Source organism: Gymnogyps californianus, chromosome 9 (genome assembly GCF_018139145.2).
Source record: "Gymnogyps californianus isolate 813 chromosome 9, ASM1813914v2, whole genome shotgun sequence".
NCBI classification, from domain to species: Eukaryota; Metazoa; Chordata; class Aves; order Accipitriformes; family Cathartidae; genus Gymnogyps; species Gymnogyps californianus.
Window position 1 is genome coordinate 21060931 of NC_059479.1, and position 121896 is coordinate 21182826.

Sequence of the window (121896 nt, forward strand, 5' to 3'; positions counted from 1 at the left end):
TTTGAATCTCAGATCTGGCATTTTGGGATCTCATTTAGATGAAATAAAAAATGTAAGTCCAGTAATAAAAAAAAAGTTATTGTTTTATGTGTGGTAATTTGAAAATGGTAACAAAGGCTAAAATGCCCATGTCATGAAAAACAGTCTAGAGTGAACATCTCTAAATGTTTCAGTTGGTCGTTTAGTTTTTACGTGGAAGGTACTGTCAGTTGATGCAATGTGGATTTGATTATCCCGTATTAATTTATCAGCTGGAAATCCTGGCAAAATTCCAGCTATATCAAAATAAATGCGATTGTTGAAAACATTAGCCTCGGTTCTTAAAAAAAACCCAACCAAACAACCCCAAAAACCCTCAGCCATGGCAGCTTTACCTGACCAAAGTGAGAGCAGCAATGCTGTTACCAGTTGAGCTTCAGGACCCCTTTGTGTAAGTGACAGTCACCACATTTGGCTGATACTTCTGAAAAAAACCTACAACTTCCACAGCTGAAAAACATAAGTTGCTCCATTTTAAATTTAACAGAGTAGCTGATGGCTGCAATAACTTGTGTTATCTGTGAATCACCACAAAGAGAGATCCATAACACATGCACAGTGGTCTGCATGTGCCTTCCATAAAAGGAGCCACAGTGATTTTAGGGGGTTGGAAGGCAAGGTGCCTGTAGAATTGTAACCTTTAAAAATATGCAGTATAGCCCACATCACATCTGATCTGTCTGAAATCATACTCTATTTTCCGGTCTTAAACCAGTTCATTTTACCAAGCGTTGCTTGTTTGTTAAACCAGCTGCTTAATCCAGAGTTGAACTTTAATATTTAAGACACACTAGAAAGATTAGGAATTTGGAAAGTCTTACCTGCCCTGTGTTTTCCCAAGTTATGAAAGTTTTGTTAAGAATATAAAATTTGTTAAGAATTTCTGGGTATTGTTTTCCTTAGATCAGTACCCCTGTTCTTAGCGGTCAACAAAAGACTGTACGTGTCCACTCCTTGCTGATGTACCATACTTGGGACTTGATGGTGCTGTTATTCAAAGCTGTGCCACAAACAACCCGATGGTAACAAACCTGTGAGGCAGCAGGACAGAAAGAGGAAGACTTGAATTGTTTTCAGGATATGATCATTTTCCTGCTTAGGTTTTCATTGATTTTGAAGCAAACTTATGCTCATTTTTATGCACAAGAAAGTTTTTAATTGGTACTTCTGAATGAATTTCCTTTGGGAAGATCATTCCTTTGGAAGCCCCACACTCTCAGGACTAAACCCTCTCCAAACACAGCAGGGAGGGAACAGAGATCTTAATGCTTGCTATCCATATCCCCCCAACATGCACCTTGTTTCTTACATCATAAAAATAGTTCACTACAATACCAGGTAGTTTCAGTAAATCATTTAAATTTTGCTTTGGAAGTCTGGTTTTAGAGGAAAATTTGGATTGTAAACAACTACAAGAAAAAAGTTGTAAATAAAAATTTAAAAAGCCTTTAACAGGGATTAAAAAAAAGCTTTATTTTAATGGTAATACAGTGATTTTTAGGAATTGGCCACTGCATTTATCTATAGCAACCAGCAGTAACCTTATTCAGAGCAAACTTCTAATAGAGAGGCTTCCTTATTCCACCAGAAGGCTTTTCTTGCCCTCTTTCCTCCCCAGGACACCAGCCTTGGCATCCTTACTTGACAGGCATGCTTTGTGTTCTGCTTTTGCAGGAGGCTGTGAGGGCTGCTGAAGATGTCCGATAGTCTGGATATTGAAGAGAAACCTCCAGCCCCACCGTTGAGAATGAACAGCAACAATCGCGATTCTTCAGCACTAAACCACAGTTCAAAACCGCTCCCCATGGCCCCTGAGGAGAAGAACAAGAAAGCCAGGCTTCGCTCCATCTTCCCAGGAGGAGGGGATAAAAGTAAAGTATCAGCAGTGCGAATGGGTGGCTACATCTCTGTTTGCTTTCTGTTGGTTGTTGGTTGCCATGTTTACTTTCTGCCAGTGTTTTCTTTCTGTTTCAGTTGCAGAACATGGTAAAGTCCTTCCCAAGCCTTCTGTTCCAATTACTCTAGTAACATGTTTCAAAAGAGGAGGAGGTGTTCAGTCAGTTACTTTCTTGTCTTTGAAAAGCCAGTAAAACGTGCACACGTTGTGCGACTTGCCTTTAAAAATAACTTTATAGTTAAGCTGGGGAATCCTTTCCTTTGGATTTTGCTTTGCATTTGCAGTAAAACAGAGATGAGGTGGTGTACTTTTGAAAATACATTTGCAGAAGTGAGAAGGCGATATGCCTGACACTTGTGGGGTTTTTTTAAATGCACTTACATTCCAGGAACAATAGCAAGGCTCTTCTTGCTTGTTGCTTTTGCAGTGAGAGTGGACACAGAATGGCTTGGTTTAAAACCTGCTAGGTGTGGTTACAGCAAGAGTCTTTTAAACATGCAGGAAACAGCATTTCAGTTGCATTCTTTGAAATGCATTTGCAGAAAGGAGTGTGTTTTGAGTTAGTGTATTTACAGAATTAAGGGAAGGTATCTTCTTTTTTTGTAATGCCATGGGAACTGATGGCCTGCACCTACAAGTGCTGAGGGAACTGGCTGATGTCACTGCAAGGCCACTCTTGATTATCTTTGAAAGGTTATGGTGGCTGGGGGATGTTCTTGGTGACTGTAAAAAAGCAAATGTCACTTCTGTCTTTAAGAAGGAGGATCTGGGGAACTACAGGCCAGTCAGCCTCACCTTGGTCCCTGGGAAGCTAGTGGACCAAATCCTCCTGGAAACCATTTCCACACAAATGAAGGATAAGAACGTGATCAGGAATAGTCGGCACGGATTTATGAAGGGGAATTCATACTGAACCATACTGACAGTGTTGTACCATGAGATGGCAGGCTTGGTGGTGAAGGGAGAGCAGTGGGTGTTATTTCTACTTTAGTAAGGTGTTCAACACAGCCTCCCATAGTATCCTCACAGACAAACTGAAGAAGTACAGCCTAGGTAAGTGGACAGTGAGGTGGACTGAAAACTGGCTAAAATGCTGGGCTCAAAGGGTTGGGATCAGCAGCAAGAAATCCATCTGGATTTTGAGAGGGATTCTGCCTTCGATGTGCATTGCTGTTCCTCCAAGGAGAGCTCAGAACTATGGAACTGCGGTCATTCCCTCGGAGCTCCAGCTCACCTGCTCTGCTCGGCTGCCCTGTTCACAAGTCTCTTCTGCAGGTCATGTGGAGCAGTTGGAGTTAGTCTGGCATTCAAAACTCCTCACAGGCGGTAGAAGGCACAATTTCAGCCCCATTCCTCCCCTCAGCCAGGGGCAGTCCTGATGGCTCCTCTCATGTGAAGGCTGTGACTGGATGGGCCCATTCCTCAGGCAGACCTGGCCGGTTCACTCTGCAGAGTGCTTCGCAAAATGTCCCCTTCTGGGAACAAAATTAATTTTCAATTGATTCTTTTTAAAGGCCAAAATTAAAATCTCTCCCAGCTTGTTTGATTCCTGGAAGGACTTGGGTCACTTCTTCCCCTGACTGCCAGCAGGATGGTGTTATCCCTTTCCGAGGGAACGTTTCTTAAGTAGGAGGTGCTGTGTGAAATGCATGCAGAAACAGGGAGATCCAGAAACAACCCCTCCTGGAAATGATCAGTGACATTAAAAATAGATGTAATTAACTACTAGTCAGAGCAGTCTTAGGAAACATACAAGTATCATGATTTTAAATGTGACTGTGAGGGAAAGTAAGCTAAGGTTTATAGCTTAATTTTATTGGGTGAAATAATAAATGCAGGAAGTTTAGCTTGACTGGCCAAGCCCCTTGAGGTGGTTTCATCTCAGGGTTGATTTGTGGGTCAGGGTATCAGCTGGCCTGTGCGTGCTTCACAGACTCAGTGACGCATTTTTGAGAGTCCTGCTTATAAAACAGAAGGTGATTGATACGGCTGCTCTCATCTAGTGCAGTGCTTTGCAGCATCACAACTTCATAGTAATAGTCCACCACTGGTACTAGTAAACAGAACGTGAAGAAAACACCATAGCAGGGTGTTTCTGCCTGAACCTGCAGGAACTTTGTTGTCTTTCATTTGCTCACCAGACAGCAGGAGTGCAAGGATGGACATGCTACGGTGCAGTCTCTCCAAGGCAATGGTGTATGCCGGGACTGCTGTGCTCGGGGACCAGGAATCTTTTGCAGTCACTCCCCTGTTGGAGTTGAGCACTTCTGTGGGGCCCCTCTGTGCTTCTAGTTGAAACAAGCCACTTAGGCATTAGTGTCCTGCTCCTTCCCATAGCACCTGACCTCCTTATGTTCCTTGGTATAGCTCCTCTCACCCCCGTCTCTGGGGTAAGGTACCCCATTTCCTGGGGGCAGGAAGCCAAGGCAGGCAACTGAAATACGTTTCCAGCGTCACATGGGCAATCTGTGTGGAACAAGGAGCTGAACCTGTTCCCCCACAGCCCGTGCTGAAGCTGTGAAATTGGCCTTCCTTCCTCAGAGGTAGTGATGGTGATGGGAGCCACGGTGGAGTTCATAGCATTAGTGTTTCCTTTCAGTAGAGTGCTGTTACCTCAGGAGAATTGAGAGCAGAAAGAAATGGCTTGCGTTCTTCCAGTTGTTTGATACAGCCTTGTTCTCTTTCATTAAATGACCTGTAATTGCTGTGCTATGAAATAAATTAATACTGTGTATGAACTAGTGGCTCCATGAAGGCGCTGTAGAGCATTCAACCTAAAGAAATGAGAAGGGAGCAGGCCCACCACAGCTCAGATGCCCCTTTCAGCTGAAGAGGTACATCCGTGTTAAGATTACTGGGTGAATAATATCACTTCCATCAAAGCTGCTTTACACTTAGCTGCGGATGGGAGCAGAGTCTGACCTTTAGTCATCTGGTTGCCTCCTGTACAGAAAAACAAGAAAAGAGAGAAGGAGAAACAGCCAGCGGGGTTAAGATTAATGAAGGAGAAAGAAAAGGACAAGGCTGCTGGTGGAGGACAGGAGGAGCAGAGCAGGAAGGAGGATGGGAGGACAGCGTGAGTGACAGTAGAAGGGAGAGGGGATGGAGGAAAGAACAGAATGAGATGAAGAGGAGGCGAGCAAACAGGAGGTCATTAAGCATGAGGTCAAACCCTCCCTCTCTGGAGAAAAGCTGCCACTTAGCTGAGTCACATTTTTCTCCCAAACAACTGTTCTTTTAACATGATGATGATGATGATGATGCAGACTGTGGAAGACAGAACACTCTTTCCTTGTTCTCTTTTAATCTGTGATAGTTGCTGAGGTGGTGTGAGTGGCCCTCATGGCTCACTACTGTGCAGCAGGAGTGTATTGTGAAGGGCTTTTATAAGAAAATCGAATAGGAAAGTCCAATATAAAACCCTTGAATCCAGTCAGTCATTGCTTCAAATAAATCATGCCTTTTTGTATCATTTTGCCAGCTTATGTAAAATACAAGTGATTTGAGTTGCAGGGCACAGACAGAAGTATCAAAGTTTTTAGACTGGGGAGGGGTGAGGGTGTTGCAAGGAGATGTTTAATTCTGTATTTAATTTATAGTTTATCAGCATTTGGACCATAGGTGTTACATCCACAGTCTGGTAGGCAGAGGTCCATGAAGCAGATGAGCCAGATCTTGGGGAATGAGCTGGAACGCTTGTCCCCCGGCAGGAGAGGCCTAGAATGGACAAGTGCTGCTTTTGATGGAACGTTTTCTGTAATGCCGTATTTCGCTTCTAGATTTGACTGTTGCTTTGAACTGAATTTGATGATCCTTTAAATCTAATTTTCACTGCATTTGCTTGCAAATGATGAGGTAGGAGAAGCCAGTTTTGTTATCTACAATAGAAAGTTATGTATGCTGAACGGAGATGACATCTTGTAACTGGCAACATCTATCCTGAAAATTAAACAACATCATCTTAGAGATAAAAGAAGGGGAAAAGCCTTTGCATTTGTATTTGATATATTGCTGCCATCTTTACTGAGTGCTAAATGAAAATAATTAATCAATTAACATTGTGTAGGGGTGTGCAGTACAGACAAAAGTTGACAGTTAATTATTTAATGAGGAAAAATGCAACAATGCAGAGAAAGGATTAGAAACATCCAAAATACTCTAGACTATAATTACAAAGAGCAGAGCATCTTCCAACTCAAGGAGGCTGTAAGGTAGACTAAGAAAGATATGCAAAGAGAGGCCTCATGGAGCTACTGTCTGTGAGCAAAGACATACCCAGGCTGGGAGGGGTGCTGATACATAGTGAATTCAGCATTTGGATGAGACCTGTAGGTAAACTTACGAAGCTGGCAAACATAATACTAAAACACCAAAGGAAATGTTAATTGAAAGTCCATGAGCATAGTAGTGCTTTATGTTAGAAGGCTATTGTGCCAGAAAATAGATTTAGCAAAGCTCCATCCTGGTTGATATTGGTAGAAGGGGACACTTGCTTTTGAAATAAAACACACACAAAATTGTCTTCATCCAGCTGTTTTTGATGTGCATAGCATGGCTGTCACTGGCGCTGCACTGAGGGAATATGGAAGGCAAAGACAGGACCTGAACAACTGCTCCTTTCTCTCCTGCTGATGTGTAACTACGGCATGTGTATTCATTTTCATATTATCATTAATAAATGGTGATACGCTGGCCTTTAGAGATCCTGATATAGAGTCCCATTGTGATAGGCACAGTATAAACCTCTCATATATCTCTGGGTTTCTCACAACTGTTAGCGTGAAGTCATGTCACATCAGATCTATAGAGCAAGCCTGCTCAGGACCACGATGAGGATATGTAAACCAGACACGCATTGAACTGTTAAGAAGGGCAGCAGAGGAGAGGTGGGATCCTGGGGTGCTGAGTGCTTTCTTTAAAGATGTGAGATGATGTGACTTTTTTGTATTCTACATGAGCGCTTTATGCGTGTCTTATTTCCTGAGTTTGTGTTAATAACTCTTGTGTACTGCAAGTGGGCACTGTAATATTTGTTCTGTTCCAATCATTAGCATGTAATTTTTCCACTGAAATGACAAATGTATTTGGTAGAATGGCAGTTCCCCTCTTGGCTGTTAGAGATATACCGCTGGCACTAGAGAAGATCCTACAGATAGCTCTGTACTGTATTATTCAACCATGTGGTAGTTAGTCTTGGAGCATGCTGGTTCTCCAGGGAAGCCAAATATTTCAGGTGCCTGCCAGCAGGATAGATGTTTGAACGTGGGTTTATGCTATGCTTATCTGGCTGTTTGGGAGTTGTCCGGAACTGGCATTATTGTCACCATTTTTCAGAGAAGTCTCTGTTGAACATGGATTCTTGATGCATCAGAGTGAAGGCAGCTTCTCTCCGCCTTTATTCCACTCATTCTTTATAAGGGTCAATAACACTGGGCTGAAGTGAGATTTGTAAATAGTAAAAAGCACAGGAGATGGATGACCATAAGGAATGTTACTTTCAAAAGGCGTTAAAATAGGAGGGAGATGAGAAACATATGCAAATTGACTGACTTCCAAGTCTGTCTCCTTCAATAAGATGCTCCACACTGTGAATACTGGTGGAGTGATTTAAAAACAAGGAATTCCTGGAGACTAATAAAGCCTGGGGTTTATGGTTATATGTCTTAGTTAATTGGGAGCTCAAATGAAGCTTTTCCAATGGCATTTATGGGATCTTGTTGCTGTACAGGTTCTGTGGTTTCTAATACAGAGAAACCTACTCAGAGAGGAGGCAGGAATAGGATCTTTGTCTTCTCCTGAGCTGCCTGTTTTCACAGAACTTGGAGGAACCTGGTTATCTTAAAAAACCTCTCCTCTCTGATTTGGCTGAGTTTGACAACAGTTTCAAAGCACGTTGGAGAGAAGACACACGTGCAAACAGGCGTGCACATGTCTGTCCCGGGTGCTTTACTTCTGCAGGAACCCACAGAGCAAAGTCAAGCAGGAGTTAGTTGCTAGATGTGAAAACTTGATGGAAGAAAGAACTGGTGATAGAAATCATACTGGTTAGAGATAGCCTAAGAAGGCTACTTCGTGAACAGCTTGCTTTGGCAGCTATGACACTGATTAGAAGAAAAACAAAATGAAGTAACACCTTCTAGACCTTCCCAAACAGGGGTTGACAGTTAGGCTGGTGGTGTATTAGCTTGGGTCTGTTTGTCAAGTAAGATGGACGTTAATTGATTTGTTTTCCACTTTTAAAATACTGTTTTGAGCACACCTGATTGTGAAAATTTTTGAATGAAAAGCTGTGCAGAAAGTAAGTGCGTGTTAACATTTTGCCTCTAGCCAACAAGAAGAAAGAGAAAGAACGTCCTGAGATCTCTCTTCCTTCAGACTTTGAACATACCATTCATGTGGGATTTGATGCCGTCACTGGAGAATTCACAGTAAGTAACCGCTGTATTGTGTGCTTACCAGAGCTTCTAGTTTCTTGATGGTAAAATAACCTCCTGTTGCCAGAAACGTCAGATGACAGCAGCCAGGCTGTGAAGAAAGAGACTTATTTGTTGGGCTTAGGATTTGGAGTGTTTTACTTCTGATTCAGGCTGCTTTTTTTTCTCCAAGGATTGTCAGCAGAGTGTCTGTGGAAAATGAAAACTAGGAAGAACGTAGGTGTATGCTTTTATCAGTCCGACAAGCTGCTACAGGGGCTGGTTATTCAGTGTCTTTGGAAAAGCGTAAAAAACCCACACACATGTGCATAGTGTATGTCTTGCTGTAGACAATCAGCCCCAAAGTGCAAAGTCCAGCTGCTCTGCAGACAGCCCTTGGAGACGCCCAGAAAGCGGCAGCATTGTGGAAGTCCATTCATTTTAATTTAATATCCTTCAAAATACGTCCATAGACTAGATGATCAGACACGTTTCTAGCCTTTATGTATGAATAAAATAGCAGTCAGCTTTTTCTACTTATATCATGACAAAGCGTATGAAGTGTTGGGAAAAATGCGTCTGATAGAAGCTCCTTGAAGTGTGCAGGGGGGGCTTCAAAGCATTTTCTCTCAGACTACTAGTTAGGTGCTGAAACCATTAATCCTTAAAGCTAAGATGGCAGTAAGCTTACATTTGGTTGAGCTGTGGAGGTGAGAGGAAACATTAGCAACTCTCCGTACCATCAGTAGTATCCTGTGAGCTAAGTGGTCAGACTGTGTTATCACCGTGCGTCAAATTGTAAAGTGTGCTAGTGCTGACTGGCTGCATACACCAAACAGGATGGGACAAATCATTTGCCTGACAAAGGATGCTTAATTTTCAGAATTTGAGTCCTAAATGTGACTTCTTCATAATTTTTTACTTTGATTGCTACTTTTGTTTCTCAAAAACATTTCAGAAAGCGTGGAACTTTCTGTATGCTACAGTAGCAGTAGCAATAGTAATAATAACAATAACAATGGAAGAAAAAAAGACACATTTAATGACACCATGTCTTCAAACGAGTAGTGAAATTGAATTATCCTTAGTAATTAGGAAATACAGCTACATTTAAAATATGTGGACTATTAGCCTTTTTAAAATAGCTGTCACTTATAAAATCTTACTTCAAAATTTATTCTGTGCCAAACCCTAGGGCTTGATTAAATGGTCATTTAAAAAGCCCAGATGTGGTCATTTTTGATCAGAAACTTAGCATAAAGCTTTTAAAATTGTGTTTTCCCTGCTATCTATCCTGATTTTCCTCTTTTTTTCCTCTCTGTCTCTCCCTGTAGCCACTTTATTGTTCAGGTTAATCTTCAATGCCATTCTCTTTATCTTGGTATCATATTATATATTCTGTTACTTTCTGCTTTTGTTTTCTCCCTTTTGTGTTTGTGTGCCTTCTTCCTGTCTATTTTCTTTCCTTCCTTCCTTCCTCATTTCACTGCTCTCCCCGCTGAATGTTCAGCTGTTCTTATTCTATATTTGTTCTTCCTTTCAGTCTTCTGCCTTTATTTCTACTCTGTGCTTCAGACTTTTTCCTTCTGGCTGTATGCAAACACGATGGGTCACAATTGTGTTCTCTCGTAGACTGGCTGGTGGGTGAGGGTCCCAGTTAGTTTCATGTCCCTGCCAGCTGGAACAAAAAGGAGGGACGTCAAGGTTCACACACTTCAGTTCTAAGCACAAGCACTCTCTATCAGTACTTCAGAGATCACGGTTTGGATCAGTTTGAATGTTGTTGTTATTACCATCCAGTGTGTCAGAACAGTCTCCAGCATCAGAGATTTTTTTTTTTTTTTTTTTTTTTTTGGTGTCAGATGCCACCAGCACAGGTCCTGGCCTTTTATAGAACAAAGCGATTGTACATGGCTAAATATGTCCAGCTTTATTGCTGTAGCACAATTTCTTTTTAATATCTTTTTCCCTTTCAAAACAGTGGACATTAGATGGCTGCTGTTTTACAATTACACAATATTTCTACAATTATACTTGTTCCTAAAGCGTGGAAGTGCAGTGCTGCAGTTTGAGAAGGCTCTAACCAATTAAAAAAAACCCGAAGGGACAGGCGACTTCCCCCGTGCAGCTTGCCAGCACAGGACTTAACGCTGCAGTCCTTAGTGGAGTAAAATGTCAGTCAAAGCAAGGGGATTTTTGCACCATTAAGAACTAGCTATCAGCTCCCAACTAACCCCAGATACAAGCATGATGTTACACGTCACATTAGGCATGTTTGATTTGTCCCAACCTGGATACAACCCGTGTATCAGCTGGGTAGTCATGTGGTAAGTATGTCCTACTGAAGGGACTGCCACTAGCCATATCATGTAAAAATACTCCCACTGTCTAGTGATCACACTGTCTGTCTCTTTCAAAAGTTTGGAAGTGCCATGGGAATGTCCAATAAATGTGCAAATATATGGGGTTTTTTGTTTCGAATTATTACAGTTGTCATGCCGACAATGTCTGCTCTACTGGTTATGTGCAATGCATTGGGCCATTTTCTGACACCTAACAGTCACCCCCCAGCTGCATTACCTGATTGCTGTTAGTTGCATCTCAAATCAAAGTTGCATGGGCTCCTGAGTTTTGGCTTTCAGGCTTGAGCACCAAGCTGTGTTGTTGCTCATGAACGTATATCTCCATTTCACTGTGCTTGGAGCAACCACATTTGCTAAGAAGTAGGGCTTTTAAAGCTCAAAATAAAATTGGTTGGAAACTGTTGGGCGGGAGCATGCTGCTAGAGCTTTATGTTGATTTATTTTGAAGAATCAGTTGCATTTTCTGAATGGAGGAAGACGTGTGGTTTGCAGGGCTTTGGGGAGTGCGTTTTGTAAGGCATGCATTTTTGAAACAGTTTCCTGATCCCCAATCTAGAATAAAATGTGGTCACCCACCAAACTTTTAAAGTTTCAAGATTATGACATTAGCAAGTGGGAGAAAGTTGTGGCTATAGATCCGAAGAAGTTGCACATTATTAATCTAATGAAGCATTTCTTTAGAGTTGTCCTGATTTTCAGTCTGACACACATAGATTATTTGCGTTGTGACAATACACAACCTCCCAGTGTGAAATCTGAGTTTGACCAGCTGCTTTCTCCACTGCACTTTGTTGACTCACGCACTGGCCAATTGTGAGCTTGGGGCTGGAGAACCATTGGAAAAAACTTGCGTAGAGCCATTCAAAAATGTTAACCTGGCTTTCAAAACTAGACAAACAGCAAAAGCCCAGATCTTTCTTTATTATTTTTATTTTTTAACTAAAAAAAGAAATCACAGGTAATTTTTCCAGTCACTTGCCATTAATCCTCAGTAATGTATTTTTATGAGGGAGAGAAAAACTGGGTTAAAAAAGAGAGGAGGGGGAATGATGCTTCCAAACTTTGGAACAGTTGTGATTTTTCTGTTTTCCTAAGCCTGCCTTCCTGTAGCCTGTCCACCACCTAATCTATTTGGTATCTACCTCGTAACTCCCATTTTAGATGGGACTTCCCCATTTTGGCCCATTGGTTTCCTCCTACCACCTTCTAAGTTGTCCCACATTCTGTTTTAACTTTCTTTTCTTTCTTTATTTACGTCCATTACAGCCAGATCTCTATGGCTCACAGATGTGCACAGGGAAGCTCCCAGAGGTGCGTCACAGGCCCAAAAGAATCTTGCATCAAAATGCTTCTTTGAGATGTCATAGCACTGCAGCAGCAGGTTGATGTGTGTGCAGTAGATTTGTTGCTTGGCTTATCCCACTTTTTTTCATTAATCCTAAACTTTGGAGGCCCATGTCACACATTGTTTTGTGGAGAACTTCTTAGGAAGAAGCTATATTAAAGTGTTTACCTAGATTGGGGTGGCACCAAGGCTAAGTTTAAATGTACTTCAGGTGTAGTTTTTCATTCAGTAAGCGTTACAATTCGCTGGTAGATGTTGGCTGTACAGTAAATGGGGAACATTACAGGCTTTCAAATTTAGGAAATTATACTGGATATTTAAAGCAATTTTTCATCAATGTAATTTCAATGCAGAGCTGCGGCTTTCAGCGATTGGATCAATTTTCCAATGCCACCCTCACTCGTAAGATGTCCGAGAATTCATGCAAGGCTTTGGCACTCTCAGCCTGTTTTCTGAGTCCCTGGTTTCTGTATATTTACAGTAGAGAACCTACAGAGCTACAGGAGCTCGAAAAAGAGACTTCCTTAGCAGCAGTGGTACAACTCAGTGTTATGATTTTGAGAATTTAAATGCAGATTCTTAACCCCCCAGTGTTCCCTGGTATGCTGAAAATTAATCGTATCAGGGTGGGGTTTACCTTTTAATCAGACAGCAGTGATCATTTCAGCAAAATGTATTTGCGTTATTAAGCATTAAAAATCCAGTGTAAAGCTCCTAAAATACACTGTGTTGTCCACAAATATAGAATAGTCTTGTTATGTCTGCACTGAATCACCAGGAAAACAAGCTAAGCCTTAAATCATTATTCCATGGAAGAGCAGAGTTGATTTAAAGATGAGTTTCATGCACTTTTTTTCCTATCACAGTCATAACTTTCTTTTCTTTTTAAAGTTGGATCCTGGTTTTAGCTCTATATTTTGATAGAGAAGAGAATGATTGCATCTAATGTATGAGCTACTAATTTTAATTGTAAGGTGTCAATCAAAATTTCTGAAAGTAATCTTACAGGTAGCATGGGATCTTGGTAAAGATCTGTGAGGCTGCGGCTGGTAAATATTCTAAATCCGCGTTCTTTCCACTTGACATCTACAGGGCATTCCGGAGCAGTGGGCCAGGCTACTACAGACGTCCAACATAACAAAACTGGAGCAGAAGAAGAACCCACAAGCTGTTCTAGATGTTCTCAAATTTTATGATTCCAAAGAAACAGTTAACAACCAGAAATATATGAGCTTTACATCAGGAGGTAAGTTGACATCTCACTGCGAAAAAGGGAGTGTCAGGCCCCAAAATGAGTCAGACTGACGATCAACATTCAAGTGGTCAAGAAGCAAGCTTAAAAAATTCAACTTTGTGGAATACTCCTGAAATGAATTATAATTCTCCTTTTGTCCCCTAAATGTCATTGAAACTGTGACTTTTCTTTGTTGCTTGTTTTTAGAACTAAATAAGATACTAGATGGAACAATCATTACCATTTTTAGTCAGAAGCATTAGTGGCCAAAGGTCATCTTTACTTTTGTTTCTTCGCATCCTTGTTCCTTCACAGTGTTCACGTCGGGGCATGGGGTATACTTGTTTCATGCATTTTATGAGTTACTCTTGGGTCCTTTGAGCAATAGGTTACGGACTATGAGGATTTTTTGTGATACTTTGTGATAGAGGAGGATTTTCAAGGAATTTTTGCATTAGCTGTAGAGAAGATCAGGTTGCTATGCATAAATTCACAAACAAACCTAGAACGGCTGCTATTGTGATGTAAAAGGAATGTTGCCACAGAGGATGAGAAGGAAGGCGTCAGTGTCCAGAGCATGTCTGTAGCATGCTCATTCCAGGAAGATCCTCATAATTTAGGCATTACCATCCAAAAGCCTGCAAATGTCATGGGGGTGTCATTTTTTCCCTTGGTTGTGTACAGTCTGCAAAATTGTAGTGTAGCGTTGCAAAAATGAGAGAGCAAGTCTGTGCTGCAGTTTGCATTTTTTTTTCTTTGGCCCATTCTTTCTTTTTTTTTTGCTAGACACTGGCTGGTGACACATCTAGCAAGTCAGGAGAGGTTTTTACTAGGTGCAGCATATCTGGCTTTTGTATTGATGTGTTCTTTTGGTATTCCTTAATAACTGAGGTGATTTTTAAACAAAAATACCATTAAGATACCATTAGTTTGGTAAAGCTCATGTCAACAGCTTCAGCTAATAAGGGGGTGTCTCTATCCAGCAGGGTGTGGACAGCATTTGTAATTTAACCTGCAGTGGTTCAGTTCCCTACACATGATAGGCTGTCGCAGTGGAGTCTGTAATTTCCTCAATTTGCTGGTTCAACCAATACAACTTCCAAAATGCAGACTGGGAGAGCTTCTCAGAAGTCCTTCTAAAAACTGTGCAGTTATCTCCAGAGTTTACTAACATTTCTGTTCTTTCAAGGGAAAGCATCTTTTTTTCTAAATTCCATAATTAAAAGATTTGACTGTCTAACTTGACACTTAATGTTTGCTAAAATAGCAGTTACTTTTGTGATGAAATGCAAAATTCAAAACAGTTAGTGTATGCTCCTGAACTCAGGAGCTGTTACTGTGCTATGTCAGAATAGAACTGCCATGGCTAAGGGGGATTTTGGGGAAGCTTTTACGGGGAAACATTTTCAGCAAGCTAAAGAGAATCAATGCATGCAATTTATTTAAAAAAGAAAAAAAGCTGCTTTAGCTCTTGGGCAGAACAGAAGCATTGACTGCTAAAGAACAATTTGCATTTTCTTCACCAAGTTTCTATTTATTTTATTTACTGGCAAAACAGGGCAAAAAATAGACACAAGAAACAGTAGAAAAAGAATAACCTAGTATATTGTCCTATTATCTTGCTTGCTATGTAAAATAACTCACTACTGGAGGGATATTGTGAAAGAAAAATGCTATCTATTTGGATTTACTTGTTCTGTGGGATTCCCCACAACAGGCAGTTTTAAAACAGCATCTGGTTAATTTTCCCTTGCACATTGCAGATAAAAGCGCCCATGGATACATAGAAGCCCATCCTTCGGTGAGTGTGAAAGTAACCTTTTACTTTCATAGCGTTTAAGAATTGTGGAGCAAGCTGTGAGCTTTGCCTTTTGTGATAGAGTGCCAGCCTTGTAGGCTGAAAGAAAGTACATTTTAGTGTCTTTGCAGTAGCAGAAAAGGGATCACTGGCTGTTTCCTAATTTTCTGTTTAAGAACTTTTAAACAGATGAAAGTCTGGTTTTGCAGACAGAAGATTGCTTGCTGTTCTTAGCCATGGTGGAATATATAATTCGCAACAATATGCAGTACTGTCTAATTAGCCCATTTTAATTTAGTTTTAACAACTTAGAATCCATTTCTGTTAGATTTTATGATTTATCCTTAGTACAGCTGGATATGTAGCTGAATATAAATAAGGTTATAATTGATATGTAACTCACTGGAACCATTGAAAGAAAGTTTTAAATAATCATCCGCTCTAATTAATACTGGATTGCCATAGCAATCCCAGAGATGTAGTCATGACATCCACATTAATATTGACCAGATTTATTAGTGTTAATGTTAGTGCATTAAATAGCAAATGACTGAATGGAGATTTGGCCTTTATTTTCAAAGTGTTAAGCAACTTAATTTTAGATTTGTGATTACACAGCAGAGAGTGTGTATAATGAAATAAAAATCATCTTTGAATATTCACACTTCAGATTTTCAATTGATGCCACTTTCAGTATCTTTAATAAAACACACTTTTAAAAGGAAGTTTGGGGTTCACCAGAGCATAGTAAGCCTTCCCAATAGCTTTTCCAGTGGGTATGGACACATTGGCAGATGCTGTGGTATTTTGTTCTAGCAGACATAGACAATGGTGAGACGGTCAAGATGTCAGCTTTCAAAAGTTACCAACTCAGAGGATGCTGGTTGAATGGTATGGTACAGGGAAAACAACTCTCTGACAGGATCGAGCAGTCATTGGAATTACTTTAATTTCATTTCACTCCTTAATGGGAGTCTGGCATTAAATAATATGACATTGTATATGTTCTAGCTGCACAATTTAGTGCTGTCAGACCAAGCATGGAGCCCAGTGGAAAAAATAGTTATAAGAATTTGATGTAACAGAAATGTGATTATTCCCTTCTTTATTTTTCCCTTAATCATCTTCTATCCTCATGTAAGCAAAGTGCTAATGATGCATAGAAAGCTATACACTGATCTAATGTATGATAAAGTGACATTCACCTTCCCATTGGGGCACCCCTTGCTTGACAGAGTTGGCCCTTAAACTGGTGTTTAGAATGTGTGATGTATCAGTCCCTACTTAGGCCGGATTAGTAGCCTGTTTCACCATTTACCTTTAAAAGTGGGGTAACGGAACTGAGTCTCACAGAAAATATAATACTCTGTGTGTGTGTGTGTGTGTGTATCTATATGACAGTGTGTTCAAGTACAGGTGACTTAAGGCAGCGATACAGTCATCTATCAGTAAAACACAGGCGTGAAGATTAGGTCTCCCTGTTTCCTGTGGGCTGTCCCTTACTGGTATTTATACTGGACCAAATGGATGCCATTTTAAAGATAATGCAAATGAGATGTGACTATGTAGAATAGTGCCTTTGATTTGCTTCAGTTCTCTAAGTGGCCTGTTGTAGCCAGCTTTAAAGCAGCTGGTAAACGCTTAACAAGGCACCTTTTCAGTTTTTTGTTTCACCAGCAAATTCATGACAACGCGATATAACCCCCTGCCTCTGAGTAGCAGCTGGGACCGGTGGGGGGGTTTCAACTCCCCTAACTTTAAATATCTGCACTGTAGGCCTCAGTTTACATGTAGACAACTGATCAGCCAGACTTCCCTTGCCTGCCTCATATTTGGAGTCTGCCTGAAGGTCAACTGCACCCTGGCAGTGGCTTTTATTCTCTGCTGCCTGTAACGGGAGCCTGGGTGAGCGGTCGGGATGCCTGCCTGGCAGCCTCGGGCAGGTTGGCAGGATGCACCTTGCTGCCGAGAGGGCTGCGTTCACTCTGGGTTACTGTTGCGGTAAGAAACAGGCAAACAGTGGAAAGATCAATGTGTTAATTTATGATTAGGTAAAGAGGAGGATGGTGCTGAAAAACGAGCTACTAAACAGGGAAATTCAGCAGTGTGGAAACAGGCAATATGATTACCCCATGGGTAAAACAGTAAAGAAACAAATAGCCTTTCTCTCCAAAACCAAATTCCCAGCAAGATGACGAAGGAGGCTTTGCACTTTGAAGTGTGTTAATTAACCTAGCCAGTAGACACCTGTTTGCTTAATTAACTGTTACCATTGCTGTAGAGACAATGCCAAAGCAATTAACCAGCAACTAGGTGTGATTTCTAGTGACATATTCAAGCATTACATTTTGTGAAATTAGACTTTGACTAAGCATGGGAATGATTTAGGTTTTTTTAGCAAAAATGAAAACCAACAAGATGAATTAACAAAACAGCACAGTAATTTGTAACCTTTAAATTGTATTGTGCTGTGTGTAACTTAGAACAGAGGCCTGTAGGACTATAGGCGTGTCTAGATTGGTTTCTGATGTCTAAGCAGACTAAAGTTGTGTGTAGTTATCAAACCTCCGAAGTGTCAGAATGGTGACTGTCACTCATGCTGCTGTCTGTCCACAGAGCACAAAAACAGCATCAGAACCCCCGCTAGCTCCCTCTGTTTCTGAAGAAGAGGATGAAGATGATGAAGAAGAGGAAGATGACAATGAACCTCCACCTGTTATCGCACCACGGCCTGAACATACAAAATCAGTAAGTCCCAGGTTTGGTTAGCACTGTATTTGGTGTAATTCAGAGCTGCATGTTTCTGATCAGATAGCACTTGCCGTTCGTGGATGAAGACTCTGAGGGTTGGAGTCCTACAATGACAAAGTGCTTCACCCAAGCCACTGACACCAGGAAAATCTGTTTTGAACTTTCACATTTAGTCATGAGTTTCCTGTGATGAATTTGTCTTAGTATCAGATAAGAGGTAGCATTGTGTCTTTTAATGCTACCAGTGTAAAAGCGAGCAACTTTGTCCAAAGTGTCTGTGTAGGCTCTCTGTCATCAGTGGAGAGAGCAGTCATGAGACGCAGTTCACACCCTTGCAGGATACATGGGAGAAACTGTCCCCTGGAGGTACCTGTCCCTCTCCACAGACTATATAAGTAGCTAAATGAACAGCTTAGACTACACCCTTAACTTTTACATGACTGAAGTTTGGTGAGAAGAATCCTACACGGTTTTGCATTGTAAAGAGAAGGTAGATCTCTGAAAGGCTGGAATGCAGTTCCTCATGACCACTCCCTCAAGCCTGAAATACTGATGAGGAGTCAGTTCAACAGTTATGATCAGAAAAGGGAAATGCTCCCTGCTTCTATTCAGACACTTACATGCCAACTAAAGAGTCATTTTGTTACCCATGAAAACACAGGAGCATTAAGGAACAAGGCTCTGGGGCCCTGGACAGATCTATTTCTGTATCCTTGCAACACAGTAAATTCATTGTTTCAGTCATCTTTCAGAAAATCAATGAAAATTGAAAATGAAACTGGCCATGACCTCGTGTAAAACTAGCTTTTCATTTTTGCCTGTTCAGTTTGAGAAGTGGACAGCAAAAACAAACATTTTAAGAGCCCTGGATGTGGCAGACAGCATCTTCCTAAGGGTTTGCATTTGAAATATGATCTCAGGGGCATCTCTGCAAGCCACCTTTCTGACACAAAATAATTTCTTGTCACAGATCTACACACGCTCTGTAATTGAACCTGCCGCTGCACCAGCACCAGCTAAAGAAGCCACCACTCCCCAACCTGAAAACTCAAACACAAACACTTTGTACAGAAACACAGACCGGCAGCGAAAAAAATCCAAGATGACAGATGAGGAGATCCTAGAGAAACTGAGTACGTATTCTGTATTTCTTGTCAGATAAAGCAGTGTACTGTATGCATGTCTTAGGACTATATGTACCAAATGTTCATCCTCACTTTAGTGTCACAGAGTCGCTTACGACTCCCTACACAAACTGTTATTGTGCTTAGAGGAAAAGAGAGAGCACTCTGGGTATTCCTTCTGCCTCTGAGGGCAGCTATGACAGGGTTGGATTTGCCTGAGCTTCCTTCTACGCTAAAGGCAAAAGCAGAGATTGTTTCTGGTTGAGCAGAAGGCTGTGACCTAGTGAATGACCTAGTGAACTCCTGTGTGCTAATGGCCAAATTGAACAGAATATTGGGGTTCCTAAATTCTCTTTAGACTTCTGGCTTCTCACCAGTCATCAGAGCCAAAATACTTGGCAGAAATCTGTTGGGTTTTAGGGGGTTTTTTTGTTTGTTTGTTTGTTTTTACCAGTAGACAACTACAGCACTAACCTGATTCCGTCAGCCTCAAGGAGCTCTCCTGCCCCAGATATTCTATTGGTGTCATTTTTATGATTGTTGTTACTATACTACTTCTACTAATATACCTGAATTTGTTTTTGTAAGAATTCTACGTTTTTGTCAGAGAGAACTCCTTTGAAAGAACATCAGTTGACACCATGGATAGAGAGGAAGAGGTGTTTTCAATGTGCCCCAAAAGAAAAAAAATACTTTTATAACAATCCTTATTTTATTTCTTAGCTTTATGCTTATAAAGATGCATCAAAGAGACACATCTACGTGGCATGATCAGGTAAAGCTGCACTGCAAGCATTTCTCAGGAGCCAGCCTCCAGCACATCCACTGTATATTCCTCAGATACATGGCACTTTGTCATAGCTAATTCCCAGCCAGTTAATACTATTAGAATCCTAACCATTGGCCCCAAACCCCTGCGCAGATCATACTCCAGGAAAACACATCAAGCCCTTCATGATTCTGCAGTACAACCAACTTAATCTGCTTCTTGCATGTGATAGCTGCCAGTGCTGTGTTTTCAGATAATAAATTGTTGGGTTCATAACACAGCCCAGTTTACTCTGTGTCTACCAGTAACTGTTAGGGCAAAAAGTGAATTGATCTACACCTCGTTGTGTTTGATCTCAAAGCCAATAACGTTCTGTCTTCAATGGGGGCAGCTGCTTGTAAAGGAGTGCAGTCTGGCTGTGGCTGCTTCACAGTGGTTGTCAATGCTCATTTTTGGGCTATACCAACCTTTTTGTTATACCTGCCCTGCCACTGATGGCTGGTGTGACTGCAGAGGCTGAAGCCTTCCTTAGCTGTGAGACTTCAGCTGCTTGTGTAGAGTTTTCTGCACCCTTAGCAGGTTGACAGGACTATAAAGGTCTGAATCTCAGTGCAATTAGGGAGTATCCAAGGGATAAGTTCAATAGCTTTAGCTGAGGGCACAATGAAGTAAATTCCAGAGCAGATAGTTACCTGCAGATATGTCAGCTTGTAAAGGGAGGAATTATAGCTTCTTCAACTGAGGCTAAATGTTTGAGGCAGGCTTCTACCATGAGATCTGCAGGTACCCTGCATACATGAACGTAAGTATGCGTATAGTTTATTCAAGCGTCTGCGTATGCCAGATTAGGACTGAGCCCTTGAGTTATTGTGGGTTTTATCTTTGAAATGTTACATGCTTTCATGCTTTTTCTTTCTTAAGAATTTGATACCAAGTGAGCAATGTCTGAAGGTCTGCCTTGGGCAAATTGTCATGTGGACAATGAAAATCTTTTTGTGCTTTCATGAAGCTATCTGAAAATGGGGATGATGCTTTTTTGTTATAGTCCTGGCCTAATTATATTTAAGCATGTGTGGTGGTTGTTTTTTTCTGTTTTGTTTTGTTTGAACTCGTATGACTTCTCCACCTTGCCTACTTCCCCCACAATTGCTTTTATGCTACCTTTAGGAAGATGTCCCGTGCCGTCTTTTATCTTAAATTGCTTTCATAATTCTTTTCTGCTTGAAATAACTTGGGTTTTTTTAGAGCCACTTTTATTACAAGTTTTACTAGGCAGTAAAGCCTGTAATATTGAGATAAGATCAAACAAATTCTGTCTGTAATGAAATCATGAATATGTTCCACTGTAATTATAAAACAGAAGTGGCCCAATTCTGCTTTCTTATCCACTTAATTTAGGACTTGATAAAGGAAAGTGCTTAAAGACATCAAAATAGCTGATATGTTTATCTTTTGTCCAGAGTAGGGAGTGCTTCTCTGAACTGGAGCTGCGTACCAGTCACTTTGTTGATTTTAGTGCTGTCATATTTGATGTGCATTGGCTTAAGCACAGGAAACCAGCCACAAACAACTAACTTGTGAAAGCAGCTACTCAAGGTTTGAGGAGGAACTCCAGAAATCTGAACTGCAAAATCAGTGGCAAATTTGGAAAATTCTTTTTCAAAATATTTGTTCTGCAGTCTTTTTCTTTATTCTTTTCTAATGTGAGCTTCCATGAACTTCTGATATCTGTTTTGATAGATACACGGTTCCATTAACTAGCTGAAAATAGCACCTAGCCAGACACCGACAACACAGGTTTTTCCTGTTGTCCAGCCCAGCGCAGGATTACGGCAGTGTTTGGTTTAGTACTGCAGAGTCTCATGGGGATCCCTGTCTGGGGCATGCTTAAGCTCAGCGGCGTGAGCGGGAGGGTATGCTTTCTCATCTCACATCCCTTCTTCCTGCCACTTAAAAGGGAGTCCCAGAGTCCTCTGGTCATATTCTTCTTGACTGAAGAGTTATTTTGTAGTGGAGACCCACTACAGAGAAGCAGACTGAAAGCTTCGTGTTACGTTATACGTTTCAGTGAGATGAAACTGTGGAAAGTTAACCAGGTCCTGAAAGCGTTACGTCCTTGGCTTGGACTCCAGACAATCCAGTTACTCTAACTCTTGAAGGCTGGCACAGCAGAGCAGGACCACTTCAGGCTACTTGAGACTGTGTCGGCATCCTCAGCCAGCAGGCAGGCGCTCACACTGCCATCAGCAGTGGGCACTGGCTGGCGTGCCTGGAATGCTGGGTGAGGGGGGCAAAGGAAGCCTATTCTCCTGCAGCTCCCATTAGCGATCTTGCCAAGGCCAGCAAAATTGTTTTAGCAGGGAGTGTACCAGATGGTGTTGATGCCCCATCTTTTTGCCATGCTGGCAGGCAGGATTCCTGGCTAGGCATCCAGTCAGATGCCCATTTGGATGCTGAAGCCCTCTGCTCCAGAGAAATGGCCTGGACAGGGGAGAGAGGCGTTTGTTACTACTTATAGTGAATGGCGCATCACCTAGTTTTGTTTTGGATGCACAGGTGAACAAATAAGTATGTGTTTGTATTTGTGATACAGGAATATTGCCAGATCAGTCAAACAAAATATGCTGCGAAACATTGGGAGTCTTTCCTCCTGAACTAATCTTCTTAAAAGTATTTCAGTGATGTACGTTCCAAGTTAAATCTTTAGAAGTCATTTGCATTGAGCTATCACCTTAGGCCTCATTGTATTTTATCTAGGGAACTACCAGACCAGAAAAAACAATGCTGTTTTTTTAATTATTCCTTCAGATTTCTTTGAGTTTATCAGATTTTGGCTCTTTCATTCGACACAAATACAGTATCCTAATTACTGCTTTCTTTCCTTCCCGTTCAGACTGCCTACACCTCCGAGTGGGCAAGAAGCCGTCAAGCAGTGCATGCTTTAATTTTAGCTTTCAGTGGCACAGGAGCTCCACAATGGCTGAGGGACCCGGACTGTCCCATGCCCTGTGCCGGACGGGCCTGCCCTGCCTTCCCGCTGCTGCAGCGCAGAGCTGCCGGGAGGCGGCAGCACCCCATCTGGCCTGGCTTCGGAATCGCATCACCTGTACTCAGGAAATTATCAACATCTCATTTGTGCAGCTGTCTGTGTAACACTAGCGCCTGAGGAATATTGCTGTTCTTGTTATCCATCACGGCTGTGCTTATTTGTGAAGATCAGCATGTGTGCAGTGTTGAGAGCGCAAGTCACATGCTAGTTACTGATCTGAATCAGGTTGAAGACAAGCAGTGTGGTTCTTAAAATGGCACAAGCAAGGTCTTCTTCAGAACTTAGCCTGGTAATACATTATGAGGGTCACAGTTCTTAAAGCCCCATAATTATTGATTATAACATGAGATGCTGTTCTTTAAAAACATAAAGGCATTCTTTTGGCAAACTGCTGAAAGGTTGAGAAGATCCCCTCCTGGAAACACTTTGCAGTATTCTTCCTGTTCTGAAAATGGCGCCTGTTCATAAAAATTGATTCCAGAACCCAAGGTGCATTTAATCTGCGGAAGTATTAAACCTTCTGTTGAATCACAAAGAGTATTTATTCCTAAGAAAATAAAGGCTCTGTTGTTCCAGCTCTCATTAATGTTTATAGGCAACAAACACTTGCATTGGTACTTGTTCTTTTCTGATCTCTCTCTCTCCTGTGAATGTTTCTCCATGTTCTTAGTTTTCTGTCACGGTAACTCTCCAAAGGACTGTAGAAAATCAGTCTTCGTGGAGGCCCTCTGTGCTGCGGAGCTGCCTGTATTGTTGTTGTTGTTACCCAACTGACTACAAACGGCTCACAACCCCAGACAGTGGGGCTGCATTTCTGATCTGCCGGAAGGTGGTATCTCCATTTTTAAGTGAGCATCTTTAATTTTGTTTCTTTCAGGGAGCATTGTGAGCGTGGGAGATCCTAAGAAGAAATACACTCGATTTGAAAAAATTGGCCAAGGGTAAGTCCAATCACACTTACTTATACAAAAACATGCGCCAGGTATTTTGCTGGTGTAATATCAAGCGTGAAGTCGGGCAAGCTCCAGACACGTTCAGACACTGGGTTTAGATTCTCCTGTCCCTCAGTAGTGATCAGAATTTATAACTGTGGTCAGAAGGCATCATCAAAGACAACTTGATGCTGGCAACGTCTTGTCTGCAGCAGGGAGGAGGACCTGGAAGATCTACTGTCCCTCAAGTGTGTGGCACCTGTTTGCTTTTTTTCTTAGGAGAAATCATTTTTGTATGTCTCAAAATAACATGGCCACGCTAAAGAAAGGAGAAAAAACTTTATTGCCTAAAAGAGCAACTTAGCACCTGATAGTTGTCAGATAAATGTGTTCTCAATAACATTTATTTCAAATATTTTGCTTAAAAAAATATTCAGTTATCAGGATTATAACCACATAGTTTAGAAACTGAAACCAGAGATTAAATAATAAGCTCTCTTTTCTAGCAGAGGTAGTAAAAACAAAAATTCAGTAATAAACACAGTGTCGATGCACAAAGTACTTGGTGAGAAAATGCATCATCTGCCTGATGGCAGACCACTCGTGGATCCTGCAGGTTTTAGGCGTTTACTGAAAATAATCAACTAAGCTATTCCCTTTTGAAACCCAACTTTGCTTACTATAAATAGGATTGATTTGAAATATTTCCTATGTGAGGAGGCAAGAACAAAAGAAATTACATCAAAATTAGGTATCTGACTTGCATTTTAAATATGGACAGACTCCCTGCTCAGTCAAATCTTCCTTGGCTGTATTGTAATTCCAGGAGGGCTAGTGCCATTTGTGTAACACCAGGATCACGCTGCTGTCAGTATATGACAGAAGCTGTTTACTGACATCAGGAGATATTTTTCTGCCTTAACTGCTTGTGAGGTTTGAACTCAGGGTGGCATGTTGCTGACCTAGAACTGATATATACTGCAGAAAGCCAGACACACTCATGCTCTTTCTCTGGCAGGCTTTATCGTAGATATATCTTGTTTGGTATGGCACTTGTGGGAAGGTGTTTCTGCTCCATTCATTGTATAAAACCCCTTTCTCAGATTCCAGCTTGCTTTCTACCCGAAGCTTTGGTTCTTATTGTCATTTGTAAAATGTCAGTGGACACTTAGAGCTGTGCCAGTCTTGCAAAAGATAAGTGTGAACTGAAGAAGTGAGAGTCAGAATAAACATGCGTGTGAAGCAGATTATTGCTGTCACCGTGAGAATATGACCATCACACTCGCAGTCTTTTATTTTGACAGTCCTAGGATTGAGCTTGTACAAAGGTGCCTCAGCAGCTGGTGGAAAGACAAGTGGCTAATATCTGGCCTAAAAGGGTATCTAAACTGATTTCCTCCAGCTTTTAGTACAGCCTGAAGATTGCATGCCCTTCTTACAGAGGAGTGAGTGTGCTGCCGTAACCAGCTCATGACTGTAATGCCGCAGGTCAATTTACAGTGATGGGGAAACATCCTAAAGAAAAAAATCATCACAAAGGTAATCAAACAGGATGATCAGGAGGAACCGGACTGCTGCATGGCTGGGGTTAGCGTGTCTGTCTGCAGCAGGCCTGGGCTGAGATGCACTGCTTCAGATGGTGCTGATGTGCTTAGTTGATGCAGGTGCCAGTTCCTGAGCTGCCCGCCTTTGCAATGAGTTGGGTACAGTTATGCCAAAGGCACTAGTAGTGTTGGAAGTGAGTAGTGTTTTAGTAGCTGCTAGTGAGAGCACTGCAAGGCAGCAAGTGACGTGGCTGCTCAGAGAACTGCAGGTAGAGAGCAACTTCTTACGTAAGGAAAGCAGCTTGACCAGCACATAGCGCTTCATGGCTTCATACAGCTGGTAAGTTGATAAACAGTGTGATGGTTTTACAGCCACTTTGCAGGGAATGGTAGTCAGCAGGCCTGTGCTGAAGAACAGGTCAGCTTCAGTGCTGAGTCTCTGGTTTGCCATCTGTCTCCAGTTGAGGACTGAAAATGCTGCTGACACCGGAGGAAACTTAGTTAACTAGTGCTTGATAAAGAGGCTGTGTTTGCTCAAGCAGTGTTAGCTCTTGCTAGAAAGACAAATTAGTATGGAGCCATGAGCAGCCTGGGTTCAAGTTGGTTTTTTTAACTTGTACTGCACTGCATCACAGTGACACAGATCTAATTGTGGGCCCTGGTACTTGCCTAACTGCATTAAAACCAAGATATTACAGAAGCATTTAAAAGTCAGATACAGATCAGAAATTATAGTTGCTTAGAAGTAAAAGTTCATAATGCAGAATCGCAGAGCCCTTGCAATTAATTCACAGCTTTACTTAAATTACTCACCTTTATCTAAACTCCTCACAGATGGCCTGGAGCATACCAAGAGCATCCTAATTTAAATAGCTGTTTTTAAATAAACCCTGACAGGACTCTGCTCAGGAGGTACAGCACAGTGTTAGCAAGTCTGAATAAATGGTGTTGGCTTTTTATGAAAACAAATTGGATTAATCTCGACAATTAGTCATAGGAAAATGCATTTGCATTTATATTAAAAGAATACATAGCGTGCCCAATGAGAACATTGTTCTCAACACAGACATACAGTCTCTGTTGAATTAAGTGCCTGTTGAATTAAAATGCTTCAGAAATATTTCAGCCTGCAGGTAAACAAACAAGCCGGGAGATCATGTAAAAATGAGCAAACTGATTTTGGCATTTTCAGGTAGTGGGACACTTGCTGGATGCGTGTTCCTGCTTCTCAGAATTCCCGCCCTGGCTCTCCTTTGCTTCACTGCCCATGCAGACGTGGGCTTCTTAAATGATGGCAGTGTAAACTTGTGGTTTAGCTCAGAAGGAAGCCCCATTAGGGTTTACAAGGCCGCAGTTGCTTTTAAACCCAAAGGGATTTCCTCTGATCGTGGCCTTTCCGGCCCTTCGCATCATTACAGGGGAAGAACCTCTTTTAACGAGAGGCAGACGGCAAACAAAACCCCACACTCTCTAGTCTGCAGGTGAGCATGCCATTTATTTCTGGTGGCTCTACAACACAACCTATGTCTGCCACAGAAGCAAAACATAGACACCGTGAAGAGTCCTTCATGTCTGGTGCACCTAACAGAAGCAGCTGCTGATGGCTCTTGACACACAAAGAAGCTGTCTAAGGTTCCTCTGTTTTGAGTAGTTCTCCATTTGTGTGTGAAACAATATATGCGTTAACCTGCTCTAGCTGTGACCTCGCAGGATGGCTGGAGAATAGTTTCCTTGCATGCTGGAGAAAGCTGCGTCTAGATCCTTTCCTCAAATGGCTGTGATGTATTCAGGGTTCTCAGAATGACTGCATGGTGCTGCCTGAATGTTGCAGCAGATTCAAGTAAGAGGTCTGAGAAGGCACAGCTAGACTGTATGTTACATTCCCTGGGAAAAAAACACACAAACACACACACAAAAAAAAAGAAAAAAAAAAACCCAACAAAGCAAAACTGGAGAAAATTGAAAAATAATTAAATATATTATTTTCCAGTTTTTACAGGCACCTCCCCGTAAGATTTGAACTAAAATAATTTAGTATGTACATTTGAGATTTGCACCAGCCCTTTTTCTTCATGTTGGACATAAGTTTTATCTTGGATACCCTGCATGGCAGAGGGCTGGTGGGCTGCCGCGCTGTGCGCTGCTGGCTGAAGGAGTGGATGAACAGAAGTGTTTTATAAACACTAGAGGCGGCAGAGGTCTCCTGTCTGGGCTTGCTTTCACTCCTAGGGACTAAACTGCTTCTCATCTCTTCGCTGCTGTTTTGTTTCTAGGGCATCGGGAACTGTTTATACAGCAATTGACATCGCCACAGGACAGGAGGTAAGTGTCCACAGTCCCAGCAGATTTTGCAGGTATTCGGTGCTTTCCCTTCTGGTGCGAACTGTGGATGGGGCTTTCGGGTTGCCAGTAGATCTTTGCTGCAAAGGCTGTTCCTCCTAAGCGCAGACTAGTGTCAGCCTGCAAAATACATCATCTGCTGTGTTCAGCTTTTCAGTGAAAGCTCTTTGAGGGCAATATGGTTATGTGCCTCAGTAACTGAACACTTACTGTGGCCATCCACTTGCCAGCAACCATTACACTGAGGTGTTGATTAATGCCTGAAAAGGTGCCTGCGAATTCCTTGGGGGAGGTCCTGGGCCCCCCTGGAATCAGTAAGAGCCTTGGTGCTCTCTGTGCTTGGGCTGATGCTTCACCCATGGCTTTTAAGGCCAATTGTAAGAGAATTGGTTTTTTACATATTCTGTCTTCAGAACAGGTCGGTGCTCTCCACAGTATTGTTGATCCCGGCCTGGTACCATGTTACATCATCCCCGAATGGGTATTTTAATTGAGAGAAATCTGTAAAGAAATCCCAGCAAGCTTTTGGGCCTGATAGAAACTATATAATTTTTATTGCCAGTGTAAATGTATTGGTTTAGAAATTGTTATATCTCTGTTCCCTTCATGTTCTCCTCATGTGTGCATGAAGTTGTGCTGTTACAGAGAATGTTAGTCTATATATACAATTTAACTCTGTACATTTACAGCATACAGTCTGCCTGTGGACCTGGCCATAGATCGGTTAGCAATACAAATTGTAAAATCTAAAGATCTGTCATAATGAGAGGCCTCAGGAGAACCCTCGGGGTGGTCACAGATTCCCTTATTGCTGTGAGGAATAAATAGCTTCATTATGTCGCTTAATTTTGGACAGACTTTGTCCTTATTAACTACCAGAAAGAATGCAAGGAGGGAAGCGGTATCTTTCAGAGAAGGACACACTAGCTCTGTCTTAATTGCTAAATACATTAATGCATCAACTAGCTGATGGAGGCTACCATCATTCAGTCCCAATTTATCTTAATCACGCCTTCAGGCAGTAATACTATTTAGCATTTTTTCCATCATGTGTTTCATCTTCAAAGTATAAGGCAAGACCTAATTAAGGAGAGATCATGTTTAGGACGCAATTTTGTGTTTTAGTCATACTGAAGCTGGTCAACACACACACTGACAAATGAGAAGACGTATATCGAGAGCAAAGATCTCTCCTAAACAATACAGTCGTGTTTAGGTCCGGTGTCAGTGACAGCCCATTACAGCCCGTGAACTGGTCACAGGGAAGCGGGCGCCAGGGGAGTGAGAAACAAATCTTGAAGGAAAGCAGTGTTAACTCTGACAGTCCCTGTAGTGGCTGACTTAAAGTGGCATGTTAACGTTCATTTCCTTTTCCAAGCCAGAGTTTTTGAATATATACAAACTCTGCCTGAAAATCTGGCTAGAAAACCAGGAATGAGAGGGGAGGGCTGGTCTCTTCTGTGCCATGTCAAGAGCAGGACTAGACAGAGGGGGAGGCTGGCCAAATTGCGTACGGAGGGAACAAGAGGCAGACTTTAAATAGCCACAGGGCCACATCTCCCCCCAGGGTGCGTGTCGGGTAGGAGGGCTCCTCTGGGACTGCTGGGGAAGATGTATTTGTAGGAGTCCTTGGCTGGAGCTGAGCTGGATGGCAGGGAGGGCAGTAGGGCTGAGCCCAGAGGGACGGGGCTGGCAGAAGTGGGCGCAGCAAGGAGGCCAGGATGAAGAGCTCAAGTGGAGACTGTGGCTGCCCTGGGGGAAGATGGGACTGGGTGGAGGAGCCAGGATGAGGCAGAGGCAGGATGGCTACAATAGTTCAGAGCAAAAGTGATCGTATTAGTAATAAACAGGCGAGGTGGTGTCTTAGAGAATCCTGTTGCTCTTTGGGGCTACAGCCTAAGATTTCTGATTTATCATTTCTGGCTGTCAGCAAATACATCTCAATTTTACTGGTAGTTTCTCATCCACCTGCAGTGCTGCACTTTATAACTGCTCTTAGACAGAGGTCTACAAGGGACCTAAAAGCCCTAAGCCCTGCTTATAACCCTGGGTGTATCCATAAAATACTGTAGAATGGATTATTTTTGCAAATAATTGCAAATCTAAACTGTGTTAAAGAATGTTATTTAGAGTTGCCAAATCAAAATTCAAGAAGTTAGGAGGTGCTAGGATTGGGGTTTTTTTGTGTAACCTTAATGATCTTTTTAGTACAGCATTTTATACGTAATGTATGTACGTATTTTCTTTCAGTTATGCAGTCAAGTCAAGAAGTCATTTCAGCAGTTGCTGAAATAATGATCAAAAATCATACAATTGCTAAAGTATTACCAGCTGTTTTTATATATTTTCACAGTAACAAAATCACTTCCTGCTTGCAAAACGTGCGTGAGTAATAATAGTGGTGATAAACTAAGGCCATTTGAGAGAAATGTAGCTCCAGAGGGTGTTGTTAGAGATTTGTGGTTGATAGTTTAAAGACCATTTTTACAGATTTTACAAGGCAAAATGTATATGGCCATGTGTCCTGTAACTAGCACCCAAGCTAGCAGAGAAATAGGGTAATGTAATGTAAGTTACCGAGCTCTTATGTCTAATAACAAGACAGTTTGGCACAGCTCTGCTATGTCATTCTAAAAATGCTCACTCCATGTTCATTCTGATCTCGTGCAACAGACCACTCAAGTTAATGGTTTTCAATGTCATTTTAGGTGGCCATAAAGCAAATGAATCTCCAACAACAGCCCAAAAAGGAACTAATTATTAATGAAATCCTGGTCATGAGGGAAAATAAAAACCCCAATATTGTTAACTATTTAGACAGGTAAGTAGTTCTGGTATTATCATGTGAATGTTCTTTTACATACTGCAAGCCAAAGATTAAAAAAACCCCTTTGGTCACTGGCAGAAAATCGACCTCTTTATTATTTATCTACTCATATACAATGTATGGGAGGAGATTGCATTTTGTCTGCGTTAATCTTTTCTGGCATATATAGTTTGAAGACTGTTTTCAAAAACCTGGATCAGCCATATCTTACTAAAACAACAGCCTGTAAGTTCACTACTTCCATGTTGGTTTATTGTTTGGTTGTTTTTTTTTAAGTTGATCATATTTTCTGTGTCTTACGATAAGTGCTGATAAATCATCATAGAAATTATTTCTCTTGGGCTGTTCCCACTATTTTCCATTGCTGTGGATGCCAGGAAGACTAGGTTCTTGTTTCCAGAAACACGTAATTTGCCAGTTTTTAAATTGTTTTTCCTGTTTCTGAATGTATTTTATGTAAGGTTTTCCAAACTGTTGACCAATTTCTGTCCTCAGTGGTACACACCCTTCTACCATGGACAACTATGAAAGTCGTGTTGCCTTGCTCCTGGAGTTAATCATGGAATTTATGTGTTAAGATGATGAACCAGATGATGTGATATGTCCTGGTTCAAGATTTATCTTTGCCATTACTAAACTGCATTTTTCACTTGCTTGCCATCTAAGATGTCTAATTTTTCACTTATGTGCCTTTCTCATTTAGACTGCACAGATTCTAAGTACTGTATAGCCTAGAATGAATGTCTGTTCATTTTATTCTGTCTTCATTTAAAAGTGACCTGGAAACGACAATCAACTGTAGTCTTTTTCATAAGGTAATTTAGCTATGCACATTCGTCTCAATGCCATTGTTTTCTTCTTTCAGCTACCTAGTTGGTGATGAACTCTGGGTGGTTATGGAATACTTGGCTGGAGGCTCTTTAACCGATGTTGTTACAGAGACGTGTATGGACGAAGGACAGATAGCAGCTGTCTGTAGGGAGGTAAGGGATCCCGTGTGTGCTTCCGATTACTTGGACAGGATGGTACTTCTAAACAGGTGGTAAGAACATGAGTGATTCACGTTCAGAGCTTTGTTTCTGTGTTGCTTTTATAATATGGAGAAGAAGGAGCATCTTAAGTGAACTGCCTGCCAGTATCACTGCACTTATTATACTCTGTTATTGTACTCTTACATACTGTTATTGTACTATCTCTTTTTTTTTTTTTTCAGTTTTACTATTCTCAACTTTGCCTCTTTAAACATTTGCCTGGAGCATATCTGTACTGCATTCCTTGCCTGTAAAAGCAAACATGCTGGTGGCAGAATTTTAAAATAACAGCAAAGAAAAATAGAGACTCATTTATCACAGTCCTCAGCTTAAAAGGATAGCATTCCACCCAAAATGGTGTTTACTTCTGAAAAATGACTAACGTGCTCTTTCCAAATCTGCTGTAGAGCCTAACAAAAAAATCTTTGTCATGCAACCTCCCACCCGAAAGTGATCCACTTCATACCGAAGGAAGGGACTTTTTCTTTTTTGGCAAACAATAGTTTGTCATATGGATGGAGATAGCACATTCATTGCAGCAGAAGTCATTCTGTCTGTGCTTTCAGGGGATAGTCTGTAACAATAACTGACATTTCTCTTTCAAAAGCTAATATGCCTTCATTTAGAAAGTTATTACTCTAATAGTGTTGAAGCAGAAAGGTATTCGTCTTGACAGCACAATATTCTGCCATTACTCACAATTCATCTAGAAATTAAATCTTTTAGAGCCATTTCCTTTCTTGTGTGATGAAATCAGCCCATTAATTTTTACCCTCATGTTTCTTTTTTATCTATCAGTGCCTGCAAGCACTGGATTTCCTTCATTCAAACCAAGTGATTCACAGAGACATCAAAAGTGACAATATTCTTCTTGGAATGGACGGATCTGTCAAATTGAGTAGGTATTCTTGGTCAGGCGCAGCGTTCCCAGGATGTTGTGTGGGGCTGCTTTTGACTGACTGGCAGTTACCCAAAAGTGATGCCTGTGGTAGTGCACTGACCACTGCTGCAAGCTAAGAGCACAATTCCAACGTGCAGAGAGGTATAGAAAGGAAAAAGGGGTAAGGAGTGGCTTTAGTTTGTGTATGTCCCTTCCAGAGGGAGGGAGTTACAATCTAAAGCTTCAAGTGAATAAAAACCACTGCATGAAACTTGAGGGGGTTTTTAAGTGGCCAATTCAATATTTCCTTGGCTACAGCACTGAGTAAACAGAGCATGGCCGCTTTTCCAGATACATTCAACAACGCATTCTCAGGCATATAGCGGGGATTTCTTTTGCTTGGTTTCATCATTCAAGCTGGCTTTAACAATACTTGTTTTTCTCCTCAGCTGATTTTGGCTTCTGTGCTCAGATCACCCCTGAGCAGAGTAAACGGAGCACAATGGTCGGGACTCCTTACTGGATGGCACCAGAAGTGGTGACAAGAAAAGCATACGGCCCCAAAGTGGACATCTGGTCACTTGGGATCATGGCAATAGAAATGGTGGAAGGAGAACCTCCTTACCTTAATGAAAATCCTCTCAGGGTAAGGTGCAAATAAAATCAGATACCACTGTCTTTCTAATGTGTCCCATGTTTTGTCTCCCATCAGACAAAATCCCAGTCACATCAGTTTGAACTAGTTCCACCAAGGCCTGCTTCTAAAAATGTCACTGGAGCGTATCAGCATATACTGTAGCTTTGGTTACGTCAATGGGAGAACCTCAAAAGAGAAGTGACATGTAGCCAGTTCAGAAATGTGCCATTTTTGCCTTCAACGATGCTTGAAATTTCTCACGCAGTTTTTGAACTCTCTTTGAGCTGTATCTCTGAATGACAAGAATTTTTCAGCAGCAAGTTTCTCCAATTGGGGAATTTTTATGAAAAGCATTTCAACTGTATCTGCAGGCAGGGAAGTCTTTTCAAACTCAGATCAGTGCCGATTGCTTACCTGAGCCTTTCAGGAAGTGTCGCTGGTTATAGGAATGCCATAATTATTTATTACCAAATACATTTCTAAAAGTATGTTTTAGCACAGATACTTGTAGTAAACTAATGTATTCTTAACATTTTGAAGTTTTCAGTTTTATCCTAATTCCTTAAAATGAAACGACCAGTTCTTATACCACATGAGTGTGTAACAGTGAAGGAATGTATACCAAGATAAAACCTCATGACTGATAGCTGAAACAAAGTTAACTGCTGCACAGTTAATTCCTGATAGGATGCAGGAATTTATGAGGAAATTAATTTTGACCTATGTGTATACATACATAATTTTTGTTAAGACTAGAATTAAAAGAGAGCATGACCTTTAGCTTTTCTCATACCAGTAAGGCTGCGATCTCTCCAGTCTGTGGCACCCAGACTGTGTACTGCAGACTGCAAGAAGAAACAACAGAATGGTCAGGAAATACCCCCAGCCATGCTACTTAAGAAAGGAATACAACAATTATACAAATTTCAGTCTTCCACTGCTTTTGAAAAAAGGTTCCTGAGTTTTCTTGGGAGACTTCTTTTGGTTTGGTAGGTGCCCTGGGGTTTTTGGTTCCGGTGCACACATGTGGAGCGGTGTGCACTGTGCCACCTCATGAGGGGGGATAAGAAAGAAACAGGTTTGTATTCAGACTGATGGTGAATAAGCAGAGTGCACCATAGCTGGCAGGGTGGCAGTAGGCCTGTGTCACTGCAGCCCAGTTTTACCAGCAGAGACTTTTGCACATCACCAGTTTTCCTTCAGTTTCCTGCAAAGAGAGGACCCCATATTCCACTCGCTTCCATGGAAGACCCTTGCAAAAAAATGCATTTGCCTTGTATGAGGCAGCAAAAACAGATGAAGAGAATTAGCATTACTGGTCTGGATGCTGAAAATTCCCTGCTTCCTTAACCTCAGATGTTGATTAGGGCTCCTCGAGAAGCCTCAGGTCATCTGTTAGAAAGATAATGGGATTTCTTACCTCTGACCAAATTCACATTCAGCTATCCCTGCCCTTACCCAGCTTATTTGAGATGCTCTTTTTCTCCATACGTGCCTCATCTCCTGCTGGAGTTAAGATCAACTTGAACACTTAAAGCTTCAAGGCATCTTCAGGTGTCTGAGTAAAATTGCAGTAGATTAAAATCAGGCATCTGAAGTTGGTACCATCTGTATTAGCTTCCTGGACTCTTTTGCAGAGGTTGTTGCCCCTGAGCTAGGAACAGTGAACAGCTTGTGATGGACTGCCTGAAGTTCCCCAGTTATCAGCTAGTTTTATTAAGGTAAATCAACCCCCACAGGGACAGGATCCGTCTGCTGTTGCATGTGGGATCAGAGACTTCAGTGAGAGGTCTCAGCTGCATCCAAACAGGAGAGCTTATAAGCAAGACCTGTTTTTACAGTTAAGGTTTTTTTGGCTGATGGCACGCAGTACTTGTTAGGTGTAATAGTCACATTTAGACCACATTCAGGGAATTCTGCAAAGCCTTGAAACAGTGCTCTTTCATTTTTATGAATGATTGTTTTAATAATAGAAGGCACGCAGGAGCTTCAGTTACTGATGCTAATTTAAATACATAAATAAATTATAAGGGTATTAAAGGATCATTAATCGTAAAGTTAACAGCAGTCTTAATGTAGATGCATTTGTTGTTTTCCATGTGTAGAGCAAACGCATGCCGTGTTGCTCAGGTTCTTTCCAGCCTATGCAGAACTCACAGGAATGAACCATTTTCCAGCCATGAGTGTCTTGGGTATTTCTGTGATGGTATTTGTTTTCTCTCACTGTGATTTCCTTCCATCAGGCATATGCCTAGGGCCTGAGGGACAAACACTGATGCGATAAATATCCTTTGAAATGCAGGTTGGACCTCCCCAGTTTCAATTTAAAAACAAAACCAAACCAAACCCTAAGCATTTCTGTTTGCTTTTTCCTTTATTAACCACAGCGCATCAGTTTTCCTCAAAACTGTAGCATATTTTCCAAATGCTGTGGATCTTCTACAGTTTCAGGCTTCTAAATCATCTGTATATTGTTCTGTCATGTATCTGGGTGGCCTGGATAACTTTAGGATATCGTTTTCACAGACTGCAGCTATATTTGTATGCTGAATCCTTTCTTGTTTCTTGGTACGTTAAACAAATTAATGAGCTTATTGCCCCTTTGCAGCTACTGCAAACACTCATTTCCTTTGTACTGTACTTGTTTTTCTTTGCCGGCTGTATCATAGGAAACCAAAAGATATATGATAAGAAGGTATTTCAGCTTCCCATAGACTTTTTTCTATTGTCGTAGAAATATTTAAAAGGTGCAGTACCTAGCTGAAGATGACTCTTCCTCATGATTCATGTTCTGTGAAGAAACAAGCAACTAAAAGAGTTCCATTTGTCCTGGCACTCCTGTTTCACAGTCAGGTGAACGTAGCTGGAACAAAATTTCCAAGGTTGACATCGGTGCTGTATTCCTTTACTGCAGGAGAAGTAACATCCCTCAGGTAGCACAACTGAAACATATACAGGCACTCCAGCTCACCACTGTGTCTGGTGGCTGAGGTCAGCTGCAGATGGACAGGATAAGACTGATTCTGTGACATTTATGTTGTGGGAAAAGTAAAGGAACTTCCTTTTATTGTTTTTACTCTAGGATAGTTCATTTGCCTTTTTAGGCTTGGAAATTTTCCTCTGTATTTAAGATGATAATAACAAAGTCAATTTGGTCACGGTCTATTTAAATGCCAGTAGCGCAGAGCTGTTATTATCATGGCAGACATTTTTATGGACGACTCCTAGGCCTGTTTCTATTATTATTACTGTATATTGTAGACATATTCTGCAAGTTTAAGTTTGAATAGTTAAAAATGTTTGTCTTATGTTTCTAAATAACATCTTGCAAAAGCAGAATGAACTCATCTCTCTAGCTCAGCATGTTAGACCTTGGTTACAAGTGAACCACAGTGGATAATGCTCACCCTATGTTTTGCAAAATTACATGATAATTACTTGGCCTAAGGAATATCAGGAAGACTTGCTAATCTGCATGAACACTGTCAGCTGCATGGAAGTGCGTGTCCTTGGCTTTGCTTAAGAAACTTAAGCTTAGCTTAGGCTAGATGCTATTGAAGAGGAGAAAGGCTGGAATTTTCAAGTGTTTGGATAGGCCTGTGTGCACAGAATGACTGTGCATTCAGATGAGCAGCTGGATGTTTATGCACATCACGGAAGGGAATTCACAGAGGAGTCAACCCTTAACACAGACGAATACTCCCAATTCTCAGGTAATGCTTTGCTTTGGGTTTTAAGTTGTTCCAGCTCTTCTGTCTGTGAAGATGACCCTGAAAACATGAAACAAGTGTAGTAGATTTAATGTTATCTTTCCTGAAAAAAAAAAGCCAAACTTTTCTAAAGCAGTGGTTGTGAGAGATGAACTACCCCCCAATTCTTCTCACTGGGAAGCTTGCCTGAAACATGAAGATTATCGTTTAAAGGCAACATAGTCTGTTCTGCTTCTTGTCCATTTTTGCTGAAATACTTAGTGAACGTATTTCTTCCATAGCCCAAGCCACTTTCTCCATGTCACCAAGCCTGAGCTTTCACTAACCCAACTGCCAAAACCTCCCATTTCTTCCCGGGCAATTTCTGGGATGGGGACATCATTAATGTATTTGCTTGAGTATCAAAATTAGCACAGGGTTGCCATAGGGATGGAATTACTCATTTTTCTGATTAGACCGTTAAAAGTTTTTCTTTTACCACATAAGGGAAGCTGATCTGGAATTTGGAGACTGCTGAAAGACATAGTTGCAGGTGGCTCCTGTCTGCCCAGTTATGCATTTTCGTCATAATATATTTGTGCATGCAACTTGTCTGTGTTGAAAATGAGGTTCCAAACGTTCCTGTTTCTTTCTCCAAGGAATAAGCTGACGGATTTACTTTTTTTCATCCAGTTACCGTTTTTATCAAGAACAGAGCAAAAAACTTGACTACCTTTGTTTCATGGAGGCTGTACTTTAGAGACCAGTGAGCACTGCAGAGATGCATTTTATGTAATAATCCTTTGAAATAATATAGTTAGACAAAATTCACTCTTTAAAATAGCCTGTAAAGCTAGTGTCAATACTTGGAGAAGCAAAATGTGCTTTTGCTGATGTAGTTCATACTAACTAGGTCAGCCAATGAAATCAGCTGTCAAGGCAAGATCGTTTTGATGTTGGAATAGCTGTGGCTGCATCAGGGGGTTTCTTTGTTGGTATAGAAAAATCATCTCTAACCCTCTGCCAGGGAAGAAACTGCCACTGGAGACTGGACCTTGAAAACGGGGTCTCTATGAGCAGTTACGGATATGAAAGAAACAGGTGGAATCTCGTGTTTCCTTTTTCTCTAGGCGCTGTATCTGATAGCTACGAACGGGACACCAGAGCTGCAGAACCCCGAGCGACTGTCCGCTGTGTTTCGTGACTTTCTGAACTGCTGCCTGGAGATGGACGTGGACAGGCGAGGGTCTGCCAAGGAACTTCTGCAGGTAAAATGCGAAGCGACTGCAAGTGAAACAGCTGTACCATGTCACAGTTGTCTCATCACCTAAACTTGAAGGCATCAGATGGAACCCCCTCATATTAGTCTCTAGTCTTGGTGCTTTTCAAATGAAAAATAAGTAGAATTACAGAATGGTTTGGGTTGGAAGGGACCTTTAAAGGTCATCTAGTCCAGCCCCCCTGCAGTGAGCAGGGACATCTTCAACCAGATCAGGTTGCTCAGAGCCCCGTCCAACCTGACCTTGAATGTCTCCAGGGATGTGGCATCTCCCACCTCTCTGGGCAACCTGTGCCAGTGTTTCACCACCCTCATCGTAAAAAATGTCTTCCTTAGATCTAGTCTGAATCTCCCCTCTTTTAGTTTAAAACCATTACCCCTTGTCCTATCGCAACAGGCCCTACTAAAAAGTTTGTCCCCATCTTTCTTATAGGCCCCCTTTAAGTATTGAAAGGCCGCAGTGAGGTCTCCCCAGAGCCTTCTCTCCTCCAGGCTGAACAACCCCAGCTCTCACAACCTTTCCTCATAGGAGAGGTGTTCCATCCCTCTGATCATTTTTGTGGCCCTGTTTTGTATTTTGGTAGTATATTCAGCTTTACATGGTGGCAAAATAACTGAAGTGGAATGATGCCAGGTGTGGAGGCCTGAAATGGTGTTGGTGACTACCGTATACAGAGATATGACCAGGGAGGAACTCAATGAAATCCGTCACAGCCAAGCAGTCAGAGATTTGGCTGTGGGAAGGATGGGGCTGTGGGGTGCTCGCTGTGAGCATCAGAGGGGCCCCGGCTTGTCCATCCTGCCCCACTCTTAGAGGTTTCTGCCACTGAGCCCCACTGTTAGAGGTTTCTGCCACCGAGACAGGGACAGCTGAGTGGGACTTGTCACAGCTCCATTTGCTGCCTGGCACAGTCGAGTAGATGAGAACTGATACAGGTTTACTGCCAGGTTTTGTGGCAGATCGGGAGTTGCAGCACGTGCCACTTGGCCGTCCCTGCTGTGAAGGTGCCAGCCAGCACAGGAGGGGCAGGGGATGGGATGGTAGACACTGCTCTCACTGCAACCCAGGGCTGAGTCCGTCAGTGCTCTGTCACTTGTCTCCCTGCTCTTGTCTTGGTGCTGAAAACCTGTACCTCAGTGGCCTTCAGAACAACACATGGGCCTAAATACTACTGGGATAAACATTTCCTAGAGGTATTGGAGTTCCCTGAGGAATGGCTTATGCCCCTCGTCTTTTTTGACAACTCAAATAGCCCATGTCTTTAGAAAACAGGAACCTAAGTAAACATTTTGAGTTTCCTGAAAGGAACAAGGCCCTGGGACAGCAAGCAGCATTCCCAGAGCGCTAGCAGGGCAAAAATCCCAGCAAGCTGAAGACACCTTGATAAATGGATTAATAGGATTATGGGCCATGTTTGCCTGTAATAGCAAGGTACTGGACATGAAGACACAGATGCAGGTGGTCCCCTCAGTCCTATTTCTGCGTATTCCTGGTAACCAGAGGAATACTGCTTGAGCCTGTATTGTAACTGAGTTTGGAAAGTAATGGTTCATTTCTTTTTTTCCTTTGGGCAGCATCCATTTTTAAAATTAGCCAAGCCTCTCTCCAGCCTGACTCCTCTGATCATTGCAGCAAAGGAAGCGATTAAGAACAGCAGCCGCTAGCACTTCAGGCCGGCTTTCTCCCATGCCAGCTCAGAGCAGAACTGAGAACAAAAACTCTATAAAACCTCAACTCTTGTGCTGCAGGACAGATGGATGGATGAACAAACCAACGGTCACAGTCATGGTGGTAGGAGGGAGAACAACCCAGTCCCTCAAGGAGTAAAAAATTATCATTTGTCTTCTTCCTGCTTTCTGGCTCCTTAATTTATTTTTAAGATGAAACAGGGCTTAAGACAGAGAGGTAATGACCGAAAATGCTTTGCTGCCTCAACCATTTCTAAGGTAAAGCAAATTCAGTTGGAAGATTCCCTTCCTTCTCACCCTGTGAATAAGCTGTACATTCACTTTTGAATTGTCAGTTGTTTCTTAAAGATGGAAAGTCCCTTTTATGGTTTTTTTTGGTATGGTTTGGAATTGGAGAAGGGTCTCCTTCATTCATAAACTCCAGACTGCACTGCCTTTTGAATACAGCCCACTCGCTGGTAGTTGCCCAGCCACGGTACTTCTAGATGAGGAAGAAAGTGAAATTGCATTTCCAACCAAAAACGAATCAAGAGTGGGGCAGACAAAACATCCTGTTGAGATACAGGCTTTCAACTGTGAATATATAGTGTTTCAGTTCTTGACAATTTGATTTGTATAACTAACTGTAATCTGTTTGCCTGGATGAGAGTCTTACTAAAATGAAAAAGCAGAAAGATCAGTCAGTGTGCTCAGAAAGGGCTCGTCTGATGCAAAGCTGTAAGAGAAATGTGAGGTGAGAGCGGGCCTAGCCTTGCCTGGTGCTGAGCCCCAGCAGACCCCTTGCAGAGCACAGAGCAGCCTCAGCATCCGCAGACCCGGGCTGGAAGAAGGCACTTGTAGCAGCAAGCGGCAGCAGACCGGCACTGGGTGCTTGCCTCTTCCTGGGACCGGACTAATCATCCTGTACCAGAGCCAAACTGGCAGTGAGCTGCTCCCGAGGTGAATCGTAGCCATGCTGTGAAATGCACAGACTGGTGGGACTAGCCATCTTGTGTCTGTGCGGGAGTAGAGAAGGGCAAAACAGAGCTGAGTGGTGTTGTCACTTCTGAGGATGCCTGCTCTCCTGGTCATCTTGTAGCTCCTGGGAAAGGTTAGTAGCGTCTGCGCCGCTCTCGGCAGAGGGGGAGGGAGCTGGGCTGCTCCGCAGGCTCGTGCGCAGGTGAGTGTCCTGTAGGCACGCGAGTTCTGCCGTGGAAACTGAGGCTGACGCGAGTGAGTGACAACTTTCACAGTTTAGAGATGCATGAGCCAGTGCAGCAGACAGCTCTGGAAGAAAGCACATTAAAACCTGGAGTTCTGCACTGAGCGAGAGCAAACGTGTGAAATGCAGAGTGGATTGCAGAAATACTTAGAGGCATCAAGCCAGCCTGCTTTCTGCTGTCCTGTGTACAGCAAGCACTGCTGAATGCAGCTGTGAGTTGCTGGGAGAGAGGGAATCCTGGATGTGACTGAGGATTGTGCTTGACTAGTCAACTGATTTGTAAGGGAGCAGAATAGTTTAAGTATGCAGTTTGTGTTTTATTTATTCATTTCTGAAAGAAAAACGCAATGTGGCTTCACTCAGAACAAGCATTTGCATGGAGTATTTGTTGCTGTATGTTAGTAGTACAACTAATCAAAGACCTTCAAAGCAGCAATTGAAGCAACACCCACCCAGTGAGCAAAAAAAAAAAGAGTAAAACAGCTTTCTGCTGTAGATCTTCATGTTTAGGCCTGGTCCTGGAAAAGGCTAAGTAGCCTTTAAGGTACTAACCACCTTCATGTTCTGCCAGTAGGAATGAAGGGTGCTTGGGCTATTCTTGAATTAGGCCATTAGCTTGTTTGGCTTTGGCTTCTTATTTAGTTACAGTCTTTGTGTTGCAACTGTCATTAATACTGCCAGCTAACGTACCCTCGCTCGCTTTGTCTGTCCCAGTGTCTTTGGCTGAGGCAACAGACGGAGGCAATGCTCATTGAGTTACCACAGCTAAGTATGAATTAACCTTTCCTGATTTCCTGGGGAGCACAACAGGTCTGATTTTCAGGTGCCCAAATAACGTGCCGAGGCACGCAGCTCCCGTTTCCTGAACCGGGGGAGCTGAGAGAGCTGCCAGGAGCCCGCCGCTCCCGCGACAGCGCCTGAGGAGACCTGGGCAGGGCCAGGAGCAACGGCGGGAGATTTAAACGCGGTGTAACCAACGCTAGCGCTCAGTCGCCGAGGCGAGCAGCTCCGGTGCCGGCACGATCCTCAGCGGAGCGCTCCAGCGCGGTGCACAGCGGGGGTTCCTGAACCGGGGAAACCTCAGGGGAGCAGAGAGAGCTGCTGGGAGCCCGCCACTCGCATGACATCGGCTGATGGGACCTGGGCGGGACCAGGAGCATCAGTGGCCAAGAAACCGCCCCCCCCCAAAAGAAGCCTTTAGGGAGTGCTAGGGACCAGGGTGGGCAAACGGGGTGGCACGGCAGTTGGCGCGGAAGGGCGTGCAGGAAGGATGCTGAAGCTCTGCCAGCTCGACCAGGGAGCAATGGTTTCCACCCAGCAGCAAGCCACGGCCTCTCTAAGCTCTGCACCCGCCACGACTGATGCAGCTGCCCAGAGCGAGCTGCGGTGGGAACATGCTGCCGCCCCAGGCGTCAGGCTGCAGGCTGTGCCCTGCTCTTCTGCCAGTACCGGACGGCAGCAGTGAGCACAGCTGTGGGAGGTGCGCCCAGGTAGAGGAACTCCTCCGCTTAGTGACAGGGCTCCGGGAGGAGGTTGAGGAATATCAGGGAGTCCGACAGAGACAGACACTACTGGAATCGCACCCTACCTTCCCTGAGACAGGCCCGACAGGCAGACAGGGCGCATGATATGGAAGATTCCCTGTCCTCTCCACCTGGCTGAACACGGTGACTCAAGGGATAGGAGGCAATGGTGACAAGTTCCTGCCCGACGCAGCAGGCGCATCTCCTCTGTGACCACCCCACCTTCCCAGGTGCCCTTGTGTAATAGGTATGAGGCTCTGCAGGTGGAACTGAACAAGGTGGGAACGTCTGCTGGAAATACAACGCAGCAGACAGGAAACAGTCCAGGAGGTTCTGGAGTGTGTGGAAGATAACTTCCTGACGCAGCTGGTGAGTGAGCCAACTAGGGAAGGCACCCCACTGGACCTGTTGTTTGTGAACAGAGAAGGACTTGTGGGTGTTGTGATGGTTGGAGGCCCTCTTGGGCGTAGCGATCACGAAATAATAGTTTTCGATTCTTGGAGAAGTTGGGGGGGGGGGGGGCCAACAGAACTGCCACCTTGGACTTGCGGAGGGCAGACTTTGGCCTGTTTAGGAGCCTGGTTGACAGAGTCCCTTGGGAGGCAGTCCTGAAGGGCAAAGGAGTCCAGGAAGACTGGATATTCTTCAAGAAGGAAATCTGAAAGGCGCAGGAGCAGGCCATCCCCATGTGATGAGCCGGTGGGGAAGAAGACCAGCCTGGCTGAACAGAGAGCTTTGGCTGGAACTCGGGAAACAAGAAGAGAGTTTATGACCTTTGGAGGAAGGGGCAGGCAACTCAGGAGGACTACAAGGATGTTGTGAGGTTATGCAGCAAGAAATTAGAAGGGCCGAAGCCCAACTAGAACTTAATTGGGCTACTGCCATAAAAGACAATAAAAAATGTTTCTATAAATACATTAGCAACAAAAGGAGGGCTAAGGAGAATCTCCATCCTTTACTGGATGTGGGGGGAAACAGTGACAAAGGCTGAGGAAAAGGCTGAGGTACTTAATGCCTTCTTTGCCTCAGTCTTTAATAGTAAGACCAGTTGTTCTCTGGGTACCCAGCCCCCTGAGCTGGAACACAGGGATGGGGAGCAGAGTGAAGTCCTCATAATCCAAGGGGAAATGCTTAGTGACCTGCTACACCGCTTAGACACACACAGGTCTATGGGGCTGGATGGGATCCACCCAAGGGTACTGAGGGAGCTGGCGGAAGCGCTCACCAAGCCACTTTCCATCATTTATCAGCAGTCCTGGCTAACCGGGGAGGTCCCAGTTGACTGGAAGTTAGCAAATGTGACGCCCATCTACAAGAAGGGCCAGAAGGAGGATCCAGGGAACTACAGGCCTGTCAGCCTGACCTCGGTGCTGGGGAAGGTCATGGAGCAGATCATCTTGAGTGCTATCGCACGGCACGTATGGGACAACCAGGCGATCAGGCCCAGTCAGCATGGGTTTGTGAAAGGCAGGTCCTGCTTGACTAACCTGATCTCCTTCTGTGACCAGGTGACCCGCTTAGTGGATGAGGGAAAGGCTGTGGATGTTGTCTACCTAGACTTTAGTAAAGCCTTTGACATTGTTTCCCACAGCATCCTCCTGGAGAAACTGGCTGCTCGTTGCTTGGATGGGTGTACGCTTCACTGGGTAGAAAACTGGCTGGCTGGCCGGGCCCAAAGCGTTGTGGTGAATGGAGTTAAATGCAGTTGGCGGCCGGTCACAAGTGGTGTTCCCCAGGGCTCAGTATTGGGGCCACTTCTGTCTAATATCTTTATCAACGATCTGGACGAGGGGATCGAGTGCACCCTCAGTAAGTTTGCAGAGGACACCAAGTTGGGTGGGAGTGTTGGTCTGCTTGAGGGTAGGAAGGGTCTGCTGAGGGATCTGGACAGGCTGGATCGATGGGCCGAGGCCAATTGTATGAGGTTCAACAAGGCTCAGTGCCGGGTCCTGCACTTGGGTCACAACAACCCCATGCAACGCTACAGGCTTGGGGAAGAGTGGCTGGAAAGCTGCCCGGCGGAAAAGGACCTGGGGGTGTTGGTCGACAGCCGGCTGAACATGAGCCGGCAGTGTGCCCAGGTGGCCAAGAAGGCCAATGGCATCCTGGCTTGTATCAGAAACAGTGTGGCCAGCAGGACTAGGGAAGTGATCGTCCCCCTGTGTTCGAATAGAATCCTGTGTTCAGTTTTGGGCCCCTCACTACAAGAAAGACACTGAGGTGCTGGAGCGCGTCCAGAGAAGGGCAACGAAGCTGGTGAAGGGCCTAGAGCACAAGTCCTGTGAGGAGCGGCTGAGGGAACTGGGGTTGTTTAGCCTGGAGAAAAGGAGGCTGAGGGGAGACCTTCTCGCTGTCTACAACTACGTGAAAGGAGGTTGTAGCGAGGTAGATGTCGGTCTCTTCTCCCAAGTAACAAGTGATAGGACGAGAGGAAACGGCCTCAAGTTGCACCAGGGGAGGTTTAGATTGGATATTAGGAAAAATTTCTTCACCGAAAAGGTTGTCAAGCATTGGAACAGGCTGCCCAGGGAAGTGGTGGAGTCACTACCCCTGGAGGTATTTAAAAGACATGTAGATGTGACATTTAGGGACACAGTTTAGTGGTGGACTTGGCAGCGTTAGGTTTACGGTTGGACTCGATGATCTTAAAGTCCTTTCCAACCTAAATGATTTTGTTCTGTTCTATTCTATTCAAAAGATTCTGTTTCTTTTGTGAGGTCCCATTTTTCTCTGTCAGCTCAAGCTATCTATCTGGGGGAGAGACTTTCTTGAGAAAGAGAGTAATTTGGGCTCGATACGGGCTGCCCTCAATTTGTAAAGCATTCACCTGAATGAAACATGTTTGTATTCCATGTAAGAAGCAAAGAAACAAGTGACAGTTTCTGCTTCCAGTATAGCTTTTATTTTTTCCTACCCCCAAAACGGACAGCCGTCCTTTAAAAGGAAAGCACTTTTTTATGGCACGTTTGCTGGACATATAATATAAATACTTATGTTGACAGACTACACTATTTGACTGGGTTTTTTCCTATTTATTTTCTTTACCTGTAAGTATTTCAGCATCCCTACTTTAAAAAAACCCACCACCACAACTTCCCGGAAGATAACAGATATGAAAAATAGGAAAATCAAATGGTATCATCATTTTTTTTTTTTTGTGATCAGTGCATGCCCCAGCATACAGAATATTGTTGGCACTGGCTTTTTAAAGACAACTGCTGTAATAAGAGGCCTTACTTTTTATTTTATTAAATACTGTATTTATTTTTCTTTGCATCAGCAAATCTAGAGATTTTTCTTCTAAAAAAAATTCCCGGGAGGCAGACAGGAGTCAACAGAAATAATCTCTGCTAGTGGCTGTTTTCAACATGGACTGTAATTGCCTAGCTGAGACTGTTTGACGTGCAGGGAAACGCACCTCTAGCACCCTGTGGCTCTGTGCTTGAGACAGTCTCTGGCACTGAATTCTCAGTCACTAGATACCGAAAGATGGCAGCTGTGTTTGTATCCTCCCGACTCTGATAGGAAATGTGGAAGAGGCATATTAATATATTTTAAAAAAACCAAAAACACCACCACCACGCCAGTCCTGAGAGGGGCAAGTCTTGTACATTATTTACGGGCTCACATAGTATTTTAGGATTGACAATAGTGTTGACCTTGCAGAAAGGAAAGAGACGAATACTATAAAATCTCTGGAACTATCTCGGGTTTTCTGACTGCTATCCTCAGATTAAGCAATTAGTTATATATATATTTGGAAGTATTAGAAATAGGCTGTTTCTGTTGCAAAATGCATAGGTAAATAGGTTTCAAACACTTTCATTCTAAGGTTTTAAAAGATTAGTTAATTGTCTTCATTTTTAAACTCGTTAAATGCTAAAAAACCCTATCCAGAGCTTGACTATGATTCCAATCCCTGCAATGAAGATGCGTGAAAATGACCCGATAGCTCGCTGTGGTTTTAATGTGTTTTGGGACAGAAACATGACAGCAGTAAAGTCAGGGAACTTTGAGAAGCACAGAAAAGTTTATTTATTTAAGAAAAAAGAGAAAAAGGAAAAAAAATAACCATACCTACGTAAAATTCTGTACAGCTCCTGCCTGCACTCCTGGGAGCCTGCACGGGGGTGGATCTTACAGTGCTCTCAGGGTTTGACCACAAACCCGGGCCAGGGCTGCATTCTCACTTCTTGTGTTCAGCGCTTTTGTAAATATGTGTGTGTTTATTCTCCATCTTTGGCTACTGGTTGGCCGACTCGCACTACACACAAATGAACCCAAGTATTTTTTTTTAGCTGTTTGTGCTGAGTTTCTTTGAGGCCAATGGCTGCACCTCGGCAGGTCTTTCGCTCAGTCTCCCCCCGTGTCCTGCCACCGAAAATGAAGCACATTCCAGTCACCACAAGAAGGGAAGTAAGTACCTGTCTCCTGTTCTCTAGTTGTAGGAAATGTCACCATACCCTATTGTCTGTACGGCAGTTATTTCCAGTATATAGTCATTGCTGTGGCTACTGAATATTCCTCACACCGAGCATGTAAATACATGTATTTCTTAGTCCAGTCCTGAGCAAATCCAGCGAGCAAAGAGCCAGAGAGAGCTCTGTAACACCTACCATTCAAGACAGGAGCCAGTGTTTCTTTGCTTGACGTCCAGGGCATGCACACTAATGCCAGCTTTGCCTTGCTGAACATTATCAAGTTAGTCCACCTTCCCGGTGGACTGTTGTTCAGTCGTGTGCAGACGTGCCACAACTTAATGATGGGTGATGGGGCAAGCTGATGAAGACCCATAAATATAAGTGTTCAACTTTTTTTTTTCTTCCCCCTCTCCCCTGACCAGGTAAATATCTTTAATTTTAGCCCCCAGTTTTCAGGAAGCAGGCAAAGGACAATCTTTGTGTTTCAACAGAAACCATCCAAGGTTTCTTTGAGTGTGATTTGCAATTCAGGGATCTTTAAAACTTCTCTTTGCTTGTGTCTTGTCCTTGAGCTGACAGGGTAATTTGTTTTTCTGGCTGAAGGTTGCAGAATCTTGCTTATACGTCCTCTCTTTGGATGCGGTTTAGAGCCAATTGCCGTAATCCTAGGGGTGCATCATGCGTATAAACCATCACTGGCCTGAGCCTACAAATGGTTGCGTGCACCTTTCATGACAAGAGCCGTCTCAAAAAAAAAAAAGTATTCTAGGAAAGAGAAAGAGGGATGCTGACATGCTCTTCATGGGTGCCCTTTGGACTGCCATGTGGCTATGAGCCTGCAAACTTTGTTCTCGCTGCTTAGCAGTTCTCCCAAGCAAGCCCTTGTGTTCTGCTAGAATCTGACCCTGACTGAGGAAACTGGGTGCAATATCATTAGGTAAAGTTGATAATATGGAAAATTGCTAATTGTTTTAATAACCTGTGAGCACAGTGGCTTTGCACCGGACAGTTTCCCAGCAGACCACGCATCAGCTTCAGCGTCTGTGTGTCAGGTGCCCCCTGCTCTAATTGAGTGGCACCATGTTCACAGCTGCTTGGGGATCACGCTTACGTACAAAGCCAAAAGGACTGCGGCTGGGCGCAATGGTCTGAGCTGGCAGTCGTGAATGCAAGTCAGAAGAGCTGTTGGACACGCGCGCACACACCTTTGCATCACAACTCTCTGATGTTATGGGTTTACGCACACCAGCCACTGTAACAGGGTCTGACCCTAGGATCCTGCTGATTAATCTAAGGTCCGAGTGAAGGTTTCCAATTCCTCTGGTTTTAGTTCTCAGGTGACAGCTCGAGCTGGGTGCCTCCACAGAGGGACCCCTACCCAAATTCACGCTTCTCAGTTACACCCGTACCACCCATCACCCGATCCCCAAGTTCAATCACTTAATTCTAGTCAGTGGTCTCTTGATTTCTTATTGATTTTCACTGTTGCTGGGCTGGCCGCCTTCTGAAGTTACTTCATTCTCTTGGAATTGTCTCCTTGGTCCTTATCTTCTTCATTCCACTCGTATCTGTCGGAAAAGGACCTGGGGGTGTTGGTTGACAGCCGGCTGAATATGAGCCGGCAGTGTGCCCAGGTGGCCAAGAAGGCCAATGGCATCCTGGCTTGTATCAGAAACAGTGTGGCCAGCAGGACTAGGGAAGTGATCGTCCCCCTGTGTTCGAATAGAATCCTGTGTTCAGTTTTGGGCCCCTCACTACAAGAAAGACACTGAGGTGCTGGAGCGTGTCCAGAGAAGGGCAACGAAGCTGGTGAAGGGCCTAGAGCACAAGTCCTGTGAGGAGCGGCTGAGGGAACTGGGGTTGTGTAGCCTGGAGAAAAGGAGGCTCAAGGGAGACCTTCTCGCTCTCTACAACTACCTGAAAGGAGGTTGTAGCAAGGTGGGTGTTGGTCTCTTCTCCCAAGTAACAAGTGATAGGACAAGAGGAAACGGCCTCAAGTTGCACCAGGGGAGGTTTAGATTGGCTATTAGGAAGAATTTCTTCACCAAAAGTGTTGTCAAGCACTGGAACAGGCTGCCCAGGGAAGTGGTGGAGTCACCATCCCTGGAGGTATTTAAAAGACGTGCAGATGTGGTGCTTAGGGACATGGATTAGTGGTGGACTTGGCAGTGTTAGGTTTATGGTTGGACTTGATGATCTTAAGGGTTTTTTCCAACCGAAATGATTCTATGATTCTATCTGCCAGATTCAGCTAGTTCCATGTTAGCAGCATTAGTTTTATCAAAAAGTTTACTCTCGGTCAACTCTTGTGGCCTAAGGCTTCAGCTACTTTAGCTACTAGTGCTAAGCTGCTAATGCTAAACGAGACTATTCGGAGAGAAGAATACAGTTTATCAAATTTCTTCTATAACACTGAGGGAGGAAGCATATGAACTGAGAAAAGGAGTATTGTTTGTGTGTCACCTCCTCTCTGTCCTTCACTCCTTTCAGGGGCTTGAAACAGAGAAGAGTTTTCCTAAAGAGAAATTAAGCAGCGTGCTACCTCTCACAGGTCTTGCTCTTTCCAGTCTCTGTGCTTGACTGATCTTGTCTCTCTTTCTGTGCCCTCTGTTCTTGCTGTGCTCGGTGGCTGCCAACCAAGACTCTCTAACTGGCTCAGATAAAGTGCTTGAGATCCTCATTTGTCTGCCCGTTGAACTGCGTGTTTACACCAGCCTTTTGAATCTGTAAGCTTGGTCTGCAGAGGGAGTTACCACCTCCATTTTGTGCATAGCCTCCAAGAGCCCAGGGCCTGTTGTCTGAAGTCCACGCTTGCATTGAGGGTTCCCAGATGCCTCAGGCTGGTGTGACACTGTTGCAAACGTGAGGGATAGTGGCAGGCTGTTGTTTTTAAAGTCAGGTCCTGCTGCTGCTGCATGTTGTGTGTGTCATTTGCCCACCCCAGGCGTAGACTTAGGGATCAGATACAGGCACTGCTGCTACTCCCATTGAAGTCAGTGAGAATTTGGTTGTTGGCTTCAATGACAGCAGACTGGTTGCTTAATAAGCGGGTGCTGATAATGCCCTGGGTACCGGGGGCCGGAGGCATCCCTTGGCTGCGTGGGTGGAAGGGAGCTGCCCATTTTTCTTATCCTCCATCATGCAAAGCTGTTCAGGTCAGAAGTGGGTCAACATCGCAAACATGAAGCATGCAAGTCTCTTACATCCATGTCTGCTGAGATTTTTGACCTTGGAGCTTAAGGTGCACAAAGGCAATCGCTTTTTGTCACACTGTTTATATTAGTGTTAAGCAATGCTGCTAAATCAGTCTGTAGCACAGCAACAGGGGAAAAAAAGCCTCTCAGCTCTTCAGGCGTGGCTCTCATAAGCTGCCGGTATCTGCCTTAGCAGGTAAGCAAGTAGAGGGGGAGCTGCTCTAGATGGGAACTGGTAGCAAAGGACTGCGCACACCATAGCCCCCAGTGAAGAGAACACCTCCTCCTTGGGCAGAGCCCAAATCCAGTGGGGGAGTAACTGGGAGTTACGCTGGTGCGCTGGTGCTGCGTCTGTGCTGCAGATGCTGTGCAGACAGACATACGGTTCGGGAAGATCTGCAAAAGAATTCTGCAACTCTTGACTGGATCAGGATGTAACCAATGCTAAACTCCAGTTTAGTCCGAAGCAACCAGTTTACACCTACACTGGTGTCTGCTAGATTTTTTTTTCTTCAGGGTATCCAGACAAAAGAAAACAGAGGAGGAGCCTACATTTTCATTGTTTATCAATCAGAAATGTATCTCATTTTGCTGTACATTCCTTTTTTAGGACGTGTTATCTGTTTAAAAAAAAGAAAAAGAAAAAAAGAAAAGAAAAAACAGAAAAAAAGAAAAAGATAAAAACAAAAAACAAATGTGTAGTGAAAAATCTTCTGTAACTTTGGATTAAGAGGTAACTGATCTTTTTAAAAAGAGAACTAAGTTATTTACTTTGTAAATGTGCTGATGGCATGGTTCCATCTTACTGACCTCAGCATCCTTTTTTTTAAGATTTTGGGTTTTGTTTCCAATATTAAGTTATTTTAAATTGTGGTTGAAGCAATAGAAAATTGAAATATGGATTGTGCATGACTGTGTCTTGAGTGTAAAAATATTGCAGTTTGAAACTTGGACCTAAAGTATTGCAAATAAAAGTTATAAATACCACTGGATTGTGTGAGTGCAACTTTTCCCGTAGGATTTGCTGGTGCTGTTTGACAAAATAGTGTCAGGGCTGGCTGAAGTAACACCAGCCTCGGTCATCTGCAGAGTCAGAAAGACTTCACCTGTATGGCTCTGTGTGGGTGTAGCTTTGTCCTATGCCACTAGCGTATGATGTCATGAAACAGGACTTAACATGCCACAGGCCCATTCTACCCTCTGCTACTGGAGCTCCTTGTATCTTGTGTCTGCAAAAGCAGACAGACTGCCTTTGTACTGCTCCCCAGTTTGCACAAATCCAGAGTGCTGTGATTTTTCCAATGTGTTGTGGCTGCGTTGTTCCATACTTAGAAAGAACCAACACCCCCTCCTGATGAGTGCAGTTAGTTAGTTACACAGATGGTGATTAGCCACATTTCCTGCCCAGAAATCTTTAAAACTGCTTACTAAGCACTAGTCACTTCAGCTCTTGTACTGCTGGCTCACACAAAGCTGTGAAAAAAATCACCTGGCCACCTGCTCCAAAGTTACGTGATGCCGGAGTTAGAGGTATGTAGGCAACCTGGGCTCTAGCGTGTGTACTGGGAGTCCATCGTTGCCTGCTGTGCTGTCTGCGTAGCCATGGGCTTATCTAATAGATGCTCCATCTCTGAGAGTTGGCTCCAGCACCCCTGGCTCCCACTCAGCCGTCCCTCCTGCGCTGCTGGGGTGAGGCGGGTAACCCGAGCAGAGGTGGGAGAGGTGGGACTGCTGCGCCCGCTAACCGCGGGGGGCTCGCCTGTCCCACCCGTGGGGAAGCCCTGCCAAGGGTGTATGGGCCACGCGCTAGCAAAGGGCTGTACCTTGGCCACAGAGAAGAGACAGATAAAATAGGTGTCTGCACACTCACGCGCACGTGGGAAAGCTCCTTATGCAACTGTATAACCCACGGTGTCCCTAGGTAGCTTTATGTATGCTATTCACCTATATATGTACGTGTCCTTCCCCCTCAGACAGTTATGTAACTAGCAATTTATATATGTGCATTTTTAAATATGTGTGTACACACACACGAGACCCTTATCTAACAGTAGCTCTCCATAGTGTGTGTATATACGTACACAGAGAGCAAAACAAATAACACACTCTCTAGTCATCTATATACGCTATAGTATACAATGTATGTATTTTATAACTGCATAAAAATATGTATACACACATGCACCCGTATATTAAAAAAATACATTTATTATAAATGGCAAGAGAGTGAGGTAATTATGTACTGGGATCTATCTTGTGCATGTGTATAAAATAGATGAACATTACTACACTACTAATAAAAGAAGACAGTGAGAGAAAGCATGTTATATGGTTATAAAAAGGTCCCACAGAGAGACCCTTATGTAACTAACAGGCTAGCCCTTTACATATACAATATATACATATATTAAATATATGTCTGTCTATATATTTACAGAGAGAGCATACCTTATGTGACTATATAACTCACTCCAGCCCTATATATCTATATATGATATACACATACAGTGAGACCTTTATATAACTGAACAAAAGCTTGTGCTCTAGCTATCTAGATATGGTATAGCATATATATAATTTTATAGACATATGTACGGACATATATATATATACACACATATATATGAGACCCTTATACTCTCTCCCTAGTGATCTATTTATATATATGCATTTTATATGTATACACACAAATACAGTGAGACCCTTAGAACTATACAAAACTTTCTAGCTATCTATATGTATGCTATAGTATATACCATAATATTGTAGGTATGTATAATATAGCTATGTATTTCTATATGCATATATACACATATGTATAGCTATACATATATCTATACATATAGAGCTATTAATATATGTGCCTACCTACATATTAATATACGGTATAGTATATAGACTTATGTGCTCGCTGTGTGTATATATAATATATAGTAATTTTTATATATAGAATATCTATATATAGACCCTTATATAACTATATAATTCTCACATTTTTATGTATTATATGTATATGTATATACACAGAGGCACTTATATAACTACATAACACACTACATATTATACATATATAAATACCGTTATAAACTATGTATATAATATATAGAGATTGCTAAAGCGAGTGAGGGAGTGTTATATGGGAGGGTGTACGCAAATGTATAAAATACACATACACACAATGTAGTATCTAATTATTATATTTATAGATAGCGAGTGTTTTATAGCAGTATAGCCATACATGTACCCTATACTGTATATAGCTGTCAAGCAAGAGAGAGACGGCGGGGCAGGGGGAGGGGAAGGTGTGCAAGCACACATGCCTGAGCACACACACCCTTAACACAAGCAGGCAGCCAGCGTGAAAGTGTTCTAGAGTTATAGAAAGGTCGCTATCTATATGTGTGTGTGTGTACATATTATATGGGGGAGGGGATGTATGAGAGAGGGAGACCCTGCTATAACCATGGAACCCTGTAGCTCTCACTAGCCATATACATTATAGTATGTATATGAATACACATGCCCACTAAAGACAGAGAGACATATAACTAGCTAACACACACTCTCTCCCTGGCTATATATATTAACAATCACATTGTTTATATATTTTACATGTGTGTGCGCATGCACATGCACTCACACGCACACAAGCGTGTGCACCCCCCCATATAACGCTCTCAAGCCATAGCCCCTTACATAATGCTCCCTTCTTAGCTATCTATATATAATATATTTTTATGTATACACAGAGGCCCTTCTATAAATGTTACACACTATATATATATTATATCGTGTATAGTACAATGTATGGTATCTTCTGTAAATTATATACTATATATATATATATTTTGTGTGTGTGTGTATGTGTGCACGCACACACACGTGCATGTGCACACAGAGCCCTTCATATAATTCTCTTTAGCCATATATATAATTGTAAATATTTTTTTAAATATTAAAAATAAAAATATTTCAATATATATAAAAATATTTTTATACACACACCCTATATATGGGGGAGGGGGGAGAAAGAGACACCCTTCTATAACTATGTAACTCTCCATTTTATACACAGATAGGTTTAGATATGTATATGAAAATATCTTAATATATGTATATATAGCTATACGCAGATAGACAGCCCCCCCAAATACATAACTCTCTATATTCTATGTATATATACAGAACCCTTATAAATCAATATCCATCCATGTATTTTTAATGTATCTATACATGTAGATATAGCTATGTGTGTGTAATTATATGTTATATATTTTTTATATATAGGAAAGAGCATCCGAGCAACTTACATAACTATATAACACTTTATCTCTCACTATCCATGCATTTTTTTTTTTATATATATGTGTATATATGTATGTACAAAGACATATACGAGAGAGAGCAAAAGACCCTTATAAAAAGAGACCCTTATATAACCGTGTAACACACACACGCACTCTAGCTATATTGTCGCCCTGACAATATCCACCCGAGGGTAAGAGAGCTGGCTGACGCCGTTGCGAGGCCGCTCCCCATAATCTTTGAGAAGTTGTGGAGATTGGGGACGTCCCAGAAGACTGGAAGAAGGCTCCTGTCACCCCATCTACAAAAAGGGCTTCAAGGAGGATCCAGGAAATTACAGGCCCAGCTGTCTTCAGTCCCTGGGAAAGTTACGGGACGAATCCTCCTGGGGGCTACCACAAGTGAAAGGAAGCACGTGCCTGGGAAAAGCCAGCACGGATTCACCAAGGGCAAACCACGCTTGACAAACCTGATCGCCTTCTACGACAAAGTAACCTGCTCAGTTGATGTGGGGCGAGCGGTGGACATTGTCCCCCTGGATTTCTCCAAGGCTTTCCATATGGTTTCCCACAGCTTCCTCCTAGAGAAACTGATGCTCTGCGGTCTAGACAAGTGGCCTGTGCAGTGGGTGGGGACCTGGCTGACAGGCCGCACCACGAGGGTGGTGGCAAATATAGCTCCTTTTCAAACTGGCAACCTGTCACAAGTGGGGTCCCCCAGCAAGCGATATTGGGCTCAACGCTGTTTAATGCCTTCATAAGTGATCTGGCTGATGGGATCAAGCGTATCCTGATGAAGTTTGCTGATGATACCAAGCTGAGTGGGGAAGTGGACACTTCAGAAGGGAGAGCCACCCCGCAGGAAGACCTGGATAGTGGTGCTAACAAGAGAGTGGGCTAACAAGAACCTTATGAAGTTCAACAAGGACAAGTTGCACCTGCGACAACATAAGCCAGGAGTGCAGCACAGGCTGGGATCTACCCAGCTGGAGAGCAGCTCTGTGGAAAGAGACCTGGGGGTCCTGGTGGACAAGCAGCTCAGCATGAGTGAACAGTGTGCTGCGGCAAAGCAAGCCAACAGGATGCTGAGTTGCATCAACAAGGGCATCACCAGCAGAGATAAAGAATTTGTCATCCCACTCAGTGCTTGTCAGGCCACACCTGGAATACTGTGTTCTGTTTTGGTCCCCGCTATGCAAAAAAGATGTGGACCGGCTGGAGAGGGTCCAGAGAAGGGCCACAAAGATGATCAAAGGCCTGGGAAGCCTGCTGTAGGAGGAAAGGCTGAGAAAACTGGGTTTGCTCAGCCTTGAGAAAAGAAGGCTTAGGGGAGACCTTATCACCATGTTCCAGTATTTAAAGGGTGCCTACAAAGAAGATGGGAGGCTCCCTTTTTACAAGGAGTCACAGGGAACAGAGGAGGGGTCATGGGTACAAGTTACTCCTGGGGAGATGGCGATTGGACACAAGAGGACAATTTTTCACCACGAGCACAATCAGCCATTGGAATAATCTCCCCAGGGAAGTGGTGGATTCCCCAACATCGGACACATTTTAAGATCCAGCTGGACAGGGTGCTGGGCCATCTTGTCTAAACTGGGCTGTTGCCAAGAAAGGTTGGACGAGATGATCCTTGAGGTCCCTTCCAACCTCGTATTCTATGATTCTATGTATTATAGAATATATACATACATGTATATGTGTATACATACACAGACCTTTAATGTTACCTCTCTCTAGCCACCTGTATTATATACTGCCTATTTTTATATATTTTATATACACAGAGACCCTTCTATAAATATAACACACTCTATCTGTACTATATATATTTATATATGTAGACATGTTGTCGCAGAAGAGTCAGAGGTCACTCAGATCTGTGTGTGTATATGTGTTTTACATACACACGTATATAAAATACATTGGGGGGGGGAGAAGCCACACTGTTACAGAGAGGCCGCCCCTCGCCCCCTCGCCCCGCCATAACGCCGCAGCCCTCTCCCGCCACGTACGTGCCACGCACCTCCTCACAGCCGCCCCGCTCAGCCGCCGCCCCTTCCCGCCGCGCCGCCCCGCCAGCCCACACGGGGAAAATGGCGGCCGCCCCCCCCCCCGCGGGCACCGACGGCGCCGGGAGCGGGGCGCGGGCGCCCCCAGCGGCGGCGGGCGCTCACGGCACCGGGCGGCGGCCTCGCGCAGCCCCCAGCCCCACCGCCCCGCGCCTCCCCGCAGCTCGGGGGCGGCAGCGCGAGCGGGTGGGAGGCCGCCAACGTCACGAGCCTGGAATCAGGCAACGCGTGCATTTACAGCACGGGAACGCGGCGGTGGAGGGAATTAAGGAGGCACACATGGCCGGAAGGGCCAGCCGCGCGACGCGGGAGTCGCTCCGCAGCCGCCTGTCCCGAGCGCGAGGCGTGGGTTTGGTATGTTCCCTGCGAGGCCTCGCACAGCCGGCGGCAAGCTCTGCACCGGTCGGGGCGAGGAGGCGTTGTTACCCGCCATGCGTGAGCACATGGGCACCGACCTCCGCGCAGCACCTAACGCCTCCCGTCGCAGGGTTCCCCCCCAAAGGAGAAGGGATCTGGCCCTGTTTGTTTGCAGAGGTCGCACTCCTGTGGGAGCAGCTCGCACCGGCTGAAGACCCCACTCAGCCGCTGGACCTCTTTCCCAGCACAGCATTTCCCATGTCCAAGCCATCACAAGCGTGGTGGCCCTGGGACGGGCAGGAGGAGAAATGCAAAGGTACACGCTGTGGCTCCTAGCACAGCACGTGCCAGGCCATGCCAGGCTTCATGCTGACTCCTTTGGAGTAGAAAAGAAAGACCTTCAGCCTTCATAACTCATAGCCGACACGAGCAGTACTGACCTAGCACTACCAAGAGTTCGTTGTTTTCCTCAGAAGTCGCAGGAGACGATAACACTCTCAAATGCTGGCTGGAAGGTACAGCTCTGGCTGCTCACCGTTGACATCTGGGACCATCCTCTGCACCCCAACCAGGAGGTGATGCTGCGGGAGTCAGGCTATCTTATCATCTGCCCTGCAGCCATCCTAGAGTGAGAATTCGAAACAGTGAGGATTTAGTTGAGACAAACAGCAAAAACGTGGGTGGAGTGGAGCTCTTCTAGCCCCAACCGCACTGCTGTGTGCTGTGCTCAGCAAAGTCAGTCCATTATTCCCCGCAGAGGTGACTGGTCTGGTGTGCCAGAGGAGACTAATAAGCGTCAGCCTAAGCCTAACGGGGAGGAGAGTCACGGGGACTCACAGAGCTCATCCTGGTGGAGGGAGGAGGGAAAGGGAATGGGAGCACAGCAGTGAGGACAAAAACTGGGCTTCACTAAAATAAATAGCATTTTAAGTAAACAATACAAATAAATAGCACTCTGCTTGGGGCTGAGGGCTGGAGAGTGGGTCTGAACTACACCGTAAAATCTAACAGGACTCCTGAGACACTGCTGTTGTGCAGCCAGGGACAGGATGAGACGCCAGACCTGGGGCTTGGTCTTCCTCAGGGTGAAGGACAGCAAGGAAGGCTGTAGGACGATGGAGACCACGTTGAGCTGGGAACGCATCGGGGGAAAGTAGGGAGCAGTTGTGAAGTAAAAGGCAGGCAGGGGGGAGAACTGTTCAGTGAACAGCTGAGATATAGATATGTTTTTCTTTTCCAGAAAGCTGAAAAATGTCATTTGGGGTCATCTCAGAATGATTTCTTTTACCTGAAACCAATTGTTTCATTTCACATATTACTGAACACGTTTATTTTTTTGTTAACCTTTTATTTAGGTCACTTTATATTGAAAAGTAAAGAAAGGTTGAAATTAAACATTGTCCAACTATTTCCCTCTGTTTTAATTTTTGGGGGCCAAAACTCTCTGCTGAAGGTGGCCCAAGTGCGTACATAAATGCAGTCCCCCACAAAAAAACCCTTTGTTTTCCCACAAGTTATCATTAATTGTTAAAAAATACTGCCCAGATCTGGTAACATTTGATCTTAAATTCCTGTGTCTGTCTGAAAAGGCAGTCCTCTTATCATGTCAAATATATCACATGTACCTCCCCTGTAAGCCAAAAACCCACGGAGCTGGCTTTGCTTTCAGTGCATGGCAAGATGTACAACAGGAGAAAGAGACCGCAGAGCAGTGGGCACTGTCCCCTGCCCAGCCTGGGCTCTCTTGCAGGGAGCAGGCAGCAGTGCAAGCCCCTTTCAGCCTGCTCTTGCCTTGGCTTCACCTGGGATTGCTCCCATCTCCCACATGCCTGGGCGGGAGGAGAAGCCAGAAGCCTCTGTAAAGCAGCACAGCCAGTCTTATTCCCAGGTTGGATCAGCTCCTGCTGATGGGCAAATCCTGCCGGCTCCAACTACTTCCAAAAATGAATAAATGCAGAGGAACAGATATTCTGCTTGATCTCAGCACGCCTGAGCCTTCCACAGCTACCAGCACTGGACTGCGATACCCTCAGGGCAACGCTGAGAGAGCAACAGAGCTCCATTTCCAGCCTGGCCAGCGCTGGTGTTCAAGGGCCCCCCCGTCCCCATACCATGGGGACAAACTGTGGGAATGTCTTGAGCTGACACAATTATCAAGACCTAAAAATCATCACCTTTACCCACTCCACCCCGACTTCCCTCCTTGTCAGGCTGTACACGACAAAGAATTGCTGGTCAAGCTCCCTCTGCCCCGCTGATGCTGGGGACGACCCTTACACAGATGCTGAAATGGGGTGGCAGTGCCGGGAGCTGGAGGCCAGGGCTGCGGGGCTCAAAGGAAACAGCCAAGGGACCCCCCCTCCAGCTAGGAGACAAGATGGCTTTGTGCCCTCGATGAGCTCAGGCAAGCTCTCGGATCAGGCAAATACTGGGGCAGGGAGGCAGAAGCCTCCGGTCTCCTGCCGGCTGCCTCAGTTTGCAGATGGGAAAGCAGCCTGGCCGTGCTGGGGGCCATCTCTGAGAGGAACCTTCTTCAGGCTAAACACTGACCCAAATCAATCAGCTGGCCAAGCCAACCCCTCCTTACTGCACCCATCTCATACGGAACAGCCCCTGGAGAAAAGTCTGTCTGAAAAGGGGGTTATATGACATGACCTATTCTGCTCTGCCTCAGTGTGCTCTCCTGCACGCCTTGCTGCCCTACGAATTGCAGTGCGGGGCTTTAACCATGCTGGAACGCCAGCATGGTGCTCTCCACCCGTATGGTGAAGATGTGCCAACGGGCTGCACCCACCCCTCGTGCCATGCTGCTGAGAAGCAGCTACCATGGCATAAAATAGTGTGTGAGGAAAAGCGAAGCAAACAGGTCTTAGTGCAGGGCTAGGACAGCCCAGACTGAGTTGTAGTTCCCTGTGTGGCTTGCCCAAGCTCTGGTCTGTATGAGAAAGTTCATGCTTTTTAAAAAAACCTGCCGTTTACAAACATATCTGAGAGTAAGCAACTCTGAAGCTATGAGTTTACAGAGAAGAATTACGCTTGCCTGTGGGGCTGTCAAACGCGTGTAGTTCACATTTGACAAATGCTCTGCGTGCAAAATGGCTGGAGCCCAAGCTATTTAAAAAGAGAGCTGGATTTAGGTACTTGGTACGTGCAACTAAGCTGATGGCAGTATAATATCATTCGTAGCCTTACATTCCATCCCCAACATGTCAGAGAAAGCATTTTCCTACCACAGCAATGATCCTTTTGGAGCCCTGAGGAGACTTCAAAACCTTTTGTGAAAACATTAACTCTACTGAGGGCCATTTTATAAATTATAAAAATTGCACAAAATGGCTGAAGTGGTTACGAGGTACACAGAAATCCAAATTTCCTGGCTGTACAAAAGGCAGAATAGTCATCCCTTAGCTTCACTTTCAAGACCAGAATTTGCAGCCATATAAAATCCATTTCCGAGAGGTCTAACACAGTGAGCCTCTTACACCGCGAGAATCACTGCACAGCTTGACAACACGGAAATGTCTGCTATGAGGAAACCCTGCCGTCGGGCTATATGCAAAAGTTAAAAGAAAGTTTGTACCGGAACCCTGCTTTGAAGGAAAAGTGAAACGATACCTGTCCTCCATTATACCCAAGTTAAACTTTGTCAAAGACGTCAGCTCTGTCAGCAATAAACCGATGCAAAATTTCAAGAGTGAAACCTGATACCTGCCAGGGCACAGCATCTTTGTTTTACAAACCCATCCTTGGCATGAGCTAATTTTGTCCTCTTTCAGTCTGGTGCTACCCATCACATCTAATGAAGCAAAAGAAGTGTTATTCCATTTTTAGCATCATGTGGATTAAACAAAGCCTCCTTACCAAAGAGGCTCCCACTACTGAATTTGTCCTCTGAGCAAAACCACAGCTGAATTGTGAGGTGCCCTTCTCTTGGCCAGAGATATCAACTTGTGAGTCAACAGCTTGAGGTGGAGAATAGAAGAATAAGAAAGTCAGTCTATCTGAGAGCCTTTATGCGGGCAAAGCTCTTATTTGCTGCGGTGTTCAAATAGGCACTGCAAGACCTGCCCTTCTATTTTAATGTTGCCCTGGCATGCCTGGTCTTAAGGCTGTGACCTATGACTGAACTCCTTGAGTAATGACATTTTAGCCAAGGAACAGAAACATCTGATCTGTAGCAATAACAATGAAATTCATCGAGAATTTTATATGTCTATATGGGGAAAAAAATTCCAATCAAAGCTTAAAAAAATCCCCCTCCCAAATACAGCCTGGCAGTGAACAAGGACTGAGCCATGCGAAGCCACCTTGTGCTTGCCACCCCACCAACCTGCTGGTACGTGACCATGGAGATGCAGCCGTTCCTGCCTGCATCCAGTCCCACTGCTGAGAGCAGATGACGATGTGCTGAGAACCTGTGAGAACAGTCACGTATGCTTCCAGCTTACGTGCCGAGAGCTGCTGAAAGATGCTGCTGGGGAAGACGGTCACATCTTAATGAGCTTATCTGCTAACGTTTAGTTTGGCCGCTCTTCTACTGTATTTGCTATGTCATGAATATATATATGTATAAATATGTATTTTTCCCTCTTTAAAAGCCTCTCTCCCCATTATCCGTGATAATGTGGAGAGTTAAAGGGCTTTTTCTTTTTAAAGCGATTATGATTATGTGCAACCTTTGCTCCCGAGTCATTCACACAGAAAGCACAGACAAGCCCCCCTGCTGCGAGGTGACAGCTCTGTCTGGCTCTGCAGGGCTTTGGTATTCATAGCTCCACGAGGTCATCGCTGGAAAAAACCTTGACGGTGATGTGACCTGGCACCTCGGCTGCTTCTCGGCTGCCTCTCCCTCGGAGCTGCAGAGTCTGCTCTTCTCTGGGGTCACTGGGTGAAGCTGCCAGCACCGCCTGTCCGAGGAACTGGTCACACAAGATGTTGCTGTTCCAGACCTAGAGACAAGGGAACAGAAATAAACCCAGCTGAAGCAGTGCTTCTCTCACACTCCACCTGAACGGGTTGTGCTGGAGGAGGGTCACCCCCATTCACCCCTTGAAAAAGCAGTGAGGAGGGGGTGTACATCTAAATTTAGCTAATTGTCTAGAGAGCATGCGGGAGTTTCTGGATTTGCGTGCTCATTTACATACACTATGCAAATAAGGAGCTAAATGCAGCTTTTTGCTTTCTAGGTCACAGCCTGCCTAGAAGAGGAATAAAAATTACCTGTTTGAGCTCATCAGCAGCAAAAACCTACATGCAATCAGCCTGTCTGTGCCACTCTGCCTGCTTGTGCTCACCTCTGCAGTGTCTTCAGTGCTTTTCCTCTGAGTGTGTTAGAGCCAGGTTCACAGTGCTAGAGCAAGGGACAGCAGTGGTTTTGGAGTCCTTGGACACGTCCTTTGTCACTATTCAGGATGGGGTTGGGCATATAGCAAGCAGCAACTGAAATGGTGTTAATAGTGGGTTTTGCTGCTAGTCTCACATGCCCGTCTTTGGTCTGTCAAGTTCATTAGTATCTAACTTTCAGTTATCCTGGAAAAGTCAAGGTGTTTGAGCTGCATACTGTAGAGAGATGGGGTGAGGTCCCATGTGTAAATCAAATCTTCACTAAGGATTAGGCAATCCTGCACACGCCAAGAACACAGACCATGTTCCATCAGCTATTGTATCAGTTCCCTCTAATCCGTAAGTACAGACTGTGGTTTGGGGGATAACACTGCTATCATCCTCCTTGTATTTATAATATTTGTAGAATATATCTACTAGTTCAGAGGAGTACTATGGCACAGGAACTACTATGCACCAGTACTGCATTAGGCAGTGAAAAGTCAGAAATGTATCTCTTTTTGCAACACAGTGCTATAGAGCTATTTCAATTTCTGGCACCTACGTGCCACAGTGAATTGATTCACAGATTCATTGTAAGATCTCCCTACACTGATGAAGACATAGTCCTTAGTATTTGTCTAATACTAAACAACTGTGCGTATCAAACTGAAATGCCGTTCCATTCTCCCAAAGTTTTCCTGGACTGCCTCATCTAAACACCAAGCTCAGTTTCTCCAGCTAGTGCTGAGGTAAACAGTGTGGTCTAGTTCCCACAGGACTAGAATTCAAGGTAAAAAATGTCTTAATAGTAGCCTTAGCTTTGGTTTTATTTCAAACACTGACTCTGGACAACAGTTGGCTTTTCTTTGCCTCTGTTTCGTCAGGTACCAAATGAGGCAAAAGGCAATTCTGTAAATTCCTTCAAAGCCTGGGAATGAAATATGCCTTCTGATCCCTAAGTGTCATCAGTTGTTGTTTCATGGAAGAGACCTAGACTAGAGAATCAGCAGAACAGCTGAATAGCTCCAGGCATAGCCCAGTAAGGGGAGCAGAGGTTCTCACACTTCTATCCTGGGTATCAGCCATATGACGGGTTAGCACACGTCAAGCCCAGTGATGCTGTTGTGCCCCCCTACCTGCCTTCAGCAGCCTGCCCTGCGTGGCTTATCTCACCTGGACAATGATAGGACTGTCGATGTTCTTTCTGTAGAAAATCACTTGTGTGTCGAAGATGGCACTGGTCGTATCGTGTTGCACAGGGGAGCGCAAGCTTTGGTTCTCACACTTGATAAGCACATAGGGATCTGCTCCTAAAACACAATCAGCAGCACAGCTCTTAGGACACAGAATGGCAGCTGAGACCTGCCCAGAAACCCAGCAGAAGCAATCCCCTCCTGTGCCTGGCAGCACCACTGCTGCTGAGCACAGGAACAGGCCACCAGAGCACGTCACATCCACTGCCAGCTGCCCATCGCCAGCAGAGGTGAAATACCTCATTCTTGTAACAACTGGATGCTCAGAGCTGGAAACCAAGCACCATTTGCTGTGAAACCAGCTCACTCCTAGACTGGGATTGTGATCTTTCCGCATTCCCTTGCTGTGTATCCTCCTGGCTCATCTAACAGAAAGTCTTCAAAGTGACACTCTAAGCTCCCTGACACTGCCCTAGATGTGAGAGCCAAAATGCATCTGTGCATATGCAATCTAAAATGTAGTTCTGGGCACCTGGGCCAAAACAGAAGGTAAAAACTGTTCATCATCCACAATTCCTATGGAGGGCAAGGACAGGAACTGCACAGAACTGCTTTTAGACCACTGAATGCACATCTCAGTGCCCACCTTTAGACTGCCTAGCTTGAAAGTGCTGTCTACTGTATTCTGATATGGGTATTAGTGTTAGGAGGTAGTTTTCAAGAAGCAGTTTCTCTTCCAGAAAGTAAAATATTGTCAAAATGCAAAAACATTTTGTAGGAGTGCACTGGTTTCAACAAAGTTTTCTGTGGGAAACTGTCAAAGCAAATCCTCTCCGGTTTCTCATTTCATTCCTGTGAACCTGAGACAATTTCTTCGGTTCTATCATTTGGATCGATGTAATTTTAAAGTTTATGTTATCACAACATGTTTGCATCTTTTATAGGTCCTAGTTAATGTTTTAAATTACATCTTACACATACATAATCCACTGAGATTATTCAACATTCTAGAAATGCTTTGTTGTTTTTACACTGAACGTTTTTACTTTGTCATAAACGTTGATATTTTCTTTCCATTCCAATAGGGAGCAAGAACCAATTTGGAAACACCTGTCTTTATCCTCAAATAGAATGGACCATTCCACTTTCTAATTAACTTTCAGTTAAACACAGGCACTACCATTTTTTGGTATTTCAACACAACTATTTCCGTCCATTCCTATTGGTAATGACAGCATATCTGTTTTTCCACACCTTGCTACTTTTTAGATATGGACTTTAAATAAACCCACTGAATGTGTGTCAGTGTAAGTCAGACTTGTGATCATTTCTTATACACATTTCGTCACCATCTACTTTAAAATGCCACCACTGGAATGACAGCCATAAGGCAGCATAATTTTAAGGCAGCTTTCATTTTTTAACAATTCATACCCGGGATGATTTTCCTCAAACACGTCACTCATTTGCAGGAATGGATAGCAACATCTCACGCAAACAAACCACGTAACAGCTACATCCAAAACAGAAGGAGCTACTTCCACTTACGAGAAAGAAAGAGATTTTTCCATATGCTGCACTATGATTACACCTGGCCAGACATGCGATAGGCCTGTTACCCTGACAACATCTCACACTTTCTATAGCAGGTAGCAATGTATTGGCTTTTGTGATAGGCAATTACTTTCTGTGTCACTGAATGCGTTGGATTTAGCTCTGAGGCATGGGGCGGCACCATGCTGTGTAATCAGTGATGGAAAAGCTCCCCCCTTTGCAAAGAGATTTGGAAAACGGATCTGAATAAAATGGGGTCTTGCATGAAATGGTGTTAACTACTTTGGCCGCAGGCAAAGAGCAAAGCCACATCTGATCGCTAACAGTAATTAAGAGATAAAGGGCATAAGAAGAGGTGGGGAAAGGACACAGAGCTTTACGAGGTAACAGGCATATCTGCTGGATGAGGGAGCTGTTAATGAAGGGCCTTGCTAAGTGAAAGGAAAAGGAAAGCTAACATTTGAAAGAAACATTCAGATTCTCAGAAAGAGCTAGGAAAAAAAAGAGGGAGGTAGAAGATGAACATGAAAAGTACCTGCACAGCACGACCTCATGATGGCATTGCTGAATGGTCAGTTATATTAGGAGGACTGGCTCCAATTCCAGAACAAAAGAAAGAAATGGGAGAGCTGCACATGTGGGATGAGACAAGGGATGTTCTCAGCTACAGCTGGCCCAGTTCTTTGCAGCTCTGGGCCTGGTTTATTTACAGTACAGAGACAATGCAGAAAGGGCTACTAACGTGGAAAAGCAACATCCTAGTATTCGCTATGAGCTGGGAAAGAAAACAACCGGAGCTGCTACACTGGCAACTGCTCTGGCAGTGGAAGGAGGACTGGGTTCAGTTCTCAGGCACACATATGACTCAAGCTATACCTTGAACATCATACTGTGTATAAACAGCTGTTTCATCTCAGTCCTATGGCCATGCTGTTGTATTGATGTCGTGGTTTAACCCCAGCCAGCAACTAAGCACCACACAGCCGCTCGCTCACTCCCCCCCCGGTGGGATGGGGGAGAGAATCAGAAGAGTGAAAGTGAGAAAACTCGTGGGTTGAGATAAAGACAGTTTAATCAGTAAAGCAAAAGCTGCGCACGCAAGCAAAACAAAACAAGGAATTAATTCACCCCTTCCCATCTGCAGGCAGGTATTCAGCCATCTCCAGGAAAGCAGGCCTACATCACACGTAATGGTTACTTGGGAAGACAAATGCCATCTGAACGTCCCCCCCTTCCTTCTTCTTCCCCCAGCTTTCTATGCTGACCATGACGTCATATGGTATGGAATATCCCTTTGGTCAGCTGGGGTCAGCTGTCCTGGCTGTGTCCCCTCCCAACTTCTCGTGCACCCCCAGCCTCCTCGCTGGTGGGGTGGGGTGAGGAGCAGAAAAGGCCTTGCCTCTGTGTAAGCGCTGCTCAGCAGTAACTAAAACATCCCTGTATTATCAACACTGTTTCCAGCACAAATCCAAAGCATAGCCCCATACCAGCTACTGTGAAGAAAATTAACTCTATCCCAGCCAAAACCAGCACAATTGGGAAGTTGTTTGAAAGAACAGTGCAAAGGAAAAAGTTGAAATCTGTAAAAGCCAGAAACACTTGAACAGTAATGACATTTCTAAGGCTTAAAGAAATCTATGCACAGTAGTCTAAGGCTAATTTTTTTTTTTTTTTTTTTTGATAATTGGACTGAGGGCAGCTGACCCAAATAACCATCCAGGAGGGGCGGATCGCATGGGCATGGTCCCATGAAGAGGGACCAACAGTAGATGGCCCAAGCCTCCCGGCCAACTCCCCCCTGTTTATATACTGGGCATGACGTTCCATGGTATGGAATACCCCTTTGGCTAGTTCAGGTCAGCTGCCCTGGCCATGCTCCCTCCCAGCTTCTTGCACACCTGCTTGCTGGCAGAGCACGGGAAACTGAAAAGTCCTTGGCTTAAGATAAGCGCTACTTAGGAACAACTAAAACATCAGCGTGTTATCAACATTATTCTCACACTAAATCCAAAACACAGCACTGTACCAGCTACTAAGAAGAAAATTAACTCTGTCCCAGCCGAAACCAGGACACTGGTATATGGAGAGCTATGACAAACTCAGTCACTGCAAAAAGGCATGGGCCAAACAGAGCAGACACAGTGCTGAGCAAGCACTGCCTTGGGAATTACAACAGGTTGCTTTGCCTTTTGCAGTTGACTCTTTGCTCATGCGATACCTCTTAGCTTCTCCTGCAATACAGATAATAAAAGGGAGTCTTTCCACTGGCATCAGTAAATCCTCCCCCATCTCTGCTCCATTTTCCCTCTGCTTCCCTTCTTGTGTTTTGACTGGATATTTACCAGCTGTTTTTTGCCTTCTCCTTCCTTCTATTTCTCCGACTGCTCCCAAGGCAACTGCCATTAAAGGTACCAGATACTCTGCTTACCAGGTATGTCACATACCGGGGATCACAATATCTAGTTTAGAAAAGAAGTGGTGAAAGGCAATTAAACATGCAAATTCAACATGGAATTTCAGTGGGAAGACTTAAAAATGCAAAAGGTGATTTTTTCTCAAAGATAAGCTCTTGCGAAAAGAGTGTGACAGACAGTAGTGAGAGCAATTTCTAAAACAGACTTGGGAATGAGAGACAGAAAATCTCCAAGGACACAGTGCTTCCTCATCTCCTTGCAAACCTGCCACTGCACTTGGCTCACAGATAGTTGGATCAACTTCAGAACAAGCTAACTCGGAGGGAGGTCCTTCCAAGAGAAGCAGCCTATACGCATTCAGAATTGAGTCTGGGCAGCTAGATCCATCCGCTATTCTTGACAACAGCAAACCATCCATTATTTTTTCCAGACAGGACAATGGATCAAAGACAGCAGCAAGGAGGAGCTTTCCAATAAACATTTAAAATAGAGATTAAACAATCTTCCTCTGGCGGGGAGCACGGTCCTGATGACAACCAGCTTGTGAACCAGGCCGGGTGTGCACTTGCTATGCAATCTTCATTCTCTTCCAGTTTTGTTTAAGTAGCTGATCAGAAATTTGTGCTAAGCACAACTCTCAGATGACAGTGATGGGCTTATGTGAAGAACAGTGCATTCAAGTCTAAAATCCCTCTGTCGTAGTTATATCAAAAAAAGGTATCTCTGTTCAGGCTGCTCTTACTTTCCGCAACTGCATACCCCAGTGTCAGAGTATAGAGACATCCTGATGTTTTCAGGACAGTTTGTCACAGAGATGTAATGCCGTGTCTCAATTCTCAGAAGCTTCAGAATGAATCATAACCTCCTCCTGTATCATAAGGTTTTGTCTTCTTTCTATGCTAAGGGATGATAGTGACAAACCAGGCAGGTGGCTGGACAAGGCGGAATACAGCTGACAGATGACAGAGACTGAGCATCAGAAAAGCAGCAGCTTGAGAGCTGAGATGCTGCAGATCAGAAGGTGAAGTCAGGAAACCCTTGTGAAATGCAGTGGGGCTAATCAGACACAGCAGCTCACATAGAAACAAGTTGCCAACAACCTTTGCACCAGAAAATGAGTAACCTTTGTGTGAGGTCCTCTTAGCAGCAGGCAAACACAACCACTTAATCTACCTATTTTCTACTTGAATAAACATATTGACTGTGCCTAACCTGAAAGGAAACCTCTACTTCCCCCTCCCAATGGCAACTGCTCTGTGGCGTCTTCCCTCATCTCACAGTATTGATTAGACAGGAGGCTGCTGTTGACTTTTAAATCTAGTTCACATCAGGAAATGCTCCAGGAGCAGCAGGTAAGCCTGCTATTTCGGTAACTGCCCATGTGTCTTTGAGGTCTAAACTCACTTCTGAGAAAGCTGGTCTTTTTCAAATGCCTGGCTGCTATTTCTCCTTGAGATAGGCATGGGAGAGGGTCCAGATGCAGATCCAGAGAAGTCAGAGAGGAGACGAGAGATGACAAGGAGTTGCATTCTTTTGTGGCAGTATTAGGAAGCAATCTTTGGATATGGGATATTTAATGTCCCTGGACACATTACTTTCTAGTGTAAATTTACAATCCAGCCAGACAGTGTGCTTCAAGGAATTTCTATATCCACTCTTTTAATCTACTAAAAAAAACCCCAAATGTGAGAAACATGTACCATACCCAGCTTTTTATGTTACCAAAAATGGACTCTAGTATCAATTGGGAGCTTTGCCGAATTTCCCAGCAAGGTGCCCCTAGAAGGCAGAGTGCCAGTCATGGGCGTCATCCTGGTCGTTGCACAGCTTGATTTTATTGTGTAGCACAAATGTCAGCAGTGCACATTTGGCTTCTTTTTTTTTTTTTTATTTACACACTCTCCCTACTTCATTTGTCTGAAGCTGCTGTAAGATACAGCATTCTGCAAGACAATCTGTGAATGTACTCGGTGAGCTGGAGATACTTATAGGAAAAAAAAGGCTAATAAAGAAAGATTCAAACAGGGATTTCACAGCAGAATTCAAGATAATGGGGAAGCTACTGAAGTGAAGTAACTCAGCTCTCCTTCAGTGCCCCCTGAATGGATGAGATTTGGAACTACAGGCTGAAAAGAGACAAAGGCTTTTACTGAAAGCTTTATGTTGATACAAAAGGAAAATATTTTAACTCTTTTGGTGAAGTTTTATTCAAAGTCAAACAGTAAGATCCATTTAGGTTTTGTGTTCAAATCCCCTTATGTTTTTGATGAATTTAAAAACGGCATGTTGTTTCACACAGGGAAATGGAAACACTTCAGAAAAAAATTGACAATGATAGACTGATTTTTTTTTTCAGCCACTTGATGAAGTCAGTACTAATTCTATCTATATGAAGTCAATACTAAAATAGTATCACTTGACCCAATTACGCATTTTTTCAGCAGATAAAATAATCAAGCAGAAGTTTTGCTGAGGTTTAAACAGAAAATCTGTGAGTCCATTTCCTACAGATAGTTCTTCTCACAATAGGTTACCTTTTCAATTCTGTCAGGGTAATCATCAGCCCAACACTGGATGCTGAAATCAAAGTGGAAGAAGATGCTTCAACTCAACCTGACCACGTGTGGTAGTACTGGGTCCTAAAGGTATTTGGGCTATGCTGTAGTTAGAATATTTATTACACAGTGGTTGTTAAGTCCTATTTGTATATTCCTGAGGGTCTGTGTCACAATGCACCAAATCCCACAACGCTCTCTGAGCTCAAGCCTGGTCGTTGGCAGCTGCAGGCAACTGCTTTTAATGATCTTGTCAAGACTGTAATTGTGCTAAGGATTGTGAAATGCTAAGGGTGGAGAATTGGCTTTTATTGCTTTACAGCAGGGAATGTTAGAGAAAAATGTTTAAGGAATTTTAAAAGCAAAAAAAAAAACCCACCACCCTTAAAAATGAAAATGTCCTTCACAGGGCAAGAACAAGAACATACTGCCTCTTTTCAATGCACTGCTCTGCTATTCTTGTCACGTATAGCCCCTTCAGTCTCACCCATCCATCCTGCCTCGCTGAGAATGTGGAGCCATACTGCTTGTTTGACTGAAGTGTTTGTGGCTCCTGTTTTTCAAGAAAAGTACCAAGAAAAATGAACTGAATCAATTTTCTGTATCTCTTCCCTCCAACATTCCTGTCCCCTGAAGAGACAACCAGACTTAACAGAAAGTGGCTTTCACAGTGAAAAGTACATTCAGCCACCACTCAGTGGGTGCCAGGAATAACTATGAAAAGGGGACCGGAATAAAACTGTAGCCAGCTGCTTTGTGAGACTGAAGATGAACTGTACTACAGGTCTAAGTCTAATGCCTTCTCCACCACAAGAAGTTAATGCAACTGAGCTCCACATCTTAAACTGAAGAGAGCTGAAGAGTTACCTGGAGCAAACATAGCAGATGTTTCAGGAACCTCTTTAGTTTCCTGTTCCGCATTCACCATAGTATCTCTGCTCCTTTGCTTTCTCCCTACCAACCACTCAGTGCTGGATGTGTCTACCTTTTTCTGTTGCACTGCTCATGGAAAATGAAGGTCGACAGACAGAGAGCAGGAGTAGAAAATGAGGATGCAAACGGCAACTGGACAAGTCTCCTAATTAACTGTCAACGTCAGGTGCCAGAAAGACATTTTAGTGTCCTCCAGGACACTTCCTTTGATGTGTAGATACGCAGTGCTGTACAAGTCATATAACCTCTCCCTGTCCTAGTTCACCCAGCTGAAAATGGTTGTTTGAAAACCATAATTTCCTCCCTGAAGTGCTATTAAGCTTGTGGTAATGAAGAACAAAGTGCTGTGAAGGCCGTGAATGATGTTGCTGAGGTAAGTGTAGTACACTACGTGAGTCTGTGCGATTCAGCTGTCTCCCTGGATATTTTCCATTTAGAAAACACATAACCCTGAAAGGTGAATTTCTTACTAATCCCCACAAAAAGCTTCTCACGAGGGTCTGGCTACTACTGCCGATCTGGACCAGCATAGATGACACATAACTCTTGCTGTTTTGCATCATCTTATTCATCTGATCTCTCCTTTTGAGGAGATTTTACAACGTGCTGAAAAAAAATCTCATAAATCTTCAGTTTGTTTGGATAATTTCTGACTGCTTACATATCAACTCAGATCATCTTTAGAGGACTGAAGAAGCCCCTTCCACTCTTCCAGGCTTACTTTACACTTACCGCCTGATCTGTCTTGCTTCTGTAAACCCTCTGCAGAGTAAATTTTTATTTGGGTGACTCTGCGTGGATAGCCGCAAAGAAGACTCCAACATGTCATTTTAGGCCTATCTGCCTTCAGCTCCCTGAAAAATCATGGGAAAAGCAATTGAAGCAAGGAATGTCAAGCAAACAATCAATGGTTGTGGAAATCAGGCATTTTCAGAACATGAGATTTTACTTTCCTCATCTACCATTTTAGAAGTTTGTGGTACAGAAATAACAGACTTAAATAAAAACAGAGCAAAGCAAAGTAAACCAAATGTGTGTCATCCTTCACATGGCAGCAAAAGTGACGGGAAAAAAACCCTTTAAATCATGGAAAATAGTATCAAAGCAAGAAAAAAAATTCAGCAGGCCTGATTTCATGAAACACTAGTCTTGCCCTCGCAGACAACCACTGGTTTGAAAGGACATGGTCAAAGAAATAAACAGTATCAACTGTAACTGCAAGCACCAGTGCTCAGTGTTCCGACCTAGAACTGGAGGCAACTACAAAAGCCAAACTAAAAGGTCAAAAGACCCAAACTGAATTGTCCACTAGGTTCCTAAGTAAAAATGCCCTGACCATGCACAAATCCCAGTGAGCCATCTGGAGATTCTTGGAGGTGACCCTGACCATCTCAAGGGCCTAGTTCTGGAGCGATATGAGCTAGTGAGTCAGGGATATTTGAAGGCAACCAGGCAACCATTTCCAAGGAGGTGCAGCCAATGTGGGCAAGGGAAGATCTCATGTCGCTGTGAGTGCAACCTACTTGAGTTTTGATGGTACATCTGTGAAGAGTCTCAGGATAAACTTCGTAACGATGCCAGGATGATACGTAGTTGGGATAAGAACGTAGCGGCCTTGCTTAAGGATCCTCTTCAAGAACACAGTGCGTGTGTTGATGTACAGAGATGTGGCCACTCTCTCCTGCACAGTGAGCTGGTGTAGTCGACAGCTTCTGTTATCCTCCACCTACAGCCACAGAGCAGTATAGGGATTAATGCAAGGAGGGATATCAGAGCTAACAGGCAGGATTTTCCCTGCACATCACATAGCCTTTCATGGGCAGAAAAGACAATGTGCAATAAAGGCAAAGGGTTTGGCAAATGGTTTTTCACCCGCTGAAGCTGTGGCAGAGATTGTTCTGACAGGCAACCCAGTGCTCCAAGTGCTAGCCCACACAGGGTTCCAAGCAGCGCTGTTCGGCACTTCACTGCATCGATACATACACGTATACCCCTAAGTGGAGGTGAAAGTTTGGGACTGGCAAAGACACGCATCCCCTAACAGAGACATAATGCTACCGCAGAGTTTTGAATACTTTCAGAGATGCATGCGCACTCCAAGGACTCCACCCGCTGAGCTGTGCTGCCATCTTAGATGAGGCTGAGATTCATCTGCCTCCTTTCTCTAGCATGTAGAGAGAGCATTCCAGTCTTACACAGCAGACTCTCAATTCAGATGCACACAGCTGTATTTTCATTGCTCTTTCCTGAATACAAAAGCCACAGAATAACCATTTATGTTTTGTTCTAAGCCTTGAAGCTGTGCTTAACTATTAACATCCTCTTCAGGGAACTGATATTTACCACAGCACAGTTAAAATATAAACCTATTTCTCAAGCAGCTCCTGGGGGCAAAGACAGCCCTACATTCTTTTCTGGTAGTTCTCTTTTGTCTTCAGACAATTTAGGCCATGGTCTTCCAAAGGCCTTTAGACATGATAATGAGCCTGGTGGGTTAGAACACTTCTGAAATAGAAAAACTATTGAACAGAAGTAAAGATAGAGCACTGATACTTTTCTGAAGGTGTGATTTTCTTTTCCAGGCCTTTCCAAATTAGCTATACAGGCATGAACAAGGCAAGGTAAATTATGCTACTTTCTGTAATGACACTTTTCAATGTATGTGGTTAATAGGTGATTGTCAAATGAATAGGTGTGATGCAGATGTCAGCAGCTCTAACTGACTGTTAAAAACTGTCTGTTTTTTAGGGTAGGTCCATAGACTCGGTGTAGTCCCACTAACTATAGCGATAGGTGATAAGATAATCCTGATCCTCAGTGAAAAAGCAGATGCATAGCTGTTTCTCTTGCTTTCCTCCTTCTTTCAGTTCATATGTTTTCATTTTACTCAATTTGCCCTGGGAGTGCAATTAAATTACTGTTCGAGATCACTTTGGTTCCTTTTCATGTATGCTCATTTCCTACTCTCTACTCCAGCTTTTGAAAACACTCTAGACTCTTTTTTTCTAAGTGGCAAAAGAAAAACTGCAGACTTTTCAAACTCATTCACTTGGCTGTATTTGCTGATGAAATGGAGGCAGGAGCCTCCAGTGAGAAGGAGAAAAAAAACCCTCCATGTTTCAAGCGTTAATATTTTTTTGTCTTTCTCTTCAAAGCTTGGGGTAGGAAAAGCACTTAAAATTCTCTTGCAATAGGGAAAAATGACTTACGTTCCTTTAGTTCAAATAGTCTGCCTAATGTCAGCTCTGGTGACTGAGTGCAGTACACACGCAAAGCTCATGTTGAGAGGAGAGCCAGACCCCACCATGATAATCATGCCTCTATCTGCCAGAGATCTCACTGCCAGGATGAGACTCCATTGCCAGGACTGCTGAACAAACTCTGAAGCCAGAGTGCAAATGGCTGCCTACCTTGAATATTTCAAAGCCAATTGGGATGCTGTCTCCTTTCCCTTCTTTCTTGTATTTGCGGCGATCCTCCTGTTGTAATGAGACCAACACTTTGTCCTCAGTCTTCTTAACATCAAAGATGTACTAGCAGAAGAGAGAAGACAGTAAGCTGTTAGAAATGCCTTAGGATACTGAGGATAAAGCCATCACCAAGGAAATACGTGCATACAAAGGAGGCAAATGGAAATACATTTAGGGGTGGGGGGAGAGTTCTCCATATAACAGACATTCCCAGCAATTCACAGCGGAAAATTAATGCTAATAATAAGGATCTTTAAACCAAAAGTATCAGAGACACTGAAACAGGTAATTCACATAAAGGACAGTGTGAGACAGTATTACGAAATAACTGTTGAGGCAGCAGAAGAGAACATCTCCTCTGAAAGCAAAAGACAAAAGATTAAGTTTTATTTAGATATATATAAATCAGGAGTGAGATAAAAAAATTAAACCAACAGACTCCACATGGGGTCTTTGATAATTTTTGATTCTTCTTTTAACTTGAATATCTAAACAGGGCCTGTAAGTTTCAAACATCTTTATATAGGACCTGCAAAAGAAGGAATCTTCCAAACCTTAGTTAAAAAAACCCGAAACCCACAACTTTGTTCCACACCTACAATTTCTATTTAATATAAGAATGACAGGAATGCTAATTCTGGACTTTCTCAGTTTTTTACTTTACAGACTTTTTATTTTACCCAGTAAAAAAAGCTAAGAAGGATTCCTGCATCTTTAACATGTAAATCTTTTATCCAAACTGTTTAAAGTAAACTTCATAAGACCAAGCAAAGGAAATAATTTCAAGTTTAGGCAGCAGTTCCCACCTCAGTAAATCAGACTTGAATTGCTTACGTTATTATTTATCACTACCAGACCAGTTCACGAGTAAGTAAGTACCCTTTCAGTAGACAAAAAGTCAGATAGGTGTTTCTTTATACAACAAAGTATTAAACACTCAAATTTGTTCACTATTAGAGACTCCTTGAAATTTTGTTTCTTTTTTGCATACAGAGGGCAAATCTGAGTTGTCAGAACCAGTGGAGGGGAAGAGGACACTATTTACGCCAAGTTTAGACAGATGTTGTATTCTTCCATCCTCAAAGACCTTTAAATGTGAAGCAAACAAATAAAAGCATAAAACTGCAGCTGTGCACAGCTGCGTTCTATGTGCACCACATGTTCTGATTTAAGCTGAAATTCTCTGACAGCATGGAGAGGGGTATCATCAGTGGTTCAATTCCCCTCTCACTTCTCCTCCAAGTGCTGCTAAAAAGCAAATCCTCATTGAGCTTTGCTCTGAGGTAGATACTGAGATTGCCTTGGTTACTGTCGTGGAACGATCCCCTGTAATGACTTCACATCCCTCTGTGGTTAGAGCTCTGCAGAATAAGGCGCCATCCCATTTCTCATCCCTGACCCTCACTGTCTCAGGCAGTGTCACACCCACATGGAGGAACCACCAATCTCTAGCAGAGTTGGCTGAAGCACAGCAGTATCGGAAAGAAAATCAATACCTTCCCAAGCCTCTGGGCTTCATTAGTTGTTCACGGTATTTACAGTCCAGATTGGCCTCCTACAGAACTACTGCTTGCTGTTCTGGGCTGGCTGTTTTTTGGTATAAATTCAATGCTTCTTTGTACTCTTATTTGTGTGCTGTATCAACATTGCGGCAGGGAAAGCACAGGACCCTGAAGAGAGTCCTAGGGGTTGTAAAGAGCCTCTGCAGAGAGAATCTAAAAAGCAAGATATAAATATGCAGCAGCACCTAGTAAGGCACATTTTAATTCCTGTCCCTGTTGAACCATATGCAATGTTACCTTGTCAGATAGCCTAAAGTGTTCTGGGGCAAATGGAGGTGTGAAAGGGGAACTGTGAGAGTGCAAGAGAGCTCTCTTGGTCTTATGAGAGGTATGCAACTGTGACGATCTTTCATCTGATGACATTTCAGCTGTCCTAATGGGTAACAATCTGGAAATCAGCAGGTGGCTGTAGGAATACATTTATACTTGGCTTAAATTCCCTGATTTTAAAGGGACTGGAAGTGTCATAATCCCTCTCTGTACAGATAAACTTCACAGGAGGCCTCAGTGTCAGGCATTTCACTCAGGGAGAACAGACAGAGATTATCTCTAGACTATGGTAGTATGTGCCACATTAATTTATAACGGCCCTAAGCTAACATAAATGTGTTCCAGCACTGCTATTAAGAGCCTTTTAATCAACTAGCTGAGAGATAAAACTGGAATAAAAAGAACTTCCATTGCATCAGGCATTGCACTCAAGTGTAATGTGTATATTTTGTTCTCTGTGGCAGCTAAACACTTACAAATGAGACCTAGACAAGCACTTGGAATGCATCCAGAATCATACAGGGGAATATCTGAATAAAAACACCCTCTGGAAATGAGGCACTGACAGAAGACAGAGCAGTGAAGAACTGCTTCTCCATCTACACCTATATGACAGAATGAGCTGGGAGTTTGAGATTCACTCCTAGTCTGAACAGCAAAGGCTGCACTTCTCCAATATCCTGCTATGAAAATTGAGGGGTGCAGACAGAAACCTCCCATTCAAGTGCAGAGACGCAGACACAAGAACATCTTTAATTAATCTAAAGTATGTGGCAAATTATAAAAGAACAGAAAGGTCAATTTTCAAAGTAATAACTGAAGCAGTAAGTGCCTAGATCTCATTGACAGTAATGGAAGTGTTATGCCTGAATTTGCATGCACTGGGATGAAAATGTACAACACTGAGAAGGGCAGGAAGGTGAGAAATGGAGTAAGAATGGATGAACAGATAAACTGAATAGCTTGAAAGTTACCAGGTAGGATGAGACAAGGAAAATTCTGTAATGCTGATGAGAGGGTGAGCTTGGGGAAGAGACTAGATACTTTCAGAATCTTAGATTCATGCAAAGGGATACTAACTAAATACAGTGGACCAAATTCTCAGGCTGTTTAAGAGCGTTAAGTGAATGGAATTCTGTCATTAGAAAACTCAGACTTGCTGCCTTTCTACAACTGGGAAACTGAAAGAAGTCCAGACAGGACTTCACTGATCCTGGTGTGTCTGACTCATCAGCCCCAAGCACGATCTGTCCTAAACAAATATCTAAACTCTTCTGAGAGATTTCACAGAAATCAGAAACATGCAGTGAACCAGCATACTCCCAGAGGACGGACACTGGCAATGAGATTTCTGTCGAGTAGTCACTGCCAACTCCTAAATAGGGTGGATACTTCAGAAGCCCTAGCTAAAGTGGATACACTTCAATACCTCACAAAATACAGGGATTCCCACCTGGGGATTCTGAAGGAAGGTCTCTTTGTTATCAAAGCATCCGCCAGAGCGATTTAGCAGGGGCTCTGAATTCTTTGCCCAAGCCCCAAGCATCATTTTCTTCTCCCAGGTCTTGTGGATACTGAAGTAGGAGGTATTCACAATCCGGCAGATGTCCACATCAGTGAAATTCTTACACCAGTCCTCAAACGTCATCCTGTTCCATGGGACACCAGGAAAGTAACGGTTTATTTAAAAATAAACTGTGATACTCACACAAAGAGCCAAAAGAACACATGAAATCTCCCAGTAATTTAAGAGGAGGCATTGCTCAGCTGTCCAGAGGACAAACTGATTCACTGGAAAGCTCTCCATGTCGAAATACTTGTGAAGCTACAATCACACTTAGAACTTATTTGGAGAAATATCACCTCAGTGTGTTTGGTCGGCTCTGGATTTGTTCCGTTGCAGCACCTAAGCCTAAAGGATAGGTTGTATCTACCAGGCTGAATTTGATAACATATATTTTGCAAAGGCAAAAGAGATTACCTGCAACCAAAGCACCATCCACTCCTCATTATTATGGTCCTTATTGTTACATCTGTCCCTGAGCATGACTCAAACCTCTGTACTCTGGACATAGCTTTTATTTAGCACCATCTCAATGCTATAACCTGTGCCTGCTAAAGCGACAGACTGGATTGCAGAGCAGTTAAAAAACATTCACCTCCTCTAACAGCTTGGTATCTCTGAACTACCATCATGTCCTGGCTTATTAATGGCCCGGAACCAAACCCTACAGCTGGCTTCCAGTTGCCAGTTCTGACAAAGCCAAGCAAACAGAAGACTTTTCATACTGAGCCCTACCAGTACACTTGGTGCAATATTGATGATCTATTGAAGAAGTTGCTGGACTGCCTTGGTGTATCTAAGCTTTAAGCACAGTCAAAATTATTAGAGTTCTAGAGATTCTGTAGAGAATGAACATTTCTCGTGCCCATGCTGGAAAACATCGACAAATATCAAAATTCATTGGCTGCAATTGTATTTACAGATACCTCAGCCATGGTTGACCTAGAAACCCTATAGATAGGCACAGTAGTCAGTAAACAGGATTGACAGTGTGTTCAATACTTGGCATTCTGTCATGTAAACCAGCACGTGTTGTCTTGGATTCTGAGTGAATGTCCTAAATATAGATAATAGATTTTGAGGGTGTTTGAAGCATATTTACTAAGAGCTACTAATTTTGTTCTACTAGTTTCGAACCCATTTTTTCTGTTCTTCTCTGTCATCCCTTGAGAGTTGAAAAGAAACAGACCTTGTGCCAGGACTGGATAATCTTATCCATTTGGGGAAGTTGTTTTCAAAGCTGTTAAATGGCAGAATTAATGCCAATTACTCAGTGTAGCCAATATCTCCAAACATGACTCCCACTCACCAGAACTCTCCATCATTCTCAAGAGTGAGTCCCAAGCTCTTACGTTCTGAATTGCTGACTTTCTTCCACTCCTCTGAACTAAAAGGAAAAAAAAAAACCAAACAAAAAAACCACAACAAAGATGATTAATAACTTAAATTAAATACTCTCGCGTGGAAAAAAAAATTGCAAGTAGAATTCTCTCATGGCCCCGTGTTATAAAGGTAACATCAGAGTACTGAAAGGACAGATGATATTCAGGAAGAAAGTGTGGGGCTTACAGGAGGAGTTTTAAAACAATTGATTTGCAAGCTACTAAAAAAGAAAGAGATGAATGGGAAATTGGCACAAGTAGAGCAGATCCTTATTGATTTCCTTTGTCACACCCTCCCTTAGGACACTTCAAACAGCTGGTTTGGAAGGTCATATGAGACTCCATTCTCTGAAGGCCTTTCAAAAGCAACCTGGTTTTCCTCCTCACGAGCTTATTGAACACTTCACTTTTAGACCAGAGTATTCTTTTTGTCTTTCAGCCTCCCTATATGAAACCGGCCTGAGGTCTGAGATTTCCCCAGAGAGTCTTTGAGAAGAAACTGTTGCAGCAGGAGCCTAGTGTCCAGTTTCCAGAGTAACACTACACTGCATAGACACTTCATTGTGTGCATTAACATAGAACTTACGTGCTCTGCATTGTCCCCTGGAGGCACCTGCCTCTTCCCACTGACTGCAGGGGAGCGCACGATCCTAAATGCAAGCAGTCTGATGCTTAAATCAGACAACATGATAGAAGACAGCATAAGCCCCTTCCCTAATGTGTTAGGTTAGACAAACAGAGCCACAATTTCTCACTCCCTTACCAAAAGCACTTGGAGGATAAAGTTGAAGGTGGCTGGCAGGAGGGAAGGGAGGTTGCTTCCCATAACAGACATTTTCTTAGCCTATTTGGAAATCCTGAATTTAATTCTGTTAGGCCAAAATCTGTGGGCCAACCTCAGACTCCTCAGTCCTTCCACTGGAATGAGTAGCAGCTGCGCCAAGACAAGGGCTAGTGGGGAACCAAAATGCTTCGCATTTCACCTGAACCAAACTCTTTGAAAGTAATAGATTTTTGCTAGCTAAAGTATGGAAGATAAGAACTTAATATGCTGTTGTTAAGAACATTACATTATTAAATGCTAACAGTGGCTGGTAAGCACAGTGTTGAACTGTAACATCCTAGTTAAATGTTTTTCATGTGTAAATTGCCAGTGATGGAATACATCCCCTCCAGCAATCATTTCTGTCTCTGTAGGGGTGCCTGCTAAGCTCATGGCCCACATTAAAATTCATTAGAAAATAATTCAAGAAATCACAAATGTGGCAATTTTACAGCATTTTTTCACGAGTCAAATTATCTAAGAATAAAAGACTTATACCATCCCCAGCAGCTAGCAGTTACAAATGAGAAACTGAGTCACAGACAAACTCAGTGGTGAAGCTAGGAACAAACCTCATGTGCTTGACTCGTCACCTTAATTGTAGGCTATTTTTCTAGTCATGCTCCAGTGTGCCAGAACAATGATGTATACAGTAAACTAAGGTCCAGAAGCCATAACCTCCTGGCTCCTCCAGGATGTGTTCATTTGCTCAGAAAATGCTATACTTGGGAAGAGATGGCACAACGGTTCAGACATCACTGAGTACTGCAGACTGACATTGTGTCTCAACAGTGTTTAACCATGCATCTAACGTCCAGTGGCCCTAATCACAGTTTCATTCCTTTGACATTGGATTTGCAGCACTTACTTGTCGCTCCAGGCGCCGTTCCACTCTCTTTTTCCCCAGGGATTCCTCAGCCTGATCATGAACAGCTTTTCTGCCTTAAAAGAGAATATAAGCCTTTCTCCAAGGCGCAGCTTCCGAATTGCAGTCACTGAGTAGGCATGGCCGATGACAAGACCCATCTCTGTCTCCACTTCATTAGCACTGCCAGAGGAAGCCTTTAGCACCAAGAATGACAATTAAAAAAAAGAACTCACATCATTGAGGGACCTGACAGCTACGCGTTCAAGGGGCAGGATGGGGAAGCCTTGTTTTCTTTCAGAGAGCTATACGTTCCCTTCCCAAGTGATTTGACTATGCAGGAAAACAGCAGCACTGGGGCTCAAAACTAGTGGCTCACTAGTCTGGTCTTTTGCATGATACTGCCAGACAAGTCCTAGCAGACAGAAGCCCAGAGCACAGGAGAATACTGCCTGCTACAGCCATTCTGTCTCCTCCTGGCCTCAGAGAGTTAAATACTGGGCTGATGGACAACCTTTATCAGCCCTTCCAAAATCTTGTCGTCCTTACAAAATGGCTCTGCTGGACATTGATGACTGTGCTCAGACATAGCACTGTCTGGTGGTGTCCTCAACTGGACACTTTGTAGGGCCTAAGGATTTAGCCAATGAGTCCAATGCCTGTTTCGGTGTTGGGGTAAATTTGATACCCAGGAAGAACTACTGGCAGTGGGTAAAAATAGAGGGCACAGGCAAGAAAACTTTCTAGCCATTTGTCAAACCTGTCCTGTACCTCACTTGTGACCTGGCAGGCCTCTTTTATGTGGCAACTGGCAGATCTGCAGGCTTTCTTAGGAACTGGGTTTGCTCTTCATAGGCTTCACATAAGAAGCCTAGTTTCCAGCAGTGATCAGGCAGTAAACTGTCCTGCTGGATGACCTAGGCCTGATCAGATGCTGATCTAAGAATACAAAAAATTGTCAAGCTCTGAAAAAGACCACAATTTCATTTAACGCATCCAGATCAAAATCCTCTAAGTACATCTAAAACCAGAAAAGCAGTATCATATAAAGATGCTGGAGTTGCTTTGAATGACTGGCCCTTTACAAAGCCAGTACAGTGTTGCTTCTGAGCAACATATACCAGGCAGGACAGTGGAAAAAGTAAAGCTGTGCCAGTGCTACAACCCTCCTTCTGAGCCAGAAACAATCCAGATGGTTGTGCCTCTGGATTCATCACAACCTCGCTGGAGCCAGCATGGGCATCTTTGCACTGAGCCATATCCAGAGTCTCTCTCACCTATATTGGGCTATAACCCATTGAGCCTTAAGACACTCACTGCCTTGGACAGCAAGGAAGGAAGATTTAACTCAGTGCAGATCCTTGCCTGTAAACTTGTAATAACCTAATTAAGAGCTCAATGATCAAGCAAGCCTTTGCTCTGGTGGAGAGAGATGGACTTATTAGGGTTATGAAATGCACACAGTACTTTCTCAGATATTTTTACCCATTTCAAAATTTCCCTGGTCTAAACAGACAGGGTCCTTCTCCTAAGGCAAATGTTGCACTGATACAACAGTGTTCAGTCCCTAAAGATAAAAAATTGCGGGGGGTGGGGGGGGTGGAGGAAAAGAGAAATTTATATTGAATTGGAACTGACAGATGGTCTGGCAACTGTGAGACTCTCGCCAAGACCTTTTTGCCTTTCACCGACAACAGCTCCTAAAGAATCAGCTCATGTGTTACACCAAGACTGGCTGACATTTCCAACTGGTTTGGGCTTTCTCCAATGTAACACTTTCACTTGCATTTTTCACAACTAAAAGCAAACAAGAGTCCTTGACAGCATGGGAGTCTGTAACCTCTCCTGCTGCCTTTATTATCCCCCAGGCTTTTCTTACTGCTGGGCTGCCTTTCCCACCTCATTCTGAAGGCATTTATTTATTTATTTAAATGAGATACTTAAACATCTACTGTCTGTTCGAATTTGTAAATGGTGAAGCTCCGGGCTATTTTGTAATCCAAGGAAAATGATGACATGTTTGTAAGTCAGCAATGAAGCCACTTGAGTATTAAATATTCTATACCTAACAAGCTTCACTGTGTGTATAATACATCTATCAAAAAGTGATAAATGCAGACAAGTCAAGCTAAACCAATAGGAACAGCCCCTGTGTAATCAATGTTTAGCAGCATCTGCATTTGACAGACAGAAATATAATGCCAGGAAGAAGTGAAGGCATTACAACTCTCTAATTAATTGCTTTTTTAAATACAACTCCCTGTACTTAGCCTATCTCCTTACCAGATCCACATTAAGAAACCGAACTGCCTTAGCATTTGGGAGCAACCTATCATCCCAGAAACAATGTTTACAACAACAATTCACACCAGGAAGTCTGGTCTGCCAGCCTGGTCTGAGCAAATCAGATGGAATTCTTTCTAAATAAAAATTCAGATATTGTGAAAAAGGTAAACACCAAAGACCTAGAAGAATTTGTTTCTGAGCTGTTGCCTGATGTTGCTGGGAGGGACAGTTCAGGACTCCTGTTCTATCCCAGCTGAGTTCAAATTCATCTACCAGAGGGTACCACGTGTTCCTCTTTGGTACCATGGCATTGGTGCAGGGTAGTGCATGGCCAGGGCCATCTAAACAGATAATGTTCTCAGGCATCTCCAAACATCGCTGATTTTCTGTTGTTCTAGACAACTGTACAACTACCATGATACTCGCAAGAATTTCTGAAAGAACCAACACTTGGGGGTCCACCAGTTTACACTACAGGTATGAAATAGTTAAGTGCTACAGTAATATGATCTTCATTTCACAGACGGGTAAATTAAAGCAAAGCTTTTAAGTGATTTAACTAAGTCCACATAAGATTAGCCTTAGTTAAGGTCTTAAGTTGGAAACAGAGGGCATAGGAGTAAGATGCTGAAGTGCGCCTAGGTGCCATCCCTACAACTTCTAGAGAATGATCCCTTTCCTGCAAGCTGCAGTTTAAAAATCATTTAAAAGCAATCTTTTAGGAAATATTCAGGTGCCATGGCAGTTTGTTAGCCCTCCCATGTGTGGTAACAGCCTCAGACAAGGTGAGAATTTCAGTGCTACCCAGTCATGGCCTGACATTGCAGACTTGGATAGAAGGCGAGTTAAGCCTGGTTGTCACTGGTTTCCCTCTTATGGCAAGGGGCTGTGCAAGGCCCTTGTCTGTCTGTGGTTTGTGAAGTATATAGCACCCTTTGGGAGCTGCTACTCATCTGCCTTCTAGCACCTCAAGTGAATGGAGAGAGGTAAAGCTCCCACAGAAGGCAACCCTGTATCACCCTTGGGGAAGCCATCCCCTCTCTACTGACTAAGGGAACTTCAGGGTCATGGCCTCCTAATGTAGGCACCCGAGTTAGCTGCTTCACATTAGCCAGCGTGGGCAAGTTTCCCTGGTTAATTCTAATGGGGAGTCTTATTAACAAACAGTACTACCTGAATAACCAAGTGAGCTCAGCCTTTCAGCTCAGCTCCAGCGTTACACTGACGACTGCATCATCACAACCAAAGTCAAGAAGTCTCAGCAGCTCAGTGCCAGCACAACCGTCTTCTGTAAACAGATTTCCCTAAGAAATAAAGAAATTGAACGCTGCCATCTGGCCTGTAAATTAGGGCATTCTAGGTGGATTAACCTCGGGTCAATACACAACTGTGACCATTCAGAAAGAATGGCATTTCAGATCGACAGTAAAGTGGCAGCACAAATGGCTTTGCGGTTTTGTGATTGTATTTAGTGGCTCATGGAGTTGTACTTGGCTGACAGCACTGCCAACTTGCTAGCTTTTTCCATACGAAGCTTTTCCAAAGCATACGAATGAAGGACATACTCAATATACTCATAATGGTATTTTTTTCAGATTTTTTTCATTGAAATTAACTCTTAAAATCCAGCTCTCTATACATACCGTAATGGAACAGCTGATCAACCCGCCTCTTTTATGCACTTTCAGCAAGTCTTCAAACAGCTTCATCTGCTCAGAAATAATCTCACCATATTTGCCCTGTACCAAATCAATAGATTCTGCCACTGCTCCAGTGAAATCCACAATTGCATCTGCAGCGCTACCTCCATCTAGGGCTTCATAAGATCCAGCCAGCCTGGAGGTAACACAGAACATTCTCAGTTACCAAGTGGCTGTTAGAAGTGCTCTAATTTGGCTTGAATGTAGGTAATACATTTGTGTCTCACCAAGGAAAAAACAAAACAGAACAAAAAAACCAGCAAATTGCAGATAAATATTTGCTGGGTTTGTAGGAAAGGATTGTAATGATCCTCAAGGCTTTGGGCTGCTGAAGTAGAGTGCATTGCACTCTTTTATGATTCACTTCCTCCACGCAGGTTAAAGGAGGAGTTTTCAATCTCTTTTAGGTTCTCTACTAGCAGCAAACCTAAAACCTATGGAAAGTACGATAGAGTTGAAAGACAAAACAAACAGACGGATAGAAGGGACAACACTGAGGACTAAAAGGACAATGAACTAGCTCATACTTTGCATAAGCTTTCTCCAATAATGCGCTCCAGAATTCGTTTTCCACATTGGAATGGCAGTAGATCAACTTCCCATCCATTGTTGGCAGCAGATCATCAACAACCACCTCTGTCCATTCTCCAAAGCACCAGAAACGGAAACGGAAAATCCCAGCATATTTCTCTGGGGTTTTAGGGTCCCATTCTTGTTCGTTAAAGTCTGGAATAACCTGAGAAACCATGGAAGGGAAAGTTCATCAAATGCACTATGTTACAATTTATTCAGAGGGCAGACTGCCCTGGAGCATGCACTATGCTGGTATTCAGCTTCATGAGCAGTTGACCTTAAATAGATGAAGCAGTGAAAAAAGAGGGTGAATTTGGTACAAAGTCAAATATAGTCCCACTTCAAAGAATCTTTTAGGAAAGTAAAATTCAAATTGATCTGCAGAGAAAGACAAACAGAACCTATTACACTCTCTGGCTTTGTTATATCTCTTCTTTGGTGCTCAATGGGACTGTGGAGTGGGGAGGTCTCATAACATGAAAAATGAACTTCTAAAGAAAGAGAAGATTTCAATCCACCCAAAATTCACCACTCATCAGAGGCACATTAGTCCTAGAGGGAAAAACATTGGCTGATAGGCAGGGAAACAACCAAGGTTTATTAGCTTTATTTCATGCACCAAGCACATTGATCACCTACCTGCTGCCACAGGGTCTTCCTCAGAGCCAAGCAGGAGCATGCAGCTACAAACCAGCAGTTCCCCAGGGTGCCTTGGTGTAAGTCATGGGAGCTGATTCCATTCACAAACAGGCGGGGGTCTTCACAGAGGTCCTAACAAAGCAAACCAGAGATTACTGGAGGTTCCACTCCAGAAATGATCACAGCATCCTTCCAGCTATTCCTCTCCATGCTTGTTCTGCATCACATTCCCACTGAAGCATGGAGTTTCTGTACCAGGAAGTTCAAAAGCCCTCTGGCACCAAGTATATTTGAAAGTCAGGGTATACAGGATTATTTAAGTTCTTACAAGTAGATTGTATTGCCTTATCTAAACACCAGGATTTGCCCATTTTTTTGCCGGAGTTCCTAGTTCTGTCCTCAGCGGAAGGTGATCTTTGAGGACTGGAATGAATTCAACATTTGGAAGACTTATTTGGCATTGAGACAGTTAACGAACTGAAAGTAAGTGAAAGGAGAAGGAGGAAGCATTACACCGAAAGGCTTTGACCAAAAAAACCCTCATCAAGAAAAGCAGCAGGAAATGATGCTACTAACACCAGAACTCTAAGCTCCTCTTCCTTCATTGCCACTCCCTTGGCTGACATACTGGAAACCCTCCTCCACCAACAGCATGAGTAACTGCAATGACCGCTGCCACTCAGCACCAAAGACGACAGAGAATACACGTCTGTGAAATACGCCTCTCATTCACTGGGTCTCATCTTTCTCATTTATCTGGCTTTTACTAGAATCACTCGTTCCTTCTCTCCCATGGCTTTCCTGGCTCCATCTCTATTTACGTGTAGATTCTCACCAAAGCATAGTTGGCTCTTCCTGCGATGTCTCCCTGCTCCTCCCTAGCTTGCCCTTTGCTGTGTCTTTATAGCCTGCAGATCAAGGCACTAAAAGGAGCACCTCTAAGTATCATTGAACATGGGAAAGCTGCAGGGGTACATTTTGCAGCAGTATTGTGTTTGTTACCAAGAAATCCTTGGTAGACAGTGTTCTGCTGAACAGTGGCCTCACAGTCCCAGAGAGAACCTCCCAAGCAACACTTCATAAAACAGGTAATCTGACTGTCCCATAATTGATATGGAACCTACTGGTTTCAACCCAGTGATTGCTCATGACAGTCTTGTGTGAATCATTGCTTTTCCTGACTGGTTAAGAGGATGGAAGAGCAGACAGTGGTAAGAAATTCTGCTCTTTCACAGCATAAGAAAAACCCTAAATTTCAACACTGTGGGAAGGAAATGATCTTATATCCAGGCATCAGAAATGCAGAATAAATAACTCCCTCTCACCTCAAAATGGCAAGGGACTCCAAATTTATTGCAGTCTTTCCAGTTTGTTATCAGCAGCAGAATAAGGAGCTGTGCTCCTTACCTCATGGATTCTCACTACCCTTTGATAATTATAGATGATAATCCCAAAATACCAAGATTGCAATCCAAACCTGGCTACACACCACAGGCATGTCAAAACCTCTCAGTCTTCCCTTTGATGGGACTGTGGCAAATCAGTGCCAGCTGAACTTATTTTCAGAGAAAAGAACCACCTCAGTGCTGAGCTGAAAGTCCGTTTTCCCGGGCTGACTTAGCAGCCTGAAGTCAGCTCACGGTATGTAATGCATGGAGCTGCTGCTGTTTTCTTTAACAAAATGATATTTTTGGCATAAGACTTTTCTCATTAAATAACAATTGGTAGAAATTTTAAATGCCTCTTGGGAAACAAGTAACTGATCATTATATGACGCTGTTCTTCTGTCAGTATTTCTTACATGTGTCTTCACTTAGAGAAATTTCAAAGCTTATTAACAGACCTTAATAAAATTCTGAATAACAAAATGGTGCCTATGAGGAAAGCTGACCATGTGCAAGATACTCATCTGCATCATGGACAGATTCATTTAATCTGCCTGGATGCTCTGATATGGAATGGTAGCAGGAACTTTGGGCTAGCACTTCAGCTGAGGTAAATCAACCCAGTTGCCTGTTGCAGGGGTTGACATCAGTTGACTACTTGGCCTTCACAGCAGTAGCACACATTCCAAACCCAGCTTGGGTAGACTCAGGTTTCGTATCCCATTTCCAAGCATCTCTGGCAGTAATAATTTCTAGCTTATTTTTCCTTTCAAAACATAATAAGCATAATAAACAAGGGATAAATTGAGCCTTCAGGGTTAAAATTGTCCAAACTTTTCTGTCACTAAAGGAAGCCAAAACTTTCATTGGTTTTGAAAGAAATTAAGCACTACCGTGTATTACAAATATCTTCTCTTATTTGGTTTGCTTTGCTAAAAGTAACCACGTTAAACTGTCATTTTTTAATTGAAGTGTGTCTCGCATCTCACACAGTCCTCAGAGAAAAAACAGAGTGCAGCATGTGTCAACTGCCAAACATATGGATGAGATTAGCATTTGCTGACCACTGGGGTCCAAAGCAAACATGGAACAGCAGAACTTAGAAACAGCACCTCCCTCTTTCCACCATAGTCACTAAATTCTTCAGGATCCTGCTTGATAAACCCTTTCTTATTAAACTGCCTAGAAGACCTGGACTTCTGAGACTAAAGACCAGTGCAAGCAAATGACATTAGCTCTGTTTCTCTTGTCATTAATTACAGGCATTATAACAGCTTCTGTGATGACTGTCACTGTGTGGCTCAGATGAGAAGCACAATAATACTCTGGTGCAAGCTATAGCTAATTTCAGCTGTTTGTTCTTTTCTGGACTTTTTGCTTTTCACCACTTATACAGCATAGCAAATTCTAAGGAATATTTTTGAGATGGAATTAGCTATGTAAGCCACAATTCCCCCAACACAGTTAGAAATGTGCTCTTTAAATATATTATTCTGCAGTCCTTGTGAGGATCTTTAAGCATTTTTGCTTGCCCCAAACATGTAAAAAAATTAAAATTAAAAAAAAAAAAAACAAAACAACAAAACCCCCCCCACTTTTCCAATAATGCAGTGATAACTTAGGATAGTTGAGGACCAAGCCAACTATCATCACAGGAATTACAAGGAAGAGAGACTGACGTGAGATATGGCCCAGGCATTTCAGGAGACCTGATGCCTTCTCTCCCTTGCAACCTAAGCACCTAAGCACTCAGGTTCTGAGTTCTACTAGAAGTACCTCCTTTACAAACACAGTGGTTTAACCCTAATCCCTTTTCTCAGGGGTAGCCTGCATCATCTGTGCTGTAAAAAAGAGAAATATCTTCACACTTGCAAGAAAAAGTTTAAAGGAGGCTACTGGGTCTTATTATACATCATTAACGTATAGAAGCCACACTATTGCCGATACAACACCGCTAATAAAAGCAGTTGTTGTATTATTTATGCCCACAGGGAGCATTCCACCATCCAAGATGCAGAGCTCTCCCCAGTTCTCACCCTACGCATGTGCATAATAAAATAAACACCATCTGCAGAACTATAATTAGGCTGTACAGAGTCTGAAAGTGAGGTAAGATGTCACAGGGGCTCATGGTTCTGCCGAAAACCCTGATGCTCTTATTTTCATACCAGACTTTCATTTGCATGACAGAAGTCTATTTGTGTCACCTCCTATCCTTGCTGCACTGCGTAGGCTCGAAATATCTGACCTTTAGTGTTACTCAACCACTGATGCTGTGAGAAATAAAGTGGCTCACAAACCCCTTTTTCTGATTTTAATTGGTTCATCTCTTTGTAACAGAGCAAGTAAATGAACTGGTTAACGAGCAGACTGGGAGAACACTGAGCATTCTGCAGATGAGAAACTCAGTTAGCGTGGGATCACAGGAAATAACAGCGGGAGAGACTCTGACAGGTTAGTCAGTCCCAACACTGGCCTAGTGTCCAAATTGGCTATCCCTAACCTAGTTGTGACTGAAGCTTCTCTAACCTGCATTTAACACAGCCCATGAGGGAAAGTCCACATGCTTCTTCCACTGGTCAGCAAAGAATTGCATTGCTGAGCTGCTCTACAAGCCCAAGACTTCTGTGAATGGGGAGAACAGTCAGTTACCTTTCCTTTCTACAGCAACCCCTCATATAATCTACAAAGCTCTAACAAATCTCTCTTCTATAGTCTTAATAACTGGTTCTTCATGTTTTGTATCACTGGTGAAGTGTGGTGCCCAAACCCGGACGCTATGCTCCAAATGAGGCTTCAGCAGTGCTGAGCAGATGTCGATGCTCTTGCTTACTGAAGCTGGGGTGCCATTTTTCTGTCTTTTTCACTTGAACTTCACATATTTAACTTGTGTTCAGACTGTGATCCACCCTCTGATCCTATTCTATGGACTTGCTGCCTAGTCATTCTTTCTCCCTATCTGAGCCATTGTCGTGGTTTAACCCCAGCCGGCAGCTAAGCACCACGCAGCCGCTCGCTCACTGCTCCCCCACCCCTGGGATGGGGGAGAGAATCAGGAAAAAAACCTTGTGAGTTGAGATAAAGACAGTTTAATAGGACAGAAAGGAATGAAAAACAATGATAATGATAATAATAATATGACAATAGTAATACTAAAAGAATTAAACTATACAAAGCAAGTGGTGCACAATGCAATTGCTCACCACTCGTTGACCGATGCCCAGTTAGTTCCCGAGCCGCGATCCCCCCTCCCAGCCAGCTCCCCCAGCTTATATACTGGGCATGATGTCATATGGTATGGAATACCACTTACTCCAAAAGAGCTATTGCTCTTTGGCCAGTTTGGGTCAGCTGTCCTGGCTGTGTCCCCTCCCAGCTTCTTGTGCCCCTCCAGCCTTCTTGCTGGCTGGGCATGAGAAGCTGAAAAATCCTTGACTTAGTATAAACACTAGTTAGCAACAACTAAAAACATCAGTGTGTTATCAACATTATTTTCCTACTAAATCCAAAACACAGCACTATACCAGCTACTAGGAAGAAAATTAACCCTATCCCAGCCGAAACCAGGACAGCCATGAAGTCACTTAATACCAAAGCACTGTACTTGGTTGCATCGATGAAGCGATGCTGAATTCCACCCTATTTATTCCATACTATTTTCCCCGAGACATCAAGATAAGTTTGAATTCTCAACCCTGTCAACTGGCTTGCAATCCTATCCCAGTCTGTGTCCCACACCATTTCTGTACAAGCCTTTCTAGCCCCTCATCCAAGTAGTAATGAAAACACTGAAGAGTATCAGACAAGGGAGATTTCTGTAGGACTCCATCGATACAATGCCAGCTTGAGAGTGCTCCAAGTCATTTATTTCATCAGCTATGCATCCCCATTACAGAAGTTTGAATTAATCCAAATTTTTGTACTTTGGAGAGACATATCAGATATCGCCAAAGTCTTATGAAAGTCAAACTATATCAGATCTACTGCTTGTCTCTTAGTCACAAGATCTGTCCCACTGTATGCTGGCAGGAAATCAAGCTGGTACATATTAGTGTATCTGACACAATACATTTTTATAATACAATCTATACCACCAGACTAACAGTCAACTGCTTAGGTCTGGTAAATTGCAGTCAGGAATTTCACTGAGATACAAAAATGTTTGGACTGTAGTACAAATATGAAAGATGGCAACTTAATTTTTCTTTGCTACAATGTATCTTCCTTAGGAAATTTCTAAACAATGTGAACCATGGGAGACAACAGACACCCATTTCACTGGAGCTATGAAATGGTTTGTATGTAGAGAAAGGAAAAAAAAAAAAAAAGGTTGGGTTTTATTTTATTTGAGACCAGAAGCACCACAGAAAAGTACAGGAGATAACTGATTAACTATACGCATTAACTTCAGGTTGCTGTGGCTACTTTGAATCTTAATTTAGCTAAAGGAAAAAGTTCCTCTTAGCTCTGAAGATGTGTCTCTTGCATAAGTATTACCAATATCCACGAACTAAAAAATATGCAATATTGGTTATAAATAGGAAGAAAGACATTCAAAGGGTTAATTAATTTGCTATGTGTCTTCACAGACATTAACTGAAGCTGCGCTGTAAAACATTATGAGACATCTCTGATGTCTGAGGGAAAGACTATTTTTTAATGGATTAGGGTCTGTCAGCTGGCTCAGACAGAACAGAGATTCAGGGAAAAGGAAGAAGAAAAAAAGCAAAAATGATGTTTGCAACTAAGATTTTCAAAGGATTCGGTAGCATTTAGAGCTTACTTTCTCCAGCACCCTTTAAAGAACCTAGCCCTAACATAAAAAATAATCTACATTTGCTTGCACACAAGACGTACAGAGACAGGCACTTTCCTTAATTCTATCAGACTAATCTACTTAAGCCCAGTACACCATCCCCTTAAATTTTTCTAAAGCAGTTTGAATTATGTCAGAGCTGAGAATTCTTTCCATTTTCTTCTCTTCGCCCATCCTCATATCATACTGAGTCAACTCCTGTAGAGAATGAGGTCAGTGCAGGGAAGCAAGGGGAAAGGCAATTCTTTCTGAATATGGATGCAAAAATTCAGCTTTGGCTACAGCTAACTATGAACCAACCTCATCTAAAGGAAGGTAGCAAAGACAGCACTTATTTTGAGGTTGTGTAGCTTGAAGAGGTAGAAGAGATTGTCTATCCTATAATAAATCCTAGCTGTGCTGGCATGTTTATAGAAACCCTCTCCAGATCAGGCTGTTTGCCAAGGCAATAGCAGTTAGCCCTAAAAAGAAAAATAACTGAGTCCAACTGTGCTAGATACTTCAATGCATGCAAAAAGCCTTTTGCAACCTTGTTATGCCTGAAAAAACTCTGCCTATGGAGTGAAAAAAAGAGAAGTCTTAAGTTACAATCATGCCCTGTGGTATAGCTCTAACCCCTCAGAGGACAGTTCTCAGAGAAACCTCCATCAAAAGAAAACCGGGGTCAGATATGACCCTGACTGAAACAGCCCTTGCTGAGGTCAGGACGTGACTTTATCATCAGTGCTGTTACGCCACGTAAATCAACAACAGGAAGATTTAGCCCTCAGGTTTCTGTCTGTACACCCTGAGCTCAGGATGTGTAATTCCTCTGTAAACTTCATGCCCATTGTCCAGCAACATCAGTTTCTGAGAGCAAGGTAATGCCCAATACTGCTTAAAAAAGAAACCCGACTGTACATACGCAAAGGGAAGAGTATGCCAGTTTGCTCCAGCCTTGTGTAAAAGAAAACTCCGTTATTTGGGGATTGAGAAATGCTTCTTCCCCCTCCTCCCTCTCCAATAAATCCTGTTACAAAACCAAAAGCATCACAGACATTTTTATAGTGTTCTTTTTTTCCATTTTCAGTTTGGGGCTAGTGGTGACTAATACTCAGTGAAGGCCATGGGTTTCAGCCTAGCACTGCCTACGGGACACGCGTATTTGGGGAGGATCTCAATCAATGTTCTGGAAGAAAAAAACCCAAACATTGGGCAACATGGTGTGTATCTTGGCTGCCTCGAGATTTCACCTGACCCTTGGAGCACTAGAGCTGCTCTCATCCAGAATGCTGACAGTTGCTGGAAAGGGTACAAATGATGTGCCGTAGGGCTGACCTTTTCCTGAACCTCAGTAATAAAGTGTTTACTGAAGCTTTTAGAGTCCTCTGCCACTTCATCCCAGAAATCACTCAAGACTATGATGAAAGACTTTCTGTTCTCTCAGGACCCTCTTAGAAGTATATCATACCATCTCTTGCAGCACTATCTTAGTTTGTGATGCTTTAGATCAACGTTCTACAGAATTGCAGCAAATTCATACTACTTTGTTTTTAGAGAAAAGCTGCCTTGTTGGAGGATAACATTTTTTCTCACTGAACTTACCAGACAACAGCCTTTGTCTCCTGCCTTCTTCCCCTAGTACCTATTCCCTTCTTTAAATTCAGTACTACAATTTGTGTTACTTTTCCTCATGAGCAGCAATCAGAGATGCCATTCTTAGGACTGGATTCACCTCAGGAAACAGTCATGTTCTCTCAGCTAGGTGTCTAAACTCCCCTGTAACCAGAACACAAGTTCTTTCAAGGGGCAATTTACAGTCATTACCTTGCCACCTCTCTCATTGTGTGATAACACTGGAGAGAGGCCTCTCTCTGTTGATCATATAAATCAAGGTAATAGTTCAGAATGGGCCCATACCTTTCAAACAGTTGCTCCACAAAATGTTATCCTTTGTGTCTTTGATGAGGATCTCATCAAATAAACCCAGTAATACACATCATAAAAGCAGGCCCAGCTAGTTACAGGAAATGCATTCAAATTAGCACAGGTTAAAACTTAGAATATAACTATTTTAGAGGTTATTTTATCTAAAATAAATTTTAAAAAAAAAGTATTAACTGGTGGTCTGAAGTTAAAATCTCCCAAAGATTATTGTTGGTTTAGTAAACACAGATGCTGAGCAGCCTGAGACCACTTTTGGTTGGTTAATGCTACTACCTTTTCTGGAATACCTTGTTTCCTCCACATCTCACTCATTAGCAATTCCAACCTCTATGGAACTTCCTTCTCTGCTATTCCAAAGCTACTACAAGTTTTACATAATTTGGGGAGAATAATTTAATCAAAGCATCATTTTAATTGGCTAAAAATTTATATATTTCAATTTCTTTAAAAAAGTAATTGTTTTGCATCAGAAAAGACACAATTTTTAGGCCACTAACCCAAAGTTTTCTTGTAAAATGCTTTTATAGGAATTTACCATGATTTTGAGATGGTGATGCTCCATGAAAAACAGGTAGATATAGTACATATATTACTTGAGGCTGGACAATATTCAACACTTACTACTGTGAGTGTAGACATCAAAAGAGCTTTTGTTGGATGAGCTGCCCACCAGCAGGAATAAGGACATTACAAATCTGTTCCTTAGTATTTAATAAAAATAAATCATAAATGAGTTCAAAATCATTATTAGAGATTAGAATGTGTATGACAGCAAGGGGATACACAGCATATGCGGAAGGGCCCCAGACAAGTCAGACTCATCACACATGAGCTATGCAGTCAGTCTGAATGTGTGCGATGATAACTGTTTATTTGGGAGTGCTACTTAGCAAGTTGTAAGTGCTCCAAATGGGCTGCCAGCAGTCCAGGGATCTCAGACCAATTGATCTTTTTCTTCAGTGGAAAGGAAAGAAATTGAAGGCATTTTCAAGAAAAACTGAATGTACGGTTCTTTTGAGAAACGAGCGGTATAAGCCAGCCTAACTCTATTTCTGCAAAGAGCAACCTACCAAAGCAGTGGAAATGCCTCTGCATTAAATGCAGGTAACAGAGGGATGGCCAAGTTCGAAGACAGTCAGTTTAGAGTGACTCCCCAACATCACTTCCAGGCACACGCTAATGTGGCTGAGGTCAGTCACGGGCCATAAGTCCACTCACGGTTCATCAGACTAAAAGGCCACCCATCGCTGAGCTATGTTTTTTTACTGCTTCCTCAAAACATGTTTTTCAATCAAGTTCTTGAACTAGTTTCCTAAGATGGGAAATAAAAACAATAAGAAAAGGAGGTTGGAAAACATCACACACAATTTTTCACAACGCTGAAATATTCAGCACTGGACCAGTGCGGAATAAACAATTCCCAGGTCTGTATGCCTGACTGTTCATCTCTGGCTGGGGAGGCAGCTATTTTCTTTGCCTGATAATAAGCATCATTTTGGCTCAGTGGCCATGACCTTTCTAGGCTTGTCCAGTCTGACTTTATGCTGTGTCTCAAGGGGCTGGTAACTGATGCAGACTGAATTCTTTGTCGCTGCCTTTTATGAGCAAGGGAATATACTGTTTACAAAAGAGCATTAGGTAGATTTCAGCAGTCACCCCTTTTTTTTTTTTTTTTTGTTATTACATCAGGCATTGTGTGGCAAAAACAAAGTCAGGTCATCTAAGAAACATTGTCTGGAGTGAAAATTCAGATTAAGCTGGAGGTGATTTTTTTTTTTTACTTGAAGGGAGATATTTCTTCCTTGTCCAATGGCAACACACACACTTTAAAGGTTAAAAATCATAAGTCTAAACCACAACATTAAAGAGCATAAACCTCTTTAGCAACAAGTTCCTCCCTTCCCCATCCCTTTTCCAGCAGGGTTTGGTTTCAGCCCAGATTCCAGTATCTACTAATTGTGGCATTTATCTCGGACACTTTCTTGAAGATAAAAAAACCTTTATCCTCTCCTCCCAGTCTCCTCATCTTTTTCAGACAGCACCTTGAGATGTTCTCCCCCATTTATTTGCTTAAGGCAAAAAAATTTTAATGCCTGGGATAACAGTGCACGGAGTAGCCGTTGTAACCTCCCAGATACACTTTTGGAACTGTGATATACGTCACACCATTCTGGACTAGGTGTTTGCTTCATAACATAAAAAGAGGAACTGTAAACTTATATATAAAATCCTGATCGTAAGACACAAGCTTCTTAAACTATTAGATGACTTGAAATATATCAGATTTTGGATTTTGAAAAATTTTTTTTTTAATAGAAATTTTGCACTAGCCAGCACAACCCAACTTTTCTGAGCCTACCTAAGTCAGAGTCAATGGAGTCTCTCAGTTCCAACAGGACATGGATCAGATTCTTAAATTCTTGTCTGGACATCCTATCTGGCAAAGATCAGCCTAAGATCATGTAAAACAGAGAGTATTTGTCTTTTAGTAACAGAGATATGCCCAATACCTTGCAGAGAACCATAGCGCTTTCACGCCATTAGAACTTTATCAGATCACTCATCTACAAGCTCTAGAAAAAAGCCTTCCCACCAGGCTATTCCTTGAGCCTTCTGGTATAGCTCACTCCTTCCATTCATTGCCCAGACCGGGTGTGAGCTGCAGCCAGGAGAGTGACACCAGCGTCTAGTGCTGTCCAGGTGCTAGCAAAGGTCAGGGCAGCGAAGCGTTATGAAGTGAGGATAAACACCAGCACCCATCAGCGTGGTCAGAAAGGTCACCAATGTTGCCAATTGCAGCCAAAGGAAATAATACAGAAAATGTTGCTAAGGAACAAAACAAATAGACCAGTAGAGAGAGAGAACCCAAAATATGTGATGCCTGTTTGACAGTCTGAACAACCAACCACCTTCCCATTTTAAGGAATCTCCCTGGTTGCCTAAGAGTGCAAATTCTGAGCTATAAAAAATGTTGCATCAAAAATGACACAGCAGCATTCGTTTTAATTCTGAATACTAAAAGCACTTTTATGACTCAGCCAAATCAGTGGATCATCTCTCATAAATTCACTGAAACTACCAGAAAGAATTTTATTTACGCATCTTGAAAATAATTTCTATTATAGCTAGAGTAGCTTCTATTTCTAAAACATCTTTTAAAACCTTATCTTGGAAAGATGTTCATTTAGCAAAAAAGTTATCAGCACATAAGTTTCTTCAGTTTTGAGTGATGAAACTGAAAAACTCGCAACAGTGATTTCCAAAGTAAGATACTTAAGCAAAGTCACAGTTGTCATACCTGCCAGGCAATCAAGCACATGCATTTCCCTCCATGTAGGTTAGCTCTTAGTTCGCCTAAGATAGACAGCTGATAAAGGACTGCAATGAATAAAACATTTTTGGATAAGCCCCTTTCCTTCTAATCATGTCAAAACTTCAGGAAGTTTTTGAAATTTAAGGAACTGTTTTAGCTGTTAAAGGGTAAACTTTTTAAGGGTAATTGTGTGACTAATATGCCATCTCTGCAGCTGATGATGCCAAAAGATGGCCAGTATTGCCACTATATCCATGAATTCACTTTAATTCACACTTTAACCAGCCACCCTCCTTTCTAGTTCTGCCTCTTTCATTATGTTCTCACATTTGCTTTTCTTCCCCACATTCTGTTACCAACTCAACACATTTCAGAAGGAATCAGTAAGAAAACTACTTCCATATCTCACAGATCTGTTTAGGAAGCTTGCTTTCTGGTATCTCCTCCCCTTGTGGGCACTCTGATATCTAATAAAGGATAAGCCTTTTCCCAGGCTATCCTGCTCCCACTCAACTGCCTGTTTTCATGGCACATGTAGTTTCACCAAGACATCTACCCATTTACCAAACTGGGTTGAAACTGGTCAATAGTAAAGCATTGTTGGGGGAAGAGGAGAACAGACAGACACAGACTGGGAGACAATGTAACTACAATTGTGCTTCCTCTGAGGGGGAAAAAGGCCAAAAGGAACAAAGAGCCTGATGGCAAGTTGCTAACTGCTCCATGTTCTCCATCGACACTAGTCAGTCTTGCAGATCACAGAGCATCCCCTAAATATGACCAAAATTACTTGGCTACTTAATGTCAAGGCTGAAGATAGCCTTTCCTCCTGCCTCGTTCAGTCTGGGAGGTACCTCTACTTTGATGTCAAATGCAAGCGACTCCAACCTCACAATCACTGTCAAGGTTTTCCCTATCACGATCCAGGATTTTCTTCTATTTCAACCCAAAACAAAGACTAGAGCAGATTCAGTCAGACAGATACATTGACAAAAGTCTTTGGCTCCTTGGGAGGAGTCAGTCTGCCAGGGTATAGTCAGAATGTTTACTTGGTCATGATTTTATCCCAGTTGAAGCACAGTCAGTTTCATCTCTGTGTTTAAATTGTTTAGACTCTTAAGAGACCTCTTGCTTGGAAAGACGTAATGAGAAACTTTTTTTCTTATTTATATCATGCTGTTTCTTTACATAGCACTCTCACTGCACTTATCGAGCTTATTTTTGGTTTTCCCAATGTGATATATATATATATATTTTGATTTGAATTCACTACTTCATTTCAGACAAATTCCTTTGTTAAACACTATCATTACCTCTGCCTGATGCCAGCCTAAGACAAAGATGTTATTCAACTGTCAGAAAACAGAGAAAGCCAATAGAGCAAACAGAAGACCCAGAAGCATTTTATCACAAAATTCACTGCTAACAGACCTGCATCTTCATCAGTTCAAATAAAGTTAGTACAAAGATCAGGGTGTGTATCAGAATGGATGGTAGTTCATTAAGGATCACATGGGATTCCTTATCTTCAAGAAGAGGATCATATACATATATAAGAAAAAATTGGCTCTGTAGAACTGTCTAGTTAGAAAATCACCAAGTTAGCAGGAATTGAACAAAGGTCAGTGATGGCCAACAGATGAGTCAGTGCCGTCACCGAGAAATTACCCTCCTGATTTACCAGTTTAGAAATCCTGGCAATCCCAACAAGCTCCCACTTATCTTTCACAATGACTACTACCAGCCATAGGAATATTCACAGTGGTCAGCCTCACAACACTTTTCCAGAGAGCACAAGCTGTTTGATGTGCAGTTATGGATTTGAAGTTACATTCTAGGTAAAACAGAAGGGATCCAGACCTCCAGTTCCTATTACAATAGATTCAAAGCACCATAAAATTTCCTTTAAAGATGGAGATTCTCTATGAACATTTAGGAATTGCTGTGAGAACTTCAAGCCTCCCATCACCTGAGAAGACAAAAACCTCCCAAGGTCTTCTGTTGTGAGAAACAGTCTGCTTGTCTCCCAGGAAGAGAAGTTTGAGAGGTGTTGATAACTCAAACATGAACTTGACTAGACATCAAATTCCAGCTAGTCTTAGAGCACAGTGCTCCACCTCTAAGTGCTGGAGAACCACTCCAGCTCCAGCACTGCTCCTTTCCTGCCAGGTTTAATTTCTTTGTGATGTACCAGGAAAACCATCTCAGCCAGCTGGAACTCCAAACCCCATCAGGGACACTGAAATCATTCTGGCTCATTTGTGTCTCCAGTAACTTCTCTGCTAGTGCTCAACACACAGACCACTTCCAAGAGAAAATCATGAGTCACCTTTTAACCCCACCCTCACACTATCAATCACATTAATTATTTTATTCAATCAGGGTCTAACAGTCAAAGTAAAGTTAGTGGAAAACCTAAGGAAACATATCTTAACTCTCAAAAGGCAAGGAGAGGGGCCTGTTTCTAATAATGTTGAGGTTTGCCAATGTTGCTTTTCTTGTCTTACAATTTAAGTATTTACAGTGCAGCCATTATGTTCATTAGAGGGGATTTTTATTTTTAATTTTTTGCAGATTTTGGAATGTCTGCAGAAGTAACTTAGCAGGATGTCCCTGTCTCTTCCAAGCACACCGGCCCCCTTAGTGTCTATAGTTTTCATTCTATTCAAATGTAGAGATGCAGGCCAGATTCTCAGCTGTAAATCATCACTTTAGCTAAGCCAAGGGGGTGATGTTGCTTTATACAAGCAGAGGTGCAAGGCCCCTCAATCCACCTCTATCCATAGACAGATACTGCTTCAGTTTTGTTCACAAGAGATTCATCGTGCTTTTAGGAACACAGAAAGCCCATTAAGACCAAGGATGAGAAATGCCATGGTTGGATTACATTTGAAATATTTGGATTAAATTTGAATTATTCCTCTTATAGTCCAGACATTCGCTGTTTTACCAGTTAGATCACATGCTCAAATGTGAAAGCAGCTTTCAGACAACTATCACTTCTGAGAACTTTCATTTGTGGAGAGCGGAGTCAGTGAGTGAAAGAGGAGGGAGGAGAGGCCAGAGGATGAGGTACTGCATTCTCATCTCCATTTAGGGAGGAAAATTAGATGTCCGAGGCTTAAATGCCCCTTATCTGAAGGCAGAAGAAAAGAGACAACAGTGATCATGCACAAAAACAGCAGCAAGATGAACTCTGCACAAAGTCTTTGCAAATGGATCCAATTATCTATAGGGTTATCCTAGTGACCAAGGGAGAGCAAAGCCCTGCATTCATGTTCTTCATCAGTCCCACAAGAGTTTGTACCTGTGGTAAAGCTGAAGCAGCAACAAAACTCTAAACTTGCAGACCAAAGCTCAGCCCACAGCTGGATCATTGCTAAATGAGATTTAATTTTTTGCTCACCATCACAGGACTGAAGTTTTGGTACAGTCTTAGGAAAAAACCCTATTTTGATTATTTATTCACTGTATCAGAGTAGAAAGTGCTGTCTCCAGGCAAAAATCAGACCTCAATGTGCTTTATACAGCATAGACACTCTTTATTAGACAGGCCCAGTCCTGAAGGCCGTTTTAGTTAATGAGGCCAGTTCTGCTCTTTTCCAGGGCCAGTTTTCCACCCAAAATGTTGCAGCCAATGAAATAAGCATCTGCATAAAGCTGTATGTTTCATTATTTCTGGTGAAACAGATAGATATGGGAGTTAGGGAGTGAATTTTTGAGGATTTTGTGAGCCTCTAAAGAGGCTAAAGGTATTCTGCATTTGAGGAGTGAAGATAAGCAGGGCCTGCCTTCCCAACTCAAAGAGCATGTATAGATGTATGTATATACATGTAGTATATAAATACATGCACGTGGATGACTGCACACACATGAGACAGATTGGCCTCAACATGGGAAAAATGAGATCAAAGTAAGAGGACTGTATGGACATTCATTATCCAACCCAACAAGGGTGTCCCAGACCCCATACTAACTGCAGGCTCATTAGACTTTGCACTGAAATCCCCCAAGGCCCAACTCTCCTCTCCTTGATCACAGAACAGTTGAGGTTGGAAGGGACTTCTGGAAGTCACCTTGTCCAACCCCCCTGCTCAGGTAGGGTCACCTAGAGCAGGCTGCCCAGGACAATGCCCAAACGGCTTCTGAATATCTCCAAGAAGAGAGATTCCATTTCCTGATGCACATGAGTAGGTCAAGATAGCTTCTGACACCTGCAACACTGGCCAAAGCTCAGTGCATAAAAACTGGCAGATAACATTTGCTCTTAACAAAGACAGACATTTTATTTCCTGCAAACTTGAAAAGATGCAAATTTAAAAGTTTTAGCCTTTATGATTAAGTTAGAAACAATGCCACATACAGGCAAGACAGCAGTGCTAAAAGGTTCTTTCAGCTGTGAAGCATTTTTAAAAGCTTCTTTTTAGCCAGGAAAACATACGTCTTTATTTAATTTTTAAATAGAATTAATCTTGAAGGAAACATACATTTAACTCACAGCATGAAATTCAAACAAACTATTTTGCAAATCTAAGATATAATGGCTTACAAAACCTCAAATTCCAGGACTTTACTCATCCCAAATACCCTTTTAAATACGGAAATAAAATGAGAAAAGCATAAAGCTCTTAATATACCAGGCATTTTTTGGATGTGGATGCTTTCCACTCTTGGGGAAGAGTGTTGACAGAACAGTACCTTAATTTCCTTTGCAACTGGCATGTTTGTGCTGTAATTTTTCCTTCAGAGAAGCCAGACATTTAATTCTTTAGGAAGACTAAATCAATGAACTAACAATTACTGTACGAAGACTTACGCTAGCTGAGGATGTGATCCTTGGGCTTTTTGTTTTACAGGCTCAAAATAAATTTTACCATGTCATTCTCACCATCACCACACTGCCTCAGGACAAATAGAAGCTGACTCTCTGAGAAACCAATTTTCATCTAATGATGCTTGAACCAACTAAATAAAACCTGACATTTTAAACTTTAAAGAAACATTCAGAACCTTGGAATTGTACTGTTCATGTTCTAGAAGTGACATTGAGGTTGTTTAGTATTTTTTCTTTAGAAGAAACAACTGCAACAACATAAGAAAGCCTCCATCCAGTCTGAAGGAGGGAAATATAAACTGGAAAAACTGCCAAGAGAGAAGATAACAAAATACTGGCATCTGGAGAGCTGTCTGCTTGGCAAGCATGCATGTCATTTACAAATGTTTGCTCATAATTATATCCCTGGAAGACCTGGGTGAATAATACTCTTGAGAAAGATGCCACTTTCAAAACACTGCCTCTCCATCATATTTAAATAAATGCAACACTCATTGAAGGGTGAGTGTATCTAAGGGTACCACCACAAAAGGGGAACCCATGCCTCACACTGCCCTGGTACCTGTGAGACAAAGGGGAGGAAGGATGCAGCTGCTTATTAGGACATCCACTGAACTCCCAGCTCTTCGGCAAGGTTTCTGGAGGAGGGAGGGCAGGGATGCTGGCAAGGTGCCACTGTGCTTTTTGCTTCCTGTCATGACACAGCTGAGAAGGGCCCAACTAAGAACAAAGAATTTTCTGAAGTGACACCAGAAACTGGATCGAGCCATCAAGTTCATGTCATACAGGGTCCACTCAGTCACCAGACTGTAATGGAGAGGTTAGACATGGGGTATTTGCTGACGGCTGAAGGCTTTATAGTTCCTTGCTCATCTCTTCTTCTGGGTAATCTCCATCTTAACAAGATTTTCCAGGCAAAATAAAAATAAAATAATGGAATTAATAAAATAAGGGTCAGAAACAGCTCCATTCTGGGAACATTTTGGCAGTTCCAGAAGAAACATGTCACAACTTCCCCAGATGAAAACAATAAGGACAAAATATTCTGGGAGGAATAGTTTATCCAGTCAGAAACCAAGACGAAAACATGCCAAACAATGTTTTCACGATGCCTCCCATACTCAGCCCACTCATGGAAAGGCAAGGTGATAACCCAGACCATGGCGAAAATCCCAAGGCTTTGAAAGGGGCCAGGGTTTCACTCCAAAAAACATGTTATTAATATTGAGGTGCACCACCTTATAACACTGATGAGAATGATAGTGAATTAAACTAAGTTCATAAATTCCTATTGTTTAGAAAAGGATGCTTTCTAAAGTAACATCCTTCAGAGAATAAAACAGTATCTGTTTCAGTCCCAATAGCACTTCTTAAATTAAACACCCATCTCAAAAAAAGTGAGGACCTCCCCTCCCGAGTTCTGGAGCACTAGGTTCTCCCATATTTTCATTTTTCAAATTGCTTAACACCCAGAAGCACGATCAAGGTTTCTTCAGGGCTAAGCATGCTGCCAGAGTCAGGCATCACCAGTCTGCTGCAGAAAGGTGAGGAGAAACACAAAAATGTAGAACAAAGCAGAGTTCCTGTTCCTATTTCTGATGAACCTTCTCAAAGACAGAAACAGAGCCCATCTGAATGAAATACCATAAAACTTTCGGGGCTTCTTATTTAGGGCATGGCTGAGCCATAGCACATTGAACTCCCCAGTACACCTCAGCCTTGATTTGAACTGCAGATTCTGGTCTAGGAAAATGGGACATGGATGAGAGTCACACAGCTGTACATACCCCTCCAAGACTTGAATCCTGGCCACTGCCAGCAATAACTGCCGGAATGGATTAAGGGAGTTAAGAGATCCCTACTTGTTTGTTTGGCTATGTGAGAGGAGTCCTCAGGGCACCGCACACAGCTCTGCTCACTTCCTTGCTACAGGAACAAAACAATTGGGAAAGAAAGCGCTTAACAACACATCTGTGACAGCCCTTTGCATTTGATGATTGCTCTGTGCAATAACTTCTCCATGCTTCTTGGATCCACCTTCTAGAAAAGCAGATGGCTGTACTGTCCATCTGGAATATTACTATTTTCCCATCACTACTCTTAGCACATGCAAATACTGACTCACTTCAATGAGAAAAAAATTTTTTAAATCCCCCTTACAAAGCTAACACCACTGAAATTTTATAGCATTGATTCTGGGTCTCTGTCTCCCTTCAAAATGCCACAGATTTGCCCTGGTATGACAACGCAAGTCCAAAGCACTGCTTCATCCTTCTTCCCACTGCACCATTCTGTTTCCCAAGTCCCTGTCAGATGTCCATGTACATATATCCACGTGTGTACATCCATGCCTGCCTGCTCTGGGTGGGGACCTGTGAGCGTGAAGCACTTGCAGTTATTAACAGTCACTGGGACCAGACACAAAAATTCTTAGTGCATAGTGACTCTGACACCCACAGCCCATCATATAGGCTTCATATTTATATTAGAAATTGGGTTGGTGGTGTCACAGGTGGAAAAGCTATTGCAAGTCAATCGAGGCTTCAGGTTGTTGGGGGTTTATATTGGTGAAATTTATAGTTGTATACGAAATTTATATTGCTTCACCTTTAAAATTCTCTCTCTAGCAAAATGCAATCAAATACAAAATATTTGCTGTTAACAGAATTCTTGAAGGGTCCAATGCACAGCAAACTTCCAGAGACAAGCTTGTTAATTATTACTTTGATGGTTTGGTGACAGAGGTTACTTTAGAATAATAACAGGCCAAATCTGCAGATAAAGTCAACACACATTTTCCAACCCAAACCTCTGACAAGAAACTCCAGTTAGAGCGCCTGCTGGAAGATGAGGCAGGACTTGCAGCAGAGCATGTCACAGCCACTGTGAAAGGATCAGTGTCACGTTGAACATGAACTAGCACAGTGGCCACGGCCTGTGCACTTCGACCCAGGATGGTCTCCCATCCAGGCTACTCCCCTTTTACTGTGATCAACATAATGTGCCCTCAAGGGCTTGAGGAGGGATACCTTGTGGCAGCTGTCTCTTCTACTCTGGCAATAAAGGGCCTTCCCTTTGCTCTACAGGAGTTGACTCCGTAAGAGATTAGCTAACCAAGAACAGATGAATAATACCTTTAATCTTAAATGCAGGAGACTAAATTGCATGCTCTTCGGTGCCTCCTTTGTAGTCTCCCTGTTTCCCCAGGCTGCTTTCAGATGTTGTGAGCTGTCAACCATGTTTTACATGGCTAACGTAACAAAAATGCTCCTGTTTGTTTGTTTCTTCCTTTTCTAGCCAGCTGGGAAAAAAAACCTCCTCCCAGTTGTGAAACACAGAAGAACGCTCCCCCAAAAACCCCACCTTTGCCATTTCTCAGCCAAGTAAGGGCAATGGACTGTATGAAACAGCTGCATGTAGCTCACTACCTTCATCTGCCGGGGTGCTGCTGAAGGGTATCACACTGGTTCTGGTCCTCCCTTCTGCTCTTAATTCACTTTGGCTACCAGCTCCATCTGCCCGATTTCTGAGGCAGCAGGACACAGCACATCCCAGATACAGAGGCAACAGCATCTCAATGCAAGTCATGAACACCCAGTCTGAGCACTCTTCTGCCTGAAAAGGATGACAGTCATTTGGTCTTTTACCCCCTTCCCCCTCAGGGAAGCACCCTTTTTCATCAAAGCAAATCAACATAAGAGCTAGAAACACACACACACGCATGCATGCTCTGGTACCCTCACCACATCAGACCTATTTATTGTGCAAGGCAATTATGCTGATCAAGTCCTAAAAATAGGTCCTGAAGCACAGAGACTAAAAGAAAAGGGCTGGAAAAGCCCAGCACGACTCTCCTCAGAATGTCTAGATCATCAGCTACAACACCACAAACAACAGCAGTTTGGATGATTTGCCTGGACAGTTTGCTTCCTTTATTTCTGCAAATAATATGAGCAAAGGAATGTCATATAAAGAGGAAGACAGAAGAGCAGTGATAGAGAGCAGACAGGGAGGGAAGGAACACGTAAAGGTGTGTTCCCTTGCAAAGGGAGAAGTCATTTTCTTTTCAGAACATGTTCAGTGAAAAAAAACCACCTCAAAACCTTAGGAGAAAATAATAACGCGAGAAAGAAAGAAACAAAACACAGCCCACAATGTTTTCAGGGAATTACTTGGCTGGACACCATCAGAACATGCCATTCCAAGTACCTTAGAAGATCAGCAAAGGAAGTCCCTTTATAGCTGGAAAATGTTTCCTTGCCTCCAAGAAAAAAATTCAAGAAACATTTCATTTTTATTAGTGTATTTGGGAAAAGTTGCAACATTCAAAAAAAAAAAAAAAATTTGCTTCAACTGAACATTCCCCCCCTCTTTTTTTTCAAAAAGTGTTTCTCCTCAAAAAGACAAATTGGAACAGCCAGGATTATTATTAATTTTAAAATTATTATAGGATCATATTAGGGTAGCAGTAATAATGACAATGTTCTTCTATTATGATCCTCTATATGAGAACTTATGTTCCTGGTTGCTAGAACAAGAACTCCGGTTCCAATGGATTCCAGTGACTTTTTTGATCTCTGTAGCCAGTACATAACACATGTATTTAAGTTATTAGCACTGTTATTTAGGTTTATCACTGTATTTAGGTTATCACTGTTATCATTGACAATATAAGAGGACAGGAAAGTGAATTATAAAGTAATAACTCACTTTTTTCTTCACTCATGCAAGAAACAGTCTATATTATTCTACAATATAATTATATAAGCCTTGAGGTATTTTATTTAAATAGCTTCTTTAAAAATACACTAAATATTTTAAAAAATTATATCAAGATCAGTTTATTTCTCATTACTCTTCTCTGTGCTCTCTAACCACGGCAGTAAATTTGAAGCTGCCAATGTCTGATCACACGACAGCCTATTTTTCAAAGAAGTCACCAACTCATCTCAATATCTCATCGTTAAAGTTAGAGCTAGTTAACACAATTTGATAAAACTTTATTGTTGTGGGAACAAGAGAGGTACACAATTCAGAGCAGGTTTTTTTCTATTAGTTTTCTATTATTTCCAGTAGTAAAGTGTCTGTCATCCACATTACTCATGGCCATAAATTCCAGATATTCCCGCCCCATTATAACCAATATTCCAGGCACCAAGGCAATTCCGTGAATGCTCAATTTGCTGGTGAAAAGCATGAAAAGCAACAAAAGGAAGATCTGGTCCATAAGATCCCATGCAACATATTAAAGCACTGGGCTATAGTGGAATGGAGAGAGTTGCTTGTCTGCTTGTGCTTACATTTTTTCTCCCTTGAAAAACTTCAACAGGTCCCTTTTCATTCCATATCAGAACAGAAACCACCATTACAACTGCATGCATTCAGTCTCCAAGCCAACCAACCTAAATGTGATGTGCTCACATAAGGAAGAGAGCATACACAGAAGCACATCAACATACCCTTCACAGCATTTCACTGAGTCTGTCTTGTGTGCACAAAGTACCTGTACTTTAGCATACAAATATTCTTCTCATATCCATAAACTGAAATTCTCTTCAGGTACAGATCAGTAGATGAAATGATTAATATCTAAACCAAATGCTAAAAGCTTGATCCACCCCCATCCTTAATATTTCTATAACATTTAGATTTCAATATCCCCTTCAAAATACAGGCAGATGGTTTAGTATTTATGCTTTTTCCAGGAGCAGAAAAAACATCCAAGACAGTATTTCCTGATGCTATTTCTCTTACGTTTTTAGCACCCCACATTTACCCAGTCATTCACATCACTTAAGTCCCATGAATAGAGGGCTTTACTGCCTAGACACGTCATGAACATTCAGTTGGCTTTCTGAAGTGTAGCTAGAGACAAGATCAGGACCTTGTAACTGACAGTGAATAAAACCAGTTGCATGACCCATTTTAAGCAATGATTGGTTATGTGTTCTTGCCCTTGATTAAGTGTTGCTGGGCTTTAAAAGCACGGGAAACATTAGTCTCAATATACTGAAGACATGCCAGGGTGCTGCTAAGTGCTTTATAATGTTTTGAATTTCAGTGGATTCACATGTACCTCTCATGCACCAAATCATAGCTGACCACCTCTGTCTCAGCACTCCAGGGCAAAAGCATGTGGCAACCACCCCACTTGAACGTTACAACATTACATTTCCCACTGCTGGTGAAAATGATCCAAATCAACTGATTTCACCAAATAAGACAACAATAAAGCAGATTCTGAATCCAGCTGATCCAGAATTACAGCCATACAGTAAGGATAAGACTTGTTTTGACCTGGATTTGAAAGACCTTGCCCTCCACTTTTGGACACCTCCTTCTAGTAGCCCAATTCCACAGGGCCTTTGTAAACCCTACTGTTCCAGTCTGTGGACCACCAGGATGCAAGAACAGTGACAGCTGAGATGTACAACAGATTGCTAACTCCACTAAATCTACCCTCACTAAACAAATAAAGCTCTTAAGGCAGATTTTTTATTCTCTCCCACAAAAAAAACAAGGTTCAGAAGCCAAGTGCCAGCACTGATTTTACCCTTAAAGAAACACACAGCATGATGGAGTCCTGCCTACACCAGGATCTCCAATGGGTGGGAGCTCATTGTTAATATCACTAATGTTCACCCATCACCGCACCCCTTCCCCCCTAGTTCAAAATTAAATCTAACAACCTGAAGACAATTCGACTTAATTGCAACTGCATCATCTTCTGTGGGATCCGACTGCCAATCCCTGCCATTTGAATGTGCAGTTGCTAGGGCAACGGGTATGAAGAGCACGCTTTTGTGTTGCCACATGCATCTTCGGGAGCTGTGCCAACATCTGAGCTCCCACAGCTGGGATGGATTTAACGCCTTCCTCCCCAGGAGCAGCCTGTCCTTACTTCCAGTGCGGTGGCTACGGCAGCCTGCCCTTGGCAAGCAGCTACTTCTCCTCTGCAGATCGACACCTGCATGAGAATGACAGATGGCTGCAGCCAAGCTCAGCATAATCAAGCACCGAGGATGCTGTAACACTTTATCAAATAAAACATTCAGCAGTGCTAGACTTCTTTTGCAGGAGGTTACGGGGTACACAGTTCATTGTGTACATAGCTAATGAGGAAAGAAAAGATCATTTACCATCACTTAAAAATAATTTTCTTCTGGTGGTTTCCTACCTGTTGTCATCCCCTCACCCACCCCCTGCATACTAACAGAAGGTTGCATCATATCTAGAGGACTATGCGGTCTTCTCTCCGCCTCCACAATTTTAACCTAGAGAACATGATTAATGTGTACAGAAACCTTCCCATCAACCTCTCCGATTATCTTCCAGGACAGACTGCTTCTCAGAGTTTAGCTCTTAATTTCTTTCCTATTTTTTTAAGATGAAGAATTTAAACCTAGGTCAGAGCTTACTTTGCCTATGACCTTTTATACCTCTTTTGAGTCTGCAAGGCTTATGCTCTTCTATAAAAATTAAGGTGCACTCCAACCCTTCCCTTTATATATGCACACATGTATGTTTAGCAAAGAAACATCCGACTTAATGTTTTCCATAGCTGAGAACAAGCTGGAGCTCAAGATCACAAGCTAAATCTGCTTTTAATTGCAAGTAAAACTATTCATAACAACGGCAAATAGCCTCCCTGCTACTGCACTCATGCGTAATCACAGCTAATTACTGCATACAAAAGTGCCTGTTAAAATGATAAATAGTGTAATCCAGGAAGTCCCATAATCCTCTAGGAGCCCCATACAGCGCCAACAATGGAGTGCAACGGCTGAAAGTCACCCACTGAAGGTTACAGTTGGTACCTCAGACTCACTTGGTCTGTCTGCGGAGGACATCGTCCATGGTGTTATGATCTAGGATGTGACAGACTCAAAAGGAAAAAGAAGCCAGTTAAGATTTATTTCATGTTAGTGCAAGGCTGAGTTTTTCACAGTCCTTTTCTCCTACAGACACGTTCCAGAGAAGCACAACAAAGAAGCAAGCTGCAAGACACTGGTGCATGGCTCACACAACCTACAACCTGAAACTACCTTTGTATTCCCATCAATGTCTCTGTATGTTTGAGGCACATAAAAGGATTCGTGATCTCCCTGAAAGCTCAGCAGAGGCTCACCACCACGCTTTGAAACACATTTCTTCACCTCTCAGATTCAGGCACATTCCACACGTGCCAGTATTTCAAGTACAAACACAACTGTCACAGCACACAGTTCTTTGCAAATTGTGTTCATCTGCACTTCAACAAGAGTCAATAACCACCAACAATAGAGAAACATGGACAATTCTGGGCGTAGACAGGGAAACAAACCCCAAGACTTGGGCTGTTTCAGGACGTGTCAGCAGCCTTTGCAGAACAAGTCATATTTTCACAGAATAACAATAATCAGATCCTGCAAAACTTGACGGGTGAGGAGGGGGGTGGGGAGGGACCTCTATTCTGATTAAGCAAGAGCACTAGCATTGCCTCATATTTTTAAGCTACAAAGAAGAGGCTGAAGGGAGAAAAAAGCACCTTCAGATCTGAAAAAGTGATCATTAAATCAAAAGCTACGCTCCAGAAGGGAGCTGGGGATGTGGGGAGGGAATCTGGCAAAGCAGAGAAGTGTCACTATTCACAGGGGCTGTTAAATCAGTTTGTCACACAGAAGGCAGCAATGTAACTACACTGTGCTGCTAAGAGTTCACATCACTTTGTCATGCCAGTTTATGGCATTCCCCTTTTATTTCCCCTCTCCTCCAGCTCTGGATTATCCCCAGGCCCCATCCTGGCAGATATCCCAGGGTGCAATGAGCTGTCACTCAGCTCCATGCCCCGAAACTGTTCTTGCAGTGCACTGTCGGGCAACTGCTCAAATCCAGATGCAGTGCCAGGATTCCTCCTTCTCCAGTGCCTCTCCTGCGTGCGTTACTGGACTCTGACATGTAGTCCCAAACATAAGCAGATGTCTCTGGTCTTGTTCATGGTCAAACTGGAAAATAAGGTTAGACTGCAGCAATGCAGTTACAGAAGCGACAGAGGAATCAAATGATGAAGCCATGCATTATCTCTGAGGGGCATTTAACCCAGGCGCACTTACACCTGACAGCCAAGTCTTTCATGACACTCATTCCACAAAATTTATGAGGACTGGGATATTGTTAAACATTCTGGAGGACTGCTTACTGTGATCACAAATCCTGTCACTGAGAACATATGTGGAATAAAGAACATTAACGCAAAATACGTAAAGCTAACCCAGACTAAGTGCCCAGGCAGGCATGCCCCGAGCCTCCTCTGCCTTCCAAAGGAGGGCAAAATCTTCTAAGACGACAGGTATGGAGGCAGAGGAGGTTTCCAAGGTTCAAATCAGCACTTGCAAATACAAAGATGTTTTAGCTTCTGAGACAACTGATCATTTTCCACCAGTCAGAAGCAAACAAAAGCTGATGCAACCTTCAAGAAACACGTACAGGTGCAGAAGTCAGAGCTCCTGAGTTCTCTGGCACCGCAGTCCCTCACACTGCCCTGGATAAGTCACCAACCTGCTCATCCCATACTCCCCAATTTGGGAACTGGGGAGACACTTGTTCTGTTTATTCCCATCGCTGTATCATTCCAGAACACAGTGCCTTATTTCCTGATCCTTTTCACTTGCATGGTGTTAACCACACCTGAAAGCATTGGAAAATTGGTAAGAAGAGTGGAGAATTTGGCCCATGGCATGCAGTGTTTCTAGGAACACGGGGCAAGCAGTGGGCCATGAGTATGCAATTCTCCACTTTCAGTCAGATATCTGACCTTTGGCACTGTGAGTTAATGGAGATTCAGTCAAACACAGCAGCAGTCCCTCCTGTGGCCTGGGACACAAGAGGAGTTTCTTGGGAAGCAGTTCAGCAGAAGTGTCACACAGTGTCTTTCTGTGCTGTCTTACTGAAAAAGAACCAGCTCTGTCGTTCTGGAACATAAGGGTACAATCATAGCCCTTCATAAAGAGAAGATGCAGACGAAAGCAAAAACAGGGCTTATAAAACAGAGGGTCAAGCAGGGAAACCAGGAAAGCACATGATAAGATTCTCATTCTGTAGGATCAGACTATTATTTCCCTTTATGAATAACTAAAGAACATTGCTTATCTCTGAAGCAAGCTTATCCACTCTTCCTCCACATGGCTGCCTGCCCTGGATGGGGGATCACTGCTGTTTGTTTAATGCTGACAAAGATGTCCTTGGGATTTAATACTTTTTGCAAGGTCAGCGCTCAGTGAAAAAATTGAGACAAACCTGAGGTTTAGTTAAAAATAAGACAGACAAAATATCCTTTCAGCAGAGTGACCTTCGTTCCCGGGTATTTTCACTAGAGCTGCTTGCTGCTGAAAGCCGATGCGGACCAGGACCACCGCACAGAGGCAGTGTTTGCCCTCAGTAAGGGGTTAACCGGGACAGGTGGCCGAGGACATCCCAGGGCCAGCAGAGCTAGCAGGGGGGCGAGAGGCTTCTCCTACCTCTTGGCAGGACACAGCTGCCCCCAGCCCCACTTCAGCCTGGCAGAGAGGATGGAAACTCCAGGGAAATCACAGGAAAAGAGCAGGATGGGCTTTGACGCTCATATCAATGGGCAGAAAAAATGTCCACCAATGGGGGGGATTCTTTCTTCCTCTTTTTGTAACAAACCAGCAGGTTTTCCCCACAGAAAATTTCAGGCGTTCTGTGTCTTACATTATTGCTTTTGATCTAAATGGTGGGGGGCTAGTTCTAAAAAGGAGAGTCCCTCAGCTCTGCATTAGGTTCTAAAAGTGCTTCTTGAAAATGACTGTGCAAAATCAGCCATTTATAAATCCTTGCTCACAGACTGAGCCCTTCCGTCTGAAGACAGTTCTGATCAGTCCCTGCATGACTTCCCCCACAACAGGCAGAGACACTGTCCCTCTGCGATGGTGTGGAGCAAACAGAAGAAGGAACGACATACCTCGATTCTCATGTGATGCAACGGGGTCAAGTGCAGGTGCTGCAATAGGAAGGTGGGAATATGCTGACCCCACTCCCCCTCAGTGGCAGCCTGGAACAGCACAGAAGCAGTGGGAGCACCTCCCTGTGTGGTGTCGGGGGCAAAGGCGGGAATAAGCTGTACCTCACCTTTTCTTCCACCTTTGAAATGGTCATGCTCAGCTCAGTTATTATTTTACAGGTGGACAGAGGAACTGAGACGTTAGCAGAGCCCAACGTCCTGAAACACCAGCAAAGGATTCATGTTGTTAGCATCAACACCGGAATTCACCCTCTGAACTTCTGGTTGGCAGAGACCAGGCACTTGTGGGGTATGATTCATCTCAACCTGAAGCCAATATCTCAGGTATATCAGTTGAACCACACCCTAAACACATCAATTCCTCTCCACTGCCTGTAATGGGAGCTGGTGGTGACTGCCCCACATCAGTGGGGCACATGCCCCACATTACGAGCATCTAACTTTTGGGCGAGTCCTGTCCGAAGTGCCCATAAACTGCCTTGGGCTGAGCAATCAAAGGGCTGGCTGGGACAGGCTCTCCCCTCCCCTGGGGCTACAGCAGGCCAGAAGGGCAGGGGGCAAGACGCTGCCTGCCAGGGAAATCACAGCCAGCAGTCTGACACCAGTGTCATCTGTCAACAATTCTGTCAGAAAATGTCACTCTGACAAAGATGATTCCTTCTATGAGATCAAGTCCAACATTTCCAGATTTTTTTTTTCCCCAGAAGTGAAAAACAATTTGGCATTTTTATACTATTTTTACTTTTCATAACCCATCACTGGTGTGGAGAGTGTCACAAAGGAAGGTGATATAGAAACAAAGCAAAATAAGGTCCAAGCTCATTTCTAGGCAAATCTTCTGGCACATTCAGACTTTTCTTCTTCCTACTTAGAATAAAATGTGGAATTTCAGAGTGTTACAACTTGCCAATTCCATGTTTCAGGCAGCTCTGTCAGATATCCCAGATGGGGTCAGACCTTTTGAGTTCATTTACTACCCAGCACTGAAATACAGCATTATCAGCAAACGTACACCTAAGCTGCTGTGTACAATCAGAACCCACTAGCCTGGCCCGCCAACTGCATACCATGCCACACCGCACCCAAAGAAACCAAGACCCAGTACTGCACATAAGCAGTGCACAGCGCTCTTATTTGTTGGATGATCTTTCCGTAACAACATTTCTCCTTGGAAAGTCACGTCATCCTAGGGAGACTGCATGGTAATTACACAGTGCCTTTTGTGTTTGCCAGTTTCTTAATACTGGGGTGCCACAGAAGTAACACTACCCTGTCTTTGTTCTCTTTCCCAAAGAGACTTTAAAAGTACAAAACAAGTAATTAATGTCAGATTGTTAATGACCTATCGCTGTGAGTCTGACTGGAACGAGCAAACAGAACATATTTAACATTGCAGGTGCAGATCCAAGGACAAAAACAAAGTGGAAGAAACCCTTTACCCCTCCTCCTCTTTTCTCTCTCTCTCACTTATACTCCTTTTTTCATTAGAGCAGAATAAAACCCTTTTGACTATACAGATACTCTTCCTAAGCATTTGCTCTGTCTGGCCACCACCAACCATTTATGGTAAGTGAACAAAGCATGAGCATATTTGTGAGCTGAAACTAAAACACTGGCTTTCGCCTCTCCTCAGAAAAGCTTTAGATTCACAGATCCCAAATGTACTTGTTTGGACACCAGCAGCAGCAATTGAGGCGGCATCCCCCAGCTCTGTGTGCGCTGGGCAGCACTCCCCAGCTGCTCAGCTACACAGGCTTTCTAAAGCAAAAACCTGCTTGCTCGTACTAGTATACAAGTACCAGCATCTGGACAGGCTATCCACTGCCTATGCAGATGGTGGGAGGACAGGAAACAGGGTATCACCATTTCGTTCCTTCACATTCAAGATGCTGTACAAACATCTGGGGGTGGCTGGGGGAGACACAGCTGTAGTTTCTGGGTGAGCCGGTGAGGCAAGACGACCAAGTGGCCTGCTCAGAACCTGTCTCAGTAGATGACAGTTCTGGCCTTCGCCTTATGCTCATATTGCAAGGCCATTTCCCTCTCCAAAAAAGGAAGCACTCTGAAAAGCCCATCACTTCAAAAGGACAATTAAGCATTCAGCCAGTTAACTTAGAGTACAATATAGTTCCATATGGCAGAGAGGAGATAACCCATGAACAAACATTGGGAAGTAGATCCTCACCTCTGCTCTGCTGCACAGAGACGAGCCCCTCTCTCTCAAGATGTTCTAAGAGGCTCACCATGAGAACAAAGGCAGCTTCCACCACCTCCTAGTCATCAACTCCCTCTCCCACCCAAGAAGGGCAAGACTGGGATACTCTAGCTATTCTCCACAAATCTGTAGGAGTAGCCCCACATGGGCCCTAAGAGCTGCTCTATCTTGGAGCGAGGAAGGAGAGCGAGGAAGAAGAGCGAGGAAGGCACAGCTTTACAATAGCACACAGAATCACAGAATGATTGAGGTTGAAAGGGACCTTTGGAGGTCATCTAGTCCAATGCCCCTACATCATCATCCAGATCATTAACGAAGACATTGAACAGGTTTGGACTCAGTATTGGCCCCTGATCACCACCTTGAATGAAGACACACACAAAAGAATGGCCTAAAATGGCATCCTTGTCTAGAGTCCAGCTCTTGCTTCACATCTCTTAGGAAGCACAAAGGCTTTCCGACCTCGCTGTGACTGGTTGCATGGTATTTCCCCTTCTAGGGGGGATGAAAGACTCTAATAAACAGGAAAGCACTACAGAAATAAAAACAAACCCAAAGACTTTGGAATGCCTACTTTTTTTCCAAATTTATTCTCCCCGTTCTTCAGTCTCATGTCTTACTTGGAAAACTAAAAGGAGAAGCAGGAAAGCAACCCTGGCTCTGCTCACTAAAATTTCAGTATTGAAGCTGCTGTGAGAAACAAACAGCACCAGGGGAAAAAAGAAGAAAAAAAAACAACCCCAACAGTCTAATGCCATCCTGGCAAATACAGCGCAGTCTTGGTCAGTCTCATCTGTTATCCCCTGTCACACAGGACAGGGAGCAGTACCAGCTGCATATGAAGTAGATCACATTGTCATTGGCATCATATTTTCTAAGAAAAGACACCCAAGTTTGTGCTTCCAGAAGATTAACCCTAATCCCAAAAGTGGACACGGGTGAAGTAAAAGACAAATTCATCATGCTTAAGGGTAAAAACACTGTGTGCATCTGGCTAGAGGCTTCCACTGTCCTCTTCATTACACTTGTCGGACTATGAGAACAGATTACACTCTCTGATGGAAAGCCACATTGTCAAAGTTGGGAATGATTTTGTGTTCTTCTGAATTATTTGCTTATGGCTGTGAACTACTTTATAAATATAAGATATGTGAAGCGTAAAACCTCAGAGCAAACCAATTAACAGACCCTAAATATAAGTAATATTAACAATTTGCAACGTCTAGTACATTAGTCACAATTAGAAGCAAATGACATATTTGTTTTCCTGTTAAGATGCTAGTAAAAGTGGCAAATAGACATAAGCATTATTAGTTGTGTACAGACAATAGCTGTTCATTTTGAATATGAAATTATTGGTGTGTAATTGAGGTTTTATAGAAGTCAAAGGCAAAATCCACAGTAACTTCAGCATAGTCATGCAGAGACCAGAGATGATATCAATCAATAAAGGAAAACTCTCCATTCCCTTTGGGTAAAACTTGCTGCTAAGATTTCACCAGAACCTCTCTGACACACAGCTGAGGAAGAAGGTATCAAGTTCACTACAGAACAAAGACTTGCTTAGACACCTCTTGGGAACTCACCTTCTCTCCTCTGCATCAGCTACACATCTGTGTAGTTGAGTATTCCCTGGGAGTAGCTTGTGAGCATCCTGCCTTATATTGCAGAAGCCATGCAAAGCTCTTAAGACCCATATGTAGCTGGGCTTTGTGGTTCCAGTATAGTTAATACAAAAGGTAACCTGGCAGTCAACTATACACACATGGTTTCCTCTTATTTTTGGCACTATGTAGAGAGCAAACCAACTGATTCTGGAAGCACAAGTCAGTTCCCCGTGGAACAGAAATGAATCCATTTACTGTGACCAGAAAGTGGGTATGTGCTGATAATGGGGGCTCTCAATTCATTCCATTGGTGGCAGTTAGAAATATCCATGCATTTTTTTAGTGTAACAAAACTACTCTACCAATGCTGCCTTGCTGTTTGCTGCCTCAGATAGATCCCTGGCTGGGCAGTCTGTGGCTCTTCTCTTTCCTACTCTCTCCTCCAAGAAAAATTACAAATCATTTGTTTATACATATAAATGAACTAGCCAGCTATCGGAGATTGGAGAAACTTCCCCTTGCTACTGTGAGATTTCCTTCCCCCATACATTTTAATAAGGCACAAGTTACTCTGAAAATATGCAGAGAGCTATAATAATGAACAATAACCCTACATTATTATTTGAGTTGTTTCCAGTATTCCGGGCAGGAAGATGCTATCTATTCAGTTAATAAAATCTAATTTTCTGTAGTGTTTTTTGCAAGGGTTATATCTAACTTAAAAAAAAAAGGACAGCTTGGGGGGGCACTAGATTGGATAGCTAAAGCTCAAATTTTATAGTGCAGTTACTGTGCATACACACCAGGCCCTCAGAAGTGACAGGTATTGAAGAGAAACTTCAATTAAGAATCTCAACACCTTGCAGAAATACTTCTGTCGACACAGCAACCTAGACAGGTACCTATCCACAGATTGACCCAGGAAATGAAGAATTTATTTACAGAGTATACTCCTGTATTGACTGACCTATTACAGTAATTCTTAATTAATTACTGGTATTCGTAATTAAATAGAGGGCGGATTTAAACATCGCTATGGCTGGAGTCACCTCACATTGCTGCTTGTTATTAGAGAGCCATCAACAGTAAAAAGCACGATTACGCTGCACAGAATGCTTCCTTTTTGTCTTTTTACAGTAAGGCATGACTTTCATTTTGGACAGCGGTGTGACACAGAGGGGCTGCTGGCTGAATCACACAGTGACAGGAAATGAATGGAAAAAGGGAGGGAGAATATATTCACATAACTGTGTTTTAGCACAGAGAAGACAGTAGGAGTGGAACAATACAAACAGCACCTCCTCACAAGGAGAGCATCAATTACCTTTGGGCGCTTCCATTCAACTTTCCTTGGTGGCGCTGATTGATAGAAAAGGGACTCATCTGAGGCTGGAAACTCGGGATCTTCGAAGAGCCGTCTCTGCTGGATACACTGCCCTTTCAGCTCGTGGTACTTCTGATCTCTGAAGAGTTGCACTGATGAGGACATATCTTTCTGTCTAGATAAGACAAATATTGGCTTGTGCAAATTATGAAGGCTCTTTAAAGTCCATAAATGATACCACTCATTGATCTTTAACAACAGAACATATAACTTGTTCTAAACAAGATTAATTACTGATTTCTGTTAAAAAAACCCAGATTATGAAGTAGATTATGTTAAGTAGTAGACTAGAAAACCATAAAACCCAAGAAGATCTTATATTTTACGATGGTATTTTTGGCTGAACAGAACTCTTATCAGGAAAGACATTAGAGAGTCCAGACCAGGCACAAACCCAGCATTTTGCTTTGTCTAATTGATTGGAAAGGTAACAGAGTGGGGCTTGGCTCTCAGTCTGTACCATGTGTGAAGGGCTGGACTATCTTTCTGTCCTACATTCTTCTTCTGGCCACTAAAGCTCTAATTATCTACTCCAACTCTTATGCCTAAAGAAAACCAAAAACAGATTTCCACAGTTCTCCATCTTAATTTAAGTGACAATACTTTGGCTGGTATTATTGTCTTTGAACCTTATGTTATATTTCAGGGAACTGAATTCCCAGAAGCAGCAAATATTTGCAAATAATTGATGAGAATTTAAAAGAAAAACAAACTCATGACAACAAAAAACCCTAACAACTTGCTCTCAGGCCTTAGTTCCCAGAATCACGACTATCTAACCTGGCAAGTTTATGGTCACAGCCACAGAGCTCAAATAAATTGCTTAAAAAAATTCTACAAATCAGAAATCAACTACAGAAATCATTCAGGATAGTTTGAAGTCTGGGGATGTGAGGAATGCTACCTCTATTTCAAGAGAGGGAGTGGAGAGAGTATCTGAACTTACTGTTTGGAACACTCCTGCGCGTGAATTCCTCTCGTCTTCCTTCCCGCCACAGGTTAGAGATGTATCTCCTCTTCCCTGAGTTATCTACAGCAATAAAGACAAATGCAGGTTGTCCTGATGTCAGATCACAAGAATTAAACAACATGCATGCAATGGAGCATGGCATCATATTGTCCTAGCAGCCTACTTGCTGTGTCCTGTTGCAGTGATCTCAGCTCGTGCTCCTTGAGCCACTTGCAGCATGAATTGGATGCAATTCCACAAATTTGCAGAAAACTAAACCAAGCTAGGCACAAGCCTTTCCAGGCATGCAAGTGAGCACAACAGGAGAAATACAGAAGAGTAATGAGGAACATTTGGAAATGTCAAATTTATCACGGTCTTTGTTCTTGTGAGTGAAAGCTACTGTGGCCAAAATAGTCTAGGGATGGTTTTAACAACCTCCCTCTCTCTCCCCGCCCCCATCCCCAACTCCTCTTCCCCCCACCCCAAAATAAATTAGATGGTCCTCCAAGGATAAGAAATGCTTCTCTAATGCCTTCACTCATGGGAATGAGGAGAGTATTCAGGAGTGCTCTTCTACCTTGTTGCCATTCTCGCATCCATTCCAAAGCTTCCTAACTACACTCAGAGTAACCGATCCATAAGTGTAAGTACCACCTGATTTCTACCAGCAGAATCTTACACGGCAAAGCAATAGAACAAAGAACCAATTTATTATTGATATTTCGACCAGCCAAATCTTCAAATGCCAGCTCATTCTCCATCCTTTCTCAGGGCAAAAATCCAGCAATTAATTTTGCATACATCAGGACTGTAATGACTTTGAGTCAAATCCTGATGCTGCTAGAATCAATGGAAAAATCCCTATGCCTTCAGCCAGGCCAAGGCTCCCCCTTCCTGAACTGGGCCATGGAGTCCCTTAGTGACGGTGTTATCCAGCTTCAATAAAACAAAACTACACTTAAATGAACTGTTCAAAACCAAAATGGCTCACTGATACTATGCCATTTTTAGCAATTTCCTTTTTCTTAAGGGCTATTTTCTTGTTTATTATCTCCCTCAAAAAAAAAGTCACATGGCATCTCACTTGGCAGATGGCCTCCCAAGACAAGGCAAATAGACTTGCTTCCCCCCACAAACCAGTGCTTCGAATTCAAGTGCAGAACAACTTGTCAATTATACAAAGATAGCTCAGGGACAAAAAAAAAAAAAATTAGTTTGGCTAATTTGGCTGAGATATAGATTATTTCATGATAACTGGCATTCATTCTTATTAAAAATTCCCCATGAGCTAACCAACGTTCTAAACCCAGCCTATTTGGAAGATATGCTTGTTTTTAAAATAGCCCCTGGGTGATAAGGATTTCAGCTGTCACTGCCTAATTCATAGAGATAGGTCTTTAATGACCTCATTCCCCCACCCTTTCTCCCCTTCTATCTGCCAGACTGGAACGTGAGTTCTTCCAGGATTAACACCGCATTACACAACAGCCAGTCTCGTAGCAATGCACAGAATGTGGCCATACAGCACAGCACATGAAATCAAGCTGCTACCTGGCTCACCCTGGGCTCCACGGGGCAGTGCTCACCACGGGCAACGCTAACAAGGAGGAGGCTTCTCCCACCAGGCTGTTAACCTGCCCCTCTCCAGGCTCCCTGTGCCATCCTGAGCAAACGACGGAGCGTGTGTCTTAGAAAGGGACTCGGGCTCCCAGGGCTGCCCAGCCTGGCTGCTAGCTGCTTTCCATCTGCCCAGGAGACACTGAGCTCTGGAGCTGAACTGAAGTCCCGTCACCATCTGCTGAACTAGTAGGAACCCACTTTCGCAGAAACCCAAAAACACCCTTTTGAAACACAACAGAAGTCTCTTTTCCTTGTTGGAAAGTCCACAGTAAAGAATGTAAATGCAGTTTCTATACAATAGCCTAGTGGTTTGAGCACTGAGGATGGAGGACCACAGCTGAGTCCCTCCTCTCCTGGGGTGTTCACCTACCAGGACATGGCCCAACCCGGCTGAGACAGACAGCAGGCACCTGGCTCCCACTCCAAGGTTTATTTTTGAAGCAGCTCCCAGTTTTTGACTCTCAATTGAACATAGAAGCTCCCAAACTAAGAACCACCCTCCCTCCTCCTTTCTCAAGTTCACAGTACACAGCAGCACAGCTTCCCCTGCTCTGTACCCAACAGATTTACCTCTGGTTCGGCTGACACTCATAACGTACAGCTGCACTGCAGAAACACCAAGCACAGCTTGGCAGCCGCTCTTTCCAGGGCTCCCTGCGCTGTCATGTGATACAGAGTGAGCTGTGCACCACGTAACGAGGGCTAAGAAGCACGGTCCTAAAAATACCGTACCACAGTTCGGAGACCCTCTACTGCTCGGTAGAGAGAAAGGGACCACTCCAGCAGAGAGACAGAAGAAAGCAGAAGGGGAAAAAAAACCCCGAACAGCTCTACAGGTCAGCCATTCTTATTTTTGGTTTATTACCCTGACCATATACAATTACAGTTTTGATTTTTATCTTTTCCAGCCTCTGAGCTGAGCTCCCCAGCGCTTCACCTCTCTGGGCAGCACAACAGCTCCACAGCTGACGCCAAGGTTTCTACAGCACCATGGCAATCCCCCTTGATATCAGC

At 43.1% G+C, this 121896-nt stretch overlaps 2 protein-coding genes across 3 annotated transcripts; one reads left to right on the top strand and one right to left on the bottom strand.

Annotated features, from left to right (window-relative positions):
- Window positions 1-1735: 1735 nt before the first annotated feature.
- On the top strand, window positions 1736-39790 carry PAK3 (p21 (RAC1) activated kinase 3). 2 transcript variants are annotated; one of them, XM_050901516.1, is made up of 15 exons: window positions 1736-1910; window positions 8264-8364; window positions 11979-12023; window positions 13150-13303; window positions 15055-15092; window positions 17706-17837; window positions 18811-18973; window positions 23660-23723; window positions 27532-27580; window positions 30307-30419; window positions 31291-31408; window positions 32255-32354; window positions 32786-32982; window positions 37793-37930; window positions 39517-39790. In XM_050901516.1, the coding sequence occupies exons 1-15, from the start codon at window positions 1736-1738 to the stop codon at window positions 39604-39606; spliced, it is 1677 nt and encodes a 558-aa protein (XP_050757473.1). In that variant the 3' UTR covers window positions 39607-39790. The 2 variants fall into 2 exon arrangements, with proteins under 2 accessions (XP_050757473.1, XP_050757474.1); XM_050901517.1 differs by lacking the exon at window positions 11979-12023.
- Window positions 39791-58052: 18262 nt separating this feature from the next.
- Window positions 58053-121473, bottom strand: CAPN6 (calpain 6). The gene is made up of 14 exons (XM_050901794.1): window positions 121453-121473; window positions 119257-119340; window positions 118251-118425; window positions 85811-85942; window positions 85126-85334; window positions 84542-84734; window positions 80616-80809; window positions 78852-78929; window positions 77432-77627; window positions 74087-74209; window positions 72200-72402; window positions 71409-71530; window positions 63201-63337; window positions 58053-61651 (listed from the first exon to the last, which is right to left on the bottom strand). Exons 3-14 carry the CDS (start codon window positions 118413-118415, stop codon window positions 61469-61471), a joined length of 1935 nt encoding a protein of 644 aa, XP_050757751.1. The 5' UTR covers window positions 118416-118425; window positions 119257-119340; window positions 121453-121473; the 3' UTR covers window positions 58053-61468.
- Window positions 121474-121896: the final 423 nt, after the last annotated feature.

Bases quoted from the DNA above. Each gene is read 5' to 3' on its own strand.
- PAK3 (XM_050901516.1), top strand. From the start codon at position 1,736: ATGTCCGATAGTCTGGATATTGAAGAGAAACCTCCAGCCCCACCGTTG. The intron at 31,409-32,254 runs GTAAGGGATCCC...TTTATCTATCAG, and splicing joins TAGCAGCTGTCTGTAGGGAG to TGCCTGCAAGCACTGGATTT. The intron at 37,931-39,516 runs GTAAAATGCGAA...TCCTTTGGGCAG, and splicing joins CTGCCAAGGAACTTCTGCAG to CATCCATTTTTAAAATTAGC.
- CAPN6 (XM_050901794.1), bottom strand. From the start codon at position 118,415: ATGTCCTCATCAGTGCAACTCTTCAGAGATCAGAAGTACCACGAGCTG. The intron at 72,403-74,086 runs GTAGGCAGCCAT...CTGTGGCTGTAG, and splicing joins TTGGCTTTGAAATATTCAAG to GTGGAGGATAACAGAAGCTG. The intron at 61,652-63,200 runs GTGAGATAAGCC...CCTTGTCTCTAG, and splicing joins ACAGTCCTATCATTGTCCAG to GTCTGGAACAGCAACATCTT.